The sequence below is a fragment of the Salmo trutta genome, chromosome 7 (assembly GCF_901001165.1).
Source record: "Salmo trutta chromosome 7, fSalTru1.1, whole genome shotgun sequence".
In the NCBI taxonomy this organism is placed as follows: Eukaryota; Metazoa; Chordata; class Actinopteri; order Salmoniformes; family Salmonidae; genus Salmo; species Salmo trutta.
In genome coordinates, this window is record NC_042963.1 from 54,289,756 (window position 1) to 54,433,934 (window position 144,179).

At 44.5% G+C, this 144,179-nt stretch overlaps 4 protein-coding genes across 8 annotated transcripts; 3 read left to right on the plus strand and 1 right to left on the minus strand.

Moving 5' to 3' along the window:
• The first annotated feature begins 9,965 nt into the window (after nt 1-9,965).
• LOC115197693 (cytochrome c oxidase subunit 5A, mitochondrial) lies at nt 9,966-23,120 on the plus strand. The gene is made up of 5 exons (XM_029759456.1): nt 9,966-10,122; nt 16,276-16,395; nt 16,774-16,895; nt 20,543-20,660; nt 23,016-23,120. The coding sequence occupies exons 1-4, from the start codon at nt 10,050-10,052 to the stop codon at nt 20,654-20,656; spliced, it is 429 nt and encodes a 142-aa protein (XP_029615316.1). The 5' UTR covers nt 9,966-10,049; the 3' UTR covers nt 20,657-20,660; nt 23,016-23,120.
• An 855-nt stretch (nt 23,121-23,975) lies between these two features.
• On the plus strand, nt 23,976-66,599 carry LOC115197694 (AT-rich interactive domain-containing protein 3A). 2 transcript variants are annotated; one of them, XM_029759457.1, is made up of 10 exons: nt 23,976-24,228; nt 25,755-26,414; nt 39,632-39,658; nt 48,881-48,955; nt 53,341-53,413; nt 61,872-62,055; nt 62,356-62,615; nt 62,994-63,287; nt 64,410-64,505; nt 64,631-66,599. In XM_029759457.1, the coding sequence occupies exons 1-10, from the start codon at nt 24,205-24,207 to the stop codon at nt 64,774-64,776; spliced, it is 1,839 nt and encodes a 612-aa protein (XP_029615317.1). In that variant the 5' UTR covers nt 23,976-24,204; the 3' UTR covers nt 64,777-66,599. The 2 variants fall into 2 exon arrangements, with proteins under 2 accessions (XP_029615317.1, XP_029615318.1); XM_029759458.1 differs by lacking the exon at nt 39,632-39,658.
• A 5,750-nt stretch (nt 66,600-72,349) lies between these two features.
• LOC115197695 (myosin heavy chain) lies at nt 72,350-107,048 on the minus strand. Of its 4 annotated transcripts, none has more exons than XM_029759459.1 (26): nt 106,803-107,048; nt 106,096-106,315; nt 105,933-105,991; nt 105,573-105,743; nt 104,866-104,998; nt 103,252-103,349; nt 102,826-102,967; nt 102,471-102,590; nt 101,110-101,235; nt 100,784-100,888; nt 100,366-100,554; nt 99,813-100,048; nt 94,863-95,127; nt 94,570-94,637; nt 94,275-94,462; nt 93,904-93,946; nt 93,309-93,360; nt 89,957-90,030; nt 89,754-89,838; nt 89,489-89,585; nt 89,297-89,379; nt 88,050-88,151; nt 86,875-86,991; nt 78,377-78,553; nt 75,792-75,852; nt 72,350-73,146 (listed from the first exon to the last, which is right to left on the minus strand). In XM_029759459.1, exons 2-26 carry the CDS (start codon nt 106,288-106,290, stop codon nt 72,920-72,922), a joined length of 3,213 nt encoding a protein of 1,070 aa, XP_029615319.1. In that variant the 5' UTR covers nt 106,291-106,315; nt 106,803-107,048; the 3' UTR covers nt 72,350-72,919. The 4 variants fall into 4 exon arrangements, with proteins under 4 accessions (XP_029615319.1, XP_029615322.1, XP_029615321.1 ...); XM_029759462.1 differs by having other exon boundaries at nt 103,252-103,346; nt 106,803-107,047; XM_029759461.1 differs by lacking the exon at nt 106,803-107,048 and having other exon boundaries at nt 106,096-106,317.
• A 4,496-nt stretch (nt 107,049-111,544) lies between these two features.
• LOC115197696 (enhancer of mRNA-decapping protein 3) lies at nt 111,545-137,573 on the plus strand. Its single transcript, XM_029759465.1, has 7 exons — nt 111,545-111,710; nt 111,876-112,040; nt 115,506-115,723; nt 131,107-131,460; nt 134,260-134,413; nt 134,881-135,098; nt 135,996-137,573. The coding sequence occupies exons 2-7, from the start codon at nt 111,877-111,879 to the stop codon at nt 136,328-136,330; spliced, it is 1,443 nt and encodes a 480-aa protein (XP_029615325.1). The 5' UTR covers nt 111,545-111,710; nt 111,876; the 3' UTR covers nt 136,331-137,573.
• Nucleotides 137,574-144,179: the final 6,606 nt, after the last annotated feature.

Genomic DNA, 144,179 nt, shown 5'->3' on the forward strand with positions numbered 1-144,179 from the left:
TATATACAGGGTCAGTAGCTATATACAGGGTCAGTAGCTATATACAGGGACAGTAGCTATATACAGGGACAGTAGCTATATACAGGGTCAGTAGCTATATACAGGGTCAGTTCCAGGGTCAGTAGTTATATACAGGGTCAGTTCCAGGGTCAGTAGCTATATACAGGGACAGTAGCTATATACAGGGTCAGTAGTTATATACAGGGTCAGTAGCTATATACAGGGTCAGTAGCTATATATAGGGTCAGTAGCTATATACAGGGACAGTTCCAGGGTCAGTAGTTATATACAGGGTCAGTAGCTATATACAGGGTCAGTTCCAGGGTCAGTAGTTATATACAGGGTCAGTTCCAGAGTCAGTAGCTATATACAGGGTCAGTAGTTATATACAGGGTCAGTTCCAGGGACAGTAGCTATATACAGGGACAGTAGCTATATACAGGGTCAGTAGCTATATACAGGGTCAGTTCCAGGGTCCGTAGCTATATTCAGGGTCAGTTCCAGGGTCAGTAGCTATATACAGGGTCAGTAGCTATATACAGGGTCAGTATCTATATACAGGGTCAGTTCCAGGGTCAGTAGTTATATACAGGGACAGTAGCTATATACAGGGTCAATAGCTATATACAGGGTCAGTAGCTATATACAGGGTCAGTATCTATATACAGGGTCAGTTCCAGGGTCAGTAGCTATATACAGGGTCAGTAGCTATATACAGGGTCAGTAGCTATATACAGGGACAGTAGCTATATACAGGGTCAGTAGCTATATACAGGGTCAGTAGCTATATACAGGGTCAGTAGCTATATACAGGGTCAGTAGCTATATACAGGGACAGTTCCAGGGTCAGTAGCTATATACAGGGTCAGTAGCTATATACAGGGTCAGTAGCTATATACAGGGACAGTAGCTATATACAGGGTCAGTAGCTATATACAGGGTCAGTAGCTATATACAGGGTCAGTAGCTATATACAGGGTCAGTAGCTATATACAGGGACAGTTCCAGGGTCAGTAGTTATATACAGGGTCAGTAGCTATATACAGGGTCAGTTCCAGGGTCAGTAGTTATATACAGGGTCAGTAGTTATATACAGGGTCAGTTCCAGAGTCAGTAGCTATATACAGGGTCAGTAGTTATATACAGGGTCAGTTCCAGGGACAGTAGCTATATACAGGGTCAGTTCCAGGGTCCGTAGCTATATACAGGGTCAGTTCCAGGGTCAGTAGCTATATACAGGGTCAGTATCTATATACAGGGTCAGTTCCAGGGTCAGTAGCTATATACAGGGTCAGTAGCTATATACAGGGTCAGTAGCTATATACAGGGTCAATTCCAGGGACAGTAGCTATATACAGGGTCAGTAGCTATATACAGGGTCAGTAGCTATATACAGGGTCAGTATCTATATACAGGGTCAGTAGCTATATACAGGGAGAGTAGCTATATACAGGGTCAGTAGCTATATACAGGGTCAGTTCCAGGGTCAGTAGCTATATACAGGGTCAGTTCCAGGGTCAGTAGCTATATACAGGGTCAGTTCCAGGGTCAGTAGTTATGTACAGGGTCAGTAGCTATATACAGGGTCAGTTCCAATACCATATTTACAATGGGGATACTGGAGTGATAGAGGTAGATATGTATAATGTATATCCTTTCAATGTTTACAGCAGGTCTCCAGCTACCCAGACCTGTCTGATCATTCTGATAGGGTATACAGCAGGTCTCCAGCTACCCAGACCTGTCTGATCAGCCTGATAAGGTATACAGCAGGTCTCCAGCTACCCAGACCTGTCTGATCAGCCTGATAGGGTATACAGCTGTTCTCCAGCTACCCAGACCTGTCTGATCATTCTGATAGGGTATACAGCAGGTCTCCAGCTACCCAGACCTGTCTGATCAGCCTGATAGGGTATACAGCAGGTCTCCAGCTACCCAGACCTGTCTGATCAGCCTGATAGGGTATACAGCAGGTCTCCAGCTACCCAGACCTGTCTGATCATTCTGATAGGGTATACAGCAGGTCTCCAGCTACCCAGACCTGTCTGATCAGCCTGATAGGGTATACAGCAGGTCTCCAGCTACCCAGACCTGTCTGATCAGCCTGATAGGGTATACAGCAGGTCTCCAGCTACCCAGACCTGTCTGATCATTCTGATAGGGTATACAGCAGGTCTCCAGCTACCCAGACCTGTCTGATCATTCTGATAGGGTATACAGCAGGTCTCCAGCTACCCAGACCTGTCTGATCAGCCTGATAGGGTATACAGCAGGTCTCCAGCTACCCAGACCTGTCTGATCAGCCTGATAGGGTATACAGCAGGTCTCCAGCTACCCAGACCTGTCTGATCAGCCTGATAGGGTATAGAGCAGGTCTCCAGCTACCCAGACCTGTCTGATCAGCCTGATAGGGTATAGAGCAGGTCTCCAGCTACCCAGACCTGTCTGATCAGCCTGATAGGGTATACAGCTGGTCTCCAGCTACCCAGACCTGTCTGATCAGCCTGATAGGGTATACAGCAGGTCTCCAGCTACCCAGACCTGTCTGATCAGCCTGATAGGGTATACAGCTGTTCTCCAGCTCCCTGTTGTACTCCTTGTTATTCTTGAAGGTATTCTGTCCAGTATAATCTTCTTTTTAACTCCATGTGATGGTTAACTGGTTTTTGAGGTAACTGGTTTCCCGAGGTAAATATATTGTGTGGTTGTGTGACAGTGCTGCAGTGTTTAACTGGTTGTGTCTCTCTCTCTCTCGTTTATTATTGAAGGTATTGTGTCTAGTACTGTTTAATCCTGGGTTTAAGGTAGTTTACTAACTGGGTTTGTCTCTGTAGGAGGGCTGTGCTACTTACTGACCTCTAAAGACGTCCTCAGCTGGACACGGATATAGATTCAGTAAAGGCCATCTACGCTGACACAGCTGTCTCTGTCAGCTACAACCAGTTACATAGAAGACTAGCCTCGCTGAACTTACTGACATAGACAGCAGGATGTGGTTTTAGTTAACAGGGTACAATGGGAAGGCATCTTCTCTCAATTAAATGCTTGTTATCAATAAATGACTCATGACTTTCTGTCTGTCTGTCTTCTTCTTCTTTCTCCTCCTCTCCAGAGAGTATGGGTCCATTGACGATGTTGACGTTGAAATGCAAATCAATGTCATCTTCTTAGATGTAAATTGGCTATAGTCCCAGACGGTATTAAATAGAACTTTGCAGCCCGGCCGCCTTGGGGGAAAACAACCCATGGTCAATAAGGGACATAGACGATCTGGTGCCCATGAAATAAGTTATGATACTTTTAAAAAGACAATATAGACAGATATACATTCTATGGATACATCACAAATGCTACCCTAATTTAAAATACATTCTAGAACCCACTTTTTAAATAAAAAAATAAAAATAAAAAACAACATTCCACATCCTGAGGAGAGGAGTTGCTCTGAAGCTTTATGTTTTTTTTTTTATTTTGTGCATTTTTATAAATCCCATGTTTGAGAAACATACCACATCACGAACCACAACATTTTTGCTCTGCTTCAGTGACATATTTTCAGGGTTGTGCGTTTTCTGTGTAATGTGATTTTTTTTGCTCTGCACCTATCCTCAACTACCTACCTAGAATGGCCAGGACCTATCCTCAACTACCTACCTAGTATGGCCAGGACCTATCCTCAACTACCTACCTAGAATGGCCAGGACCTATCCTCAACTATCCTCAACTACCTACCTAGAATGGCCAGGACCTATCCTCAACTATCCTCAACTACCTACCTAGTATGGCCAGGACCTATCCTCAACTATCCTTAACTACCTACCTAGTATGGCCAGGACCTATCCTCACCTACCTACCTAGTATGGCCAGGACCTATCCTCAACTATCCTTAACTACCTACCTAGTATGGCCAGGACCTATCCTCAACTATCCTTAACTACCTACCTAGTATGGCCAGGACCAATCCTCAACTACCTACCTAGAATGGCAACTACCTACAGTATTTACTGGAAGCCCCACACAGGTCTAATCAATGTCATATTAGCCTGGTTTCTATGCTGTCTTGCCAACTCCTATGGTCGTTGTCAAACATGTTGGCAACAAAACACAAAGAGATCCAGGACCAGGCTAATGCCATATACAGGATCTTAATCTGAGCCAGTTCGCTACAGCAGGAAAAAAATAATCCTGCAGCAACAGTACAGGTTAATCTCATGTTTTATACAGTATCCAGGTTAATCTCATGTTTTATACAGTATCCAGGTTAATCTCATGTTTTATACAGTATCCAGGTTAATCTCATGTTTTATACAGTATCCAGGTTAATCTCATGTTTTATACAGTATCCAGGTTAATCTCATGTTTTATACAGTATCCAGGTTAATCTCATGTTTTATACAGTATCCAGGTTAATCTCATGTTTTATACAGTATCCAGGTAAATCTCATGTTGCCAGACAACAAAACAAACCATTGAACGGCCATTTTCAGATCTGTGTACCGAGGCAGCGACATAACTACAGGAACTGGGACGTTCCTATTTTCTCATCTGCTATGGGAGGAACCTGCGACTAATCATTTCATTGGATGAAGTATATCAATGCGTATCCCATACATATGACTAAGAAAACTTGAAATGTCTGGCCATTAAAATGTATCTCTTGCAGGTCTTCCTTTTTTTATTTTACTGAAACTAACCTGTATAACATTCTTCCTTCAGAGAAAGAGCTATAATGAGCGCAGGAAGCTTTGGACAGTATCATGACCGTCAGGGAGATGACACACAGGTGACTAATGTAAACGGCAGGTAGCGACAGGTAGTCTAGCGGTTAAGAGTATTGGCCCCAGTAACTGAAAAGTCACTGCTTTGAATCTCAGAGTAGCCCAAATGTCCCCCCCAAAACAATCTGCCATTTTGCCCTTGAGCAAGGCAGTTAACCTCCAAAAACAATTGCTCCCCAGGCTCCGATGACTTGGACGTCGATTAAGGCAGCCCCCCCCCTCGTTGATTCAGAGGGGTTGAGTTAAAAGTGGAACACCCATTTCAGTTGAATGCATTCAGTTGTACAACTGACTAGGTATGCCGTTTCCCTAATCAAATTTATATGAATGGCCATTTCAGCAAGACTACTCTTATTGAAATTACATTGAAATTAAACTTTCAGGGTCCATATTCATCAAACAAGAAACAAATGGACACCGTTGATCGTCTTGCTCACCCCTTTGCTGCCATGCCTCACCCCTTAGCATATTTTCCTGATGCGCATGGTGTTAAAATAACACCCAAATATCGAAACCCTTGTCTAGACCAATGAAAGGACAGATCTTTATTCAACTGATCTCCGGTACTTTTTCATACTTTTTAGACTGTAAAAATTACAATTAAAATTGCGTGCTACGTCACATATGTGCAACACGTCCTGTCTGTCTGTCTGTCTGTCTGTCTGTCTGTGTGTCTCTCTCTCTCTCTCTCTCTCTCTCTCTCTCTCTCTCTCTCTCTCTCTCTCTCTCTCTCTCTCTCTCTCTCTCTCTCTCTCTCTCTCTCTCTCTCTCTCTCTCTCTCTCTCTCTCTCTCTCTCTCTCTCTCTCTCTCTCTCTCTCTCTCAAATGGCGAGGGGCTGAAGCTCATTGGCTAGAATTCTAGTTGCTAGGGGACTGGCACACATGGGGAAAAATTTAAGGAAAATGCAGAAGCACAGCTTCTAGAAACTAGGGATTAAAAAAAAAAAAATGTAATGGGATTTTGTGGCTAATTGAGGTAAGAAAATAATTCTGCTCATAGATTACATGTATAACCTAGACATTGACATATGCAGCCCAAAGCTGGACGTTTAAAAAAAGACTTATTAGTTGCCAAAGTTCCCGGAGCATGTCTTTAAAGTTTGGCAGAGTGTTTTCCCATTGCTTGTGAAAATCCTGTTTGACCTGAACCATATAATCAATACAGTACCCAGTCTCTCTAGCCTCCTGAATTGAACCATTTCAGTATTTCGCCACAAGGTGGGGATGCTCAGCACTGCAGGCTGTTATACAGAGTGTACGACAGACAAGGTGACATAAACCGGGTGCTCCAATTTCACAGCACAGTGGAATGCCATCAATGTCCACAAGAGGCAGATACAGACATGTCGGCAGCTGTGCTGTGTGATTCTGCAGTTTGCCTGTTCTCTCCGGGGGACTGAATGTCTGTGCTCAGTGTGAGAGACAGTGATTGGCTGTCTGGGGAGATGGGTCTGTGTATTCTGTGACGCAGAAATGCAGCATTATAACACTGCACTGGTTCCATATGAGCTCCTCAGCAACTGCCTCATGTCAAGTCGCTTTACTACTCTGGGATGAGGGAGCAGGAGAATCAGGTCGGCTATTGTGTAGATAAACACAAGGTGAGGTGATAGGCGGTTTCCCGCCACAACACAGAAAGATGAAAGGATGTCGTATGTCCTGACAAAGATTTATCTACCTTTTTTCTGGGCTCTTACTACTAACCATGTTAAAACAATGAACTTGAGTGCAATCATCTTAATAATAATTGATAATAAAACTTACCATTTTAATGTGCCAAATCACTTTCCTTTTCTGGGTCACTCAGCAGTGAGGGCTATGAGGTGTGATGAGGATGGGGACTGCTGAGTTGTTCACCACAACTCCCCCTGTGTTCCCCTCCCCTCAAAAAGACATCCTCCAGGCAGTCATTTCCCCAACACCAGATGGCCCTCTCTCTGTGTGTGTGTGTGTGTGTGTGTGTGTGTGTGTGTGTGTGTGTGTGTGTGTGTGTGTGTGTGTGTGTGTAGGAGACCTACTAACCATAGGCTATGTCAGCTGTTCATATTTTAATGGCTTCCAAATGATCTTATGTCTCTCATGTTATCATGCTGCCAAAGCGGTGAAAAATAAATACACAATGCCTCTCTGAACTTGTCTTTTACTCATTAACTGCAGGTTCTTCCAGCCAGGTGTCTGCCTTGTTTTTGACAACCCATTTGAGAAATTTTGAGAGACAGTGTAATACATGACTAGGTACTATCTCTCATTTCATGTTTCCACAGCTTAGTCTTGTTTTAATGCCTCATTGCATCATATTAAAAACTATGTTTAATCAGGCATGTTCACACACACACACACACACACACACACACACACACACACACACACACACACACACACACACACACAGATTCAGGATAGGACAGCCAATGGAATCTCTCTCTCTCTCTCTCTCTCTCTCTCTCTCTCTCTCTCTCTCTCTCATCCTCCTCCTCTCTTTCTCTCTCTGTGCTACAACTTACCCCAGCATCAGTCGGAACAGGAGGTAAACCTTACAGACTTACCCCAGCATCAGTCGGGGTCGGAGGTAAACCTTACAGACTTACCCCAGCATCAGTCGGGGTCGGAGGTAAACCTTACAGACTTACCCCAGCATCAGTCGGGGTCGGAGGTAAACCTTACAGACTTACCCCAGCATCAGTCGGGGTCGGAGGTAAACCTTACAGACTTACCCCAGCATCAGTCGGGGTCGGAGGTAAACCTTACAGACTTACCCCAGCATCAGTCGGGGTCGGAGGTAAACCTTACAGACTTACCCCAGCATCAGTCGGGGTCGGAGGTAAACCTTAAAGACGTACCCCAGCATCAGTCGGGGTCGGAGGTAAACCTTACAGACATACCCCAGCATCAGTCGGGGTCGGAGGTAAACTTATTTCCATCTAGTCCAGTGGTTTGGAGAAGGAGGAAGATTATCATCGACATCGTATCTTCCTGAAAACCAAAAAAAGGGATTTACCAAGGAATTCAGCTTTTAAAAACTGACATGCATTTTTCAAAGGATTAGAAAAGGACTGTAATCACAGCAAATGGAAGTTGAGGGACCCTCTAACACAGGGGTAGGCAACTAGATTCAGCTGGCGGACGATTTTTCTTGGAGCGGATGGTTGGGGGGCCAGAACATAATTATAATAATTTGTCCATTACAAATTGACCACAACTAAGCCCAAATAGAGATTGTATTTGAAAATAACAATATTTTCATACTTTGATTTTACTGAGGAAAAAAAATCCTGATAAAAAAAAAAAATACTTTCTTTTTTTTCACAAGACTTCGGGGGGCAAAAAGAAAAATCACTCGTGGGCCGGTTTTGGCCTGTTTGCCGACCCCTGCTCTAACAAAGCAGCAGCATCTCACCCACCATGACTACATGCACTTTTACCAGTATGAAACCAATGCAGTCTGCGTTCCCTACCCCAGAACTGCCTTCCATTACTTCATCCTCTTCCTCGTTGCCTCAACTGGGTGGCCAGAGCGGCTTCAGGAGAGTCTGCACCACAGATGAATCCACTGCCTGTCCAATCCCTGGACTAGCAGCAAGTGTGCTCGTAATGAGAGTGAAGGAAGGAAGCAAGATCCGAAACCTCTTGGGATTTGTAATGGCTCGTATGCAGAGAGAGGGACAGGAAGTGGATGGGAGTCAGATTCAGACGATACTGAGAGTGAAAGAGGGAGTGAGAGTGGACAGGATTCAGATGGGGAAGAGGCAAGGAGAGGGAGTCATGGACATCGGTCGGAGTCAGACCCGGACCGGGCTGAGCGTGAGACAGGTGATTTTCACTGGATCAGGCAAAGGGATCACCAAAACCATAACATGTGTTGAGATCCTGAAACGGAAACTGGGAGGACTACACCAGCTATCCAAGCTCCACTACAAGACCGTGAGTGAGGTGTGGGAGAGTCAGGAAACTGATGTGACACCCAGGTCCAGGATGACTGTTCATAAGACTGTTCCTGCTATCAGTATCCTGCTCTCCAAACACCCACTGGACCCATGTGAGCCTGGGTATCAGCCCCCAGAAACCCTGCACGATCCTAGCTACCAACCCCCAGGGCACCAGCCTCCTAGGTATCAGCCCCCAGAAACCCTGCACGATCCTAGCTACCAATCCCCAGGGCACCAGCCTCCTAGGTATCAGCCCCCAGAAACCCTGCATGATTCTAGCTACCAATCCCCAGGGCACCAGCCTCCTAGGTATCAGCCCCCAGAAACCCTGCATGATTCTAGCTACCAATCCCCAGGGCACCAGCCTCCTAGGTATCAGCCCCCAGAAACCCTCCGTGATCCTAGCTACCAACCCCCAGGGCACCAGCCTCTTGGTTATCGACCCCCAGTGACGCTATGTGACAGTGTGAAAATTCCGCCCCGACCGACCGAGCTCGAACTCCGCGAAACACAACTGTTGTCGATACCACTGACTCAGAAAAGCCAGAGCCCTTTTTGGTTCCAGAGTACCGGTACCTCTAGGTCTCCGGAGGGCAGTAGTGATGCACGGAGCTGTACGCCACACCTGTATGCCGCCTCGGAGAAAGAGAGGAAAACAGCAGGACGAGAGACAGTCTACACGCCTTGTTCATACATGTTGCCTGGCCCTGAAGCCAAGAGAACCTGTATGTAGAACCACCTGTTCCCCTCGCCTCCCTCAACTTGAAATAAACTCGAGTTCCATCTGCTCTGTGCTCCTGTTAGACACAACAGAGAAACAGAGGAAAGTGAGGAGACAACTGGAAGAGATTGCTTTTGAGTAAATGTTTAGGTTCTAGAATAGATTATTAAAGGTGTAGTGGGTTAGGAGCAAATAGTAAAACTCTAATTTTTCAAATTATATTTCAGTAGTTTAGGTTAAAATGTCTCATAAAATGATGTTAAAATGCTAAATAAATGTAATGTATGTTATGATCGTACTTTTCGGACCTTGCGCATGCTCATGGTTAGGTCTTCAGCTGCTTTCTAACATCCTTGAGTCGTCACCAGTTACCACAGCCACAAAGTCATAAACCTCGCCCATTTCTACACTTTCTCTTCTAAAAATCTGATTTGAAACCTAACTACACTGCTAATCTTATGCCTACCATTAAATTATTCTATTTTTTTTTTTAAATGATTTTTGTTTTTAATATTTTTTTTACGATATATCCATTTTTTAAAATTTAATTATTGGCTGTCTTAACTAGTGACAACCACGTTGTTGCGCCAAGACTTGTCTCCTTTAGCTGGCTGACCTCTCATCATGTTCAGAGCCGCCGTCAGTCTTTCAGTGTCCGGTGCCCGGAGTTTGACCTGGACACGGCTTCGGTGTACAGGTATTCTTGTGTTTTATTACTTTTATGTTCAAATGTCGTAGTTTAGGACACGGTTCACGTGGTGTTTCTTAAGGAAATCAGGGTCGGTAGGAGTTCATGGCTAGTGGAGCATGTTGCAATTGGCACCCAATCAGTGGCCGGCTTATTGCGAAATACCAGCGTTTTAGGGGAGTACATAGTTCTAGACGTGGTTAAGAATAAGATATTTACTTGTTTTCTACTGAAAACAACTGTACTAATGTTTGAAAACGCGGTTAAATATTCAACTGGATTTTTTTTTATTTCAGTGTTCTTGCAATGACCGACTGTGCCTTGAGGCTTGGGCCTGTTTCTAACTAGTTAACGTTAGTAGACTAACTAATTCCACTGCATATATTTGGGTAACGTAGTAGGTGTTAAACGCCGGAAACTAGATAACCTAGTCTTGACGAGTAGGGGGGGGTCGCACTTTTCAACCAATGAAATAAATGTGGGGGATTTAAGATGGCGTCGCCCTATATATACCTCAGTTCTTCGATGTGGTTTAACGGCGGTTGGGGATAAATATTGCATTACCGCCACCTACTAGACTGGAGTGTAACTCCCTTATACTTTGCTTGAAAAATATCAAATTTACATTTACATTTTAGTCATTTAGCAGACGCTCTTATCCAGAGCGACTTACAGTAGTGAATACATACCATACATCAAATCAACAACTACGCTACCATCTATCACTTAAACTCCACTATTTATATATATGTAATCCTACCTCAAGCCAACAGCCTGAAAAGATGGGACACTACCACAACACACCCTGTAACTCTTCTGACATCAAGTCTCGGACACCCAAATACCTCTCTTTATCTGCCGCAACAACCACCATTTTCTGTGACTTATGTTCCAACCCTGCAGTATAATTGATAACCATTGCTATAAATGCTAAAAATCCAATCTTACTGAAACATAAAGTACCAGTCAAAAGTTTGGACACACCTACTCATTCCAGGGTTTTTCTTTATCTTTAGTATTTTCTACATTGTACAATAACAGTAAAGACATCAAAACTATGCAATAACACACATGGAATCATGTAGTAACCAAAAAAAGTGTTAAACAAACCAAAATATTGTAATGAAACAGCAGGCAGGGAGCAGGTCTCGAACCCTCGACCTTCAAGCCCGAAGTCTGGCGCGCTATCGACTGTGCCGCAAAAGCATGCTCGTCCGGCAGAGTCGATTTCCGCGCTTATAAACCCAGGGTCGTTACAATATGTTATATTTTTAGGTTCTTCAAAGTAGCTACTTTTTTGCCTTGATGACAGCTTTGCACACTCTTGGCATTCTCTCAACCAGCTTCATGAGGTACATTTAAGTCATTTAGCAGACACTCTTATTCAGAGCGACTTACAAATTGGTGCATTCACCTTATGATATCCAGTGGAACAACCACTTTACAATAGTGCATCTAAATCTTTTAGGGGGGGGGGGGGGGGGGGGCAGAAGGATTACTTTATCCTAGTCACCTGGAACGAATTTCAATTAACAGGTGTGCCTTGTTAATTTGTGGAATGTGTTTCCTTCATAATGCCAATCAGTTGTGTTGTGACAAGGTAGGTGGGTATTCAGAAGATGGCTCTATTTAGTAAAAGTCCAAGTCCATATTATGGCAAGAACAGCTCAAATAATCAAAGAGAAATGCGAGTCCATCATTACTTTAAGACATGATGGTCAGTGAATATGGAACATTTCAAGAACTTTGAAAGTTACTTCAATTGCAGTCGCAAAAACCATCAAACACTATGATGAAACTGGCTCTCATGAGGACCGCCACAGGAAAGGAAGACCCAGAGTTACCTCTGCTGCAGAGGACAAGTTTATTAGAGTTACCAGCCTCAGAAATTGTAGCCCAAATAAATGCTTCAGAGTTCAAGTAACAAACACATCAACTGTTCAGAGGAGACTGCGTGAATCAGGCCTTCATGGTTGAATTGTGTGCAAAGAAACCACTACTAAAGGACACCAATAAGAAGAAGAGACTTGCTTGGACCAAGAAACACGAGCAATGGACATTAGAGTGGTGGAAATCTGTCATTTTGGTCTGAGTCCAAATGAGAGATTTTTGGTTCCAACCGACATGTCTTTGAGAAGCAGAGTAGATGAATGGATGATCTCTGCATGTGTGGTTCCCAAGTGAAGCATGGAGGAGGAGGTATGAGGGTGCTTTGCTGGTGACACTGTCTGTGATTTATTTAGAATTCAACTTAACCAGCATGGGTACCACAGCATTCTGCAGCAATACGCCATCCCATTTGTTTTTCAACAGGACAATGACCCAACACACATCCATGCTGTGTAAAGGCTATTTGACCAATAATCAGAGTGATGGAGTGCTGCATCAGATGACCTGGTCTCCACAATCACCCGACCTCAACCCAATTGAGATGAGTTGGACCGCAGAGTGAAGGAAAAGCAGCCAAGAAGTGCTCAGCGTATGTGGGAACTCCTTCAAGACTGTTGGAAACACATTTCAGGTGAAGCTGGTTGAGAGAATGCCAAGAGTGGGCAAAGCTGTTATCAAGGCAAAGGGTGGCTACTTTGAAGAATCTCTTATTATAAAATATATTTTGATTTGTTTAACACTTTTTTTGTTTTTTGTTTACTACATGATTCCATATGTGTTATTTCATAGTTTTGATGTCTTCACTATTATTCTACAATGTAAAAAATATAGAAAAACCCTTGAATGAGTAGGTGTCCAAACTTTTGACTGGTAGTGTATATCACTTGTTGGCCTATCCCTCTGTACAGGTAGTACTCAGGATCCTTCCTTGTTGACCCAACTTCCTCTACTTTCTTCACTGCCTCAGCATACGACAACTTCTGCACTACTCTAACCCTGGAAACCGCAATCTGCCTCTCTCACGCGCCAGACATTTCTGATCCCCAGCTCACTCACGCCACCCTGTCTGTCGCACCAAACGACAAGCGTCACAAACACCGGGAATCTTCCCCTTCAGTTGGTCAACTTTCACATTTTACCCAGTAATCACTGCTCTCAATGGCATCCTTTCCTTGAGAGTAAAACATTTGACCTCTCTTGTCCCCATTCATTTAACGCGGAGCACCTGGTCCCTCTGACCAGCAGAAACATAAACAATTATCACAAGACCACTTCTGGTTACCCTCACCGATTCCACAACTCTGTTTTCACCCACCCTGAAACCACAAATGGATCAGCCAAAAGGTAAGGGTCCACTTTCCCCCCCCCCCCAAAAAAACTTCACTCCTATTGTCAGATTCATCTTTATCCTGACCCTCGATTTAAGCCTCGGGCTCCGAGAACCTCACCACACCTACAATGTCTGATACTTCACTTCCATTTCTCCTCCTGTCTTCGAACCTGCGTACAGCTCACTCTGCTTACACTTTGTACCATTTGTTGTTCTTGCCCTTTCAAGGGACGCCATTTACTATCGCCGTACAATCAAACATTAATATGGTCAAATCCGGGAACTATCATTTAAAAAAACAAAACGTTTATTCTTTCAGTGAAATACGGAACTGTTCCGTATTTTATCGAACGGGTGGCATCCCTAAGTCTAAATATTGCTGTTACATTGTACAACCTTCAATGTTATGTCATAATTATGTACAATTCTGGCAAATTAGTTCGCAACGAGCCAGGTGGCCCAAACTGTTGCATATACCCTGACTCTGCGTGCAATGAATGCAAGAGAAGTGACACCATTTCCCTAGTTAATATTGCCTGCTAACATGAATTTATTTTAACTAAATATGCAGGTTTAAAAAAAAAAAAATACTTTTGTGTATTGATTTTAAGAAAGGCATTGATGTTTATGGTTACGTACATTCGTGCAATGATTGTGCTTTTGTTAAATCATCACCCATTTGGTGAAGTAGGCTGTGATAAATTAACAGGCACCACATTGATGATATGCAACGCAGGTCAAGCTAGTTAACCTAGTAATATCATCAACCATGTGTAGTTAGTGAGTGATTATGTGAAGGTTTTGTTTTTTTATAAGATAAGTTTAATGCTAGCTAGCAACCTACCTTGGCTCCTTGCTGCACTCGCGTAACAGGCAGCCTGCCACGCAGTTTCCTCATGGAATGCAATGTAATCGCCGTCCAAAAATGGCAATTTAACGATTTTTCTTTTTTTTAAATTTGAAAATGTAAATATTTATTTTTTAAATTTTTGAAAAATGTTTTAATTATTATTTTTTTATATTTTTTTTGTGAAAAATTTGAAACCGGCCCTAATTAATCGGCCTCTACTACACACTGAGCAGCGACATGCCCATAAATGTGACACCTAGAGCACCGCAGTTACTTTTGTCAGGTCAAGAGTCTGAATCAAAGCTCAGAAGAACAGACCGTGTCTCTGTTTTACCACGCTCCGCACTGGATCTGCGTCGTACCAGACGGCGAGCGTCACAAACACCAGGAATCTTAAACTTAAATTGCAACACCTATCCCAGAAATCATTCCCTTCAATGGTTCCATGTACCTAAAGGGCAAAGCAAGATACAGGTCTTTCTCCAAGTTGCATCGCATGGAGCGCCTGTTCTCTCTGATCTGAAGAAACACAAACAAACACCACAAGTCTAGTCTTCCTCTCAGGTTGTGTCGCCTTGTTTAACTTTACGTCCAAAAGCGGAAGTCGCGTCAGAGGCTCTTTTTCCATTTTCCCCAGAAACCGGAAAATCCGGTCGTTGGGGACTCGGCAGAGGTTAACGTTAGTACAAAGACAGTACAGTATTAAGACGGCCAGAAACTGCTTCTCCAATAGAAATCCCAGACAACGCTTGTATGTGATGTCATGGCAACGTTGGCTAGCTAAGCTTATGCGCATAAACACTTGTGTCTTCAGGTCTAACGATCGTCTCGCGCCGAACTGCGCATGTGCAGGCCGTAAAAATCTAAGGCACTCCTTTTGATATAAAGTTGTTTTTTGATGAAAATTGTAACGTTTGTCACTTTCACGAGGTTGGCGTAATAACATGTTCAACAACTTAAGACTTTGGCTCGAATCTAGGTTGTGCCTTTTTTCCCCGATTTTTATTTTTTTATTTTTTTGTTAGTTTTTTGTTATTTTTTTGGGGAGAAATTTTAGCATCCTAAAGAAGTATTGTTGACTTCTCAAATCCCAAACCTGGTCTGAATGCAAGCGTTGCTATATTGCGCCTCTGGGTTTAAAAACTCTGTGGTTAGCATATGGCGAATCCTAACTAGGTAGCTTGTTAGCAGATGGCTAGTCACCAATGTCTGTTTTAGCAAGCGAAATGTTCTCGCTAAAGTTAGCTAGTGTTAATGTTACATACAGACAGGAGTTGTTGTTGTTCAACTCAATGCTGATCGATTGTGTTTATGAACTGTAGCTGCTAGCAGCAGGCAGCATAACTAGATGGCAAACCAGAGGTGAAGTCATTAATCCACATTGTAGCAAACAGAAAACATTTTACAAAGAGAATTAGAGTTTCTATTGGACAAATTCAGGGTAGCTAGCTAGGTCCCTCCCCGTTTCATTCTGTTTGGTTCCTAGTGAAAGACGTTACACCCTAGCTTGGCTAGCTAGCCACTTCTTATAAACTGATGGTTTATTTTGATTCTGCAGTACACTGTATAGCTAAGCCACTCTTGCCATATCAAATACCTGTACTGACTGACAAGCTCGCTAGCTAAGCTAAGTGGTAGCAACATCAGAAAAGGGTTCGATCCTCAAACGCCTAACTGAATGTGAAACATCTGCCCTCAGTCCTTCAACTGAACTGCCCTGTTGGACTGAATAATTCATAGTGAACTGCCATCTAGCTTAGTAGTTAGGTAGATCATGCCAGTACACTGGCAAGGATCCAGCTTGGACTTGATGTAGGCAACAATCTGTGCTAGTACGCGGGAGAGGATACCCTTGACTGGGTGTCATCAGTTATTCCAGAATACATGACAGACTAGGCTACATAGCACTGTACAGCACCTTTTGGCTTTGTGATACCTGTGTGATGCAAATTGCTAAGCACTTTTCAGTGAAAGACAAAGTAGCTATAAATCTCGTAATTCTGTGAATTAAATATGTCACATTTCTGACTTTACACTTTTTTTTATAGTGGGTGTTTTTTTTCTCCCTTTATCTGTTCTGTTCATTCTTCAGCTCCCCTGGCCCAGAGGTGTTACTCACATGGTGGGAAGCAGGAGACGGACGAGGAGTTTGATGCCCGCTGGGTCAACTATTTTAACAAGGCAGATATTGATTCATGGGAGCTGAGGAAAGGTGAGTGACGAGGAAATCACCTGGTATGGTTATAAAAGGAGCATAGTGCACTGCTGCATTGGTGACTTGGTAGTCTGTTCACATACAGATTTACAGTTGACTAGAGAGCAGTAGTTGTCAATGTGTTTTGGTTACTGAACCCCAATAACATTTTGCTCTGCCCTCTTATGAGTCTTCCCCAGGGTTACTGCCCTAGATTAGCAAAATTAGAGGGATGATTTCGAGTCAAAAATATATAATTTTGGAGTCTCGCAGACCCAAGAGACCCAGCCTCATAGTTTTTGAGAGAAGCAACTGTTTTATTTTATATTTTTATTGGCGTCTACCTCTTCTACCATCCTGTGGTAATTGACCCTATATTCACCGTTGTTTGTCCAGGGATGAACACGCTGATTGGATACGACCTGGTACCTGAGCCAAAGATCCTGGACGCTGCCCTCCGAGCCTGCCGCAGGTTAGACGACCTGGCTACTGCCATTCGCATCCTGGAGGCTGTCAAGGTGAGGGGAGGGGGGGGGAAACAAATGAAAGCGTAGAAAATTCCCTTGAAGGATAAAGATACATCTAAGTCCTAGTATTGTGACCAACAGTCCACTGTGGAAGCTCTCCACAACTCTACCAGCCAACCTTCCAATATTTTACTATGTGTTTTCATTCAATCGTAACATGACCTTTTCATGTGAAGTTTGTAACAAAAGGGAGGTAAATGTAGGGCTGTGGCGGTCACGAAATTTCATCAGCTGGTGATTGTCAAGCAAATAACTGTCGGGTCTGACGGTAACTGACCGTTAATTAACGTAAACGCATTTAGCATCTCCTGGCTTCCACACACAGCCTACAAGCCACTGATGCAGACCTTTGGAACATCTACATTTTAAAAAGTCCTAATAAATCCATGTAATGTAGCCTACACCTTCACAATAAATCCATTATTTATTTTAGACAGGTCTAAAGAAGCATGATATGATGAAAATGTAGTCTATTTCAGAAGAACAGAATAGCATACTCTTGAGTTGTCCTTATGTTAGGTCCTGATCTGGCTAGGCCATATGGCTGTGGGCTACACTAGTTCATTTAACAGACAAGATTATTAGAATTCCATGGAATTATTTTATAGTATGAATAATACAATTGAACAATGCTGATTTTTTTTTAAACATTTTTTGTACTTATTTTTTTATAAATTCTGTGAGCGGTTAACAATGAAATAGGTGCTCCTATATGCTTAATATAGAGTTATTAATATAACTTTAGTTGTTCAATAAACGTTGATATGTTTTCCGTTTTTATACATTGTAAGGCTGCATGATGACAACTCTAATGATGATTAGAAAAAAGCAACTTGAAAGGCATTACCTCTGCTTAGTTCTTTTGCGCAGGCTGTACACAGTTCATCAGTCTCTCATTCACAATTTGATAAAGCACTTGATAATGCCTAGAATTTCACGACGGCATCACCTTTTTTCTGGCCGTAATGCACCCTTTAAAAAATCCATGCCTTTTGTGGACTGTTGTGCCCTTCTCCCTGAGTGCTGAGCGCTCCGAATCACCTCTCACTCACATGGCTCTCCATCACGATAGCCGGTCTTTCTCACAGGCTACAAGTGAAGACAGAAACATCGGGGACGCACCCGCGCATATCCTTATCCAATTCCGAGGTGCATATTGAAGATATTGGAAGAACTGTCCACATTTATTTTTCGTCATCCAACGAGATGAGTAGGCCTAACTAACAGCAAAAGCACTATCCTATGCCAATCTACTATTCCCCCATAGTACAAAAGTCAACTTATTCTGTGCGAGAAATTATTTTCCAAACATAGTTGTGGGATGGGACAGATCACATATAAACACATATGTGGCTGACGCAACGCATCAGAACGTTTAGCTTAAAATGTTGATAAACTATTTGGCTATTTCTTCACATTATGTTCTATTAGCGTGAAAACACCATTATCAAAAGTGACCGCAAATATGATTATGCAAGTAATGCTTTTATTATAAAGGTGCATTTTAATGGTGAAAATGATCTTCCCCAAACTTGAAATTCACGGCTGTTTATATATGCCATTTAGGCTCTACACCCCTTGTAAAGCTGATTAATGTGCTTCATTTTAAGAAGTTATTTAGCCTCTTTAGTTGTGATACAAACCTTATTAAAACGTATAGGACTATGGGCTAGGCTACATGAGGTGTGCGACTATGACTCGAAAAAGTCGATAATATATCATTCACAAGTGATAGGCTAATATTGTCACCCATCAGACTATTCTTGATTTAATCTTGTCTTTACATTTACTAAATAATATGTGAAATGTGTTTTGATTTAGAATGGACCATTATCATCACCTGTATCGAAACAGGGGAAAAAATACATGTCATCTACGCACTTAGATAGCAAATGGAGGACGCTTTTCCCCTGGTTCATTTTAATGCCAGCCAGGTAGGCTATACTCCTGTTGTAAAGAGAAGCAATGTGCTCAATATTAGGAATGTTGAGAAATAAATATAGTAGCCCTAGCCTATAGAAAGCTGATGGGATCCTCCTCTTTTTAGTAGAGGCCACAATTGTTTAGCCTATTGAAATGTTGCGCAACATGAGCTCATGGACTCTCATGAAGTGTTTGATTAGATTTTCCATTACATTTACATTGATGTCAGAGTGATTAGAGGGACAATAGAGTGCTGAGTACCAGGCAGTTAGCAAGTTTGGTAGGCTACTAATGACCATCAGCAGCATCAGAGCTCGGAGAAGCCTAATTACCATGACTAAACGGTCACATGGTATTTTTGTGGAATTTTCTCTACTGGCCTTTTTTTGGGTACATCAGATCATCACACATGTCTGTAATGACCTTTGACCCTCCGTGTGGCCTCATCACATGTAAAATATATAAAATAATCAAAATAAGATGACTTGACACATTTTTAAATAGAATGCATCCCTGGGGATGTTTTACAGCTTTGTCAAACCCGTCACTTTTCAGCGCTCTCAAAATGTCATCAACGTGAATCACGTCGATCCGTAAATAAAAAGTGTACAGACGTAGTGTATCACCCATTGAGCTATAAAAGAGGAAGGGGAAAAACAGATCTTCTCCCTGTGTGATGTGATCATCACTACCTTCTATTTTGAAATGAATTAATGCATCCTACAAATAGAATACCATCGTTCAAAGTGCTTCATCCAATATGGCGTTTGACAGCTGTGAGCAGCCAGCTGCATCCCCTAACCAGCCGTAAAGCCTACTCGGCTGCTTGTCTCCGTTTTTATTCTTTCCCGCTCATCGACGAGTTGGGATGTGGAGGCAGTGATGGGGTTTCTGTTGTTACGTTGGTTTAATTATTGGAGCGAAGTGGATCCTTATCTTTTAATTTCTCCTGTAAGAACAAGCCGGCCAATCTGACTAGGCTTCGCTGTCAAGCAGCCTTTCGGTGCCACTGCCATAGAGGAAAAACAGAGCGGAGTGGCAGCCCCATATTACCAAAACTACCTTCTCCCCTTTCTGCCACGAATTGGTGGCCATTTTTCATTTTTATAATCAACGTATAAACAATATCGCGGGCCGCTTTAAACTACTAAATTTGGATGGCACAGAAAAAGGGATAGCCTACTCAGAGATACTTCAATGGTAGGATTAATATGCCTAATCAATGTATACTAAATCAGATTCAAAAATCTATTTTTTTTGAGAGAGAGAGATTTCCTCTTACGGCCACAATGAAAATACAGCTTATTATGCATTTAAATTCCGTACTACATTTCCTCCTGCCAATCACAGGTAGGCCTTTGGTTATGAGCAAATCGGCTATTTTCTGCAGTAGCCTTTCCTATTATACTGTAAAACGTGACATTCAATTCAATGTGTTGTATTGAGTAGAGGTGTGAATCTCAAAGTCAATGGTTGGGAGAATTGCAGAGTTAATTTAAAATCATGCCATTGATGATTAATGCTTTTTTAAATTATAATAATAATAATAATAATATGAATTCATTGTTTTAAGTTATTCAAGTATAAATTACCATAGATTGCCATAGATTACCTGTAAATTACCAGTAGTTTTGCAACACCAACTATTTCTTATATCATCTTTAGCTGTCACCCCATTGGTCAAAGCAGTCTGTGTTTACTTATTGTCTCCCCAGGACAAATCTGGCCCCCATAAAGACATCTACCCATACCTAATTCAGGAGCTGCGGCCAACACTTGATGAGCTTGGTATCTCCACACCTGAAGAGCTTGGCATGGACAAATTATAAATGGGTAGGTATCGAATGGACATGCACTGACTGGCAACCTGAATTCCAGATTAACCCCCAGGTAGAGGTGTTCTCGGGTCTAAAAAGTTGGACGAGGACAACCAGACTTAGACCCGATTTGGACCAGAGTGACAAAAAAATAAATAGTTTCAGCTAAGTTGCTCTTCTGGTTAACAAATAGGTCTTCATATGTTGGCTAGGCCTTCTATAAGTCAATAAATGACCATTATTAGCATAAAATAAATATGCTGTAGGCTATGCAAAGCTGTGGTCAAGTCTACTCGGGTCTATCAGCTGTAGTTACATAGACCTGATGACAATCAAACAGGACCCGGATCTGAGAGGAAAAGGTAGAATTGTGGACCCGTGAAGACCTTTAATCCCCGCCACCCCACCCCAGCACCTACAGTCCTACACCGTAGGCAGTCTGTAGACCTGAGATTATTGGATAGGTGTAAGCAATGTGGTGGTAGCTTCATCTTCGATTGGCCTGGTGGAAATGCCCAGTGGGTTAGTGCTACTATTATAGGTGAGGGAGCGCACATTCCCCCCCCAAAAAAAGATATATATTTTTTTTAACCAATGTCATAATTTCCTCCGTTTGTTGAATAGCCTATCAGTATTGAAATGCATCCTCCAATTGCAACGTCTGCCTATGCCCACACAATGTCTCAAGAACATTTTTTTAAAATTATTACAAAATAAACCTTTTTAATACCCTCAAACACTAAGTTCGGCATAGGCTAATTTCAAAATCGCCCATAATCAATGCCAGTTTTGAATGTTTGGGGAAAATAAATTACCGGTGAAATGTCCAAACTACATCTCTATGCCAATCAGTTTCGTGAGCGAATTAGAGCAGACGGTGTTAACAAACTATTAACCTTCCTTTTTTTATATTTTGTTTCAATCAAAGCATATATCCTGCCTAGTGGCTCTGTTGAGTTTTGGCGCATAAGAAGAATGCCACCTCAGCTAACCATCCTAAAATAAAATCTCATTAGAAATTAATGTTGTTTGACAGTAACGTTATACTATGCTATTATATTCGGTTCTGTTCTGTAAAATACCAATTTAATAATTATGTGATCTTGTAAGACATTGATTTTAGCTTTGATTTAACTTTACTAAACGATCCCCATTGTGAGAAGTGATGACCTTCCATTTGTAGTAATAATAGTAAGTGATGATTAGGCGTAGGCAACAGGTCTTGATGAGATGTCATTTTAAGACTTTCGCTTGAAAAACGAGAAAAAAGTAGCAATGGTACTGTTTGTCCATTTTGAGACACCGTAGCCAGTATAGACTTCCTCAAAATAGTCAGAATTAATCTACGATTACTCAAGAAATCGGTCATTCATTTAGAAGTTTTTAGCTGACGAGATCTTAGTCACGCAATTTTACAACTAAGATGTTTGGTGAGGTATTTTTCAATAAAAAAAAAATGTGCATGAACACTCTCTCGTTGAATAACAACAGACTTTATTGAAGAACCCTTACTGTTGACCAATCAGCCTCCCGAGTGGTGCAGCGGTCTAACATGCCGACCAGACCGTATGCTTGCGTGCGCCGCCCCACACACACACACACACACACACACACCAGATGTGATCAGAACACGCAGGTTGAAATTACAAAACAAACTATGAGCCAATTAATTTGAGGGCCAGGTCGAAAAGCATAAAACATTTATGGCAATTTAGCTAGGTCCGGTACAGAATCAATGTGAGGGGGGGCAGCAGTGTCGAGGTAATTGAGATAATATGTACATGTAGGCAAAGTTATTAAACTGACTTATGCATAGATATTAACAGGGTAGCAGCAATGTGAATAGTCTGGGTAGCCATTCGATTAAACGTTTAAGGGTCTTATGGCTTGGGGATAGAAGCTGATTAGAAGCCTCTTGGACCTAGACCTGGCGGTCTGGTACCAACTACCAATTGGATATCATGAAATTGTGGGAAAAAAGGGTGAAAGTAAAAAAATATATAATACATTTAAAAAAAAATATAATAATTATGTTGACCAATCACTGACAAAGGGGCGTAGACTGTGGGTTCGAACTTGTCTCCGAACAGCCGGATAAACACTTACCAAAAATGTCACACGATGTCATCATAGTATATGCAGGAACGCTACCGACCTGTTTAGGCTAGGAAGCATGCGGACGCCTTTAGACCTATCCAATCCTTTCAGATCTAAAGAAGTGCCTAGGGGCAAGGGGTCGACCTGGGATTCAGGGTTAGTCTTTTGAGACGACAACTAAGCCTCTTATCTAACTGAAATTCTTCTGTCTGTTTCTCGCTCCCTGGTTTTCTCCGGACTGCTGTTGATGTCTCTGGGGAACCTTGTTACTTAGTCTTTGGCTCCTTGTATAATAATGTGTGTGATATTTAATTTGGGCTTTTTGTTTGTAAAATATTGATGAACCTAATAAAGAAAATATATATATTTCTTGAATGTGTCACAGGCTGCGTTTTCACTAATTGGTATTTTTAACAACCAGATCTGATGTGAATGTAATTGGTGAAAAGTCCAATTATTGGAAAGAATATCAGTATTTATCAGCCCTAAGTGTAGCTTAGTGTCATTTATAAGATTTGATACAATAACTTTGTCCATTTTTAAATGGAAAATAATTTTGTATGGTCAGAGACAGAAGAAGAAGCGATACAACACACTCGCAGTTTTTGTTTTTCTGGTTCAATGAAAGTCAATGAACTAAGTAGACCAGCCCCACCTGGTATTGCATTGGTGCTAATGCATTTGTTTGCCACCAGGGAGCAGAATAGTCATGAATTTGGTAAGTATTGTACAGATTTGTATATGCGCTCATTGCTTTGAAGCGCATTGATGGCCTCAATTATCATGGGGAGACTACGTCAACATGGCCAAAGAAGATACTTATTTATGGATATGGAGGTTTTTTTTTCACAATTACTAAAAGCATTATTTCATAAACATGGTATGTTTTTTTAGTTGGAATTCTGATTTATACATGTGGAATACGAAGAAATCGATAACCTTACGAAATACATGATGTATCAATATTGCTGATGGTGTTGGTTAGTAAGTTAAAAGCTCTGCTATGAAAAACGCCTCCGCATAGCAAGCTACAGTGACATAATGTATTATAGAACCACTATTCATAGTGTATAGCTATTTCACCTTGCTGTGGTAAGAATTGACCAACACGAATGTTGCAAAAGCCTAAAACGTTGGCAAATAAAAACGGTGAAAGAGGCACAGCTTTTCAAGTAGGCTGGGCCTTGTCTTATTACATGGGGGGGTGTAGCTATCAAGCCTATGATGCCCCCCCCTCCATGCGCAGGCAGTGGTCAGGGGAGGTAAGGCCCTGTCATTTACACTGGCCTCGCTGCCCTTCCAATCATATCATAGGTTACAACATATACAGGCGTTATATTCATTTCTACCGACAGTTTATCATCGCAAACTAAATGGGCATGTAAAATTGGATTGCGTCGGAGAGAGAACGAGTGTGGGGGGGAAAAAGCACGGTAACTTTGGAAAGGACTGGAGGGGGAAGGATGGACAACTCAAAAGCGCAAATGGTGAGTTTTGATCGAGTCATGTTGCGGCTGGCTGACTTTCATTTGGCACCGTGCCTCATGTTAGTTAGATACTGTAATAAACACTTGGGCAACAACGGACGTGGAAGTGATACGTTGTTGTTTAACACTTTTGAACTATATTTGATCAACTATGACGAGACAACACTAACCTAGTCGGCGAATTGCTTACATCGGCAGTATTTTAACCTTGTTGAGGGACACAACTTCAGAACATTTTTACACTACTGTTGTACACGTCATGCGTTTGTTTTTTACCTTCCGCCACCGGGCACAAGAGACTAAATGGTATCACATTTTAGAAATAGTTTTAGATTAATACATTGTTGTCGATAGTATCTCGTAAAATAAACCTTCCATGACGTTTCCTATCCCACCTTGTAACAGTTAACAGTAATCATATGTATATCAGTCTGTTGGCAGTGTTTTACTGTAAGGTGACCACGTTTCAGATGTCTTCTCAATACCTTTGAGCCACTTCACTTGGCAGTGCACCCCCCCCAAAAAAATACATTAATTAAGGACTACCAATGGTCATTTCAATAATAGCCTATTTTATGTACAGTATTTGGTTTAATAAATCATATTTTCCATATTGACGATATTCTAGGTGAAATGCATAGTTCTAGGTAAAGACCCCGCTTTTCAAGAAAAAATGCTTCCCCTTGAACGCTTTTAAAGTAAACTTAACATGCAGAAAAATGTAAACAAAAGCCAATTATAGGAATGTTGTTGACTCTTTCACTGACGCCATTTTCTTTCAGGTGAACAATGTTCACAGCTGAGCTAACATTGTGTTGGTTAAATTCTGCTTCAGGGCTGTCCTTTAATCAAGAGGCAACGCGTAGTGCCTGGACACAGCCCTCAGCCGAGGTACTGTATATTGGCCATATATCACAAACCCACTAGGTGCCTTTATTGCTATTATAAACGGGTTACCAACGTAAGTAGAGCAGTAGAAGTACATGTTTTGTCATACCAGTGGTGTATATGGTCAGATATACAAAGACTGTCAGCCAATCAGCGTTCAGGGCTCAAACCACCGGGTTTATAAATATCATGTAGCCTGTTACACCCATGCACTGACTACACACTGTATAAATAAGATATTCTATCTTTGGACCAAATCTGAATATATCTGTGTTTGTTGTTTTTCTCTAAGCCAGGGGTATTCAACTTTTACCCTATGAGGGCCCGGAGCCTGCTGGTTTTCTGTTCTACCTGATAATTGCACACACCTGGTGTCCCAGGGCTAAACCAGTCCCTGATTGAGAGGAGAACAATGGAAAAAATGTAGTGGAACTGGCTTCACTGTCCAGAGTTGAGATTGAAGAATCTCTAGGCTATAAATTATTTAAAAAAATAAAAATATATAAATCTCAGGGGGAATATATAAGCATGTATCTTTTTGTACAATATTTTAACTCTATACATTTCTCTGTGGTAAAAATAAGATGGTATCCTTGTACAATGTATTTACTCTGTACATTTCATTCCTCTCCCTACAGCCCAACCTATCCCAGGAGGCTGGGGGTGGTCTGGGTAGCCCTGCCGGTGTCAGACTAGAGGCTGTGATGGAGCAGCTCCAGAGACAACAGGAGGCCAAGCTGGAGATGGACCGGCAGGCGAAACGCCTCCGCCATGCCAAGAGGATGTTCGCTAAACATGTAGCCGTGGCCCGGGTCACTGGAGCCCACCTGGACTCTGCCTTCCTGGCCGAACCGATGGAAGGAACCGGGACAGGAACGACGACTCAGATGGGTCAGCAGCAGACAGAGGCTGATGGCAGTAGCAGCAACACTCAGAGCTGTGTGGATAGGAGGGACGATAACAGAGAAGAGGGACTGGGAGGTGAGGAGGAGGAGGAAGATGATGATGATGAGGAGGAGGATGAAAAAGAAAGGATGGAAGGTGAAGAAGAGATTGATGTTGGAATGGCGCATGGCCACATGACAAAGATGTCTCCCCTCCAGCAGGAGCGTTCCTTATCATCTATTCGTCCGTTTTCAACCTCTCCATCGGTGGCTGCCAAACACAGAGACGCTTCCCCTCCAATCAATCTAAAGCGAAGGTCTGGGGAGAAGGACCTGTCTGCCACAGAACAACACTCCTTCACATCACCCGATGGATTTGGAGATTGGAGGTTTGATGATGGAACATTTAAGCAAGTAAGTTGTATTTCACTCCTCGACCCCTTAATTATTTATTTATTTAGGCAAGTCAGTTGAGAACAAATTCTTATTTTACAATGACGGCCTAGGAACAGTGGGTTAACTGCCTTGTTCAGGGGCAACATGACAGATTTTTACATTGTCCGCTCGGGGGATTCGATCTAGCAACCTTTCGGTAACTGGCCCTACCCTCTAACCACTAGGTTACCTGCCTCCCCCCTCTAACCACTAGGTTACCTGCCTTCCCCCCTCTAACCACTAGTTTACCTGTCTCCCCCCTCTAACCACTAGGTTACCTGTCTCCCCCCTCTAACCACTAGGTTACCTACCGTCCCTACCCTCTAACCACTAGGTTACCTGCCGTCCCTACCCTCTAACCACTAGGTTACCTGCCTCCCCCCTCTAACCACTAGTTTACCTGTCTCCCCCCTCTAACCACTAGGTTACCTGTCGCCCCCCCTCTAACCACTAGGTTACCTGTCTCCCCCCTCTAACCACTAGGTTACCTACCGTCCCTACCCTCTAACCACTAGGTTACCTGCCGTCCCTACCCTCTAACCACTAGGCTACCTGCCGTCCCTACCCTCTAACCACTAGTTTACCTGCCTTCCCCCCTCTAACCACTAGTTTACCTGCCTTCCCCCCTCTAACCACTAGTTTACCTGCCTTCCCCCCTCTAACCACTAGTTTACCTGCCGTCCCCCCTCTAACCACTAGTTTACCTGCCTTCCCCCCTCTAACCACTAGTTTACCTGCCTTCCCCCCTCTAACCACTAGTTTACCTGCCGTCCCCCCTCTAACCACTAGTTTACCTGTCTCCCCCCTCTAACCACTAGGTTACCTGCCTTCCCCCCTCTAACCACTAGTTTACCTGCCGTCCCCCCTCTAACCACTAGTTTACCTGTCTCCCCCCTCTAACCACTAGGTTACCTGCCGTCCCCCCTCTAACCACTAGGTTACCTGCCGTCCCTACCCTCTAACCACTAGTTTACCTGCCTCCCCCCTCTAACCACTAGTTTACCTGCCCCCCTACCCTCTAACCACTAGGTTACCTGCCTCCCCCCTCTAACCACTAGGTTACCTGCCGCCCCATCTATAAGATGTTATTAGAGATGTTGTTTTATTGCAGAAAGCCTGGAGTATGTTATTTCACTTTAAGGGAAAGGGGAACCTTGTATGAGGAAACTTGTGGTGTATTTTACTTAGAATGTGCAGCCGGTAGAATGTGCAGCCGGTAGAATGTGCAGCCGGTAGAATGTGCAGCAGGTAGAATGTGCAGCCGGTAGAATGTGCAGCCGGTAGAATGTGCAGCAGGTAGAATGTGCAGCAGGTAGAATGTGCAACAGGTAGAATGTGCAGCAGGTAGAATGTGCAGCAGGTAGAAAGTGCTTCAGGTGTCCCATGTGCAGCAGGTAGAATGTGCTTCAGGTGTCCCATGTGCAGCAGGTAGAATGTGCTTCAGGTGTCCCATGTGCAGCAGGTAGAATGTGCAGCAGGTAGAATGTGCAGCAGGTAGAATGTGCAGCAGACAGTCCATCCTGTCCAGCAGACAGTCCAGTCCAGCCCTGCAGCAGACAGTCCAGCCCTGCAGCAGACAGTCCAGTCCAGCCCTGCAGCAGACAGTCCAGTCCAGCCCTGCAGCAGATAGTCCAGTCCAGCCCTGCAGCAGACAGTCCAGTCCTGCAGCAGACAGTCCAGTCCAGTCCTGCAGCAGACAGTCCAGTCCAGCCCTGCAGCAGACAGTCCAGTCCAGCCCTGCAGCAGACAGTCCAGTCCAGCCCTGCAGCAGACAGTCCAGTCCAGCCCTGCAGCAGACCTAACATTGAATCCACATATTTTTTAATTTGAACTAGTATCAAAGCAGTTTCTTCCTATGTTAGTGAAAAACAGAGGCTATTTTGTACTGTTGGCCTACTGCCAAATGCTATACAGTCACTTTCAATGAATAGTTTCTTATGACTCCCTACTGTTTGATTACATCCCATAATACTTCACAGTGAGGGGACGAAAAGCTGGGAACTTTTTCTTCCTTTTGTTCCGTTGCATTGTGTTTCATTTCATCCCTCCTTTCTCACTGTTTACCTACTCATGCTGAAAGTTAAGGACCGGACACGCTGGCACACTGCCACCTCTTCTCTGGCAGCCCGTGGTTCGCTCCCGCTGATAGAATAATATACATTATAAACTGATTGGTTTGAGCCCTGAATGCTTATTGGCTGACAGCCGTGTTATATCAGACCGTATACCACAGGTATGACAAAACATGTATTTTTTTTACTGCTGTGATTACGTTGGTAACCAGTTTATAATAGCAATAAGGCACCTCTGGGGTTTGTGGTATATGGCCAATATACCACGGCTAAGGGCTGTATCCAGGCACTCCACGTTGCATCGTGCTTAAGAACAGCCCTAAGCTGTGGTATATTGGCCATATATCACACCCCGTCAGGCCTTATTGCTTAAATATCCACTTAGCAAAACAACGCTTTTATCCAAAATAACTTCTAGTAGACTAGATTGCATAGAGACACATTTTATTTTATTTTTTCTCTTGACATACTGTTAACATAAATCGTATATAGCTGCAACACACGCAGGATTTAGCTCTGAGATTGATACATTTTTAGCAGGGGTACGGGATACTTGTTGGACATGACTGTGGCGTTGCTTGAAGCACTACACCAATGCTCTTATCAAATGAGCCGCACCGACAGAACAGCACTGCCTCCAGGTCCATCAGCCTGCTGCTGCTGCTTCCAGCTCCTTCACGTGGCAGTCAGGCAGAGAGCTCAGAGATGTGTTGTCATGGCGGCTAGCCCACAGGAGGGGAGTTTATTCAGACGGATGCTCCCACCGGTTTTCCCACTTTCTCCCCGTGTGACTTCTTGGATGCGTCCTGTTCCTTTTTAAAGAGCGCCACTTATGATGATGGCGCCGGAGAGGATGGCAGCCGCTTTATTGGCTCTTAAGAAAAATTTGATTTGACAAAAAAAAAACCTGCCTGGAAAAACCCTGCCTGGAAAACGCCTTCCGTTCACCTTTTTATGGAAAACAAAAACACCCTCTTTTGCCGAATGATTTGGAAATGTTGGAATGTCCGTTTTCTAAAAGAAAGTGGAATAGCAAGTTTGATCACATTTCTGTATAGGTCTGGGCAGAACCTGTTCATCCTTTGCAGTGACTTTCAAACTACACTGAACAAAAATATAAATGTAACATGCAATAATTTCAAAGGTTTTACTGAGTTACAGTTCATATAAGGAAATCAGTCAATTGAAATATATTCATTAGGCCCTAATCTATGGATTTCACATGACTGGGAATAAAGATATGCATCTGTTGGTCACATATCTTTTTTTTTTTTGTAGAGGCTTGGATCAGAAACCCAGTCAGTATCTGGTGTGATCACCATTTTCCTCATGCAGCGCGACACATCTCCTTCGCATAGAGTTGATCAGGCTGTAGATTGTGGAATGTTGTCCCACTCATCTTCAATGGTTGTGCGAAGTTGCTGGATATTGGCAGGAACTGGAACACGCTGTTGTACATGTTGATCCAGAGCATCCCAAACATGCTCAATTAGTGACATGTCTGGTGAGTATGCAGGCCATGGAAGAGCTGCAGAAATTTTCAGCTTCCGGGAATTGTGTCCAGATCCTTGCGACATGGGGCCGTGCATTATCATGCTGAAACATGAGGTGATGTCGCCGGGTGAATGGCACGACTGTGGATCTCATCACGTCATCTCTGTGCATTCAAATTGCCATCGATAAAATACTATTATTCGTCGTCCGTAGTTTATGCCTGCTTAAACCATAACCCCACTGCTACCATGGGGCACTCTGTTCACAATGTTGGAGTCAGCAAACCGTTCGCCCACATGACTCCATACATGCTGTCTGCCATCTGCCGGGTACAGTAGAAACCGGGATTCATCCATGAAGAGCACACTTCTCCAGCGTGCCAGTGGCCATTGAAGGTGAGCATTTGCTCACTGAAGTCGGTTACGACGCCGAACTGCAGTCAATTCAAGACCCCTAGTGAGGATGACGAGCACACAGATGAGCTTCCCTGAGACGGTTTCTGACAGTTTGTGCAGAACTTCTTTGGTTGTCCAAACCCATAGTTTCATCAGCTGTCCATGTGGCTGGTCTCAGACGATCCCGCAGGTGAAGAAACCAGATGTGGAGGTCCTGTGCTGGTGTGGTTACACGTGGTCTGCGGTTGTGAGGCTGGTTTATGGTAGAGAAATTAACATTTTAATTATCTGGCAACAGCTCTGGTGAACATTCCTGCAGTCAGCGTGCCAATTGCACGTTCCCTCAAACTTGAGACATCTGTGGCATTGTGTTGTGTGACAAAACTGCATATTTTAGAGTGACCTTTTATTGTCCCCAGCACAAAGTGCATCTCTATGTTGATCATGCTGTTTAATCAGTTTGTTATGCCCAACCTGTCAGGTAGGTGGATTATTTTGGTAAAAGAGAAATGCTCACTAACAGGGATGTAAAAAAATAAATAAAAAATGTGCACAAAAAAACCACATTTCGAGACTTAAGCTTTTTTTTGTGTGTATAGGAACATTTCTGTGATCTTTTTTATTTCAGCTCGTGGAACGTGGGACCAACATGGTAGCGAAAGTAGACGCTTCAGCCCTTCTGAAGACGTGTTGTTGTTTTGTGTTCATCAGTATAGGATGTTTATATCTCCTGTAGGGTCTATGATGTCATGCTCCTACCATGCAGAAAAACTGTAGCCTACCCGATACTGTAATACATTTTTTTTATTTAGGCTACAGGTCTATTTACTTCTCGAGCGTACGCATGGTCTGAGCTGTACTTGGAGATATGCACACACCGAAAGTAAAAAAAATAAGAAAAAAGAAGGATAAATACCTACCTTTTACGTGGGGAACAACTGCCGCGCTAGGTTGAAAGTGTTTTGTGCGCACACACTTTTGAAAAGTTGTGAGTTATTTAGGCGGGCTGGGACAATACCAGTGTCGCGATACTCCTTAGCGTTGGGGCAATTATTGCTTATTTTTAACACTAAGCCATCAGGAGAACAGCAATAATGTTGGAAACAAATCATTATGTTGTCATCCAGTCACATGTATTTATTTTCCAAGCTGTCGAACACAATATTTGACATACTGCATTTAAAAAAAAAAAAAAAAAAACATTTTATTAAAGGAGTTTTGTCTGCTTAGTGTTTTTCATTTTTTACCATGGGGAACAAATGATCACATCCCTACTAAACAGGGAACATGGTGCCAATTGGGAGGCTGCTCTGCACACAGAAGGGTTAGCCACTGTCTTGGCCACTGTCCAAAACACACTGAATGAATAACTACTGGAGAGCAGCTGGTTCAGAATGAGATCTACATGGCCATAAAGTGACAGGATAGTATTTGACTGAATGACCTCCACACACACTCAAATAAAATGTTTTATAACAATCCAAGTATTTCAGTAGCAAACCTCCAAAGAACGAATGAAAGGTTGGACATAGACTGAGAAACACTTTTTAAGAGGTTCAGTTAACTGGGTGTAGTGGGACTTAGCTGGGTGTCGTGGGACTTAACTGGGTGTCGTGGGACTTAGCTGGGTGTCGTGGGACTTAGCTGGGTGTCGTGGGACTTAGCTGGGTGTCGTGGGACTTAGCTGGGTGTCGTGGGACTTAGCTGGGTGTCGTGGGACTTAGCTGGGTGTCGTGGGACTTAGCTGGGTGTAGTGGGACTTAGCTGGGTGTAGTGGGACTTAGCTGGGTGTCGTGGGACTTAGCTGGGTGTAGTGGGACTTAGCTGGGTGTAGTGGGACTTAGCTGGGTGTCGTGGGACTTAGCTGGGTGTAGTGGGACTTAGCTGGGTGTAGTGGGACTTAGCTGGGTGTAGTGGGACTTAGCTGGGTGTAGTGGGACTTAACTGGGTGTAGTGGGACTTAGCTGGGTGTCGTGGGACTTAGCTGGGTGTCGTGGGACTTAGCTGGGTGTCGTGGGACTTAGCTGGGTGTCGTGGGACTTAACTGGGTGTCGTGGGACTTAGCTGGGTGTCGTGGGACTTAGCTGGGTGTAGTGAGACTTAACTGGGTGTAGTGGGACTTAGCTGGGTGTAGTGGGACTTAGCTGGGTGTCGTGGGACTTAACTGGGTGTAGTGGGACTTAGCTGGGTGTCGTGGGACTTAGCTGGGTGTAGTGAGACTTAGCTGGGTGTAGTGGGACTTAGCTGGGTGTAGTGGGACTTAGCTGGGTGTCGTGGGACTTAGCTGGGTGTAGTGGGACTTAGCTGGGTGTCGTGGGACTTAGCTGGGTGTAGTGGGACTTAGCTGGGTGTAGTGGGACTTAGCTGGGTGTAGTGGGACTTAGCTGGGTGTCGTGGGACTTAGCTGGGTGTAGTGGGACTTAGCTGGGTGTAGTGGGACTTAGCTGGGTGTCGTGGGACTTAACTGGGTGTAGTGGGACTTAGCTGGGTGTCGTGGGACTTAGCTGGGTGTAGTGGGACTTAGCTGGGTGTAGTGGGACTTAGCTGGGTGTAGTGGGACTTAGCTGGGTGTCGTGGGACTTAGCTGGGTGTAGTGGGACTTAGCTGGGTGTAGTGTAAAGTCTTCCGCATGTTTTCAGTTCAGCTGGCGCCTAATCGAACTCAGCTAGGCGAACCCGGCGTGTGCTCGCATACTACTCCCTTAAAAGACCTTCGCTTGAAAAACGAGAACAAAAGCGGAAATAGTACATTAACATTTTTTTACATAGTACTATTTGTCCATCTTGAGACACCGTAGCCAGTATTGACTTCCTCCACATAGTCAAAATTAATATAAGATAACTGAAATATTTTCTTTTTTTTGTCACAAATCTTAAAGAAACATACTTCTCTAACTCATTCTCCCTCTTCTTATTCGAACCTGTCTCTCAATGATAAAAGGCTGTTGAAAAATTGTTTGAGTTAAATGGGTGTATTCAAAAATAGGTCTACCTCCATTGTTTTCACTCCCTTTCATCTATACTGCACCCTATAGAATTTATATTCCTCTTTGGTCCCAGGGTCAGATGTCGTTGAAGACGGGGGTGGAGAGCCCGACTGATTTGATGGCTCTGTCTGTCTAAAAAGGATAGCAGATGCCGTAAGTAATTTCCAAATGAGAGAGAGTTGGAGGATGGGTTTTCATTTAGGATTATTTTTTTTTTTACACAATAGATGATTCAAACCCAGATAATCTATACATGTACCCGATAGCTTTATAACCAGAGCCTTAACGTGTATGAATGGCTCAGGTTAAAAATATAGAGGCTTGTTTCCCAGACAGATTTGGCCCAGTCCTGTTTAAAAAGCTATTTTTAGTGGATATTTGCCAATGAGCTTTTTAGACTTAATGTGTGTCTTGGAAACAGACCATAGCATGTATTTAACTATGTTCATATTTCATAAAGTAGCATGTATTTAACTATGTTCATCCACTGTAATATTACACTATTTTACCTACTGTCTGCCTGTCCGCTGCTGGATCTGTGTTCCACACACCTGTCTCCCTAACCAGGCCCCACCACCCCTCCACACTAATCCCAGTGTGATTTAAATGTGGTTTAATCACAGACCCTGGACAGTAGTGGGCCTACAGCCCATTATGACCTGGCCGTGCTGCTGGTCGTGCTGCTGGCCGTGCTACTGGCAATATGCTATATTATGTGAGGGATTTAACGTTGCAATCTGTTGGGCCCCATGCAGTTCAATGATGAATGAGGCGCTAAGGAAGGTTAGCCTATTTCATATGGTTTTAATGGTCCTCTGTAGCTCCAGTTGGTGGAGGGCGGTCCCTCTGTAGCTCCAGTTGGTGGAGGGCGGTCCCTCTGTCGCTCCAGTTGGTGGAGGGCGGTCCCCCTGTCGCTCCAGTTGGTGGAGGGCGGTCCCTCTGTCGCTCCAGTTGGTGGAGGGCGGTCCCTCTGTCGCTCCAGTTGGTGGAGGGCGGTCCCCCTGTCGCTCCAGTTGGTAGAGGGCGGTCCCTCTGTAGCTCCTGTTGGTAGAGGGCGGTCCCTCTGTAGCTCCAGTTGGTAGAGGGCGGTCCCTCTGTAGCTCCAGTTGGTAGAGGGCGGTCCCCCGTAGCTCCAGTTGGTGGAGGGCGGTCCCTCTGTAGCTCCAGTTGGTGGAGGGCGGTCCCTCTGTAGCTCCAGTTGGTGGAGGGCGGTCCCTCTGTAGCTCCAGTTGGTGGAGGGCGGTCCCTCTGTAGCTCCAGTTGGTAGAGGGCGGTCCCTCTGTAGCTCCAGTTGGTGGAGGGCGGTCCCTCTGTAGCTCCAGTTGGTGGAGGGCGGTCCCTCTGTAGCTCCAGTTGGTAGAGGGCGGTCCCTCTGTAGCTCCAGTTGGTGGAGGGCGGTCCCTCTGTAGCTCCAGTTGGTGGAGGGCGGTCCCTCTGTAGCTCCAGTTGGTAGAGGGCGGTCCCTCTGTAGCTCCAGTTGGTGGAGGGCGGTCCCTCTGTCGCTCCAGTTGGTGGAGGGCGGTCCCTCTGTCGCTCCAGTTGGTGGAGGGCGGTCCCTCTGTCGCTCCAGTTGGTGGAGGGCGGTCCCTCTGTCGCTCCAGTTGGTGGAGGGCGGTCCCTCTGTCGCTCCAGTTGGTGGAGGGCGGTCCCTCTGTCGCTCCAGTTGGTGGAGGGCGGTCCCTCTGTAGCTCCAGTTGGTGGAGGGCGGTCCCTCTGTAGCTCCAGTTGGTGGAGGGCGGTCCCTCTGTAGCTCCAGTTGGTGGAGGGCGGTCCCTCTGTAGCTCCAGTTGGTGGAGGGCGGTCCCTCTGTAGCTCCAGTTGGTGGAGGGCGGTCCCTCTGTCGCTCCAGTTGGTGGAGGGCGGTCCCTCTGTAGCTCCAGTTGGTGGAGGGCGGTCCCTCTGTAGCTCCAGTTGGTGGAGGGCGGTCCCTCTGTAGCTCCAGTTGGTGGAGGGCGGTCCCCTGTAGCTCCAGTTGGTGGAGGGCGGTCCCCTGTCGCTCCAGTTGGTGGAGGGCGGTCCCCCGTAGCTCCAGTTGGTGGAGGGCGGTCCCTCTGTAGCTCCAGTTGGTGGAGGGCGGTCCCTCTGTAGCTCCAGTTGGTGGAGGGCGGTCCCCTGTCGATCCAGTTGGTAGAGGGCGGTCCCCTGTCGCTCCAGTTGGTGGAGGGCGGTCCCCTGTCGCTCCAGTTGGTGGAGGGCGGTCCCTCTGTAGTTCCAGTTGGTGGAGGGCGGTCCCTCTGTAGTTCCAGTTGGTGGAGGGCGGTCCCTCTGTAGTTCCAGTTGGTGGAGGGCGGTCCCTCTGTAGTTCCAGTTGGTGGAGGGCGGTCCCTCTGTAGTTCCAGTTGGTGGAGGGCGGTCCCTCTGTAGCTCCAGTTGGTGGAGGGCGGTCCCCCGTAGCTCCAGTTGGTGGAGGGCGGTCCCTCTGTAGCTCCAGTTGGTGGAGGGCGGTCCCCTGTAGCTCCAGTTGGTGGAGGGCGGTCCCCTGTAGCTCCAGTTGGTGGAGGGCGGTCCCCTGTCGCTCCAGTTGGTGGAGGGCGGTCCCCCGTAGCTCCAGTTGGTGGAGGGCGGTCCCTCTGTAGCTCCAGTTGGTAGAGGGCGGTCCCTCTGTAGCTCCAGTTGGTGGAGGGCGGTCCCCTGTCGATCCAGTTGGTAGAGGGCGGTCCCCTGTCGATCCAGTTGGTAGAGGGCGGTCCCCTGTCGCTCCAGTTGGTGGAGGGCGGTCCCCTGTCGCTCCAGTTGGTGGAGGGCGGTCCTTCTGTAGTTCCAGTTGGTGGAGGGCGGTCCCTCTGTAGTTCCAGTTGGTGGAGGGCGGTCCCTCTGTAGTTCCAGTTGGTGGAGGGCGGTCCCTCTGTAGTTCCAGTTGGTGGAGGGCGGTCCCTCTGTTGTTCCAGTTGGTGGAGGGCGGTCCCTCTGTTGTTCCAGTTGGTGGAGGGCGGTCCCTCTGTAGCTCCAGTTGGTGGAGGGCGGTCCCTCTGTAGCTCCAGTTGGTGGAGGGCGGTCCCTCTGTAGCTCCAGTTGGTAGAGGGCGGTCCCTCTGTAGCTCCAGTTGGTAGAGCATGGCGCTTGCAACGCCAGGATAGCGTGTTCGATTCCCGGGAGCACCCGTATGTGAAATGTCTGCTCGAATGTAAGTCGCTCTGGATAAGAGCGTCTGCTAAATGACGTAAGTGTAAATGAATGATTAAGTCACTTTGGATAAAACAGTTACATGAGACCAACAGTTAGTATTGCACTTCTGGTAATTATTATAATTTTTTTTTTTATTCGTCTTAACGATGTCTGATTTTAAATAAATTTAAGCAATTCGGCACTAGTCTAAATTCATTTTTGACTCATTGACCACCCCTTGGTCTTTGCATAAATCAGCTGTTGCTCGGCAATGCTTTGTGGCAGAGCTTGGCACAGCTGCACAGGATCAACAGAGATTATGTAAGACACACACGTCTCTGATTTTAGTTTTGTTCTGGCATCGTTTACGTTGATTGATTGAGGACCAACTGTCTTGTGTGATACAAGATGGTTTATAAACCAAGCAAAGAAGAATGTTCTGTCTTTACATTTAGTCCTTCTTGCCCCACCCTATGGAAACAGTTCTCATTCATCAGCTAGTGGGAACTCCCAAGGGGGCCAGGAAAGGGAGAGCTGTGTGTGTGTGTGTGTGTGTGTGTGTGTGTGTGTGTGTGTGTGTGCGCGCGCATGCTTAGTCGTCATGATTTACAACCTTTTAATACGTTTCTCTAAGTACCTCATAAATGCTACTGAAAGGGGTGGTGGCTAGCTGATGATTGGAGGATAGGTGGGATAGTAGTGTGTGTGTGTGCGCGCATGCTTAGTCGTCATGATTTACAACCTTTTAATACGTTTCTCTAAGTACCTCATAAATGCTACTGAAAGGGGTGGTGGCTAGCTGATGATTGGAGGATAGGTGGGATAGTTGTGTGTGTGTGTGTATAACTCTGGAGAGGGGTAGTAGGGTGTGTATAACTTAGGGCTGGGCGGTATACCGTATTTTACTATATACCGGTATTGATCCATGGACCGGTTTTGACTTTACCTTCTGTAACGGTATTTGAATGTTTGGTTTGTTAAATGTAATACGCCATGTGTAACGTCCATTTCTATAGTTTACTCCGCTACTTGAGTCATCTCTCTCCACGCCGCTTCCACACAGACCCCGTCACTCAAGGAGAACATTTGTTGTTGCCAATTTTATCTTAATATAAATGCACAAGCGTTCTATAATTACAATATTAGTTTGAGTTTCTTACATCTGCAAACAGCTAAACTCCGCAAAAAAAGAAACCTCCTTTCACTGTCAACTGCGCATTATTTGTGTGTAACTTTTTCTATTTACATAACAAGATTCAACAAATGAGACATAAACTGAACAAGTTCCACAGACTAACAGAAATGGAATAATGTATCCCTGAACAAAGGGGATGGGGGGGTCAAAATCAAAAGTAACAGTCAGTATCTGGTGTGGCCACCAGCTGCATTAAGTACTGTGAAGTTATTTGGATTTTTTTATGAATTATCTTTGAAGACAGAGTCCTGAAAAAGGGCTGTTTTTTTTGTTGCTAAGTTTAGTTTGTATTTTCTTAACAAGTTAAGCTAAATCGTGTTAGCCACTAATGATAATCACTAGTTAGCTGGCTAGCTGGCTAACTAACTAGCTAGTAAAAGTACTGAGTCAGAGCAAACTTAGCTAGCTAATACAGCCTGATACCAGTGCTGGTGCAGGCCTAAATCAGCATGTTGTTTGTGCAACAGTATCTTCTAAATCAAAGAGGAATAGGCGAAGCATGAATATGTTGGCTATATGAATAAAGATTTAATGTAGCCAAAGATTATAAGGTCCCCTAGGAAACACGGAACATCACTTTGGTTCCTACCCTGTCCTAATAACTCGTCCGTGGCATTTTTATTCGTTGTCATGTCAAACAACACCGTATTCAAACTATAGAATTATAATAAACATTCTATTTCCATGATTCCAAAAGTTCACCCAAGTGTTTTGATCTAAATCGCAATTTCAACATTTGTTTAAAAATCAGCCCTAGTATTTTTGCCCATATCGTGGCAGTGTGGAAATGATCTCAAATGAGTGCAGGAAATGCAGGAAATTATTTTAAGTTGAATTGAACAGTATAAACCAACCAGAATGGAGAAAGACCCATTGAAATCATTTAGAATATATATGTATTGCCACCGTAGGGTCACGCACTACTCATAAAGCAAATGTAGAGCTTTTATTAATCAAAAACATAAAATACCGTAAAAAATTTGAAACATGACATGATATTTTGCCCATATTGCCCAGCCCTATGTCGGTGGCCTTCAATTTTGCGCCGCCATATGGGACTCCCAGTCACGGCTGGATGTGATACAGCCTGGATTCGAACCAGGGACTCTAGTGATGCCTCTTGCACTGAGATGACCACTGCGCCACTCGGGAGCCCAAGACCAATATATATTGTCCTGCTAAATAGCCCATCCTAGAAACGTTGTTTGCAGAATTCACAGCCTGCTACGCTTGTGGGTTGATGATGATAATACTTTTCCCCCCCTTCCACATGTCAAAGGTTCCAATTGATAATGTTTATTTTTTTAATCAATTAGTATATTTCAGGTTAACCACAATATTTGTTGTATTATTTGCTTTATATTTTCTGGTGGATTAAACTGAAATTGCAATCAATCATGGCCGGCTGTGATACAGCCAACCTAAGAAATACATTTGACGATAGAATTCTCCCCCTACCCTCCTTCTCGGCAAGTCTATTGTCCTGCTAATAGCCATAATGGCGCTGTACAACGTGACCGTGTGTGTTTACCTTCATTAGCCTACTTTGCTCCAATATTTCTGTCATTCAGTGATATTTATTCCCATAGTAATTTGTTATGGATCCATAACTAAATAAACATCTGCATTTAGAGTATTTTTATCATTATTTTATTAACGAAAGTGTAAAGATGCTGATGAAGAAATACAGTATAGGCTTTAGCCGACATTTTGCGGTTGCATGAGGTCACCCACTTTAAACATTTGGATAATAAAGCATTTAAAGCATTTTGAAGATTAGAAGCCCCTGCATTTGTTTTTAGGCTACTGTGCAGTCTGACAAGTAAGCATAGCCTACAATACATACTGTAGTAAACATGCTAAAGTGCCTAATTCCTTATATAAGGGAGAGCAGGTCATGTCCAGACTTTCTTAACTTTTTCTTAACTCTGTCTTTAATGCTTTTTCAGGTTGCATCAGACATGGACAGTACTACAGTAAGTACACTTGAGAAAAACAAATGTTTTTAAAAACCTGTTTTCAAAATGCCTCCAGCTGTCCATCACTACTGTAAATTAAACACACAGCATTTTGTTTACATTCTTTATTGTAACCACAATGTCACAAATAATTGATCTACTTTTCCCAATTACTTTTTAGAGTTTGGGATTTACAAATGTGCGCTTTTCATGTAAGTTTTTCGTTAAATCCAGTTCGGATTTAAGTGTAACTTCTGATTGACTGCTTTAGTGAGAGGTCTAATGCTCCAATATTTAATCATTTCTGCCCTCCGAATTCATATCTAAGGGGCATTTTTCACTCCATTATTAGTTACATTGTTTTAGTTTGAACCTGCAGGCAGGCACTACGAACAGCGGGAACGTTTCCCTAGTCAGCGCCATTATTAGTGCAATGCCCCTTAAAGTGTTGCTCTGTGCTACCCAGTGGGGCGGGGTGGGGCAACCACTGTGTATATATAACTCTGGAGAGGGTTAGTAGTGTGGAGAGGTGAAGGTGTGTGTAACAAAACTCTGGAGAGGGGTAGTAGTGGTACCAGCCTCCTGAGAAGTTGTGTCCTCTTCACAACTGTCTTGGTGTGTTTGGATCATGATAGGTCCTTAGTGATGTGGACACTAAAGAACTTGAAGCTCTCGACTCGCTCCACTACAGCCACGGGGATGGAGGCGTGCTTGGCCACGCAGTCGTGGGTGAACAGGGAGCACAGGAGGGGACTGAGCACACATCTCTGAGGGGCCACCGTGTTGGCGAATGTCTTTCTTCCTACCCTCACCACCTGGGGGCATCCCATCAGGAAGTCCAGGATCCAGTTGCAGAGGGAGGTGTTTAGTCCCAGGGTCCTTAGCTTAGTGGTGAGCTTTGAGGGCACTATGGTGTTGCACGCCGAGCTGTAGTCAATGAACATCATTTTCACGTAGGTGTTCCTTTTGTCCAAGTGGGAAAGGGCAGTGTGGAGTGCAATAGAGATTGCATCATCTGTGCATCTGTTGGGGTGGTATGCGAATTGGAGTAGGTCCAGGGTTTCTGGGATGGTGTTGATGTTGATGTGAGCCATGACCAGCCTTTTAAAGCATTTCATGGCTACAGATGTTAGTGCTATGGGGCGATAGTCATTTAGAAAGGTTACCTTAGTCCCTGTGCCCAAGAACGCTATGGTGGTCTGCTTGAAACATGTAGGTATTACAGACTGGGTCAGGACAGCGGTTGAAAATGTCAGTGAAGACAGCTGTTCAGCACATGCTCGGAGTGTGTCCTTGTAATCAGTCTGGCCCTGCAGTCTTGTGAGTGTTAACCTGTTTAAAGGTCTTACTCACATCGGCTACGGAGAGCGTGATCACACAGCCGTCCGGAACAGCTGGTACTCTCAGGCATGATTCAGTGTTGCTTGCCTCAAAGTGAGCATTGAAGGCATTTAACTTGTCTGTTAGGCTCGCGTCATTGGACAGCTCGCAGCTGGGTTTCCCTTGGTAATCTGTGATAGTTTGCAATCCCTGCCACATCCGACGAGTGTCAGAGCGAGTGTCAGAGCTGGTGTAGTAGAATTCGATCTTAGTCCTGTATTGATGCTTTGCTAAATGGCCTTCCCTGTAGCTCAGTTGGTAGAGCGTGGTGTTTGCAACGCCAGGGTTGTGGGTTCAATTCCCACGGGGGGCCAGCACAGAAAAAAAAAAAAAAAAATAAATGTATGAAATTGTATGAAATGTATGCATTCACTACTGTAAGTCGCTCTGGATAAGAGCGTCTGCTAAATGACTAAAAATGTAAAAATGTAAATGTAAAATGGAAAGTATTTTGATCGACTAAATTATTGAAGTCTGGAAAAATAGTAGCTAGGTACCTGAATGCATTTTTTTATTTATTTTTTTTATATTTTTTAACCTGTTCTGTTTTCTGCTCTGGTGTGAACGATCGACCTCTTATGTTAAACAGTAAGCGGTCAGAATAGAAAGCTTAGGTAATCACTAAAAGTAGATAACTAAGGGGAGTTCTTAGTGAAAGCCACTATGTCAATAGATCCAATCTCAATAGCAGGAAATTCTTTATTTTTTATTTTAACTCGGTTACCGACTGAGTCACTCAGTCAGGGCAGGGGCATTTGCTTCCCTGCCAATAGATCAGTCCGGTCTTTCGGTCGTGTTGCCCCGGGCAGCCAGACTGCCATTATTAGAGTAATATATAGCCACATGCCTGGCTATTATAGCTGCTTTATGTCAACTCACAGGGATATGGCTTTACAATGGAGTGGAAGTATCTGTCTGTGTGGATGGGTTCAAACATACAGGGCTTTTCAATAGATTTTGTGAAGATGGACTGTTCCTAAAGAATAACCTCGACCCACCCCCCCCAACTGTTTTAGGTTTGGTGGTCTCCAAAATGAATGTGTATCTGGCAACATAACCCAAAGAATAAAACACAAGTGTCTCACACAAGTCGATGTCTTTTTACAGAAAAATATCTTGAATAATTGGATTTTGAGTTTGATTACCCTATTCTTACGGTACATAACACTTTCCTGACAAGGTGGCATACACAGCCACCCGCCATCTTTCACATTCAAAACTCTCAAACCTTTATTCAAAACACGGTCACGCTGACGCAGAGTCTAGACATCCCAGCAGGCCTTTCCACACTGTTGCACATCTCAGCCTTTTGCGAACCCTAGCCCCAACCCAACCCAGGCCTCCCGCCACTCTACTCACATTATTTACACTCCATACTGTGCGATTGTAGAATGAGTGATTCTAAACATCATTTTAATTGAGTGTGTCAGATAGCATATGAGGAGGAGGTTTGGGGATGGAACGATGTCACATTAAACTGCCTAATGAGCATGGGTGTGCCCCAAATGGAACCCTATTCCCTATATAGTGCACTACAGTGGCTTGCGAAAGTATTCACCCTCCTTGGCATTTTTCCTATTTTGTTGCCTTACAAACCTGGAATTAAAATAGATTTTTTTTGGGGGGGGGGGGTTTGTATCATTTGATTTACACAGCATGCCTACCATTTTGAAGATGCAAAATATTTTTTTGTGTGAAACAAACAAGAAATAAGACCAAAAAAAACAGAACTTGAGCTTGCATAACTATTCACCCCCCAAAGGTCAATACTTTGTAGAGCCACCTTTTGTAGCAATTACAGCTGCAAGTCTCTTGGGGTATGTCTCTATAAGCTTGGCACATCTAGCCACTGGGATGTTTACCCAATCTTCAAGGCAAAACTGCTCAAGCTCCTTCAAGTTGGATGGGTTCTGCAGGTGTACAGCAATCTTTAATTCATACCACAAATTCTCAATTGGATTGAGGTCTGGGCTTTGACTAGGCCATTCCAAGACATTTAAATGTTTCTCCTTAAACCACTTGTGTTGCTTTTGCAGTATGCTTAGGGTCATTGTCCTACTGGAAGGTGAACCTCCGCCCCAGTTTCAAGTACCTTCCGTATGTTTGGGGAGTCTCCCACATGCCTTTTGGCGACACCAAACATGTTTGCTTATTTTTTTCTTTAAGCAATGGCTTTTTTCTGGCCACTCTTCCGTCAAGCCCAGCTCTGTGGAGTGTACGGTTTAAAGTGGTCCTATGGACAGACACTCCAATCTCCTTTTTTTTTCTTTTTTTTTTAACAAGCCATTTTATTCATTTCACTTCACCAATTTGGACTATTTTGTGTTTGTCCATTACATGAAATCCATTTAAATTACAGGTTGTAATGCAACAAAATAGGACAAACGCCAAGGGGGATGAATACTTTTGCAAGGCACTGTACTTTAGACTAGCGCCCTATAGAACCCTATTCCCTATATAGTGCACTACTTTAGACCAGAGCCCTATAGAACCCTATTCCCTATATATAGTGTACTACTTTAGACCAGAGCCCTATAGAACCCTATTCCCTATATAGTGCACTACTTTAGACCAGAGCCCTATAGAACCCTATTCCCTATATAGTGCACTACTTTAGACCAGAGCCCTATAGAACCCTATTCCCTATATATAGTGTACTACTTTAGACCAGAGCCCTATAGAACCCTATTCCCTATATAGTGCACTACTTTAGACCAGAGCCCTATAGAACCCTATTCCCTATATAGTGCACTACTTTAGACCAGGGCCCTATAGAACCCTATTCCCTATATAGTGCATTACTTTAGACCAGGGCCCATGTCATGCCTCAGATTATGTAGAGCCCTCACATTCAACCCAGAGCCATGTATATACTCTATATAGCCAATGACTTTGACATGCCGTACGCAGTACACCAAGAAAATGCCAAACAAAGACCCACTGCTAGCTAATGTGGATTTTGTTAATTTGACACCAAACTGAAGAAAATTGACTAAAACGGAGAGGAACTACCTGAACTTGTCCAATAAGAAACACAATTTTGTTTTGTTTTACTGTTGCATAACTTTTTCCGTTGCGTACCCTGTTGAATAATACCATAGTTAGTAGCTTGATTTCAGTGGGAACAGAGCTTGTTGAGACACCAGGTGGAGTAGATCATTGTGTCCTTAAAGTCAGGAGAACTAACAATATCTTTAACCAAATCCACAGCTGTATAAATGGAGAAGGTCTCTCATGGGTGGGGGGTCACGCTATGCAAATAAAGGTGAACATACACAGTTTCTATCCACTGCCTTTCCCTGAACCATGAACGTTGTTTTATAGCTGGTAGAAGATTGAGAATGTGGGGCAAAGCTCAGTGTCTGTGTGGTGTTACTGACTACAAGGTCAATGTTGTTGTTATAGCCTGAATTTAAAATGGATTAAATTGAGATTGTGTGTCACTGGCCTACACACAATACATTTTACAGATTAATTAAATGAAAAGCAGAAATGTGACCCGATTCAGGAAACTAGGCGTATGTCGCAAGTCACAACTTCACAGGAGAGCCGTTTGAACATAAAAAAAATATTTTTTTATCAAAATGCGTTTTTTGCCTTCTTGAAAATGTAAACTTTAATAAACGTGTATGCCATCTGTAAATATGAATAACTTTGTAAAATTACTAGCCTTGTTGGTTTAACCACAGAAAAAGCCAGCAACCTTCCTACTAGCCATAATTGGCTGAGATAATGAGTGGGTTGGACATGCCTAGAGAGGAGTTCGGATTGGTCTGCCATATAGAGGGCTTCTGTCTATTTCAGCTTGTCAGTCTTTGTTGGTAATCCTGTCGAATGTGGCTTTTTTTAATATATTTTTTTAAACGTATTGTGTAGTGGAGCTGGATAAGTGTTGCTCTCCACTTTCTGAAGTATCAGTGGAATTAGTGTATTATAGCTAAAGAGATGGAGAAAACACCTGTCTCCGGATTACATCTGGCATTCCTGACAGGGAGACGCGTCCATCATGCATGATTAGCATTAGCTAGCTACATTTTCAGGTATTACCCATTTCAAATTTTGACAATGGTTTCATTTCAAGCTAAAGTGTACTGTTAGCTAGCTAGCTAACGTTAGCTGGCTGCTCCCTAGCGTAATGAAATTGTTGCCAGCAGAGCTGGTTAGGCTGTTTTCCTGTTATCCAGAGGTAAACAAATCATCGGCCAGAGCGTCGGGTGAATGCTCCGAGAGCGAAACGTGATGGGTGGGGCTAAAGCTTAAGAGGGCGTGAACGATGCTGAATGGGTATAGACAAAGAAGAACTCTTCACTAGATTTCAAAACATTCAAAGGCCATTTTCTCAAAAGTGAGTTTACAAGTTGATCAACTTTCAAAGCCGAATTACTTTCCCATTCTTTCTCAAATGCAGTGTATGATATACCATTTTGTAGCTCTGAGTCTCCACTTTTATCCAATGTAAAAAAATAAAAATAAAAAAAATTAAAATTTTTGCTACATAAAACCTGAATCCAAGTCGTGAGTCACAAATGTCTTGAGTTATGGCAAGCCTAAATAAGGTCAGATGTAAAAATTAGCTTAACAAGTCAGTGCCTTAGAAAAGTATTCAGACTCCTTGACTTTTTCCACGTTTCAGCTTTATTCTAAAATGGATGAAATAAAAAAAAATATCCTCAGCAATCTACACACAATACTATGTAATGACAAAGGGAACAGGTTTAGATTTTTTTGCAAATTTCTAAAAAATAAAAAACAAATCCTTATTTATTTTTTTTATTTTTTTACATAAGTATTCTGACCCTTTGCTATGAGACTAGAAATTGAGCTCGGATGCATGCTGTTTCTATTGATCATCCTTGATATTTCTACAACTTGATTGGAATCCACCTGTGGTAAATTGAATTAATTGGACATGATTTGGAAAGACACACACACCTGTCTATATAAGGTCGCACACTTGACAGTGCATGTCAGAGCAAAAACCAAGCCATGAGGTCGAAGGAATTGTGCATAGAGCTCCGAGACAGGATTGTGTCGAGGCACAGATCTGGGAAAGGGTACCAAAAAATGTCTGCAGCATTGAAGGTCCCCAAGAACACAGTGGCCTCCATCATTCTTAAATGGAAGAAGTTTGGAACCACCAAGACTCTTCCTAGAGCTGGTCGCCCGGCCAAACTCAGCAATCGGAGGAGAAGGGCCTTGGTCAGGGAGGTGACCAAGAACCTGATGGTCACTCTGACAGAGCTCCAGAGATCCTCTGTGGAGATGGGAGACCCTTCCAGAAGGACAACCATCGCTGCATCACTCCACCAATCAGCCCTTTATGGTAGAGTGGCCAGACGGAAGCCACTCCTCAGTAAAAGGCTCATGACAACCCGCTTGGAGTTTGCCAAAACGCACCTAAAGACTCAGACCATGAGAAACAAGATTCTCTCCTCTGATTGATTCTCTGCTCAGATTGAGCTCTTTGGCCAGAATGCCAAGCATCACGTCTGGAGGAAACCTGACACCATCCCTATGGTGAAGAATGGTGGTGGCAGCATCATGCTGTGGGGATGTTTTTCAGCGTCAGGGACTGGGAGACTAGTCAGGATCGAGGCAAAGATGAACGGAGCGAAGTACAGAGATCGTTGATGAAAACCCTCTCCATAGTGCTCAGGACCTCAGACTGGGTTGAAGGGTCACCTTCCAACAGGACAACGAGCCTAAGCACACAGCCAAGACAACACAGGAGTGGCTTCTGGACAAGTGTCAATGTCCTTGAGTGGCCCAGCCAGAGCCCGGACTTGAACCCGTTCAAACATCTCTGGAGAGACCTGAAAGTTGTGTGGACTCACTCTGTGTGCAATAATATAATAGTGTTAAACATGATTTTTGAATGTCTACCTCATCACTGTACTCCACTCATACAATTATCTGTAAGGTCCCTCAGTCGAGCAGTGAATTTCAAACACAGATTCAACCACAAAGACAAGGGAGGTTTTACAATTTCTTGCCAAAGTTTTTTTTTACCATATTTAACGTAGCCTATTTTGAAAAATCTTTCCAGCTCTCTCCCTTTCGATAACCACTCAGCATGAAAGGGGGGAAAAAAATATCATGCTCTGATCGGTGAAAATGTCATAAAATAGTCCTGATTACTTAATTATCTCTTGTGCTATTTGCTATAAAATAATTATATGCATATTCTAGTTACTGGGCAGGAGTAGTAACCAGATTAAATCGGGTACGTTTTTTTATCCGGCCGTGTAAATACTGCCCCCTACCCCCAACAGGTTAAGGACGTGCATATGTTTATGCATAGAAGTAGGCCTATAGGCTACCTGGCCTGCGTGCAAATGTAGGCATATAAATATGCCCATTTTGTGAATCTGATAGTATTTCTGATTGTCTTAACGCACCACCACAAATGAGCTGTGGAGCGTCTCAAAGTAATGTTTTCTTCACCTCAAACAGCAAGCAAACAAAATGTTTTTACATCCATTGAGGATGACAATAGTTCCTCAATGTATTTAAAAAAATAAATCTTTCCAGCTCTCTCCCTGTCGATAACCACTCAGCGTGAAAGGGAAAAATGTCATGCTCTGATCCAGTGGAAACATCGTTAAATAGGCTGATAACCTGATTTACTTCTTATCCTTTGTGCAAGTAGCCTACAGCTGTGTCTGTTCCGAGCTCACTGGCATGAAAACTAAGGACCCAGAATATTTCATACAATGTTGCAAGTTTGCTAGAGTGAGCTTCAGGCCTGAGTTAATCGTTGATACAATGTTTCAAGTTTGGCTACACATGGCCTGTTTTGCAACAATGTGATTTATAGGATATTTCTTTTTATCAGCATGTTTTTCTACCTGTGGGCCGTATGTTTTTTTCTTATTTTTTTCGGCTTTTTCTATTTTTACATAGTTGGTAGTGACAATATAAGGTACTTTTTAGGTTTGTATTATTTTGATAAACCACATGACAATGATTTTGAGATACGACAACATTATTATATATGAAATCTGTTCCACAAAAAAAAAAATGTGTATGAAAACCATAACTGGCATGCAGATTGGTAGAAATGTTCAGTTAAATTGGCATTCCACATGAGAAAGGTTGGCGACACCTCCTGTAGCCTATTACAGGCAACTTCAGGAGAGTAACGGCAGAATCCGCGAAAGCCAGCTGGAGGAGATTGGTCAGGTTAAGGGTTTTTTCCCTTCTGGTTATCTTGATCTCTGGCTCCTCCTTGAGTCATGTTTTATTTCATCAAACAGAGCGCTTAAAGCATCAGACAAGCTCAATGCAAATAGTTGATCTTATTAAAACACATATGGTGTGTCTAAATATGGAAAACTACATGTTTTCAATTTTCGACTAATCGATTGATCGAAACAGTTGGACAGTCCTAAAATATTGTACAATCCAGGTGTGAAAAGCTCTTAGAGCCTTACCCAGAAAGACTCTGTAATCACTGCCAAAGGTGATTCTAACAAGTATTGACTCAGGTGTGTGAATACTTACGTAAATGAGATTTCTGTATTTAATTTTTAATAAATGTGCAAACATTTATAAAAAACATGTTTTCACTTTGTCGTTATGGGGTATTGTGTTTTTAGATGGGTGAGGGAAAACAATCGATTTGAATCCATTTTGAATTCAGGCTGTAACACAAGAATGTGGAATAATTCAAGGGATGTGAATACTTTCTGAAGGCACTGTAACTAATTATCTAACTAACTAACTGAACAACTAATTAAACTAAATGTTTAAATAAGAATTTATTAACGTAAAAATGAAGCCTTTTATCAACCCTTAGTGATAAACTAACTGATAAATAAAACCAAAATAATCATGTTTATTGTGTTTCTTTTTTAACAGAAAGGCAGTGTGGGCTGGGCGGAGGAGAATGAAGGAAGCAAAACAAGAGGAGAGCCGTCCCGAGACTTTGCAAAGGTAATCAGATTGGATAAAATGTTCAGACCGACGTAAGCCGAAGATGCATTAAACTAAACTAAAAGCTCAAGTAAAACTAATCCACACAGACCATCTGAGAAAAGGCTACATTCCAGTTCTTTACCCTTCTCCCCAAAGTGTACACTCCCCCCTCATGGATTTAAAAGGAATGGACTGGTGGAAAGAATATGGTGGAAAGTACTCCCTCCAACTATGCTTGCATCAATCCAATGCCTGTACATGCATGAGGGGAAGTGAACAAGTGCACACTTTGTGGTAAAGGGTAGGGGATTGAAATGCAGCCCTAGACTCAAAAGTTCTAAAATCTGAATGCAACTGACAAATCTGAACCAGTCCAGATGAAAGGGGGGGGATACCTAGTCAGTTGTATAGGGAAAAGGGGGGATACCTAGTCAGTTGTACAGGGAAAGGGGGGGATACCTAGTCAGTTGTACAGGGAAAGGGGGGGTACCTAGTCAGTTGTATAGGGAAAGGGGGGGGATACCTAGTCAGTTGTACAGGGAAAGGGGGGGTATACCTAGTCAGTTGGACAGGGAAAGGGGGGGTACCTAGTCAGTTGTATAGGGAAAGGGGGGGGATACCTAGTCAGTTGTACAGGGAAAGGGGGACACCTAGTCAGTTGTACAGGGAAAGGGGGGGTACCTAGTCAGTTGTACAGGGAAAGGGGGGGATACCTAGTCAGTTGTACAGGGAAAGGGGGGGTACCTAGTCAGTTGTACAGGGAAAGGGGGACACCTAGTCAGTTGTACAGGGAAAGGGGGGTACCTAGTCAGTTGTACAGGGAAAGGGGGGATACCTAGTCAGTTGTATAGGGAAAGGGGGGATACCTAGTCAGTTGTATAGGGAAAGGGGGATACCTAGTCAGTTGTACAGGGAAAGGGGGGGATACCTAGTCAGTTGTACAGGGAAAGGGGGGGTACCTAGTCAGTTGTATAGGGAAAGGGGGGGGTACCTAGTCAGTTGTATAGGGAAAGGGGGGGGATACCTAGTCAGTTGTACAGGGAAAGGGGGATACCTAGTCAGTTGTACAGGGAAAGGGGGGGTACCTAGTCAGTTGTATAGGGAAAGGGGGGGGATACCTAGTCAGTTGTACAGGGAAAGGGGGACACCTAGTCAGTTGTACAGGGAAAGGGGGGGTACCTAGTCAGTTGTACAGGGAAAGGGGGGGATACCTAGTCAGTTGTACAGGGAAAGGGGGGGTACCTAGTCAGTTGTACAGGGAAAGGGGGATACCTAGTCAGTTGTACAGGGAAAGGGGGATACCTAGTCAGTTGTATAGGGAAAGGGGGGGATACCTAGTCAGTTGTACAGGGAAAGGGGGGATACCTAGTCAGTTGTACAGGGAAAGGGGGGATACCTAGTCAGTTGTACAGGGAAAGGGGGGGATACCTAGTCAGTTGTACAGGGAAAGGGGGGATACCTAGTCAGTTGTATAGGGAAAGGGGGGGATACCTAGTCAGTTGTACAGGGAAAGGGGGGGATACCTAGTCAGTTGGAAAGGGAAAGGGGGGATACCTAGTCAGTTGTACAGGGAAAGGGGGGGTACCTAGTCAGTTGTACAGGGAAAGGGGGGATACCTAGTCAGTTGTACAGGGAAAGGGGGGATACCTAGCCAGTTGTATAGGGAAAGGGGGGATACCTAGTCAGTTGGAAAGGGGAAGGGGGATACCTAGTCAGTTGTACAGGGAAAGGGGGGATACCTAGTCAGTTGTATAGGGAAAGGGGGGATACCTAGTCAGTTGTACAGGGAAAGGGGGGATACCTAGTCAGTTGTATAGGGAAAGGGGGGATACCTAGTCAGTTGTATAGGGAAAGGGGGGATACCTAGTCAGTTGTATAGGAAAGGGGGGGCCACCTAGTCAGTTGTATAGGGAAAGGGGGGATACCTAGTCAGTTGTACAGGGAAAGGGGGGGATACCTAGTCAGTTGTACAGGGAAAGGGGGGGTACCTAGTCAGTTGTATAGGGAAAGGGGGGGGTACCTAGTCAGTTGTATAGGGAAAGGGGGGGGATACCTAGTCAGTTGTACAGGGAAAGGGGGATACCTAGTCAGTTGTACAGGGAAAGGGGGGGTACCTAGTCAGTTGTATAGGGAAAGGGGGGGGTACCTAGTCAGTTGTATAGGGAAAGGGGGGATACCTAGTCAGTTGTACAGGGAAAGGGGGACACCTAGTCAGTTGTACAGGGAAAGGGGGGGTACCTAGTCAGTTGTACAGGGAAAGGGGGGGATACCTAGTCAGTTGTACAGGGAAAGGGGGGATACCTAGTCAGTTGTATAGGGAAAGGGGGGGATACCTAGTCAGTTGTACAGGGAAAGGGGGGGTACCTAGTCAGTTGTACAGGGAAAGGGGGGGATACCTAGTCAGTTGTACAGGGAAAGGGGGATACCTAGTCAGTTGTACAGGGAAAGGGGGATACCTAGTCAGTTGTACAGGGAAAGGGGGGATACCTAGTCAGTTGTACAGGGAAAGGGGGGATACCTAGTCAGTTGTACAGGGAAAGGGGGGGGATACCTAGTCAGTTGTACAGGGAAAGGGGGGGATACCTAGTCAGTTGTACAGGGAAAGGGGGGGATACCTAGTCAGTTGTACAGGGAAAGGGGGGATACCTAGTCAGTTGTACAGGGAAAGGGGGGGATACCTAGTCAGTTGTACAGGGAAAGGGGGGATACCTAGTCAGTTGTACAGGGAAAGGGGGATACCTAGTCAGTTGTACAGGGAAGGGGGATACCTAGTCAGTTGTACAGGGAAAGGGGGGATACCTAGTCAGTTGTACAGGGAAAGGGGGGGATACCTAGTCAGTTGGACAGGGAAAGGGGGGATACCTAGTCAGTTGTACAGGGAAAGGGGGATACCTAGTCAGTTGTACAGGGAAAGGGGGGATACCTAGTCAGTTGTACAGGGAAAGGGGGGATACCTAGTCAGTTGTATAGGGAAAGGGGGGGATACCTAGTCAGTTGTACAGGGAAAGGGGGGATACCTAGTCAGTTGTATAGGGAAAGGGGGATACCTAGTCAGTTGTACAGGGAAAGGGGGGATACCTAGTCAGTTGTACAGGGAAAGGGGGGATACCTAGTCAGTTGTACAGGGAAAGGGGGGATACCTAGTCAGTTGTACAGGGGAAAGGGGGGATACCTAGTCAGTTGGAAAGGGAAAGGGGGATACCTAGTCAGTTGTATAGGGAAAGGGGGGATACCTAGTCAGTTGTACAGGGAAAGGGGGGATACCTAGCCAGTTGTATAGGGAAAGGGGGGATACCTAGTCAGTTGGAAAGGGGAAGGGGGATACCTAGTCAGTTGTACAGGGAAAGGGGGGATACCTAGTCAGTTGTATAGGGAAAGGGGGGATACCTAGTCAGTTGTACAGGGAAAGGGGGGATACCTAGTCAGTTGTATAGGGAAAGGGGGATACCTAGTCAGTTGTACAGGGAAAGGGGGGATACCTTGCCAGTTGTACAGGGAAAGGGTGGTACCTAGTCAGTTGTACAGGGAAAGGGGGATACCTAGTCAGTTGTATAGGGAAAGGGGGGATACCTAGTCAGTTGTATAGGGAAAGGGGGGATACCTAGTCAGTTGTATAGGAAAGGGGGGGCCACCTAGTCAGTTGTATAGGGAAAGGGGGGATACCTAGTCAGTTGTATAAGGAAAGGGGGATACCTAGTCAGTTGTATAGGGAAAGGGGGATACCTAGTCAGTTGTACAGGGAAAGGGGGGATACCTAGTCAGTTGTATAGGGAAAGGGGGTATACCTAGTCAGTTGTACAGGGAAAGGGGGGATACCTAGTCAGTTGTACAGGGAAAGGGGGGGTATACCTAGTCAGTTGGACAGGGAAAGGGGGGGTACCTAGTCAGTTGTACAGGGAAAGGGGGGGTACCTAGTCAGTTGGACAGGGAAAGGGGGATACCTAGTCAGTTGTACAGGGAAAGGGGGGATACCTAGTCAGTTGTACAACTGAATGTATTCAACTGAAATGTGTCTTCCACATTTAACCCAACACCTCTGAATCAGAGAGGTGCGGGGGGGCTGCCTTAATCGACATCCACGTCATCGGCGTCCGGGGAACAGTGGGTTAACTGCCTTGTTCAGGGGCAGAACAACAGATTTTTACCCTGTCAGCTCGGTGATTCAATCCAGCCACCGTTCAGTTACTGACCCATCGCTCCTACCCACCAGACTACCTGCCGCCCTGAGTCAACATTTTCTCAATGGCCTGTGTGGACCTAACTCTGGATAGTGGACGGGGTAGTATGTCTGAATAGTGAATACACATAGAATCATGTTTTTAATGGTTATTAACTAAGTTAGTTATACAGTTGATTATAAACTTAGTTATAAAGTTATTAACAAAGTACATTTTCTTCCCCAGCTGTACGAACTGGACAGTGACCCAAACCGGAGGGAGTTCCTTGATGAACTGTTTGTGTATATGCAGAAACGAGGTAAAGCTTCTTTTTTTCTCTCTCTCTAAGCGTTGTACTGTAAAACCAGTTCTGCTTTAGTGGAAAGCATTTTCCTGGGATTCCTCACTTTAGATTGTACTTTTTTTTGTTTGTTTGTTGAATCTCCATAAAATGTAATCTTATCTATTTCCTCTTTTCATTTCTGTTCTTGACAGAGTTTTTCAGTAAGGATCTTAACCTCGTGTCCAAGGAGTCATGTCTGGGGGTTTGAGTCCCCTCTAAGCAAAACTGTTTTACCAAAGGTTTCCTGAAATTCTTCCAGCTACATTTTTAGACTGAATTCATAAGAAAATAATCAATATCATGCATATACACAATTTAACCATCTATTCATGGTTTATGAATGCAATATACATTATTTTTGTTGTTGCTGCAGTTACTGTGGTTAGACAGTTTAAATCTTTCAATTCAAATATATTTCAGCTGTAATCAAAGCTATGGTCCGTTCTTTCCAACTTAGAATAATTTACCCACTAGCCCCCGCCGCCAACCTTGCTCCATATGTGTAGGTGGGTATGGAGGGGGAGTGGAGCAAGGATTTATGGGTTAAGGGAGCCTATGTCTGTTTTAGGCCTGATGGATGGATGAATGAGCCTCTAGTTCAGAGCCCCTCCTTTTCTATAACATAATATGACTGACAGATGTATGGAGATACAGTATATATGAATGTAAACAAGTTGTCTCGTACTGCGGTGAATGAAACAGTGCTGTCATCCTCATCAACATGCTAGATATTTGACCTCTGGAGATGTATAAGTGGCAGGGTAGCCTAGTGGTTAGAGCGTTGGACTAGTAACCGAAAGGTTACAAGTTCAAATCCCCGAGCTGACAAGGTAGAAATCTGTCATTCTGCCCCTAAACAAGGCAGTTCCTAAGCTGTCATTGAAAATAAGAATTTGTTCTTAACTGACTTGCCTAGTTAAATAAATGTTCCTAGGCTGTCATTGAAAATAAGAATTTGTTCTTAACTGACTTGCCTAGTTAAATAAAGGTGAAATAAAAAAAATAAGCATGGCTGAAAGACCGTCAAGAGAGGAGAGACTATTAGTATCTAGGTGTCCTAGGTGTCCATCCAATTGGCAACCAGATGTTCAGGTAAATAAAAAAATAAAAATCTGCATAAAACAATTATGTGCATTTTCCCACCCACTACGTTTCCATCAAACTCACTTATCGCGGATAAAAGGCTGAGCGTGATGACATAGTGCACATAACAATTACTTTTGCACTTAAATTCCCATGTACCGAATATAAAATACAAGTTAAATGGGTTTCCATCGCATTGTCAACTCTACTGATCGTTTTGTCACAAAAAACTGTTGCGTTATATACAAATGCTCCTACTCTTGTCTTGACATGTGAGCTCTAACCAACAGCTCACTGATGCAGTGTGGGTAAGCTACCTACAGTGCCTTCAGAAAGGATTCGCACCTTCATATTTTCAAGCATTGTGGTGGCTGCATCATGTTATGGGTATGCTTGTCATAAGCAACAACCAACTTGACAGAGCTTGCAAATATTGTACAATCCAGGTGTGGAAAGCTCTTTAGAGATTTACCCAGAAAGATTCACAGCTGTAATCGCTGCCAAAGATGATTCGAACATTAATTGACCCAAGGGTGTGAATACTTATGTAATGTGATTTCACAACCTCCTCAGATTTTTGGAGTTGCCTATACACGATCAAGCAAAATAATAGGCCTATACTTTAGGCTACAGTATTGCATGCTAAATGTTTCTGAACAGTGATTGATGAGCAAACGAATATATTTAATTATACCACCTTCACTTATTTGCCCAGCCATAGAATTAACCAAATATACAGATGGAGATTCAGTGAAACAAAATCATATTGTTGGTAATCAAGCCTAATACTGTTGTGTCATCTGCAAACTTGATGATTGAGTTGGAGGCGTGCATGTCCATGCAGTCATGGTTGAACAGGGAGTACAGGAGGGGGCTGAGCACGCACCCTTGTGGGGCCCCAGTGTTGGGGATCAGTGAAGTGGAGAGGTTGTTTCTTACCTTCACCACCTGGGGGCGGCCTGTCCGGTAGTCCAGGACCCAATTGCACAGAGCGGGGTTGAGACCCAGGTCTTAAAGCTTACTGATGAGCTTGGAGGGTACTATGGTGTTGAATGCTGAGCTGTAGTCAATAAACAGCATTCTTACAAAAGGTATTCCTCTTGTCCAGATGGGATAGGGCAGTGTGGTGGCAATTGCATCGTCTGTGGACCTATTGGGGCGGTACGCAAATTGAAGTGGGTCTAGGGTGACAGGTAAGATGGAGGTGATATGATCCTTGACTAGTCTCTCAAAGCACTTCATGATGACAAGTGAGTGCTGCGGGCGATTGTCATTTAGTTCAGTTACCTTTGGGTTAATGCGTTTTTAAATGTCTTACTTACGTCTGCCACGGTGAAGGAGAGCCCGCAGTCCTTGGTAGCGGGCCGCGTCGTTAGCACTGTATTATCCTCAAAGCGGGCAAAGAAGGTGTTTAATTTGTCTGGAAGCAAGACATCGGTGTCTGGGATGTGGCTGGCTTTCTTTTTGTTGTCTGTGATTGTCTGTAGACCCTGCCACATAGGTCTCGTGTCTGAGCCATTGAATTGCGACTCCACTTTGTCTCTATACCGACATTAACTTGTTTGATTGCCTTGCGGAGGGAATGACTACACTGTTTGTATTCGGCCATATTCCCAGTCACCTTTCCATGGTTAAATGCGGTGGTTTGCGCTTTCAGTTTTACACGAATGCCGCCATCTATCCACAGTTTCTGGTTAGGGTAGGTTTTAATAGTCACAGTGGGCACAACATCTCCTATGCACTTCCTTATAAACTCACTCACCAAATCAGCGTAAAATCGATATTATTTTCTGAGGCTACCCGGAACATGTCCCAGTCTGTGTGATCAAAACTATCTTGACGCGTGGATTCCGATTGGTCAGACCAGTGTTGAATAGTCCTTATCACGGGTACATCCTGTTTTAAGTTCCTGCCTATAGGAAGGGAGTAGCAAAATGGAGTCGTGGTCAGATTTGCTGAAAGGAGGGTGGGGGAGGGCCTTGTATGCATCGTGGAAGTTAGAGTAGCAGTGATCCAGTGTGTTGCCAGCGTGAGTGCTACAATCAATTTAGGTAGCCGCCTTCTCAGATTTGCTTTGTTGAAATCCCCCGATACAATAAATGCAGCCTCCGGATATATGGTTTCCAGTTTGCATAAAGTCCAGTGAAGTTCCTTGAGGGCCATCGTGGTATTGGCTTGAGGGGTGATATACACGGCTGTGACAATAACCGACGAGAATTCTCTTGGGAGATAATATGGTCGGCATTTGATTGAGAGGCATTCTAGGTCAGGTGAACAAAATAACTTGAGTTCCTGTATGTTGTTACAATTACACCATGAGCCGTTAATCATGAAACATACACCCCGCCCTTTTTATTCCCGGAGAGATGCTTATATCTGTCGGCGCGACGCACAAAGAATCCTGGTGGCTGTACCGACTCTGACAGCATATCCCGAGAGAACCATGTTTCTGTGAAACAGAGTATGTTACAATCCCTGATGTCTCTGGAAAGCAACCCTTACCCTAATTTCATCTACCTTGTTATCGAGAGACTGGACATTAGCGAGTAATGTACTCGAAAGTGGTGGGTGGTGTGCGTGCCTCCGAAGTCTGACCAGAATGCCACTCCGTCTTCCTCTTCTGCGGCGACAATGTTTTGTGTCAGCCTCTGGAATCAGTTCAAATGCCCTGGATGGTTTGGATCCGCTTCGGGAAAGTCGTATTCCTGGTCGTAGTGCTGGTAAGTGGATGTCGCTCTAATATCCAATAGTTCTTCCCAGCTGTATGTAATAACACTTTTTTGGGGGGTAGCAATGTAAGAAATAATACATAAAAAAACGAAATACTGAAAAGTTTCTTAAGGACCAGAAGCAAGGCGGCATTAATGAGGTTGGCGACTGATGTTAAGCGATCAGGCCTGGCTCGTAGTCGGCGTTCCAATTAATCCCAAAGGTGTTCGATGGGGTTGAAGTCAGGGCTCTGTGCAGGCCAGTCTTCCAAACCCGATCTCGACAAACCATTTCTGTATGGACCTCGCTTTGTGCACGGAGGAATTGTCATGCTGAAACGGGAAAGGGCCTTCCCCAAAACTGTTGCCACAGTATGCACTCCAATAGTGAACGGAGGCCGCTTTCCCGCTGGTTCCTTTTTCAGGCTACTCGGGTTATTTCACTCCACGCATCAACCGCTGTTTGAGGATAATACAGCCTCTTGCTGCATGACAGGTGATATTCCGCCCAAACTGTGTATGCATGAACTCTCCAACCCTGTTCCTGCATTTACCCAGTGCTTAATTTGGGAAACCTAGTGAAATATAACGGCACAATCATTATTTTTAATACATTTTTCTCGGTCTTTTGCTCGTCGGTCTATGCGTAGCCAGGAACTCTATGCTGATGTGTGTTTTTGAATCATCACCTTAGAAAGCGCTGTCCATTTCCTGATGTTAGGCTTTGAAACAACATCCACAGTGACCATGTTTTCCACTCTGTTTCAACCTGTTGTTGAACTTCTTTCTTCAAATTGATCCATCACAGTGAGGTGAGTTTTAAAAGCATGATACTGTTTATGTTTGATATGATTTTCCAATGTATTTGCATTGATGGCAGAGTGGTAATAGAGCCCTGAGTACCAGGCCATTAGGACCTGATGGAGGGACAATAGAGCCCTGAGTACCAGGCCATTAGAACCTGATGGAGGAACAATAGAGCCCTGGGTACCAGGCCATTAGAACCTGATGGAGGGACAATAGAGCCCTGAGTACCAGGCCATTAGAACCTGATGGAGGGACAATAGAGCCCTGAGTACCAGGCCATTAGAACCTGATGGAGGAACAATAGAGCCCTGAGTACCAGGCCATTAGGACCTGATGGAGGAACAATAGAGCCCTGAGTACCAGGCCATTAGAACCTGATGGAGGAACAATAGAGCCCTGAGTACCAGGCCATTAGAACCTGATGGAGGAACAATAGAGCCCTGAGTACCAGGCCATTAGGACCTGATGGAGGGACAATAGAGCCCTGAGTACCAGGCCATTAGGACCTGATGGAGGGACAATAGAGCCCTGAGTACCAGACCATTAGAACCTGATGGAGGGACAATAGAGCCCTCAATACCAGACCATTAGGACCTGATGGAGGGACAATAGAGCCCTGAGTACCAGGCCATTAGGACCTGATGGAGGGACAATAGAGCCTGTACAGAGTGCATAAGAGGAGATTACTGCGACTCAACGGCAATTTTACTGCCCTTGGTGTGACCACCATTTGCCTCATGCAGCGTGACACATATCCTCCTCCTTGATCAGGCTGTTGATTGTGGCCTGTGGAATGTTGTTGTCCCACGCCTCTTCAACGGCTGTACCAAGTTGCTGGATATTGGCGGGAACTGGAACACGCTGTCGTGTTCCAACATGCTCAATGGGTGACATGTCTGGTGAGTATGCAGTCCAATTTCAAATTCCAGGAGTTGTGTACAGATCTTTGTGACATTGTTTACGTTATCATGCTGAAACATGAAGGAATGGCGACGGATGAATGGCACAACAATGGGCCTCAGGATCTCATTGCGGTCATTTTGTGCATGCAAATTGTCATCGATAAAATGCAATTGTGTTTGTTGTCCGTAGTTTATGCCTGCCCCATACCATAACCCCACCTCCACCATGGGGCCCATACCATAACCCCACCTCCACCATGGGGCCCATACCATAACCCCACCTCCACCATGGGGCCCATACCATAACCCCACCTCCACCATGGGGCACTCTGTTCACAACGTTGACATCAGCAAACTGCTAGCCTACACAATGCCATACATGCTGTCTGTCTGCCATCTGTCCGGTACAGTTGAAACCGGGATTCATCCGTGAAGAGCACACTTCTCCAGCGTGCCAGTGGCCATCAAAGGTGAGCATTTGCCACTGAAGTCGGTTACGACGCCGAACTGCAGTCAGATCAAGACCCTGGTGAGGACGATGAACACGCAGTTGAACTTCCCTGAGACGGTTTCTGACAGTTTGTGCAGAAATTCTTTGGTTGTGCAAACCCACAGTTTCATCAGCTGTCCGGGTGGCTGGTCTCAGACGATGCCGCAGGTGATGAAGCCCGATGTGGAGGTCCTGGCCTGGCGTGTTTATATGCGATCTGCGGTTGTGAGGCCGGTTGGACATACTTCCAAATTCTCTAAAACAACGTTGGGAGGCGGCTTTTGGTAGAGAAATGAACATTCAATTCCATGGCAACAGCTCTGGTGGACATTATTGCATTCAGCATGCTGCAACAATTGCACGTTCCCTAAAAACTTGAGACAACTGTGGCATTGTGTTGTGTGACAAAACTGCACATTTTTAGTGGCCACCAACACAAGGTGCACCTATGTAATGATCATGCTGTTTAATCAGCTTCTTGATATGCCACACCTGTCAGTTGGCTGGATTATCTTGGCAAAGGAGAAATGCTCATTAACAGGGATATAAACAAATTTGTGCACAGAATTTGAGAGGTACGCTTTTTGTGAGTATGGCACCATTTTTTTTTCAGCTTATGAAACCATGTTGCGTTTTTTTTTGTTGATCAGTAGAACATTTTATTTTATTTAACCTTTATTTAACTAGGCAAGTCAGTTAAGAACAAATTCTTATTTGCAATGACGGTTTACCAAAAGGCCTCCTGCGGGGACGGTGGCCTGGGATTAAAATGAAAAAATGAATACAATATAAATATAGGAAAAAAGACATCACAACAAGAGAGACTACACTACACTACATGAAGAGAGACCTAAGTCAACAACATAACAAGGCAGCAACACATGACAATACAGCATGGTAGAAACACAACTTGGTAGCAGCACAACATGGTAGTAGCACAACATGGTAGGAGCACAACATGTTAGCAAGCACAAAACATGGTACAAACATTATTGGGCACAGTCAACAGCACAAAGGTCAAGATGGTAGAGCCAACATTCTGGCTAAATGTTCTGATCAATGCTAATAAATACACCAACTAGACAAGATGATCATGAGCAGCTCTCACCTCAACTTACAGTTAGCCCAACATTTCCACAACCCTAATTGAACCCAAACCAATATTCCGAACGGAGATTCAGTGAAAAATATAAATAAACATTGATTTATCAAGACAAGTCCCCACGCTTGTTTCAAAGCAGCGCGAAACGGTGCTGAAATAGTTGACCACGTGCGGGTGGACTATTGCTTCAAGTCCTATTCTAACTATTGGATTACTTTAGGTGTTGCCTTAATAAAGCAACAATTTGATGCCTTCAATTGGATAAGCATACTTTATTCCAATAAATTCACTGACGTTTTTTTGGCTTTGACCCTGGGTTAAATAGGTGTTAATTTAACATATTACTGTAGCTAGATCAACAGACACTACTGTACAAACTACAGTGTTTTGGAAACATGAGCTGTCAGAATGTTATTTATGTTCAGTGTTATGAAGTCTGGCCTCATTTTAAATCAAATTCGACTGCCTAAATCTTGGCCGCATAGGCATTGAGTGACTCCTTCCATCTTGGATCTGTAGACGCATGTAGAGAAAATTAAACTGGGCATCTCCAGGCACTTTAGTCAACCGCATCCCCATCATGATATCTGCCACCATCTTGGATCTGTAGACATCTAGTTTCAACTCTTCTACCTGTTTCTACCTCTTTCTCCAGGCACCCTGATCAACCGCATCCCCATCATGATATCTGCCACCATCTTGGATCTGTAGACATCTAGTTTCAACTCTTCTACCTGTTTCTACCTCTTTCTCCAGGCACCCTGGTCAACCGCATCCCCATCATGATATCTGCCACCATCTTGGATCTGTAGACATCTAGTTTCAACTCTTCTACCTGTTTCTACCTCTTTCTCCAGGCACCCTGATCAACCGCATCCCCATCATGATATCTGCCACCATCTTGGATCTGTAGACATCTAGTTTCAACTCTTCTACCTGTTTCTACCTCTTTCTCCAGGCACCCTGATCAACCGCATCCCCATCATGATATCTGCCACCATCTTGGATCTGTAGACATCTAGTTTCAACTCTTCTACCTGTTTCTACCTCTTTCTCCAGGCACCCTGATCAACCGCATCCCCATCATGATATCTGCCACCATCTTGGATCTGTAGACATCTAGTTTCAACTCTTCTACCTGTTTCTACCTCTTTCTCCAGGCACCCTGGTCAATCACATCCCCATCATGATATCTGCCACCATCTTGGATCTGTAGACATCTAGTTTCAACTCTTCTACCTCTTTTTCCAGGCACCCTGGTCAACCACATCCCCATCATGAAATCTGCCACCATCTTGGATCTGTAGACATCTAGTTTCAACTCTTCTACCTCTTTCTCCAGGCACCCCGGTGAACCGTATCCCCATCATGGCTAAGCAGGTGCTGGACCTGTACATGCTCTACAAGCTGGTGACGGAGAAGGGCGGCCTGGTGGAGGTCATTAACAAGAAGATCTGGAGAGAGATCACGAGAGGACTCAACCTGCCCACCTCCATCACCTCAGCAGCCTTCACCCTCCGCACACAGTGAGTCTACACTTGGGCGTTAAGCACCAAACAGAAGAAAATGCTCTGAAATTGAGTTAAACAGGGAGGTAATCCGTAAATGGGTCTTTGTGTTTAAAAAAAAAAGGATTGGCCTGAGCAAGATTTCCTAATTTGCTGCGTAGATGTGCTCATCTTCAATTAAATGGGAAGCAAGCTAATTGGAGGTCAGCGACGCTGCACAGGACCTAGCTAGACCAATCACCTCATGATGGGAAAAGTACTTCTAAATACAGAGAGAGAAAAAAAATCCAACCACTGCCTTGTCCTACGTTCACCCAGGTATATGAAGTACCTGTACCCGTACGAGTGTGAGAAGAAGGGGCTGAGCTCTCCAGGCAAGCTCCAGGCTGCTATAGACGGTAACCGGAGGGAAGGCCGAAGACCCAGCTACAGTAACAGCCTGTACGACTTCTCCACCTCCACCGCCCCTGGCCAGCCACACCACTCCCTCCTCTCTCCCTCCAAGATGCCCCACCACTCCTCAGCCGGTCACAACGGCCTGCACACCTCCACCAGCCCATCGCTGACGAGATCTGCAGGTGTTTTAGCGTTTTTTTATTTATTTTTATGAACGCATAAATGTTTTGATATGTAGTTAGGTGAACAACATGGATGATTTCCTGTCACCAACATGTGAATAACTTGTGATGGGCTACATCGTTCTGACATCACATTTATAGAAAATAAATGTGGTGTTATGGCGCCTTCTACTGTCAGATTTATTCAGACATGATCACTGACCATCCACATTGCATGCACCTGATAAGGAAACAAATGACTGACCCATGTTTTTTTGTTTTTTTTAATCTAATCTAATGGCCTTGTTTTGAAAACATTGTTAAATGTTGAAATATTTCAACATTTGCGGTGTGACATTAATCTATGAAAAAAATACTTCCCCCTCTGTTCCCTCTCAGAGGAGATGTCGACCCCCATGCCACCAAGCCGTCTACCCGTGGCCAACACTCTCTCCCTGGGGCAGCAGCAGCTAGCTCAGGCCGCTACCCTGGAACACCTCCGAGAGAAACTGGAGAGAGGAGGAGGAGGAGGAGGAGGAGAGGGCCCAGACAGGAAGATGGCTCGCTTGGTCATGGAGGAACAGCAGAGATTGATGCAACAGGTGTTCCAACAGAACCTGTTGGCTATGGCCTCTCACTTCAACCCCGGCATGAAGCAACTCAAACTCAACAACAATAACAACAACAAACACGGTCAGTACTGGGCTGGGTGTGTTGGCTACCAATTAGTTCAATCAATCAAATGTATTTATATAGCCCTTCTTACATCAGCTGATGTCACAAAGTGCTGTACAGAAACCCAGCCTAAAACCCCAAACAGCAAGCAATGCAGGTGTAGAAGCACGGTGGCTAGGAAAAACTCCCTAGAAAGGCCAGAACCTAGGAAGAAACCTAAAGAGGAACCGGGCTATGAGGGGTGGCCAGTCCTCTTCTGGCTGTGCCGGGTGGAGATTATAACAGAACATGGCCAAGATGTTCAAATGTTCATAAATAATAATAATCACAGTTGTTGTCGAGGGTTCAACAGGTCAGCACCTCAGGAGTAAATGTCAGTTGGCTTTTCATAGCCGATCATTCAGAGTATCTCTACCGCTCCTGCTGTCTCTTGAGAGTTGAAAACAGCAGGTCTGGGACAGGTAGCACATCCGGTGAACAAGTCAGGGTTCCATAGCCGCAGGCAGAACAGTTGAAACTGGAGCAGCAGCACGGCCAGGTGGACTGGGGACAACGAGGAGTCATCAGGCCAGGTAGTCCTGAGGCATGGTCCTAGGGCTCAGGTCCTCCGAGAGAAAGAAAGAAAGAAAAAGAGAGAGAATACTTAAATTCACACAGGACACCGGATAAGATAGGAGAAATACTCCACATATAACAGACTGACCCTAGCCCCCCGACACACAAACTACTGCAGCATAAATACTGGAGGCTGAGACAGGAGGGGTCAGGAGACACTGTGGCCCCGTCCGACGACACCCCCGGACAGGGCCAAACAGGCAGGATATACCCACACCCACCTTGCCAAAGCACAGCCCCCACTCCCACTAGAGGGATAAGGCAGAGTATAGCCCACAACCCCAAAGGGGGGGCGCCAACCCGGACAGGAAGACCACGTCAGTGACTCAACCCACTCAAGTGACGCACCCCTCCTAGGGACGGCATGGAAAAGCAATTAGTTAGTTGTCATATTCTAGGGCTTACAATAGTCCGCTCTAATCTGATCTCAGATCTGTTTTGTATTCATTGTCAAGCCAAACATGTTTACTCACATAATTGAATTGTAAACGTTTAACACCTGACTGTATCTTTGTCCCACCTCAGAGAGTACTGCTAAGCAGGACCTGTCTCTCACTGTCTCCAGTAACGGGGTTGCCAGCATCAGTGTGTCTGTGGAGGTCAACGGAACACTCTATTCAGGTTAGTAAATGATCCGTCCAGAAAGGATTCCTAGCCCTTTACTCCGTAGGTCACTGTGACATTTTAACTGATCACACAGAGTCCCACTACTGACTAACCAATTTGTGTTCTTGTCTCCCCTGTAGGAATGCTGTTTGCCCAGAACACTCCTAGTGCAGCCTCTGTGACGTCTGAGACCGTGCCTCCTGCTGAACAGATTGGTTGCTGTGTCCTCTCGTCCTCTCAGAGCCCCTCCTCCACATCCTCCTCTTCCTCCAAGGGGCCCAACTGACCGCAGTGTTCCAACACTGGCCGCCACCACTCTCTCTCTCCAGTATACTCATGTTATTCTATTGTCCTGTGTTGAGGACAAAACTGGTGTTCAATCAAATGACCTCTTCTCTAGTCAAACTGGACTAATCTGTGTTATGGATGACAAATAGGGTTGGATTTTGAGAAAGTAAGTCTTAAAAAACAAATGTACATGTCAAGGTATTGAATGTACAACTGACTGTTGTCTCTAGTTAAATATCTAGAACTACCACTTTCTCCATGGTCCTCCACTGAATACACATTGGTTTGCATAGAAACAATGCATTTTGGGGAAAATCTAATCTTACAGCCAGGTGAAGAAGCAACTTGAATTGTTTTTTATTTTGGTATGTTTTATTAGTAAATGTACATTTTTGTTTTTCAATGTTTTTATTTGGTGATTATCATGTATTTTCATGTAATATTCATAATTGCTGTTTTCTTTGTGTACGTCAATTCATCGGCTTTAAACGCTACAGTGCTAGTGAAGAACTGTTTTCCATAGTGCCACATACCCAAACTGCTTGTGAAAAGACTAATGCATTTAAGTCAAGTAAGGAGGACTGAAGATTGGATTTTAGTTTTCTGATCAGGTTTAAACATTTAGAAGAAAAGCAAAAAACCATGATAGCAAAGGTTTGTACAAAAGCCGTTTTTTTTAAAAAATTATCGAAATACTGTATGGTGATTGGCTATACTGCTGAACTGATTTGTTATCTCTACCTCATTGGTGGTTTGAACATTATGGTAGCCGCCATCACTTCTGTTTACAAAATATGTTATTATAACCATCAACCAGACAATATGGATGCCAATAAGGGCTCTTAACCGGTGCATCCATTTGAACTTTCCTGAGTGCCTGCTGGGTGGAGTCTACACCATCCTAAAGAGTAAGCTCCCACAGCTTGATCACAGGGTGAGGTAATCTATACACCTCTTACCTCATTTTGAAGAGGAAGTTCAGTATTTTACAAACTAATGGTTCCTCACCCTGAAAGTCATCTATGACCCTGGAGAAACTGTACTTTTCAGGATGATGAATCGTCTACCGTTCGTTTTGTAAAATACTGAACTTGCCCTTTTTTTTAATGGCTTTCCATTTCAGGAAGTGACTTTCTCAGGAACTCCTTATATGGACCAGGGAGGACTCAGCACAGATCATACCAAACACCCACAGAATGTGTCTTCAGAATACTCCTGGTAAAACATTCAGCGTTCGTTACAGTGTGACACTGAAATTGAGTCTCTTTTGATGTTTTCCTCATGACATCTGTGTCATGGGAGCTGGGTTGTGTTCATTAGGACAAAATGCTTTGAAACTGGAGAGAGAGAAGAAAAAAAAGGGGACAATTTAGTTATGGGACAAGACCAGGTATTCTTGTTTGGTACCTAATGAACACGACCCTGGAGTACTTATGACCCACTGGGCAGAACCATAAAACTCAGGGGATGGACTAAGCTGTTTGTCTATCTTTCAGACCAGTCTTTGGTCAGGGATCTTATTTAATATAATTGTATACGTACAATCAATCATAACCTGATAAAACCGTACTGAATGTTGTCAGCTCACCACTTTCACTTTACACAAACATTCCGTCTGGTTTAACCAACACTCATGTATATCTCACACACAGAATGTCTGGACTCTCCAGCTGTACTATAGACAGACCAAAAGACCTGTTTCGTGTATTAATGAGGAAACAAGTCAGCTGTTTTTTTTGGGGGGTGGGGGGGGGGTATTTGTTCGCTCAATGTATTCTGATGTGGACAGGAGAAGGAACTAAATAAAACTCCTTGAGGAAATAAGTCTGGTGTAAAATTAGTTCTCACTTAAGTATTGTTATTCGTGTTTCCGTAGTAACGCCTGGTTGGCCTTCATGCTTTTACGAAGGCAGTTTATAAATGTTTATGAAGTTTATTAGCGCCTGACATAGATATGTGTGCTTATAATGCATTCTGAGGAGACTATCCATAAGGAGTGTTACTGATTAGGCTGAAGTATAGGAACTAGTGGCCAGTTGATGGTGGCATTGCCTCCCGTACGGAGACTCTATCCAGCGACATCTCTAGCAGAATGCATCATCTCTGTTCTGTTTATTTCAAACGTGTTATTACTGTGTTATTTAAACCGATCTAGATGAGATTATTTAGAGTAGCCTCACGCAAAGAGAGATTTTTAGTCGTTTTTTTAAATGTGAAATTGTGTGGTCATGTTACCGTAACCGCACACACATACATAAACCTCCACAACATCTTAGCGTGTGTGTGTGTGTCCGTGCGTGTGTGTGTGTGTGTGTGTGAGAGAGAGAGATTTGGGGAGAGTGTGTGGAATGTGAGCTTTACTTCCTGAACTCTGATGCACGAAAGATGGATGGTTGGAGACATGCTAGTGGAAGTGACCTCTTGTTGGTCGGCTCTTCTGTTTGCTGCACAGAATTACATTATCCATCCCGAGCCGGTGGTCTTCTGGAGCCTGGGGACTGTATTCTGCTGTGGATGGTTTTTAGATACCTCATATCTAAACTCAGAATCTTTTCTGAACAGAATGTACCATCCATCCTAACTCTGCGATGAGTCCTAACTCTGCGATGAGTCCTAACTCTGCAATGAGTTCCAACTCTGCAATGAGTCCTAACTCTGCGATGAGTCCTAACTCTGCGATGAGTTCCAACTCTGCGATGAGTTCCAACTCTGCGATGAGTTCCAACTCTGCGATGAGTCCTAACTCTGCGATGAGTCCTAACTCTGCGATGAGTTCCAACTCTGCGATGAGTCCTAACTCTGCGATGAGTCCTAACTCTGCAATGAGTCCTAACTCTGCGATGAGTCCTAACTCTGCGATGAGTCCCAACTCTGCGATGAGTCCTAACTCTGCGATGAGTCCTAACTCTGCAATGAGTCCTAACTCTGCGATGAGTTCCAACTCTGCGATGAGTTCCAACTCTGCGATGAGTTCCAACTCTGCGATGAGTTCCAACTCTGCGATGAGTCCTAACTCTGCGATGAGTTCCAACTCTGCGATGAGTTCCAACTCTGCGATGAGTTCCAACTCTGCGATGAGTTCCAACTCTGCGATGAGTTCCAACTCTGCGATGAGTCCTAACTCTGCGATGAGTCCTAACTCTGCGATGAGTTCCAACTCTGCGATGAGTCCTAACTCTGCGATGAGTCCTAACTCTGCGATGAGTCCTAACTCTGCGATGAGTCAGTCCTAACTCTGCGATGAGTCCTAACTCTGCGATGAGTTCCAACTCTGCGATGAGTTCCAACTCTGCGATGAGTTCCAACTCTGCGATGAGTCCTAACTCTGCGATGAGTCCTAACTCTGCGATGAGTCAGTCCTAACTCTGCGATGAGTCAGTCCTAACTCTGCGATGAGTTCCAACTCTGCGATGAGTTCCAACTCTGCGATGAGTTCCAACTCTGCGATGAGTCTTAACTCTGCGATGAGTCCTAACTCTGCGATGAGTCCTAATTCTGCGATGAGTCCTAACTCTGCGATGAGTCCTAACTCTGCGATGAGTCCTAACTCTGCGATGAGTTCCAACTCTGCGATGAGTTCCAACTCTGCGATGAGTTCCAACTCTGCGATGAGTCCTAACTCTGCGATGAGTCGAGTCCTAACTCTGCGATGAGTCTTAACTCTGCAATGAGTCCTAACTCTGCAATGAGTCCTAACTCTGCAATGAGTCCTAACTCTGCGATGAGTCCTAACTCTGCGATGAGTCCTAACTCTGCGATGAGTCCTAACTCTGCGATGAGTTCTAACTCTGCGATGAGTTCTAACTCTGCGATGAGTCCTAACTCTGCAATGAGTCCTAACTCTGCGATGAGTCCTAACTCTGCGATGAGTCGAGTCCTAACTCTGCGATGAGTCCTAACTCTGCGATGAGTTCCAACTCTGCGATGAGTCCTAACTCTGCGATGAGTCGAGTCCTAACTCTGCGATGAGTCTTAACTCTGCAATGAGTCCTAACTCTGCAATGAGTCCTAACTCTGCAATGAGTCCTAACTCTGCGATGAGTCCTAACTCTGCGATGAGTCCTAACTCTGCGATGAGTCCTAACTCTGCGATGAGTTCTAACTCTGCGATGAGTCCTAACTCTGCAATGAGTCCTAACTCTGCAATGAGTCCTAACTCTGCAATGAGTTCTAACTCTGCAATGAGTCCTAACTCTGCGATGAGTCCTAACTCTGAGTCGTGAACTGGATCATGGCTGTTCAGATGGAGTGAGCGCTGACTCCCAGGCCGCATATTTCTGTGGAGCTTCCCTGTAGGACACTAGGGGATCACTGAAGACTAGCAATGTTGAGGCCCTCTGCTCAACTTGGAGCTAAAAGGTATACATCAAGTCCCGGTAGGACTTATAGGAACCCTAGAGCGTCCCTTTAGAACCACATGTTCATCCTGAGTAGTCTTCTGGATCGAGTTTACTGGAGTTGGGGTTTAGTTATGGAGTAGTCTTCTGAATCGAGTTTACTGGAGTTGGGGTTTAGTTATGGAGTAGTCTTCTGGATCGAGTTTACTGGAGTTGGGGTTTAGCTATGGAGTAGTCTTCTGGATCGAGTTTACCGGAGTAGGGGTTTAGCTATGGAATAAGCGCTATGGAGGTGTGGTTCCCTCTAGACAGGGTTGAGGGACTGGGTAATAACTGATTAAATGTAAAATATTGTCATCAGATTACAGGAATTTTATAAAAACGTAATGATTATGACTAGTTGGATTACTTTCACATTGCGAAAGGAAAAGAAGCCAGAAATAAAATACATTATGACACCGTTCTCAATTCAGCGTTGATAAAAATACGCAAGTCTGACCACATTCTAGAACCCCCTATGATGGCACAGCAGCATATGATGGATTCATTCTGTCTTCTTCTTTCCTTCTTAAAGGGAAAGTAATCCAAAAGTAATCAGATTATGTTACTGAGTTTGGGGTAATCCAAAAGTTACGTTACTGATCGGCTATGAAAAGCCAACTGACATTTACTCCTGAGGTGCTGACCTGTTTGCACCCTCGACAACCACTGTAATTATTATTATTTGACCCTGCTGGTCATCTATGAACATTTGAACATCTTGGCCATGTTCTGTTATAATCTCCACCCGGCACAGCCAGAAGAGGACTGACCACCCCTCATAGCCTGGTTCCTCTCTAGGTTTCTTCCTAGGTTCTGACCTTTCTAGGGAGTTTTTCCTAGCCAACGTGCTTCTACACCTGCATTGCTTGCTGTTTGGGGTTTTTAGGCTGGGTTTCTGTACAGCACTTTGTGACATCAGCTGATGTAAGAAGGGCTTTATAAATACATTTGATTTGATACAATTTTGGACAGGTAACTAGTAACGGATTACATTTAGAAAGTAACCTATCCAACCCTGTCTCTAGAGCCCGAGGGCATCACTGGGAGACTTACTGTTAAAACCCTTCGATCCAATAGGAGCTTAAAGGTGCTGCTAGGTGACCTAAACTGCTTAACACCCCGGCCATCCTACAATCTAAGCTTGCTGGCCTCAATCTCACACAAATTATCAATGAACCTACCAGGTACAACCCCAAATCCGTAAACACAGGCACCCTCAGGGGTGAGAGATCATCCAAACTAACTCGCCCTCCGAATACACCTCTGCTGTTTTCAACCAAGTTCTCAGTGATCATTGCCTGCATCCGTAATGGGTCTGCGGTCAAACGACCACCCCTCATCACTGTCAAACGCTCCCTAAAACACTTCTGCGAGCAGGCCTTTCTAATCGACCTGGCCCGGGTATCCTGGAAGCATATTGACCTCATCCCGTCAGTAGATGATGCCTGGTTATTCTTTAAAAGTGCCTTCCTCACCATCTTAAATAAGCATGCTCCATAAAAAAAATTAGAACCAGGAACAGATATAGCCCTTGGTTCTCTCCAGACCTGACTGCCCTCGACCAGCACAAAAACATCCTGTGGCGTTCTGCATTAGCATCGAATAGCCCCCGCGATATGCAACTTCTCAGGGAAGTTAGGAACCAATATACACAGGCAGTTAGGAAAGCAAAGGCTGGCTTTTTCAAACAGAAATTTGCATCCTGTAGTAGAAACTCAAAAAACTTCTGGGACACTGTAAAGTCCATGGAGAATAAGAGCACCTCCTCCCAGCTGCCCACTGCACTGAGGCTAGGAAACACTGTCACTACCGATAAATCCACAATAATTGAGAATTTCAATAAGCATTTCTCTACGGCTGACCATGCTTTCCACCTGGCTACCCCTAACCTGGTCAACAGCCCTGTGCTCCCCACAGCAACTCGCCCAAACCTCCCCCACTTCTCCTTCACCCAAATCCAGATAACTGATGTTCTGAAAGAGCTGCAAAATCTGGACCCCTACAAATCAGCCGGGCTAGACAATCTGGACCCTCTCTTTCTAAAATTATCTGCCGAAATTGTTGCAACCTTTATTACTAGCCTGTTCAACCTCTCTTTCGTATCGTCTGAGATTCCCAAAGATTGGAAAGCTGCCGCGGTCATCCCCCTCTTCAAAGGGGGAGACACTCTAGACCCGAACTGCTACAGACCTATATCTATTCTACCCTGCCTTTCTAAGGTCTTTGAAAGCCAAGTTAACAGATTACCGACCATTTCGAATCCCACCGTACCTTCTCCGCTATGCAATCTGGTTTCAGAGCTGGTCATGGGTGCACCTCAGCCACGCTCAAGGTCCTAAACGATATCATATCCACCATAGATAAGAGACATTACTGTGCAGCCATATTCATCGACCTGGCTAAGGCTTTCGACTCTGTCAATCACAACATTCTTATTGGCAGACTCGACAGCCTTGGTTTCTGAAATGATTGCCTCGCCTGGTTCACCAACTACTTCTCTGATAGAGTTCAGTATGTCAAATCGGAGGGCCTGTTGTCCGAACCTCTGACAGTCTCTATGGGGGTGCCACAGGGTTCAATTTTCGGGCCGACTCTCTTCTCTGTATACATGATGTCAGCTGGTCCTATTGTGGCAGGGCTCAAATGCAGTGTAAATGTTTTTTGGGGGGATTCAGTTCATTTGCATGGCAAAGAGGGACTTTGCAATTAATTGCAATTCATCTGATCACTCTTCATAACATTCTGGAGTATATGCAAATTGCCATCATACAAACTGAGGCAGCAGACTTTGTGAAAATTAATATTTGTGTCATTCTCAAAACCTTTGGCCACAACTGTATGCACTGTATGTAATGATGTTTGTGTATGTATGTATGTATGTATGTATGTATGTATGTATGTATGTATGTATGTATGTATGTATGTATGTATGTATGTATGTATGTATGTATGTATATATATATATATATATATGTATGTGTGTGTGTATATATATATATATATAATAAGGCCTCATATCATACGAGTTTATTACAGTTACAAAAATACAATTATTTTTGTAGCTTTGTGAGTTGTACATTATCTGAAATAAAAGTGTAGTTCAACCCAAGACTAATGAGATCTTACATTTGTCCTTATTCAGAGAGTTGGATGACAGATCGTTCTCATCTAAATCAATTGCAAACAATCATGTGAGTTTAAACGCAATAATTTTTTAATTACAACAAAATGAGGAAATCACAAACCTAAAGAAATGTTATGTTGAATGTATGTGGTAACGTTTTAGTGTTTATGTATTAGCCACATTAACATTGCTACTATTACACAGCCCTATATGTAATCATTTGGATCATTAGCTTATATAGCGTAGGCGTATTATAGAAAATCATCCTCTGTTGTCATCGTCTCACTATTATCAAATGGAACACATTTCACTTCCTGTTTCATCGTTAATCATCAACAAAAGCACCACATTTTTAAAACCACTAATCAGTAGATTGACATTAACACTGGTTTGTAAGACCTTTTTAGGATTTGTCTCACTGCATGACTATAGTAAGACTTCACACAAAGATGGAGGACTCCATTAGCTTCAATGTTTGCAGATCTGTAGGGGTGGAAGCAATATGGTGGAAGCACTACAACAATACTGCTTCTACGTATATAGATGCTTCAGATCTGACAACCTTGAAGTAGTTAAGGGCCAAGGGGAAGGGGGTAGGGAGAAAATTAGGACCAGGTATGACCCATCTGTAGTATGCATCAGCCACAGCCTCCATCTTCTTCCTCCCCCTCAAGTTCAGGGCTGCCGATCTGCACCTGCCTAGCCAGGAACATTCCATCTTCCCAGCGGGGTGGTGGTGATGATGATCCCCGCTGCACGTCTCTCTCCAATAGAAGAGGCTCCCCACTCTCTGACGTGGTCTTCTCTAAAGAGTTAGACGCTGTGGTGTCTAACCCTTGGATCTGTGGCTGAAACCTTAGCTTGGCTGGGTCAGGAAAAACAGGGAAATCAAACCTAACTAAAAGTGTTGTGTAATTAAAAAAGCCCCAAGTTCCAAGCACCCAAGTGGATTTTAGATGTAATGGGCATTGATCATTTTAAAAACATTTCGGCATAAAGCCTTCATCAGGGTTTTACTGTGGCCTAGCTTGGTTAGGTCAGGTCAACATAACAGCACACATGGAATCAGATTAATTCAACATAATTGAAATCATTTTTCAGTTTAGTAGATGACGGTCTGTTTTGTAATGTTGTCAAAACACGATAATTTCCGAAGCCATTTCAGATCAGAAAAGCGGGGGGGGGGGGGGGGGGGGGAGATCCAGAACAGAGGCTTACCCATAACCACCCTGAGGGAGGGCAACGTCAAGTGATGTCATAATGCTTCTTTCAACCTCCATCGGAAATAAGTGCTGTAATGTTTTCCTGAGTTGTCTCAAAATGTGGTTCTGGGTGCTGAGATTGTTTATTGTGTTGTCCTCTCTGGGTTCTGAGTTCACTTCACCCGTACACTTTAATATGTCTAGAAAAACAATACAAACTCAAATCTAGAAGGAAGCCTGAGAATGTTTTGATTACTTTATCTCAGTTTGATTTTTGAAATGCTACAAAGCTAAACTGACAATTATACTGTACTAGTCCAGTTGTGGAAGTTTTGAGTACCGGTATGCCCCTGTTCTGGAGGACATAAGCACATGGATTTTTGGCACACACATTAATCCCAGCAGTGGACATTCAGTCAGCAGATCCAATGGTTAAGGTAGAGTTAATGTTAAGGTATGGTTAGGGTTAGGCATAGCCAGGGTCAGAAAACTGCTATCTGAAACCATTCCAAATCTACCAGCTGTATATACAGTACCAGTCAAGTTTGGACACACCTACTCATTACAGGGTTTTTCTTTGTTTTTTTAAAACTATTTTCTACATTGTATAATAATAGTGAAGACATCAAAACTATGAAATAACACATATGAAATAATGTAGTAACCAAAAAAAGTGTTAAACTAATCCAAATATATGTTATATTTGAGATTCTTCAAAGTAGCCACCCTTTGCCTTGATGACAGCTTTGCACACTCTTGGCATTCTCTCAACCAGTTTCATGAGGTAGTCACCTGGATGCATTTAAATTAACAGGTGTGCCTTGTTAAAAGTTAATTTGTGGAATTTCTTTCCTTAATGCGTTTGAGCCAATCAGTTGTGTTGTGACAAGGTATGGGTGGTATACAGAAGATAGCCCTATTTGGTAAAAGACCAAGTCCATATTATGGCAAGAACAGCTCAAATAAGCAAAGAGAAACGACAGTCCATCATTACTTCAAGACATGAAGGTCAGTCAATATGAAATATTTCATGAACAAAGTTTCTTCAAGTGCAGTCACAAAAACCATCAAGCGCCATGATGAAACTGGCTCTCATGAGGACCGCCACAGGAAAGGAAGACCCAGAGTTACCTCTGCTGCAGAGGATAAGTTCATTAGAGTTACCAGCCTCATGAGGACCGCCACAGGAAAGGAAGACCCAGAGTTACCTCTGCTGCAGAGGATAAGTTCATTAGAGTTACCAGCCTCATGAGGACCACCACAGGAACGGAAGACCCAGAGTTACCTCTGCTGCAGAGGATAAGTTCATTAGAGTTACCAGTCTCTGATCAGTTGATGTTGAGATGTGTCTGTTACTTGAACGCTGTGAAGCATTTATTTGGGCTGCAATGTTCAGAGGAGACTGTGTGAATCAGGCCTTCATTCTCTAATTCCTGCAAAGAAACCACTACTAAAGGACACCAATAAGAAAAAGAGACTTGCCTGGGCCAAAAAACACGAGCAATGGACATTAGACTTATGGAAATATGTCCTTTGATCTGATGAGTCCAAATTTGAGATGTTTGGTTCCAACCGCCGTGTCTTTGTGAGACGCAGAGTAGGTGAACGGGTGATCTCCGCATGTGTGGTTCCCACCGTGAAGCATGGAGGAGGAGGTGTGGGGGTGCTTTGCTGGTGACACTGTCTGTGATTTATTTAGAATTCAAGGCACACTTAACCAGCATGGCTACCACAGCATTCTGCAGCAATACACCATCCCATCTGGTTTATGCTTAGTGCGACTATTTGACCAAGAAGGAGAGTGATGGAGTGCTACCTCAGATGACCTGGCCTCCACAATCACCCAACCTCAACCCAATTGAGATGGTTTGAGATGAGTTGGACCACAGAGTGAAGGAAAAGCAGCCAACAAGTCCTCAGCATATGTGGGAACTCCTTCAAGACTGTTGTAAAAGCATTCCAGGTGAAACTGGTTGAGAGAATGCCAAGAGAGTGCAAAGCTGTAATCAAAGCAAAGGGTGGCTACTTTGAAGAATCTCAAATATAAAATATATTTTGATTTGTTTTACACTTTTTTGGTTACTACATGATTCCATATGTGTTATTTCATAGTTTTGGTGTCTTCACTATTATTCTACAATGTAGAAAATAGTAAAACAAATAAAGAAAAACCCTTGAATGAGTAGGTGTGTACAAACTTTTGACTGGTACTGTACACTGCCACTACCCACTGAGATCTAAGACTTCCACACACAAATCAGAAGCCTAGATAGATTTCTAATGGGACTGATTCATTCACATCGTTCACCTTTCTGGAGGTTTTCATTTCTCTCTTTCAGATTGCTGATTTCCACAGTCATCGCTGACATCTGGTATGGAGGGAAATGGTTGATTTTTAAGCTGAACTGAAGGTTGAATCTACAGATCCTTTCATTTGACCAGACTTTCTACACTCTTAGAAAAAAGGGTTTCAAAATGGTTCTCCCAATAGGAGAACCCTATTTGATTCCAGGTAGAACCATTTTCGGAACCAAAAGTGGTTCTTCAAAGGTTTCTCCTATGGATACAGCCGAATAACCCTTTTAAATTCTAGATAGCACCTCCTAAGAGTGTGTGGCAAAGGAACCATCACGCCGTGCGCTTAGTTAGATTTTTCAAATGTCGGATTTTTGTTGGGGGTCTGACGAGAAATGTGTCCCAATTTGAGGCATGTTTTGTAAGGCTACAAACATTACTCTGTAGCATCATCTCATGGAGAGAACTCCTTGTCCAGTGCTCTTCTACTCTGAGTGGGAGTTTGTTAGTCAGTCAGATGTGGTCAGAGTCCCAAATGGCACCCTATTCCCTATATGGTGCACCTATGGGGCTCTGGTCAAAAGTAGTGCATTATAGAGGGAAAAGGGGGCCATTGGGGAAGCACATGTGGTCAGTATCTGTGCCTCTGACCAGGTCAGCCAGTTTCCTCAAATAGGATTATTCATCCCAGTATAACAAGCGTAATGTGAGATTATTATTGTGCTGCATTTCACAGAGGAGTGATTATGGACTCTCTCTCTCTCTCTCTCTCTCTCTCTCTCTCTCTCTCTCTCTCTCTCTCTCTCTCTCTCTCTCTCTGCCCTCCACCTCTCTCTCTCTCTCTCTTTGCATTTCACAGAGGAGTGATTATGGAGTCAGACACACCCAATCCCCCTCCCTTCCCTCCACCTCTCTGTCTCCCTTCTCTCCACCTCTCTCTCCCTTCCCTCTACCTCTCTCTCTCTCTCCCTTTACTCCAACTCTCCCTTTACTCCAACTCTCTCTCTCTCCCTTCCCTCCACCTCTCCACCCTTCACCTCTCTCTCTCTGCCCTTCACCTCTCTCTCACTCTGTGCCCTTCACCTCTCTTTCTCTCTCCTCCACCTCTCTCTCTCTCTCTGCCCTCCACTCTCTCTCTGCCCTTCACCCCTCTCTCTCTGCCCTTCACCTCTCTCTCTCTGCCCTCCACCTCTCTCTCTCTGCCCTCCACCTCTCTCTCTCTGCCCTCCACCTCTCTCTCTCTGCCCTCCACTCTCTCTCTCTCTCTCTGCCCTCCACTCTCTCTCTCTCTCTCTCTCTGCCCTCCATTCTCTCTCTCTGCCCTTCACCTCTCTTTCTCTCTCTCTGCCCTCCATCTCTCTCTCTGTCCTCCACCTCTCTCTCTCTCTCTGCCCTCCACTCTCTCTGCCCTCCACTCTCTCTCTCTCCCCTCCACTCTCTCTCTCTCCCCTCCACTCTCTCTCTGCCCTCCACTCTCTCTATCTACCCTCTACTCTCTCTCTACCCTCCACTCTCTCTCTACCCTCCACTCTCTCTCTCTGCCCTCTACTCTCTCTCTCTCTCTCTCTGCCCTTCACCTCTCTCTCTCTGCCCTCCATCTCTCTCTGCCCTCCATCTCTCTCTGCCCTCCACGTCTCTCTCTCTCTCTGCCCTCCACCTCTCTCTCTCTCTGCCCTCCACCTCTCTCTCTTTCTGCCCTCCACCTCTCTCTCTCTCTGCCCTCCACCTCTCTCTCTCTTTCTGTCCTCCACCTCTCTCTCTCTCTCTGCCCTCCACCTCTCTCTCTCTGCCCTCCACCTCTCTCTCTCTTTCTGTCCTCCACCTCTCTCTCTCTCTGCCCTCCACCTCTCTCTCTTTCTGCCCTCCACCTCTCTCTCTCTCTTTCTGCCCTCCACCTCTCTCTCTCTCTTTCTGCCCTCCATCTCTCTCTCTCTCTCTCTCTCTTTCAGCCCTCCACCTCTCTCTCTTTCTGCCCTCCAGCTCTCTCTCTCTCTCTGCCCTCCACCTCTCTCTCTGCCCTCCTTCTCTCTGGCCTCCACCTCTCCCTCTCCCGTCTCCCTTCCCTCCACCTCCCTCTCTCTCTCTCTCTCCCTTCCCCTCTCTCTCTCCACCTCTCTCTCTCTCTCCTCACACCCTCCCTCTCTTCCCTCATTCTCCCCTCCCCTACACCTTCCGGATCCCCTCCATCTTCTATCTCTCCCATCCCTCTCCCAACTCCACCTCTCCTCCCTTCCTCTTTTTCCCTCCCCTCCCCCTCCCCCTCCCCCTCACCTGCATTTCTGTTTGATTAAGACAGAAGCCAGGGTTAACTAAGTCTGCACATATGTGTGTGTTTACGCCTTGAGAAGAACTAGGGAGACGTCAGTGTGTCATTTCATTTCAGTGTGTAAGCAGCTACATGCAATATCATGCTGTCATTAATGAGAGTAGTTTCTGCATGTTGAGTCCAGATGCTAATTTATCACTCAGTTAGTATAGTAAACACCCGGGCGTGGCATTATTAAGGCCTGCCATATAAAGGCTTTACAGGGTCATTCATTAAGCTTTCATAAACACTACATAAATGCAGTCATACTACATGTTTGAAGGATTTCTTACCGCGTGAGTCTTGCTGTGGAGTTCCTCCCTAAGGCGAGTCAGCTCCTCCTCCACCTCCCTCTCTGGGTCGTCCTCCTCTTCCTGCTCCTCAGACACAGGCCCCAGTCCCGCAAACTGCTGCTTCCTCATCAGCTCCTTCTCTCTCTTCCTCTGGCTGTGTAATGTGTCAAGGGAGTTCTGATTGAGAGAAAGAGGAGAGAGACTGAAGCAAGACACTCACATACATGCTACATATACCTGCTACATATACCTGCTACATATACGTGCTACATGTACCTACTACATATACCTGCTACATATACCTGCTACATATACATGCTACATATACCTACTACATATACCTACTACATATAGATGCTACATATACCTGCTACATATACCTGCTACATATACCTGCTACATATACCTGCTACATATACCTGCTACATATAGATGCTACATATACCTGCTACATATACCTGCTACATATAGATGCTACATATACCTGCTACATATACCTGCTACATATACCTGCTACATATACCTGCTACATATACCTGCTAGATATACCTGCTACATATACCTGCTACATATAGATGCTACATATACCTGCTACATATACCTGCTACATATAGATGCGACATATACCTGCTACATATACCTGCTACATATAGATGCTACATATACCTGCTACATATACCTGCTACATATACCTACTACATATACCTACTACATATAGATGCTACATATACCTGCTAGATATACCTGCTACATATACCTGCTACATATACCTACTACATATACCTGCTACATATACCTGCTACATATACTTGTTACATATACCTGCTACATATACATGCTACATATACCTGCTACATACACCTACTACATACACCTACTACAAATACCTACAAATACGTACTACAAATACTTGCTACATATACCTGCTACATATACATGCTACATATACCTACTACATATACCTGCTAGATATACCTGCTAGATATACCTACTACATATACCTGCTACATATACCTACTACATATACCTGCTACATATACCTGCTACATATACCTGCTACATATACCTGCTAGATATACCTGCTACATATACCTGCTAGATATAGATGCTACATATACCTGCTACATATACCTGCTACATATACCTGCTAGATATACCTGCTAGATATACCTGCTACATATACCTGCTAGATATAGATGCTACATATACCTGCTACATATACCTGCTACATATACCTGCTACATATACCTGCTAGATATACCTGCTACATATACCTGCTAGATATAGATGCTACATATACCTGCTACATAAACCTGCTAGATATAGATGCTACATATACCTGCTACATATACCTGCTACATATACATGCTACATATACCTGCTACATACACCTACTACATACACCTACTACAAATACCTACTACATATACCTACAAATACGTACTACAAATACTTGCTACATATACCTGCTACATATACCTACTACATATACCTGCTAGATATACCTGCTAGATATACCTACTACATATACCTGCTACATATACCTACTACATATACATGCTACATATACCTGCTACATATACCTGCTACATATACCTGCTACATATACCTGCTAGATATACCTGCTACATATACCTGCTAGATATAGATGCTAAATATACCTGCTACATATACCTGCTACATATACCTGCTACATATACCTGCTAGATATAGATGCTACATATACCTGCTACATATACCTGCTACATATACATGCTACATTTACCTACTACATATACCTACTACATATAGATGCTACATATACCTGCTACATATACCTGCTACATATACCTGCTACATATACCTGCTACATATACCTGCTAGATATACCTGCTACATATAGATGCTACATATACCTGCTACATATACCTGCTACATATACCTGCTACATATAGATGCTACATATACCTGCTACATATACCTGCTACATATAGATGCTACATATACCTGCTACATATACCTGCTACATATACCTGCTACATATACCTGCTAGATATACCTGCTACATATACCTGCTACATATAGATGCTACATATACCTGCTACATATACCTGCTACATATACCTGCTACATATAGATGCTACATATACCTGCTACATATACCTGCTACATATAGATGCTACATATACCTGCTATATATAGATGCTACATATACCTGCTACATATACCTGCTACATATACCTACTACATATACCTACTACATATAGATGCTACATATACCTACTACATATACCTACTACATATAGATGCTACATATACCTGCTACATATAGATGCTACATATACCTGCTACATATACCTGCTACATATACCTACTACATATACCTACTACATATAGATGCTACATATACCTGCTAGATATACCTGCTACATATACCTGCTACATATACCTACTACATATACCTGCTACATATACCTGCTACATATACTTGTTACATATACCTGCTACATATACATGCTACATATACCTGCTACATACACCTACTACATACACCTACTACAAATACCTACTACATATACCTACAAATACGTACTACAAATACTTGCTACATATACCTGCTACATATACCTGCTACATATACCTGCTACATATACATGCTACATATACCTACTACATATACCTGCTAGATATACCTGCTAGATATACCTACTACATATACCTGCTACATATACCTACTACATATACATGCTACATATACCTGCTACATATACCTGCTACATATACCTGCTACTTATACCTGCTAGATATACCTGCTACATATACCTGCTAGATATAGATGCTACATATACCTGCTACATATACCTGCTACATATACCTGCTACATATTCCTGCTAGATATACCTGCTAGATATACCTGCTACATATACCTGCTACATATACCTGCTACATATACCTGCTACATATACCTGCTACATGTACCTACTACATATACCTGCTACATATAGATGCTACATATACCTGCTACATATACCTACTAGATATACCTGCTACATATACCTGCTAGATATAGATGCTACATATACCTGCTAGATATAGATGCTACATATACCTGCTAGATATACCTGCTACATATACCTGCTACATATACCTGCTACATATACCTGCTAGATATACCTGCTACATATACCTGCTACATATACCTGCTAGATATAGATGCTACATATACCTACTACATATACCAGCTAGATACAGTTGAAGTCGGAGGTTTACATACACCTTAGCCAAATACATTTAAACTCAGTTTTTTACAATTCCTAACATTTAATCCTAGTAAAAATTCCCTGTTTTAGGTCAGTTAGGATCACCACTTTATTTTAAGAATGTGAAATGTCAGAATAATAGTAGAGATAATGATTTATTTCAGCTTTTATTTCTTTCATCACATTCCCAGTGGGTCAGAAGTTTACATACACTCAATAAATATTTGGTAGCATTTCCTTTAAATTGTTTAACTTGGGTCAAACATTTCAGGTAGCCTTCCACAAGCTTCCCACAATAAATTGGGTGAATTTTGGCCCATTCCTCCTGACAGAGCTGGTGTAACTGAGTCAGGTTTGTAGGCCTCCTTCTTCGCACACACCTTTTCAGTTCTGCCCACAAATGTTCTATATAATTGAGGTCAGGGCTTTGTGATGGCCACTCCAATACCTTGACGTCATTTTCCTTAAGCCATTTTGCCACAACGTTGGAAGTATGCTTGGGGTCATTGTCCATTTGGAAGACCCATTTGCAACCAAGCTTTAAGTTCCTGACTGATGTCTTGAGATGTTGCTTCAATATATCCACATAATTTTTTGTCCTCATGATGCCATCTATTTTGTGAAGTGCACCAGTCCCTCCTGCAGCAAAGCACCCCCACAACATGATGCTGCCACTCCCGTGCTTCACGGTTGGGATGGTGTTCTTCGGCTTGCAAGCCTCCCCCTTTTTCCTCCGAACATAACGATGGTCATTATGGCCAAAAAGTTATATTTTTGTTTCATCAGACCAGAGGACATTTCTCCAAAAAGTACGATCTTTGTCCCCATGTGCAGTTGCAAACTGTAATCTGGCTTTTTATGGCGGTTTTGGAGCAGTGGCTTCTTCCTTACTGAGCGGCCTTTCAGGTTATGTCCATATAAGACTTGTTTTACTGTGGATATAGATACTTTTGTACCTGTTTCCTCCAGCATCTTCACAAGGTCCTTTGCTGTCATTCTGGGATTGATTTGCACTTTTCGCAGCAAAGTACGTTTATCTCTAGGAGACAGAATGCGTCTCCTTCATGAGCGGTATGACGGCTGCGTGGTCCCATGGTGTTTATAGCTGCGTACTATTGTTTATACAGATGAATGTGGTACCTTCAGGCGTTTGGAAATTGCTCCCAAGGATGAACCAGACTTGTGGAGGTCTACAATTTTTTTCTGAGGTCTTGGCTGATTACTTTTGATTTTCCCATGATGTCAAGCAAAGAGGCACTGAGTTTGAAGGTAGGCCTTGAAATACATCCACAGGTACACCTCCAATTGACTCAAATGATGTCAGTTAGCCTATCAGAAGCTTCTAAAGCCATGACATAATTTTCTGGAATTTTCAAAGCTGTTTAAAGGCACAGTCAACTTAGTGTATGTAAACTTTTGACCCAATGGAACTGTGATACAGTGAATTATAAGTGAGATAATCTGTCTGTAAAAAATTGTTGGAAAAATTACTTGTGTCATGCACAAAGTAGATGTCTTAACCGACTTGCCAAAACTATAGTTTGTTAACAAGAAATTTGTGGAGTGGTTGAAAAACGAGTTTTAATGACTCCAACCTAAGTGTATGTAAACTTCCAACTTCAACTGTATATATATATATATATATATACCTGCTACATATACACTACCATTCAAAAGTTTGGGGTCACTTAGAAATGTCCTTGTTTTTGTGCTGTTCTGTGAAGAGGTACAGGTACACAGCGTTGTGCGAGATCTTCAGTTTTTTGGCAATTTCTCGCATGAAATAGCCTTCATTTCTCAGAACAAGAATAGACTGACGGGTTTCAGAAGAAAGGTCTTTGTTTCTGGCCATTTCGAGCCTGTAATCGAACCCACAAATGCCGATGCTCCAGATACTCAACTAGTCTAAAGAAGGCCAGTTTTATTGCTTCTTTAATCAGCACCACAGTTTTCAGCTGTACTAATATAATTGCAAAAGGGATTTATAATGATCAATTATCCTTTTAAAATGATAAACTTGGATTAGCTAACACAACGTGCCATTGGAACACAGGAGTGATGGTTGCTGATAATGGGCCTCTGTACGCCTATGTAGATATTCCATTAAAGATCAGCCGTTTCCAGCTACAATAGTCATTTACAACATTAATAATGTCTACACTGTATTTTTTATCCATTTTATGTTATTTTAATGGACACCAGGATTAACTAAGTTTCTTGGCCCAAGCACACAAGGAATGGACATTAGACTGTGGAAATTTGTCCTTTGGTCTGATGAGTCCAAATTGGAGATTTTTGGTTTCAACCGCTGTGTCTATGTGAGACGTGGTGTGGGTGAACGGATGATCTCTGCATGTGTTTTTCCCACCGTAAAGCATGGAGGAGGTGTGGGGATGCTTTGCTGGTGACACTGTCTGGGATTTATTTAGAATTCAAGGCACACTTAACCAGCATAGCTACCATAGCATTCTGCAGTGATACGCCATTTTTTTACATTTACATTTTAGTCATTTAGCAGACGCTCTTATCCAGAGCGACTTACAGTAGTGAATACATACATTTCATACATTTTTTTTCTCCTCGTACTGGTCCCCCGTGGGAATCGAACCCACAACCCTGGCGTTGCAAACGCCATGCTTTACCAACTGGTCTGGGCCATGCTCTACCTACTGGTCTGGGCTTAGTGGGACTATCATTTGTTTTTCAACAGGACAATGACCCAACACACCTCCAGGTTGTGTAAGGGCTATTTTAACAAGAAGGAGAGTGATGGAGTGCTGCATCAGATGACCTGGCCTCCACAATCCCCCGACTTCAAACAAATTGAGATGGTTTGGGATGAGTCGGACCGCAGAGTGAAGGAAAAGCAGCCAACAAGTGCTCAGCATATTTATTTATTCATTTTATTTTACCTTTTTTAAACTAGGCAAGTCAGTTAAGAACAAATTCTTATTTTCAATGATGGTCTAGGAACAGTGGGTTAACTGCCTTGTTCAGGGGCAGAATAACAGATTTTTACGTTGTCACCTTGGGGATTCAATTTTGCAACCTTTCGGTTACTAGTCCAACGCTCTAACCACTAGGCTACCTGCCACCCCAGGTGGGGACTCCTTCAAGACTGTTGGAAAACCATTCCAGGTGAAGCTGGTTGAGAGAATGCCAAGTGTGTGCAAAGCTGTCATCAAGGCAAAGGGTGGCTACTTTGAAGAATCTCACTTTTTTGGTTACTACATGATTCCATATTTGTTATTTCATAGTTTTGATATCTTCACTATTATTCTACAATGTAGAAAATAGTAAAAATAAAGTAATAGGTAGGTATTCTAAAACTTTTGACCGGTAGTGTACAGTCGTGGCCATAGTTTTGAGAATGACACAAATATTAATTTTCACAAAGTCTGCTGCCTCAGTTTGTATGATGGCAATTTACATATACTCCAGAAAGTAGCCTTCATTTCTCAGAACAAGAATAGACTCAGTTGGTAGAGCATGGTGTGTGCAACGCCAGGGTTGTGGGTTCGATTCCCACAGGTGGCAAGTACAAAAACAAAATAAATAAATAAATAAATAAATGCATGAAATGTATGCATTCGCTACTGTAAGTCGCTCTGGATAAGAGCGTCTGCTAAATGACTAAAATGTAAATGTAAGGTTATGAAGAGTGATCAGATGAATTGCAATTAATTGCAAAGTCCCTCTTTGCCATGAAAATGAACTGAATCCCCCAAAAACATTTCCACTGCATTTCAGCTCTGCCACAAAAGGACCAGCTGACATCATGTCAGTGATTCTCTCGTTAACACAGGTGTGAGTGTTGATGAGGATAAGGCTGGAGATCACTCTGTCATGCTGATTGAGTTCAAATAACAGACTGGAAGCTTCAAAAGGAGGGTGGTGCTTGGAATCATTGTTCTTCCTCTGTCAATCATGGTTACCTGCAAGGAAACATGTGCCGTCATCATTGCTTTGCACAAAAAGGGCTTCACAGGCAAGGATATTGCTGCCAGTAAGATTGCACCTAAATCAAGCATTTATCGGATCATCAAGAACTTCAAGGAGAGCAGTTCAATTGTTGTGAAGAAGGCTTCAGGGCGCCCAAGAAAGTCCAGCAAGCGCCAGGACCATCTCCTAAAGTTGATTCAGATGCGGGATCGGGGCACCACCAGTACAGAGCTTGCTCAGGAATGGCAGCAGGCAGGTGTGAGTGCATCTGTACGCACAGTGAGGCGAAGACTTTTGGAGGATGGCCTGGTGTCAAGAAGGGCAGCAAAGAAGCCACTTCTCTCCAGGAAAAACATCAGGGACAGACTGATATTCTGCAAAAGGTACAGGGATTGGACTGCTGAGGACTGGGGTAAAGTCATTTGCTCTGATGAATCCCTTTTCCGATTGTTTGGGGCATCTGGAAAAAAGCTTGTCCGGAGAAGACAAGCTGAGCGCTACCATCAGTCCTGTGTCATGCCAACAGTAAAGCATCCTGAGACCATTCATGTGTGGGGTTGCTTCTCAACCAAGGGAGTGTGCTCACTCACAATTTTGCCTAAGAACACAACCATGAATAAAGAATGGTACCAACGCATCCTCCGAGAGCAACTTCTCCCAACCATCCAGGAACAGTTTGGTGATGAACAATACATTTTCCAGCATGATGGAGCACCTTGTCATAAGGCAAAAGTGATAAGTGGCTCGGGGAACAAAACATCTATATTTTGGGTCCATGGCCAGGAAACTCCCCAGACCTTAATCCCATTGAGAACGTGTGGTCAATCCTCAAGAGGCGGGTGGACAAACAAAAACCCACAAATTCTGACAAACTCCAAGCATTGATTATGCAAGAATGGGCTGCCATCAGTCAGGATGTGGCCCAGAAGTTAATTGACAGCATGCCAGGGCGGATTGCAGAGGTCTTGAAAAAGAAGGGTCAACACTGCAAATATTGACTCTTTGCATCAACTTCATGTAATGGTCAATAAAAGCCTTTGACACTTATGAAATGCTTGTAATTATACTTCAGTATTCCATAATAACATCTGACAAAAATATCTAAAGACACTGAAGCAGCAAACTTTGTGAAAATTCATATTATTGTCATTCTCAAAGCTTTTGGCCACGACTGTATACCTATTGCAAAAACCTACTACATATACACTACTGTTAATGGCCTCAACTGAACTTCAGTATCTGTTCTGATCCTTCCCAGCTTTCATATTGGCTCAACCCCTCTCCACTCTCACTTACAAGAAACACATCTGAGCTTACCTTGATGACCTTCGACTTCGGTGCCCAGTCTTGCAGACCTCCTCCTCCTCCTCCTCCTCCTGCTGATCTGCCATAGACCTGACCCAACTGCTCACGCTCCTTAAATAGACTCTTCAGCTGGTCATCCAAACAATAACGTAAATATCAAATAATACACCAAAGAGAGGAGTTTCTATAAGTATACCTGTTCTGTTCTAACAGTCTACTGTACCTGTTCTGTTCTAACAGTCTACTGTACCTGTTCTAACAGTCTACTGTACCTGTTCTGTTCTAACAGTCTACTGTACCTGTTCTGTTCTAACAGTCTACTGTACCTGTTCTAACAGTCTACTGTACCTGTTCTGTTCTAACAGTCTACTGTACCTGTTCTGTTCTAACAGTCTACTGTACCTGTTCTAACAGTCTACTGTACCTGTTTTGTTCTAACAGTCTACTGTACCTGTTCTAATAGTCTACTGTACCTGTTCTAACAAACAGTCTACTGTACCTGTTCTAACAGTCTACTGTACCTGTTATGTTCTAACAGTCTACTGTACCTGTTCTGTTCTAACAGTCTACTGTACCTGTTCTGTTCTAATAGTCTACTGTACCTGTTCTGTTCTAACAGTCTACTGTACCTGTTCTGTTCTAACAGTCTACTGTACCTGTTCTGTTCTAATAGTCTACTGTACCTGTTCTGTTCTAACAGTCTACTGTACCTGTTCTGTTCTAATAGTCTACTGTACCTGTTCTGTTCTAACAGTCTACAGTACCTGTTCTGTTCTAACAGTCTACTGTACCTGTTCTGTTCTAACAGTCTACTGTACCTGTTCTGTTCTAACAGTCTACTGTACCTGTTCTAACAGTCTACTGTACCTGTTCTAACAGTCTACTGTATCTGTTCTGTTCTAACAGTCTACTGTACCTGTTCTAACAGTCTACTGTACCTGTTCTAACAGTCTACTGTACCTGTACCTGCTCTAACAGTCTACTGTACCTGTTCTGTTCTAACAGTCTACTGTACCTGTTCTAATAGTCTACTGTACCTGTTCTAACAAACAGTCTACTGTACCTGTTCTAACAGTCTACTGTACCTGTTCTAACAAACAGTCTACTGTACCTGTTCTAACAGTCTACTGTACCTGTTCTGTTCTAACAGTCTACTGTACCTGTTCTGTTCTAACAGTCTACTGTACCTGTTCTGTCACCAGTCTTCTCTGTTGATCCTGGTTCACTATGTTATCCACACAAACCGTTTTCTCTTTCTTGCTGCCAGCAGCTGCTTTCTGTCCTGTAGCCTGTAGATAAGGAAAGGCATTACTCAAATTGTCTGGATAAACTGACTCTTTCCTCTACAGCTTTAATGAGACATGGTCCTGTTTTACCCTTGCCTGCTCACAGATATTTGTCATTTGGCATGGCGCAAAAAACAATCTGGGACCAAGTTAAAGGTCTCTAGTACTAGAGTCTGGAACACTCTCTATGTGTACAGTATACCTGATGGAACACTGTCTATGTGTATAGTCTACCTGATGGAACACTGTCTATGTGTATAGTCTACCTGATGGAACACTGTCTGTGTATATAGTCTACCTGATGGAACACTGTCTGTGTGTCTAGTCTAGCTGATGGAACACTGTCTATGTGTATAGTCTACCTGATGGAACACTGTCTATGTGTATAGTCTACCTGATGGAACACTGTCTATGTGTATAGTCTACCTGATGGAACACTGCTGTGTATAGTCTACCTGATGGAACACTGTCTGTGTGTATAGTCTACCTGATGGAACACTGTCTATGTGTATAGTCTACCTGATGGAACACTGTCTATGTGTATAGTCTACCTGATGGAACACTGTCTATGTGTATAGTCTACCTGATGGAACACTGCTGTGTATAGTCTACCTGATGGAACACTGCTGTGTATAGTCTACCTGATGGAACACTGTCTATGTGTATAGTCTACCTGATGGAACACTGTCTATGTGTATAGTCTACCCGATGGAACACTGCTGTGTATAGTCTACCTGATGGAACACTGTCTATGTGTATAGTCTACCTGATGGAACACTGCTGTGTATATAGTCTACCTGATGGAACACTGTCTATGTGTATAGTCTACCTGATGGAACACTGTCTATGTGTATAGTCTACCTGATGGAACACTGTCTATGTGTATAGTCTACCTGATGGAACACTGTCTATGTGTATAGTCTACCTGATGGAACACTGCTGTGTATATAGTCTACCTGATGGAACACTGTCTATGTGTATAGTCTACCTGATGGAACACTGTCTATGTGTATAGTCTACCTGATGGAACACTGTCTATGTGTATAGTCTACCTGATGGAACACTGTCTATGTGTATAGTCTACCTGATGGAACACTGTCTATGTGTATAGTCTACCTGATGGAACACTGTCTATGTGTATAGTCTACCTGATGTAGCTGGCGTAGAGTCTGTAGCCTCTGAACTGCCTGGTCTCTCTCCTGTTGCAGCTGATTGGCTCTCCTCCTGCTCTCTGTGAGCAAGACAAAGTGTGTGAGAGAGAGAGAGCGTGTTTGGAAGTTTAACGCTAAAGTGCAATGATTCCAGTGGCTTCTCCTGCTTTTCCCCATAGAAACACCTACCCTCTAGCTGAGACCTCAACGAGTCAGTGTGCTGCACTTTTTCTTGACCTCCATTACATTGACCTTCTCCACCGGTCTGCTCCTTTAGGTTAATCAACTGTGGCAATGAGAGAGAGAGAGAGAGAGAGAGAGAGCGGGAGGAGGAGAAAGAGAGAGAGAAAAAAGCAAAAGAGAGAGAGAGAAAGTGGGAGGTATCTTTCATAATGGACAAAACGTTAAAGATATACAGTAATTCCTTTGAAAAGTGATAAGAGCCCTCCAATACCTTCAACTCCAGTGTAGAAACCTTGATTTGTGCCTCTGTCTTCTCGGCATCTCTCAGTCTCTCCAGACTCCTCAGAGCATGTTCCCTGTAAACGGGACAATGATACGTCAGACTACATTCTCTCGTCATGGGTCATCTTTGGATTAGCTGTGAGAGATACTGTTCATTTCTAAATGTACATGTTACAGGTAAGGCTCACATACTTCTCCCTCAGCTGCTGCTCTCGCTCTGCCACTTCCAGCTCCAGCCTCTGAAGTTCACTATTTAGCTGTGACACCTCATGACAGTCAGGACGTGCAGAAGAGGGAAACACATGAACAAATTGACTGATTGTTTAATTGATTGATTAACTGACTACCCCACCTGTCCCCTGGCTGACTGTAACTCATGTTGCTGCTGCTCCTCCAGTTCAGTGTCTCTGTCCCTCAGCATGTCCCACACCTTTATGTAAAGCTGCCCCTCATCTGGGCCACGTCCACCTCCTCCAGAGACACCATCTACAGTGCCTTCGGAAAGTATTCAGACCCCTTGACTTTTTCCACACTTTGTTACGTTACAACCTTATTCTAAAATGGATTTGTTTTTCCCCCCCTCAATCTACACACAATAACCCATAATGACAAAGCAAAAACAAGGTTTTTCAGAACTTGTTGCTAATTTATTAAATATGAAAAAATTAAATATTACATTTACATAAGTACTCAGACCCTTTACTCAGTACTTTGTTGAATTACAGCCGAGTCTTCTTGGGTATGACGCTACAAGCTTGGCACACCACTATTTGGGGAGTTTCTCCCATTCTTCTCTGCAGATCCTCTCAAGCTCTGTCAGGTTGGATGGGGAGCGTCGCTACACAGCTATATTCAGGTCTCCAGAGAGGCTCTGGCTGGGCCACTCAAGGACATTCAGAGACTTGTCCCGAAGCCACTCTTGCGTTGTCTTGTCTATGTACTTAGGGTCGTTGTCTTGTTGGAAGGTGAACATTCGCAGATGTGTGCCTTTCCAAATCATGTCCAATAAATTGAATTTACCACAGGTGGACTACAATCAAGTTGTCGAAACATCTCAAGGATGAACAATAGAAACAGGATGCACCTAAGCTCAATTTTCAGTCTCATAGCAAAGCATCTGAATACTTGTGTAAATAAGGTGTAAAAATAAGGTATTTCTGTTTTTTATTTGTTAAAAATGTCTAAAAACCTGTTTTTGCTTTGTCATTATGGGGTATTGTGTGTAGATTGCTGAGGAAAATATGTTATTTAATCAATTTTAGAATAAGGCAGTAACGTAACAAAAATGTGGAAAAAGTAAAGGGGTCTGAATACTTAACGAATGCACTGTATAACTCTACCCTCACCTGGCCCCATCACCTCCTCCAGGGAGACCATCTGTAGCTCTACCCTCACCTGGCCCCATCACCTCCTCCAGGGAGACCATCTGTAGCTCTACCCTCACCTGGCCCCATCACCTCCTCCAGGGAGACCATCTGTAGCTCTACCCTCACCAGGCCCCCATCCACCTCCTCCAGGGAGACCATCTGTAGCTCTACCCTCACCTGGCCCCATCACCTCCTCCAGGGAGACTATCTGTAGCTCTACCCTCACCTGGCCCCATCACCTCCTCCAGGGAGACCATCTGTAGCTCTACCCTCACCTGGCCCCATCACCTCCTCCAGGGAGACCATCTGTAGCTCTACCCTCACCTGGCCCCATCACCTCCTCCAGGGAGACCATCTGTAGCTCTACCCTCACCTGGCCCCATCACCTCCTCCAGGGAGACCATCTGTAGCTCTACCCTCACCTGGCCCCATCACCTCCTCCAGGGAGACCATCTGTAGCTCTACCCTCACCTGGCCCCCATCCACCTCCTCCAGGGAGACCATCTGTAGCTCTACCCTCACCTGGCCCCATCACCTCCTCCAGGGAGACCATCTGTAGCTCTACCCTCACCTGGCCCCATCACCTCCTCCAGGGAGACCATCTGTAGCTCTACCCTCACCTGGCCCCATCACCTCCTCCAGGGAGACCATCTGTAGCTCTACCCTCACCTGGCCCCATCACCTCCTCCAGGGAGACCATCTGTAGCTCTACCTCACCTGGCCCCATCACCTCCTCCAGGGAGACCATCTGTAGCTCTACCCTCACCTGGCCCCATCACCTCCTCCAGGGGGACCATCTGTAGCTCTACCCTCACCTGGCCCCATCACCTCCTCCAGGGAGACCATCTGTAGCTCTACCCTCACCTGGCCCCATCACCTCCTCCAGGGAGACCATCTGTAGCTCTACCCTCACCTGGCCCCATCACCTCCTCCAGGGAGACCATCTGTAGCTCACCTGGCCCCATCACCTCCTCCAGGGAGACCATCTGTAGCTCTACCCTCACCTGGCCCCATCACCTCCTCCAGGGAGACCATCTGTAGCTCTACCCTCACCTGGCCCCATCACCTCCTCCAGGGAGACCATCGGTAGCTCTACCCTCACCTGGCCCCATCACCTCCTCCAGGGGGACCATCTGTAGCTCACCTGGCCCCATCACCTCCTCCAGGGAGACCATCTGTAGCTCACCTGGCCCCATCACCTCCTCCAGGGGGACCATCTGTAGCTCTACCCTCACCTGGCCCCATCACCTCCTCCAGGGAGACCATCTGTAGCTCTGTCCTCACCTGGCCCCATCACCTCCTCCAGGGAGACCATCTGTAGCTCTACCCTCACCTGGCCCCCATCCACCTCCTCCAGGGAGACCATCTGTAGCTCTACCCTCACCTGGCCCCATCACCTCCTCCAGGGAGACCATCTGTAGCTCTACCCTCACCTGGCCCCCATCCACCTCCTCCAGGGAGACCATCTGTAGCTCTACCCTCACCTGGCCCCATCACCTCCTCCAGGGAGACCATCTGTAGCTCTACCCTCACCTGGCCCCCATCCACCTCCTCCAGGGAGACCATCTGTAGCTCTACCCTCACCTGGCCCCATCACCTCCTCCAGGGAGACCATCTGTAGCTCTACCCTCACCTGGCCCCTATCCACCTCCTCCAGGGAGACCATCTGTAGCTCTACCCTCACCTGGCCCCATCCACCTCCTCCAGGGAGACCATCTGTAGCTCACCTGGCCCCCATCCACCTCCTCCAGGGAGACCATCTGTAGCTCTACCCTCACCTGGCCCCCATCCACCTCCTCCAGGGAGACCATCTGTAGCTCTACCCTCACCTGGCCCCATCCACCTCCTCCAGGGAGACCATCTGTAGCTCACCTGGCCCCCATCCACCTCCTCCAGGGAGACCATCTGTAGCTCACCTGGCCCCCATCCACCTCCTCCAGGGAGACCATCTGTAGCTCACCTGGCCCCATCCACCTCCTCCAGGGAGACCATCTGTAGCTCACCTGGCCCCATCCACCTCCTCCAGGGAGACCATCTGTAGCTCACCTGGCCCCCATCCACCTCCTCCAGGGAGACCATCTGTAGCTCACCTGGCCCCATCCACCTCCTCCAGGGAGACCATCTGTAGCTCACCTGGCCCCCATCCACCTCCTCCAGGGAGACCATCTGTAGCTCACCTGGCCCAGCTCCTCCAGCGAGACCTGTTCATCCCGTGTCTGTGGTGGTATACTAGGAAAGACAAAATGAAAATGTTCCTGTGTCTCTGTGTTTCCATGTCCCCGTCTCTCTGTGTCTCTGTGTTTCCATGTCCCCGTCTCTCTGTGTTTCCATGTCCCCGTCTCTCTGTGTCTCTGTGTTTCCATGTCCCCGTCTCTCTGTGTCTCTGTGTTTCCATGTCCCCGACTCTCTGTGTCTCTGTGTTTCCATGTCCCCGTCTCTCTGTGTCTCTGTGTCCGTGTGTCACTCTGTGTCACTCTGTGTCTCTCTGTGTCTCTCTGTGTCTCTCTGTGTCACTCTGTGTCTCTCTGTGTCTCTCTGTGTCACTCTGTGTCTCTCTGTGTCTCTCTGTGTCTCCGTGTAGTGTGTCTCTGTGTTTGTGTCTCCCTGTGTAAATCAAGATGCATTTAAGTGCATTCAGAATCTAGAGACAGACGACATTTGGATTCTTCACAATTCATACACTACTATGCTTGTGCAAGTAGTCCTGGTTCTACGTTCATAGAAAAATACATCATTATGATATATTTAATAGAAGAATGGGATCATACTCACTCTGTCTCTGTCCCTTTATCAAACGTTTCTACCGTTCCCCTACCTGCAGAGGACAACAGTGTCACCTCCTTGTGTTCTGTAGTGCACCACAGACTGAGAGATCGTCACTCTAATCCAGGGGGTTTGGCAACCCTGTTCCTTGAGTGATGTAGGTACTGCAGGAATTAGTCCCAACGAGGGCAGCACACTGAGAAACTTAGTTAATTGATCATTATCATTGATTGGTCTTCTAGGTCGGTTAAATCCAAAACATGAAGTACCTGCAGCACTCCAGGACTAGGGTTGCCTATATCTCTGCTCTATTCACTTTGAAATAATTTATGAATAAATGAATTGCTGAACAAATTCATTAATAATAATTAAAGTTTTACCCAAGATATGAGGGTTGCCTCTAACTTTGAGTCTGTTGTGTAGAGCCTGACTCCGACTCCTCTCCAGCTCCAACTGTTGTTTACAAGCGTCCAGCTCTACCTTCAGCAGAGAGCCGGCATCTTTAATGACTCCGCTCAGCTCTGCGTCTTTACTGGCCCAGTGCAGATGAAGAGTCTGAATCTCTTCCCTGAACGAACAACACATTTATGTAATGGTTAATTATAGACATTTGAAATGTCTGGGAATCATAAAATCGGTCTAATCGAAATGTTCGTCCGGATAGTCCATGCTCACTTGTCTCTCTGTCCCTCTGTCTGAAGTCTCTCAACCTCCACCTTCAGCCGTACCACCTCCTCTTGAAGCTGAAAGCCACAAATCACACAGATCGACACAGATCTCAACAATACAGAACACTAAGGATCAATAAGCGATCACATTGAAATAGATTTTTTGTGTCTACAGTTAGGGTACGTTAAAAAAGGTGATCGCTTGATCGCTTGATCAATTTATTGACCGATTTGATTTAATTTACTGTTTTTATTTACTACATCTACAGCCACGGTACGTTAGAGACGATCTCATCTTACTGTATCTCCAGGGTTCTTCTCTCTGAGTTCCTCTAGTTCTGCCTGGGTGGATTGTAACGCCATAGCCACATCCTGCCACTTCCCGCTCCAGTGTGAGGCCACACCCCTAAGCTCCTCCATGTTCTGAGCCGACTCAGCCTCCAACCGCTGCAGCTCCTCCCCCTTCTGACACAGCCCCTCCTCCTTTTCCAGGAGCTCCGCCTCCAAGGTCAGGCAGCATTCGTGCAGCCTCTGGTTCTCTGACTCCAAGGCATCCTGGGATTCACTGGTGATATGATGTGATGTTATTGACGTTAGCGATGACAATCCTATCATTAATGCATGTCCATAGTTGATGTGTTAAAGACATTACGAAATACAAATCAACCCCTAGCCTCTACCCACAATGCACTTGTGTAGATCTGAGAGGATTGGATAGGTGTAAATAGGCCTGTGGCGGTCATGAATTTGTGTCAGCCGGTCATTGTCATGCAAAAGTTTTAAAAAACGGGTCTCACGGTAATTGACCGTTAATTCACATCAACACGTTTAACAACTCCAGGTCTCCACACATACAAGCCTTTGGACCCTCTACATTTAAAAAAAAGTCTAATAAATCAATTTAATATACACCATCACAAAAAAATCCATGATTTATTTTAGTCAGGTCTAAAGAAACATTATGATATGAAGAAAATGTATTTCAGAAGAACAGAATATGAGTTGGCCTACTGTATGTTATCTGGCTATGTGCCATGCCATAGGCTATATAGGCTTGTTCATGTAGCTGATAAGACATGCTTATAAGTCCCATGACATTATTTTATATCATAGGATCTTTATAGTAAGAACAATATAATTGAATAAAATAGAAAGGATATTTTTTTCCCATTCCAGAGTGTGTGCGCATATGAAGTGGATATGTTGAGTGTAAAAGTGATCATTTGAAACAGGTCCTAGAGGCTAGATTTTATTGTTATTTGGAAACTTTAGTTGTGAATTGTAGTTCTCTCATAAAGTGATCATATTTTCACCCATCAGACTATTTAATTTAATCTTGTCTTAATTATTATGCAAAATTTGTTTTGATTTAGAATGGCTCATTATCATCCCGGCCATCCTACAATCTAAGCTTGATGCCCTCAATTTCACACAAATTATCAATGAACCTACCAGGTACAACCCCAAATCCGTAAACAAAGGCACCCTCATAGATAACATCCTGACCAACCTGCCCTCCAAATACACCTCTGCGGTCTTCAACCAGGATCTCAGCGATCACTGCCTCATTGCTTGCGTCCGTAATGGGTCTCTGGTCAAATGACCACCCCTCATCACTGTCAAACGCTCCATAAAACACTAAAGCGAGCAGGCCTTTCTAATCAACCTGACCCGGGTATCCTGGAAGGATATTGACCTCATTCCATCAAGTAGAAGATGCCTGGTTGTTCTTTAAAAGTGCTTTCCTCACCATCTTAAATAAGCATGCCCCATTCAAAAAATTTAGAACCAGGAACAGATATAGCCCTTGGTTCCCTCCAGACCTGTCTGCCCTTAACCAACACAAAAACATCCTGTGGCGTACTGTATTAGCATTGAATAGCCCCCGCGATATGCAACTTTTCAGGGAAGTTAGGAACCAATATACACAGGCATTTAGGAAAGCAAAGGCTAGCTTTTTCAAACAGAAATTTGCAGCACAAACTCCAAAAAGGTCTGGGACACTGTAAAGTCCATGGAGAATAAGAGCACCTCCTCCCAGCTGCCCACTGCACTGAGGCTAGGAAACACTGTCACCACCGATAAATTCACAATAATTGAGTATTTCAATAAGCATTTTTTTATGGCTGGCCATGCTTTCCACCTGGCCACCCCTAACCTGGTCAACAGCCCTGCACCCCCCACAGAAACTTGCCCAAGCCTCCCCCATTTCTCCTTCACCCAAATCCAGTTAGCTGATGTTCTGAAAGCGCTGCAAAATCTGGACCCCTACAAATCAGCAGGGCTAGACAATCTGGACCATCTCTTTCTAAAATTATCTGCCAAAATTGTTGCAACCCCTATGACTAGCCTGTTCAACCTCTCTTTCGTATGGTCTGAGATCCCCAAAGATTGGAAAGCTGCCGCGGTCATCCCCCTCTTCAAAGGAGGGGACACTCTTGACCCAAACTGCTACAGACCTACATCTATCCTACCCTGCCTTTCCAAGGTCTTCGAAAGCCAAGTTAACAAACAGATCACCGACCATTTCGAATCTCACCACACCTTCTCCGCTATGCAATCTGGTTTCAGAGCTGGTCATGGGTGCACCTCAGCCACGCTCAAGGTCTTAAACAACATCATAACCACCATCGATAAGAGACAATACTGTGCAGCTGTATTCATAGACCTGGCCAAGGCTTTCGACTCTGTCAATAACCACATTCTTATCGGCAGACTCAACAGCCTTGGTTTCTCAAATGACTGCCTCGACTGGTTCACCAACTACTTCTCAGACAGAGTTCAGTGTGTCAAATCGGAGGGCCTGTTGTCCGGACCTCTGGCGGTCTCTATGGGGATGCCACAGGGTTCAATTCTCGGGCCGACTCTTTTCTCTGTATACATCAATGATGTCCCTCTTGCTGCTGGTGATTCTCTGATCCACCTCTACGCAGACGATATCATTCTGTATACTTCTGGCCCTTCTTTGGACACTGTGTTACCGAACCTCCAGACGAGCTTCAACGCCACACAACTCTCCTTCCGTGGCCTCCAACTGCTCATAAATGCAAGTAAAACTAAATGCATGCTCTTCAACCGATCGCTACCAGCACCCACCCGCCCGACTAGCATCATTACTCTGGACGGTTCTGACTTAGAATATGTGGACATCTACAAATACCTAGGTGTCTGGTTAGACTGTAAACTCTTCTTCCAGACTCACATTAAGCATCTCCAATCCAAAATTAAATCTAGAATCGGCTTCCTATTTCGCAACAAAGCATCCTTCACTCATGCTGCCAAACATACCCTCGTAAAACTGACTATCCTACAGATCCTTGACTTCGGCGATGTCATTTACAAAATAGCCTCCAACACTCTACTCAGCAAATTGGATGCAGTCTATCACAGTGCCATCCGTTTTGTCACCAAAGCCCCATATACTACCCACCACTGCGACCTGTATGCTCTCGTTGGCTGGCCCTCGCTTCATATTCGTCGCCAAACCCACTGGCTCCAGGTCATCTATAAGTCTTTGCTAGGTAAAGCCCCGCCTTATCTCAGCTCACTGGTCACCATAGCAACACCCACCCGTAGCACACGCTCCAGCAGGTATATCTCACTGGTCACCCCCAAAGCCAATTCCTCTTTGGCCGCCTTTCCTTCCAGTTCTCTGCTGCCAATGACTGGAACGAATTTCAAAAATCACTGAAGCTGGACACTCATATCTCCCTCACTAACTTTAAGCACTAGCTGTCAGAGCAGCTCACAGATCACTGCAGCTGTACATAGCCCATCTGTAAATAGCCCATCCAAGTACCTCATCCCCATTCTGTTATTTTTTATTTTTTGCTCCTTTGCACCCCAGTATCTCTACTTGCACATTCATCTTCTGCACATCTATCACTCCAGTGTTTAATTGCTAAATTGTAATTATTTTGCCACTATGGCCTATTTATTGCCTTACCTCTCTTATCTTACCTCATTTGCACACACTAAAATAAATAAAGGTGAAATAAATTAATCAAACGGGCAGGGGGGGGGGGGAGTAATCGGTATGCACTCCAATAGCTAAATGAGGCTGCTTTCCCACCGGTTCATGCAATACTCTGATTATTTCACTCTACACATCAACCACTTTTTGAGGAGCATACAGCTTCTTGCTGCTTGACAGGTGATATTCCACCCAGACTCTGTACACAATGGGTTTTCCAACTCTGTCCCTGCAGCTACACAGTACTTCAATCTGTTCAGGAACATCGATAGAAACATGTTTTTACAACAAAACTTTAATTAGACAGCCTCCAATCCCTCTTCCCGCTCGAGGAGATGGAAACGCACGGTGTTGAGATATTCTGTAGCTAAAAGCCTATTAATTATTAAAAAAATATGAAAGTGACATACTACTAGGCTATTCAAAATCAAATACAAATTCACTATAATTGTAGACTAACTGTAAGCCGCTCTGCAAAATCAATGAACCAACAGCATTGCCAAGGCATACGTTCTCTCCTTGTCACATGAGATGACGCTGGAAAGACGAAGCAGGTACGGGGAGTAAACATTTAATGAAGAACGGACATGGCACGAGAGACAGGAACAGCGTCACTAAACTAAAACTAAAGACAAAAACAATCAATGCAGCAGCGGAGAACAGAGCTGGGGAACTGAAAAATATAAGGCAGGAAATAAACAGGAGATAAGTGAGTCCAGGTGAGTCCAATAATGCTGACGCGAGTGACGAGGGAAGGCGGGTGTGCGTGATGCAGGGTAATCCGGAACACTCAAGCGCCAGGGGAAGGAAAGAACAGGAGCAGACTTGACACTCTCAGACTCATGGATAGAACGTTTGGAGCGTAGCATAAGGTAACCAGTCCACCCAGTATGCATAATAATACAGTCTACATTCAAAGGGGATAACTAAAATTTGTTTCATTTTGGAGAATAGGTTAGAACAATTATGTACCAAAGACATCTTAAATCATTTTTTAAAAATATATATATTTTTTAATCTATTCTGCCTTTGGTATATGTATTAGGTTATGTATTGTATAATGGCACTGTCATTAGCGAGTTGATGGTCTTTAGAGAGTTGGGTACTACCAACGCATGTACAAAGTGAATAAGAGAGATTACTGCGACTCAACGGTCGCGTGGAATTTTACTGCGGTCATGACTGCCAGTGTGGGGTTAGGGGTTGATTTGGGCTTAAGGCTATGGTACCAAGTGGTGATCTCCATATTTACATCTGCAGTCTGTTATTCCTCTCACCTGAGCTGACAACAACTCTCCCTCAACTCTGTCACTTCCTCCTCCTGTCTTCCATCCCGTCCAATAGCACTCGTTAACTCCTCCTTCTCTCCAATCAGCTGCGAGCGCTCCGTCTCCAGAGCTGCGATCTGATTGGTGTGGATGACTCTCTCCGCCCCCAGCTCATGCAGCTGAGCCAATGAGGACTCCAGCCTCTGTTTGACCATCTCCAGCTCTGATGTCATCTTTTCATTCATCTGTCCAATATCAAAGAGATAGATATGGTTAAACATTCAGACAGGATATGGAACACTTAAGCAGGTAGAAAATTCAGTCACAGAGTACAAAAAAATTCAGCTCAACAAGTGGAACCAACAGGTACAGCACTAGGACTAGAAATAGGGTTTTTAATAGAAAGTTTCCCCTTTTAGGGTGCATTGTTCTGGTAAATATATATGGAACGTTTCAGAAATATTTTAATAGAAAGTTTCCCCCTTTTTTTTTTAATTCCCAGAATTTTGAAACCCTCTACGTCACAGTGTATAACCAAACCAAGTTCATTCAAACTTCACACCTCTGTCACAGTCAGAAGATCCTGCTTCATCTGCACAGTCTCCTGCCCCTGCCTGTTGGTTTGGGCCTTGGCCTCAGCCAGCTGGTTGCTGAGCTCACACACCTGGTCTGTGTAGCCTTCCCTGCCTCTCTGGGCCCTCTCCAACTGCAGCTTCAGATCCTGAGCGTGCTGGTGCAGGTCTGCCTTCTCCTGTACACCATACATGACAGAACATACGCAGGGGTTCATCAAGACAAAACATCTATGCGCAAATACTTTGGATCTTTGCATCGTTATACTCGAGATGCATGCCCTTATCTCGATGATCGTGCCTTGGATGTTAACGGAAGATTTTGCACGATAACTCATCACGCATGGATGTGAAGTTAGGATTAGGGCCACAGTGTTTAGCTAGTAAAGACAGAGGATGGATGGAGACCTGCAGTAAGCGGTCCTTGTCAGACATGGCCCCGGTCAGCTTGATCTTCAGGTCCTCCACACTGTCCTCCAGCCGCAACACCTTGGTGGTCAGAAGGTCCCTCTCCTGCTCGACAGAGAGGCTGGTTACGACCAGTCAGTGAAGTGAAAGAGGACTTTGGGTTGGTTTCCCAGACACTGATTAAGCTCAGTCCTCAGGATTAAAAAAGAACGTCCATTGACTATGTTTTTTTAGTCCAGGACTAGAGTTAATGCTGTATGTCCCTTTGAGTGATGAATAAAGGTTTCCTGAAATTAAATGGAATTGACCCCAACCCTGCCACTCACCAGAGTGGCCTGACCCAGCTTACTGCGTGCCTCACTCAGCTGGTCCTGCAGCTCACTGTGGGTCTGCAAGGCATGACCCAGTCTCTGGTTCACTTCCTCTGTCTGGCTCAAAACTGTCCTCTGAGCCTGGATGCACAGAGCAGGAGGTAGGGAGAGAAAGGTAGGAGAAAAGTGCTTCAGCATGTGTTTTGTAGCCTGGAGACAGAGGGGGAGGTAGGGAGAGAACGGGGCTGGGGGGACAGAGAGGGAGGTAGGGAGAGAACAGGGCTGGAGACACAGAGTGGGAGGTAGGGAGAGAACTGGGCTGGAGATACAGAGTGGGAGGTAGGGAGAGAATGGGGATGGAGACAGAGTGGGAGGTAGGGAGAGAACGGGGCTGGGGGGACAGAGTGGGAGGTAAGGAGAGTACGGGGATGGAGATACAGAGTGGGAGGTAAGGAGAGAACGGGGATGGAGATACAGAGTGGGAGGTAAGGAGAGAACGGGGCTGGGGGGACAGAGTGGGAGGTAAGGAGAGAACGGGGCTGGAGACAGAGTGGGAGGTAGGGAGAGAACGGGGCTGGAGACCGAGTGGGAGGTAGGGAGAGAACGGGGCTGGAGCTACAGAGTGGGAGGTAAGGAGAGAACGGGGCTGGAGACCGAGTGGGAGGTAGGGAGAGAACGGGGCTGGAGCTACAGAGTGGGAGGTAGGGAGAGAACGGGGCTGGAGCTACAGAGTGGGAGGTAGGGAGAGAACGGGGCTGGAGACAGAGTGGGAGGTAGGGAGAGAACGGGGCTGGGGGGACAGAGTGGGAGGTAAGGAGAGTACGGGGATGGAGATACAGAGTGGGAGGTAAGGAGAGAACGGGGCTGGGGGGACAGAGTGGGAGGTAAGGAGAGTACGAGGCTGGAGCTACAGAGTGGGAGAGATACTAAGATGAATAGGAATAGAAGAGTCTGTATAAACTGTGGAGTACCACAAGGAAGTGTTCTCTGACCCCTTTTTCTCCTGTTGTACATCAATGATTTAAAAGCTGCCTTTTCATTAGAGCGTTGGGCCAGTAACTGAAAGGTTGCTGGATTGAATCGCCAAGCTGACAAGGTAAAAATCTGTCGTTCTGCCCCTGAACAAGACAGTTATCCCACTGTTCCCCGGTAGGTCGTCATTGTAAATAAGAATTTGTTCTTAACTGACTTGCCTAGGTAAATAAAGGTTACATTTAAAATAAAATATATATTTTTTAACAATGAGCACAGGAGTTGGCAAGACTACACAGACAGACTAGGGCCTTTAATCCTTGGTCAATGGTTGTGGACACTACAGGGAAGAGGGTGTCATTTGGGACAGAAACTGCATTAGACCAGGCTAGTGTTGGACTTACCTCTTTAGAGGTGTGTAGTTGCTGAAGGTCTCTCTCTGTCTCCAGGGCCTCTGCTCTCTCCTCGGCCTCTCCGAGGGCCTCTCTCAGTCTGGACAGCTCTCTCTCTGCCTTTTGCTTCCCCTGCATGGACACATGGACACACAGACACACTGTAAAATCATCCATATGGATGTAGTGCTGCTTAAAGTTTAACCATAAGTAGGGTTTTACTCTAAACAAGGTTATCCACAAGTAACCTGGTCCCAGATCTGTTTGTGCTGTATCAACTCTTATGGTTGTTATGACAACAATCAGAGGAGTTGCACAAACAGATCTGGGACCAAAGAGTTTTGTACAATGAGGTTAAACAGTGTACCTCTCTGAAGAAGTCTACCTGTGTAACAGGTAAGGTCCTGCTGAGTGGGTTGTTGTTAGTTCTTGGGGCCGCAGGTTTGATAACACTCCCTCTCTCAAGAGACGATCTCATCTTCAACATGTCCATCTCCAGTTGAAGAACCCTTCAAATGTACATATAAATGGAATTGACTAACGTCCCTTTGGGAGTTCTTTATATCAGGTTTGAAAACTGAGGTGAATATCAGGGTTGGGGTCAATTCCACTTCAATTCAGTCCATTCAGGAAGTGAAATTATATATATTTTTTCTGAAATGACTGAATTGAAATGGAAATTGCCCCTGCATGGTGAATAGCTGTCTTGTTCATCTACACAGGGATTTGGGAATGGCATGAACTCATTCAATGCCGTGAATGCCATTCTTAGCGGCTTAGTCATCGTACTCACTTGTCTTGCAGTTCTCCTCGACGTCGGCTTTCCTCAAACCGGCTCAACTCAGCTGCCTCCTTCTCTTGCTCAAGAGCACTCACTGCATCTGCCAGCTGCTGAGGGACAAACGGGTTGAGGGGTGAGCCTGAACCCCAAAGACCAGACAAAACCTGGTCTAGACCCCAAAGACCAGACAAAACCTGGCCTGAACCCCAAAGACCAGAGAAAACCTGGTCTAGACCCCAAAGACCAGACAAAACCTGGTCTAGACCCCAAAGACCAGACAAAACCTGGTCTAGACCCCAAAGACCAGACAAAACCTGGTTCAGAACCCAAAGACCAGTCAGAACCTGGTCTAGAACCCAAAGACCAGTCAGAACCTGGTCTAGACCCCAAAGACCAGACAGAACCTGGTCTAGACCCCAAAGACCAGTCAGAACCTGGTCTAGACCCCAAAGACCAGACAAAACCTGGTTTAGACCCCAAAGACCAGTCAGAACCTGATCTAGACCCCAAAGACCAGTCAGAACCTGGTTCAGACCCCAAAGACCAGTCAGAACCTGGTTCAGACACCAAAGACCAGTCAGAACCTGGTCTAGACCCCAAAGACCAGTCAAAACCTGATCTAGACCCCAAAGACCAGACAAGGCCTGGCCTGAACCCCAAAGACCAGTCAAAACCTGGTCTAGACCCCAAAGACCAGACAAAACCTGGTCTTGACCCCAAAGACCAGTCAAAACCTGGTTCAGACCCCAAAGACCAGACAAAACCTGGTCTAGACCCCAAAGACCAGACAAAACCTGATCTAGACCCCAAAGACCAGACAAAACCTGATCTAGACCCCAAAGACCAGTCAAAACCTGGTTCAGACCCCAAAGAGCAGACAAAACCTGATCTAGACCCCAAAGACCAGTCAAAACCTGGTTCAGACCCCAAAGACCAGACAAAACCTGATCTAGACCCCAAAGACCAGTCAGAACCTGGTTTAGACCCCAAAGACCAGTCAAAACCTGGTTCAGACCCCAAAGACCAGACAAAACCTGGTCTAGACCCCAAAGACCAGACAAAACCTGGCCTGAACCCCAAAGACCAGACAAAACCTGGTTTAGACCCCAAAGACCAGTCAAAACCTGGTTTAGGCCCTAAAGACCAGACAAAACCTGGCCTGAACCCCAAAGACCAGACAAAACCTGGATTAGACCCCAAAGACCAGACAAAGCCTGACCTGAACCCCAAAGACCAGACAAGACCTGAACCCCAAAGACCAGACAAGGCCTGGACTAGACTCCAAAGACCAGACAAAGCCTGACCTGAACCCAAAAGACCAGACAAGACCTGAACCCCAAAGACCAGACAAGGCCTGGACTAGACTCCAAAGACCAGACAAGACCTGAACCCCAAAGACCAGACAAAGCCTGGTCTAGACCCCAAAAAGCAAGTGCAGGTACAATGGTGTTGAAAAACTTCCAAGAAGGAAGAAACCTTGAGAGGGGGACTCTGGCTGTATCGGGTAGAAGTTAAGAGTACATATGACCATTAAAGACCAGTTCAGAGTGTACACAGAGATAGTAGACTTTCTGAATCATTAAACCGCAATATATCTCTTTTTAAGTCCGGAGATCCTTCACTTACCTTGTGTTTCATCTCCAGCAGCTGTGCAGTACTACTACTATGCTGCAGCTGTGTGTCTCTGTTCTTCAGCAGGTCTGTCTGGCTGTCAAGACGTCCATGGGCCTCCCGCAGCCTCTGCACCAGCTCTGCCCGCCTGCAGATACAATGCTTTATTACAGGTTATAAGTGTATATGAGACTTTATAATACCTTTTTATAAGGCTTATAACATTCTATGTCTCCCTAAGTAGTACCTTATAATAAGATAACATAAATACCTTATATTTATCCATGATATTTATAATGCCTTGTTATAAGGCGTATAATACATTAGGTTATGTATATCTAATTACATTATAATAAGGCATTATAAAGGCTTATAATATGTTATGTCTCTCTAAGTACCTTGTTATAAGGCTTATAATACATTAGGTTATGTATATCTAATTACATTATAATAAGGCATTATAAAGGCTTATAATATGTTATGTCTCTCTAAGTACCTTGTTATAAGGCTTATAATACATTAGGTTATGTATATCTAATTACATTATAATAAAGCATTATAAAGGCTTATAATATGTTATGTCTCTCTAAGTACCTTGTTATAAGGCTTATAATACATTAGGTTATGTATATCTAATTACATTATAATAAGGCATTATAAAGGCTTATAATATGTTATGTCTCTCTAAGTACCTTGTTATAAGGCATTATAAAGGCTCATACCTAAAGCCACTCTCTTCCAGGGCTGCTCTCAGCTCAACCCCTGGGGAGACAGGGGAGAAGGACCGGGGGGCACCCTCAGGGGCCAGGCGAGACATCGACTGCCATCTTCTTTTACCCAGCCCTGGGTCACTCTGTCTGCTGAAGCCACCATCTCTGCCATTAGCGTAGGTGCTAGGACACATGAAACAGATGTCATCAATATCAAATTATACAAGACGCTTGAGTAAACCTACCTTTTTAAAGGGAAAGGAAGTGCTCAAACCAACCTAGAGTCAAGGTGCAGCCTTGACTAGAAGTACAGCCAAGAGGTTAAAAACTAACCTTATGTCTTTAAGGCTACAAAAAAGCTTCTGCCCTCACCTGGTGCTCATTTTGGAGAGGAACCCTCCAGTCATACATGCCAGACTCCATGCTGAGGACTAACACAACATAATATCACTCCAAAATGCCTCACTACGATCTAAATCATTAATTCATAACACAAATTATAAGTCACCTACATAAATCACAAATCGTTCCTTACCTGAGATTTAAAGTGAGACCTGCTGTCCCACATGTCCAGATCGGCGAGGACGAGTGGACTAGAGTCTCTGAGCGGGATGAGGGAATGACTGAAGGGTTTAACGCTCAGTCCTCCTAACTCATCACCCCAGTCATCACTGCCTTTCACGTGGGAGAGGCCGCGGTCCTCACCCACCCATAGCTGGGCCAAGTCCATCCGCCACAGACTGTATCCACAGGCCCTGACCAGAGGGAGGAAAAGGGGACAAGGATTGATTGAGTCTCATGTTAGTGGCAGTTCGTAGTCTGCTATTATTACGACTATTCATGGAAAAACATGCCTTGACTTTTCCAGTGTTTGTTCGTTCTGCTCTGAGTTCACACCCAATCTTTAACAATGCAGTGCAGTTAATTAAATGTTAATTATAACACCACTGACTGGACTCCAAATGCCTTGTGTTTGTGTTGCAGTCAAATAGAATAAAAAAAAAAAAACTTACAAGGAAAACAAATGTGGACGCATAATAAATGTTTTCTGTGTGAATTAACCTTCTGTAAACTGAGTAAATGTATTCCGTCTACATACAGTTCACATGTGGCCTACTGTTAAGCACACAAAGAAGTAACTAATACTTTAGAATGGCCAAATAAACATTTTCAAAATACTTACATAACCAGAAAACAGAATCTTCAGCGAGTAAGTATACCATATGAGAAGCTGTCTCTTACCTTGCTGTTCAAACACCTCTCTTGTTCAATAGCTCTGTCCCTACTGCTGTCTTTCAGCTGCCCTGATTGTGGGAGCCAGGGAGCTGTTGAGAGTGCAGCCCTGGCAGACGGTAGTCATGGTTACCCGCATACAGAGGGACGCGTTGCAGAGCGTGGGTGAGCTAAGTCCAATCTTGGGCTGGCTACATTGTCTCCCTGTGACCTCACTGCTTCAGCAGCAGCCTACTGCCTACTGTTTGTTGACATGATGAGATGACAGGAGTTCCACTCTGTGGAGTCTAACACGACCGATGCTTGACATTTAAAAAAAAAAAAAAATAATAATAAATACAGTACATTTACTAATTGATTCACCCACACATTGCAACCGAGCATCGTGAAATAAATATTTGGGTTTCATGTTTACGGTAAAGTAATCATTGTCAAAACATTACAGTAACGATTGATGTATTCAGGTATATGGCATTAGTTTCAATCTTTAATGTCATTGGAATAAGTAAAACTATTGTGTAGCTATGAATAGATATGAATAACGACGATGTTATGCGCATGATTTAAGGGAAGTTGTGTTTGTATTTTGGTATGGGACATGACGGGTGTGAGATTAATGATGACTTGACAAAGAGCTGTATTATAACACATTGTTATTTGCTCTGTCTCAACAGGACAGTGAGAAATACTGCAGGCCACTGAGATCATAACATAAAGGTAACCGCCAAAATAAAGGAAACACCGGCGTAAAGTGTCTAAACAGGGCCTTCGGGGCCACTACGAGCCAGATCAGCTTCAATGCTCATTGACATAGATTCTACACGTGTCTGGAACTCTATTGGAAGGATGCGACAACGTTCTGCTATGAGAAATTACATCATTTGGTGTTTTGTTGATGGTGGTGGTGGTGAGAAAACGCTGTCTCAGGCACCCGCTCTAATTTCTCCCAAAAGTGTTCACTTGGGTTGAGATCTGGTGACTGTGACACACACACACACACACACACACACACACACACACACACACACACACCGTTTAAACCCACTATGTTCCTTTGAGACCCCTCTTTCAAAGTCACTGATTTAGCCATGGTAGCCTAAATAATGGACAACTGGGTATTTTTATATATGACCCTAAGCATGATGGGATGTTAATTGCTTAATTAACTCAAGAACCATACCTGTGTGAAAGCACCTGCTTTCAATATACTTTGTATCCCTCATTTACTCAAGTGTTTTCTTTATTTTGGCAGTTACCTGAAGGCGTTAGCTTTGAGAGAAAATGGCTTCCAGCTCAGTCAGTTGTTGCACATAAATCACGTGTGTAGCTATGAATGCAATACATCTCCGTATTTAGTCATATAGACTTCCTCTTATTCACACCATATTTGATGTGACTTCATGGGTAATTGAACAAGTATTTTATCAACCAAACCAGTTATTACTTTTCTGTCAAATCATCACATTATAAATCCCCCTAGAGTCTATTGACGCATCAGTGCGTCAATCTAAGTAACATGATACACAAAACGCCATCAAATCCGTCAATTTAAGATATTTTTTTGTTTTTTGCATTGGATGTGTCTCAATCCACCACATCTGCCAATGGCGGCCTTCCGCATCTGCCAATGGCGGCCTTCCGCATCTGCCAATGGCGGCCTTCCGCATCTGCCAATGGCGGCCTTCCGCATCTGCGGTGGAAGCTGTGTTTGTGATCACTCTATGGAAAGGGGAGACTCTAACGAACAGGATGGTGTTCTCCGCTTTGCTCTACTCGTCTGAAGTCGGCAAAACTCTGATGTGACGACTTCTGTTTGTAGCATCCGAACCTCTCGGTCTACAAACTAATGTGACCCCACTGTGAAAAGGGGAGATTCTCTCAAACAAAATGATGTTCTCCCACAAGTGTTATGGGAATCCTCTCAAGGTAACATGTACCGGTTTAAAAAGTTCATGGAATTATGGAGGTATTTTTGTGCCAAAAAAAGTGGTTAAATATGTAAAAAAATATATATATATATTTCTTGAGCTTTCTTATATGTCCTAGACATAGGACAGACGCTTCAAAACCGTATTCCTTATGAAAAACTGTTGGACTGTATTTTTTCCCATTTATGAATGTGTTATTTCTATGGGCTATAGTAATAAAGGCCAAATTCAATATTTTATCTAATAATTTATTTATACAGTATCAGTCAAAAGTTTTGGACACACCTACTCATTCAAGGGTTTTTCTCTATTTTTACTATTTTCTACATTGTAGAATAATAGTGAAGACATAAACTATGAAATAACACATATGGAATCATGTAGTGACAAAACAAAGTGTTAAATAAATCGAAATATATTTTTTCTTTGAGATTCTTCAAAGTAGCCAACCTTTGCCTTGATGACAGCTTTGCACACTCTTGGTATTCTCTCAACCTGCTTTACCTGGAATGCTTTCCCAACAGTCTTCTTGAAGGAGTTCCCACATGTGCTGAGCACTTGTTGGCTGCTTTTCCTTCACTCTGCGGTCCAACACATCCCAAACCATCTCAATTGGGTTGAGGTCGGGTGATTGTGGAGACCAGGTCATCTGATGCAGCACTCCATCACTCTGATTCTTGGTCAAATAGCCCTTACACAGCCTGGAGGTGTGTTGGGTCATTGTCCTGTTGAAAAACAAATGATAGTCCCACTAAGCACAAACCATATGGGATGGCGTATCGCTGCAGAATGCTGTGGTAGCCATGCTGGTTAAGTTTGCCTTAAATTCCAAATAAATCACAGACAGTGTCACCAGCAAAGCACCCCCACACCATCACACCTCCTCCTCCATGCTTCACATTAGGAACCACACATGTGGAGATCATCCGTTCACCTACTCTGCGTCTCACAAAGACACGGCGGTTGGGACCAAAAATCTCTAATTTGGACTCATCAGACCAAAGGATAGATTTCCACCGGTCTAATGTCCATTGCTCGTGATTCTTGGTCCAAGCAAGTCTCTTCTTCTTATTGGTGTCCTTTAGTAGTGGTTTCTTTGCAGCAATTTGACCATGAAGGCCTGATTCAAGCAATCTCCTCTGAACAGATGATGTTGAGATGTGTCTGTTACTTATGTCTGAAGCATTTATTTCGGTTCTTGACATTTTCCGGACTGACTGACCTTCATGTCTTAAAGTAACGATGGACTGCCGTTTCTCTTTGCTTATTTGAGCTGTTCCTAAAGCTTAAAGCTGGTTGAGAGAATGCCAAGAGTGCCCACGTGTAATAACACCTGTCCCGAACATCACACCTGCGGGACAGGTACAGGATGGCAACAACAACTGTCCGAATTACACCAGGAATGCACAATCCCTCCATCAGTGCTCAGACTGTCCGCAATAGGTTGAGAGAGGCTGGACTGAGGGCTTGTAGGCCTGTTGTAAGGCAGGTCCTCACCAGACATCACTGGCAACAACGTCGCCTATGGGCACAAACCCACCGTCGCTGGACCAGACAGGACTGGCAAAAAGTGCTCTTCACTGACGAGTCGCGGTTTTGTCTCACCAGGGGTGATGGTCGGATTTGCGTTTATCGTCGAAGGAATGAGCGTTACACCGAGGCCTGTACTCTGGAGCGGGATCGATTTGGAGGTGGAGGGTCCATCACGGTCTGGGGCGGTGTGTCAAAGCATCATCGGACTGAGCTTGTTGTCATTGCAGGCAATCTCAACGCTGTGCGTTACAGGGAAGACATCCTCCTCCCTCATGTGGTAGCCTTCCTGCAGGCTCATCCTGACATGACCCTCCAGCATGACAATGCCACCAGCCATACTGCTCATTCTGTGTGCGATTTCATGAAAGACAGGAATGTCAGTGTTCTGCCATGGCCAGCGAAGAGCCCGGATCTCAATCCCATTGAGCATGTCTGAGACCTGTTGGATCGGAGGGTGAGGGCTAGGGCCATTCCCCCCAGAAATGTCCGGGAACTTGCAGGTGCCTTGGTGGAAGAGTGGGGTAACATCTCACAGCAAGAACTGGCAAATCTGGTGCAGTCCATGAGGAGGAGCTGCACTGCAGTACTTAATGCAGCTGGTGGCCACACCAGATACTGACTGTTACTTTTGATTTTGACCCCCCCCCCCCCCCCCCCCCCTTTGTTCAGGGACACATTATTCAATTTCTGTTAGTCACATCCCTGCTGACCAAACACTGACGCTGGGCCAATTGTACCCCGCCCTATGGATCTCCCGGTCGAGGCCTGCTGCGACAGAGTCTGGACTCGAACCAGGATCTCTAGTGGCACAGCTAACACAGTGCCTTATACCTCGAACACACCGACAGCATCATTGTATTCTGGTACACCAGAATTACATGAATTTCCAATGAAACGCTGCGTTTGCCTTGCAGCCTTGCGTTGCAGAGGCAGTTGCAGTGCGTTTGGTGTGGTGCATAAATTGGATTTATCGAACATATGCGTCAAACTGTATGCACAGCTTGACGGAAATGGTAGCAGAAAGTGAATGTTGAACTTTTGCATTCATATTTTGCGCAATAACACTGTCGATGGATTCTTAGTGTTAGATCACTTTGGCACTCGGGAGGCCACGTCTTAGACTCTTAATAAATAATATATATACATATTCACTCCATAAAATTAAATGTTAAATAATATATATATATATTCACTCCATGAAATGAAATGTGATAACAAAAACATAAATGTCATTGTGTATTTCATGTCTGGTGAAATAGATGCGCCCTGCAACACTGCTTACTTTTATTTTGAAATGTGTTTGGCTACGCGCACCGGAAGTTGTGCGACGCTAGCTCATGCTTCTGAAACAAAGCTAAAGACGCTTGCTTTGATAATTTTTAATTAATAATAGCCCATTTTGGGCAACTGTTCAAATATTGAATTAAAACAGTCGTTATACGGAATATCACAAAAGGTAGGCTACTTTTCTCCATGAAACAATAAGACATGTATTACCATTCTGAACGAGATAATGAGACCTCGTCGGAGGCCATGTTGTTAGCAAACTGTCAACGTCGGCTAGAATTAGCTAGTTCATATTTCAACTTTAAACTCAAATGTTCTCATGACATCTCTACAGCATGGCTGCAGACTGGTTAGGTAGTCTGGTGTCGATAAACTGCGGTGAAACCCTGGGAGTGTACCAAGGTGAGGTGTCGTCTGTGGACCAGTCCAGCCAGACCATCTCCCTCAAACAGCCCTTCCACAATGGAGTCAAGTGTCCTGTGCCCGAGGTCACATTTAGGTACTACTGTTTATTATTTTCCTGGAAATGATCTTATCTTCATAGAGTTTCCTGAAAGCGTTGTAATACTATGATTTATAATAACTCAATTGTAGGCTAGTGTTGTCACGATACCAGCATTTTTGGTTTAGGTTTAGTATCACGATACAGGATTCATCACGATACAGGGTTCATCACGATACTTGATACCAAGGTAAAAACAAAAAGGTGTATTGGCCAAAGTCAAAGAATGGCACTTGATCCAGATAGAGCTTCTGAGTTAAATAATCAAATTAAATGTATTTATATAGTCCTTCTTACATCAGCTGATATCTCAAAGTGCTGTACAGAAACCCAGCCTAAAAACCCCAAACAGCAAGCAATGCAGGTGTAGAAGCAATATCATTACATTTGACATTTTTGATTTTAGAATGAATGCATTAATACATTAATTAATCAATCATCCAATCAGACTTTTTTTTTTGCCTATCTAACTCCATAACAACATAATGGAAATGTATTTGAATGGTAAATCTCTCTTGATAAACTGGGTAAATCAAGATGTAGTTTAGGCCTATTCACAATACAGGTGAATGCATATTCAGTAGGTGTGCGCATGCAATGAGTTATTGATCTTGCTTTAACTGATTTCATTGGGCTACAGATGAAAAACAATCTGTTTACTTTCTATTGGGGACGGATTTTATTGTGCTGCTCAACAACGTTTGCAATAGCTTATTTTATAAAAGTGTGCGCTGTCTCTAAGACCCATGACGTCATTCACACAAAGTCAGTTCGAGGCTCGAGCAAAGATGGTCTTGACTGAAAGAGACATTAGGCGGGGGAGACTAAGTGAATTTATAAAGTTTTGTAAATCAGCAATATTTTGACTAATGGTTAACGTGTTTTCACAAACAACGTACGAGGGTAGTGAATTGATGTTAGCTTCAGCTGTAAGCTAGCAAGGAAAAGTTAGCCCACAAAGCTGGACGCTACCGGTATGTTCTTGCATTGTAGTGTTCTAGCCTGTACTGGACATTGTTTTGGGAACAGTAATTAACAGTTCCAACATTTCTACATGTCGCGTTGCATTATCAATGATGTATATAAACCCTAGATGGCTGATGCCATGTATTGGCCATTGAGAGCCTTTGAAACCACCGGTCCACCATATTGACCCTCCCCAGTAGGAGTAGGAAATAATGGTTGTTTAGCAACAAAACCTATAGACGGGTTGGTTGTTTAGCAACAGAACCTATAGACGGGTTGGTTGTTTAGCAACAGAACCTTTAGACGGGTTGGTTGTTTAGCAACAGAACCTTTAGACGGGTTGGTTGTTTAGCAACAGAACCTATAGAAGGGTTGGTTGTTTAGCAACAGAACATTTAGACGGGTTGGTTGTTTAGCAACAGAACCTTTAGACGGGTTGGTTGTTTAGCAACAGAACCTTTAGACGGGTTGGTTGTTTAGCAACAGAACCTTTAGACGGGTTGGTTGTTTAGCAACAAAACCTTTAGACGGGTTGGTTGTTTAGCAACAAAACCTTTAGACGGGTTGGTTGTTTAGCAACAAAACCTGCACGTGTGCGACTATGGGGCAAAACAGACAGGGTTTGTTTAGATTGTTGACATGTAAACTATATTTAATCTCTAATGTTTATTGAAATGTAAATAAATGTACACAATGAGGTTGTTTTCTCTTAAATACATCGTTAGTTGTTGGTTAGCTAGCTAACGAATTTTTGCCATATTAGCATTGACTTTAAATCACTCAAAACACCTCAAAACAAGACATGGTATGAAGAAAAAGATTAAACTAGCTGAAACGAGCCACTTATGATTCCCCACGTGGCAGTTTCTTGTCGTTGTTGGTAGCTATCTGTCCGTCCAGAACCGTTTTCGTGATGTTAGCTAATCCATCTAACGCTTCCAAAAATATTTTGTTACAATGGAGGAGATCCAAGATGGCTTCAATACAGCGCCCTCTGTCAGTCATCCAGGGTTAATACACATCACAAGTGGTGACGGTGCCTAGACTCCCAGTGAGTTCGATGGTTCCTTATGGCAGGCTCTCTAGCAATATGGCAGGCTCTCTAGCAATATGGCAGGCTCTCTAGCAATATGGCAGGCTCTCTAGCAATATGGCAGGCTCTCTAGCAATATGGCAGGCTCTCTAGCAATGAGGAAGTGGAGCAAGAGGTATGAACGGTGCTCTCGCTTTTACCGAACGGTGCTCTCGCTTTTACCGAACGGTGCTCTCGCTTTTACCGAACGGTGCTCTCGCTTTTACCGAACGGTGCTCTCGCTTCTACCGAACGGTGCTCTCGCTTCTACCGAATGGTGCTCTCGATCCTCTCAATCAGTAGATGACGTGAAACACATTTGACAGACGTACCGAATGTAACAAGAATTCTACTACCGAACTGTTTTTCATTTTCTAGCATCATTTTAAAGTACATAAGTTTCGGTATAACTTGCAACGCTATTGTAGACGATGCTTGACTTGTGCATGAGCTCACCAGAACTATGTACTCACAACTCAAATGTTCTACTGCTTCTGTTCCACGTCTTATAGAATATTAGCTCAAAAAGGTTGCAGAGTTCCTGAACCTAAATACAAGTCAAACACGGATTTTAGGCGATGGTTAACAAAAAAAAATCTTAGTACTACAAAGCTTTTGGGAAACTTACCCCTCTGTATTTTGCCAATGTGACATAGGGCTACCTGTGCAAACCAACAGTTGATTGTCTGTCTCAGACCCCAGAAGACATGCTGTTTCACACTTCCCTCTTGTCAAATGATACAAATGTACACCGCATTAATTAATTCAGGAGAAAATACCTTCAAAGTTGTCAAACCAATTGCCTTTAGGCTATATCATTGTCTACCAGGGTTGAGATCAATTCTATTTTCACAGTCCAGAATTCCCTGTTGTCTACCACAGTGCCGTGGACATCAGCCTTTATGTGACTGTCTATTCTCCCACAGTGCCGTGGACATCAGCCTTTATGTGACTGTCTATTCTCCCACAGTGCCATGGACATCAGCCTTTATGTGACTGTCTATTCTCCCACAGTGCCGTGGACATCAGCCTTTATGTGACTGTCTTTGACTGTCTATTCTCCCACAGTGCTGTGGACATCAGCCTTTGTGTGACTCTATTCTCCCACAGTGCCGTGGACGTCAGCCTTCGTGACTGTCTATTCTCCCACAGTGCCATGGACATGAGCCTTTGTGTGACTGTCTATTCTCCCACAGTGCCGTGGACATCAGCCTTTATGTGACTCTATTCTCCCACAGTGCCGTGGACGTCAGCCTTTATGTGACTGTCTATTCTCCCACAGTGCCGTGGACATCAGCCTTTGTGTGACTGTCTATGACTGTCTATTCTCCCACAGTGCCGTGGACATCAGCCTTTATGCGACTGTCTATTCTCCCACAGTGCCGTGGACATCAGCCTTTATGTGACTGTCTGTTCTCCCACAGTGCTGTGGACATCAAGGAGCTGAAGGTCCTGGATATAGTGAGTGGTAGAGGTGGTGTGGTTCAGAAGAGCAGCGATCCGGTCTCAGTCCCACACAGAGGACACCATAAGACTCAGGACAGGCTGGCTTCACCGCAACTGCAGTGCTCTAAAAGCTATGGAGATAAACACCTGGACGTGCCAGGCCAGCCCAAGGGTTTCCGACGAAGACACAACTCCTGTAAGTACCAGCACACTGCAGGGTCATGTTCATTAGGCACCAATAGAAACCAGCACACTGCAAGGTCATGTTCATTAGGCACCAATAGAAACCAGCACACTGCAAGGTCATGTTCATTAGGCACCAATAGAAACCAGCACACTGCAAGGTCATGTTCATTAGGCACCAAGTTGGAAGAAAACAGCCTGAAACAGGTTGGGACTAAATAAGACTCAATAGGCTCTTTTTTAACAAAACTAAAGCGATCGTAAATGTAAGCGATGGTGGTAGTACTATATGGGTGCATTCATAAAGTATTCAGACCCCGTCAATTTTTCCATATTTTGTTATGTTACAGCCATATTCTAATATTGAATAAATCGTTTTTTTTGTTTCTCATCAGTATGGGGTATTGTGTATTAGAGGTCGACCGATTGGCCGATTTTTAATTAGGGCCGATTTCAAGTTTTCATAACAATCGGTAATCGGCCTTTTTGGACGCCGATTATGGCCGATTACATTGCAATCCACAAGGAGACTGCGTGGCAGGCTGACCACCTGTTACGCCAGTGTAGCATCAAAAGGACCTTGTGGCTGCAAGGAGCCAAGGTAAGTTGCTAGCTAGCATTAAACTTATCTTATAAAAAAAATTTTAAAAATCATTCTTCACATAATCACTAGTTAACTACACATGGTTGATGTTACTAGGTTAACTAGCTTGTCCTGCGTTGCATATAATCAATGTGGTGCCTGTTAATTTATCATCGAATCACAGCCTACTTCAACTTCGCCAAACGGATGATGATTTAACAAAAGCGCATTTGCGAAAAAAGCACAATTGTTGCACAAATGTACTTAAACATAAACATGCCTTTCTTAAAATCAATACACAAGTATATATATTTTTAAACCTGCATATGTAGTTAAAAGAAATTCATGTTAGCAGGCAATATTAACTAGGGAAAGAAATTGTATCACTTCTCTTGCGTTCAGTGCAAGCAGAGTCAGGGTATATGCAGCAGTTTGGGCTGCCTGGCTCGTTGCGAACTTTGTGAAGACCATTTCTTCCTAACAAAGACCGTAATTAATTTGCCAGAATTGTACATAATTATGACATAACATTGAAGGTTGTGCAATGTAACAGCAATATTTAGACTTAGGGATGCCACCCGTTCGATAAAATGTGTAACGGTTCCGTATTTCACTGAAAGCCTTTATGTGTTTTTTGTTTTTGAAATTATAGTCTCCGGATTTGACCATATTAATGACCAAAGGCCTGTATTTCTGTGTGTTTATTATAGTTAAGTCTATGATTTGATAGAGCAGTCTGACTGATTGGCGGTAGGCAGCAGCAGGCTCGTAAGCATTCATTCAAACAGCACTTTCCTGTGTTTGCCAGCAGCTCTTAGCAATGCTTGAAGCACAGCGCTGTTTATGACTTCAAGCCTATCAACTCCCGAGATTAGACTGGCAATACTATAGTGCCTATAAGAACATCCAATAGTCAAAGGTCTATGAAATACAAACGGTATAGAGAGAAATAGTCCTATAGCTAAGGAACCACCAGCTTTCATATGTTCTCATGTTCTGAGCAAGGAACTTAAACGTTAGCTTTTTTACATGGCACATATTGCACTTTTACTTTCTTCTCCAACACTTTGTTTTTGCATTATTTAAACCAAATTGAACATTTTTCATTATTTATTTGAGACTAAATTTATTTTATGTATTATATTAAGTTAAAATAAGTGTTCATTCAGTATTGTTGTAATTGTCATTATTACATAAAAATCGGCCGATTTAATCGGTATCAGCTTTTTTTGGTGTTCCAATAATCTGTATCGGCGTTGAAAAATCATAATCGGTCGAACTTTATTGTGTACACCCTATAATGACTGATATCACATTTACATAACATCACATTTACATAAGTATTCAGACCCTTTACTCAGTACTTTGTTGAAAGTGCCTTTAGGCAGCGATTACAGCCTCGGCTCTTCTTAGTTATGACACTACAAGCTTGGCACACCTGTATTTGGGGAGTTTCTCCAATTCTTCTCTGCAGATCCTCTCAGTCTCTGTCAGATTGGATGGGGAGCGTCGCTGCACAGCTATTTCCAGGTATCTCCAGAGATGTTCGATCAGGTTCAAGTCCGGCTTCTGGCTGGGCCACTCAAGGTTATTCAGAGACTTGTCCTGAAGCCACTCCTGCGTTGTCTTGGCTGTGTGATTACCGTCGTTGTCCTGTTGGGAGGTGAACCATCGCCCCAGTCTGAGGTCCTGAGCACTCTGAAGCAGGTTTTCATCAAGGATCTCTCTTTACTTTGCTCCGTTCATCTTTCCCTTGATCCTGACTAGTCTCCCAGTCCCTGCCGCTGAAAAACATCCCCACAACATGATGCAGCCACGACCATGCTTCACCATAGGGATGGTGCCAGGTTTCCTCCAGTCGTGAAGCTTGGCATTCAGGCCAAGAAGTTCAATCTTGGTTTCATCAGATCAGAGAATCTTGTTTCTCATGGTCTGAGAGTCCTTTAGGTGCCTTTTGGCAAACTCCAAGTGGGCTGTCATGTGCCTTTTACTGAGGAGTGGCTTCCGTCTGGCCACTCTACCATTAAGGCCTGATTGGTGGAGTGCTGCAGAGATGGTTGTCCTTCTGGAAGGTTCTCCCATCTCCACAGAGGAACTCTGGAGCTCTCAGCGTGACCATCAGGTTCTTGGTCACCTCCTTGACCAAGGCCCTTCTCCCCTGATTGCTCAGTTTGGCTGGGCGGCCAGCTCTAGGAAGAGTCTTGGTGGTTCCAAACTTCTTCCATTTAAGAATGATGGAGGCCACGGTGTTATTGGGGACTTTCAATGCTGCAGAAATGTTTTTTTACTCTTGTTCTGTGCCTCGACACAATCCTGTCTCGGAGCTCTACGAACAATTCCTTTCACCTCATGGTTTGTTTTTGCTCTGACATTCACTGTCAACTGGGGGACCTTATATAGACAGGTGTGTGCCTTTCTAAATCATGTCCAATCTACTGAATTTACCACAGTTGGACTCCAATCAAGTTGTAGAAACATCAAGGATGATCAATAGAAACAGGATGCATCTGGACATATCTCTAAAAACCTGTTTTCGCCTTGTCGTTATGGGGTACTGTGATGTCGTTATGGGGTACTGTGATGTCGTTATGGGGTACTGTGATGTCGTTATGGGGTACTGTGACGTCGTTATGGGGTACTTTGATGTCGTTATGGGGTACTGTGTGTAGATTGATGAGGAACGTGTTATATCATCCATTTTAGAATAAGGCTGTAACCTATATAAATGTGGAAAAAGTGAAGAGGTCTGAATACTTTGGTCCAGGGGTGTGTCAAAAATATATATTTTTTTGCTATTTTCACAACCAGAATTATGAGCGCACTTTCTGTCGGTGGCGTGAAAGTGCTGGATTTGAATGAATAACAAGTTGTAGGTGTGATGAGTGCTCGAGCACTCGCTGGCCAATCAAAGTGTTCCATGGCTTGATACTGCATGCTTTTTGTCTCAAATTCTGTAACTTATTGACAGTCTTTTCGTTGTCGTAAACTCCAATTGATATTATAGTTTATTAAATAAACTAGGGAGGTGACAAAATCTCAATGTTTAAACAGCTAGTTTTTAAATTGGTTTTCCGTTAAAACTATACGAAAAATGGATGAAATTCCATGTGAATTCACAATTCAGCTGCACTGCTGCCAGCAACGGTTTGGGTCTAACGGTGCGTCTCGTTCAGATGGTTAAGCATAGCACCTGTACTACCACTACTGACCTGTACTACCACTACTGACCTGTACTACCACTACTGGACCTGTACTACCACTACTGGACCTGTACTACCACTACTGGACCTGTACTACCACTACTGCACCTGTACTACCACTACTGCACCTGTACTACCACTACTGCACCCGTACTACCACTACTGGACCTGTACTACCACTACTGCACCAGTACTACCACTACTGCACCAGTACTACCACTACTGCACCAGTACTACCACTACTGCACCTGTACTACCATTACTGACCTGTACTACCACTACTACCACTACTGCACCTGTACTACCACTACTGACCTGTACTACCACTACTGACCTGTACTACCACTACTGACCTGTACTACCACTACTTCCATTACTGACCTGTACTACCACTACTGCACCTGTACTACCACTACTGCACCTGTACTACCACTACTACCACTACTGACCTGTACTACCACTACTGGCCTGTACTACCACTACTGCACCTGTACTACCATTACTGGAACTGTACTACCATTACTGGACCTGTACTACCACTACTGACCTGTACTACTGACCTGTACTACTGACCTGTACTACTGACCTGTACTACTGACCTGTACTACCACTACTGACCTGTACTACTGACCTGTACTACCACTACTGGACCTGTACTACCACTACTGGACCTGTACTACCACTACTACCACTACTGACCTGTACTACCACTACTGCACCTGTACTACCACTACTGCACCTGTACTACCACTACTGCACCTGTACTACCACTACTGCACCTGTACTACCACTACTGCACCTGTACTACCACTACTGCACCTGTACTACCATTACTGCACCTGTACTACCACTACTACACCTGTACTACCACTACTGCACCTGTACTACCACTACTGCACCTGTACTACCACTACTGACCTGTACTACCACTACTGCACCTGTACTACTGCACCTGTACTACTGCACCTGTACTACTGCACCTGTACTACTGCACCTGTACTACCCTGTACTACCACTACTGCACCTGTACTACCACTACTGCACCTGTACTACCACTACTGCACCTGTACTACCACTACTGCACCTGTACTACCACTACTGTACCTGTACTACCACTACTGTACCTGTACTACCACTACTGACCTGTACTACCACTACTGCACCTGTACTACCACTACGCACCTGTACTACCACTACGCACCTGTACTACCACTACTGCACCTGTACTACCACTACTGCACCTGTACTACCACTACTGCACCTGTACTACCACTACTGACCTGTACTACCACTACTGACCTGTACTACCACTACTGCACCTGTACTACCACTACTGCACCTGTACTACCACTACTGCACCTGTACTGCTGCACCTGTACTACTGCACCTGTACTACCACTACTACCACTACTGACCTGTACTACCACTACTGGCCTGTACTACCACTACTGGCCTGTACTACCACTACTGCACCTGTACTACCACTACTGACCTGTACTACCACTACTGCACCTGTACTACCACTACTGACCTGTAATACCACTACTGACCTGTAATACCACTACTGACCTGTAATACCACTACTGACCTGTACTACCACTAATGCACCTGTACTACCACTAATGCACCGTACTACCACTACTGACCTGTACTACCACTACTGACCTGTACTACCACTACGACTGCACCTGTACTACCACTACGACTGCACCTGTACTACCACTACGACTGCACCTGTACTACCACTACGACTGCACCTGTACTACCACTACGACTGCACCTGTACTACCACTACGACTGCACCTGTACTACCACTACGACTGCACCTGTACTACCACTACGACTGCACCTGTACTACCACTACGACTGCACCTGTACTACCACTACGACTGCACCTGTACTACCACTACGACTGCACCTGTACTACCACTACGACTGCACCTGTACTACCACTACGACTGCACCTGTACTACCACTACGACTGCACCTGTACTACCACTACGACTGCACCTGTACTACCACTACTACACCTGTACTACCACTACTGCACCTGTACTACCACTACTGCACCTGTACTACCACTACTGACCTGTACTACCACTACTGACCTGTACTACCACTACTGACCTGTACTACCACTACTGACCTGTACTACTGCACCTGTACTACTGCACCTGTACTACTGCACCTGTACTACCACTACTACACCTGTACTACCATTACTGCACCTGTACTACCACTACTGCACCTGTACTACCACTACTGCACCTGTACTACCACTACTGCACCTGTACTACCACTACTGCACCTGTACTACCACTACTGACCTGTACTACCACTACTGACCTGTACTACCACTACTGACCTGTACTACTGCACCTGTACTACTGCACCTGTACTACTGCACCTGTACTACCACTACTGCACCTGTACTACCACTACTGCACCTGTACTACCACTACTGCACCTGTACTACCACTACTGCACCTGTACTACCACTACTGCACCTGTACTACCACTACTGCACCTGTACTACCACTACTGCACCTGTACTACCACTACTGCACCTGTACTACCACTACTGCACCTGTACTACCACTACTGCACCTGTACTACCATTACTGGACCTGTACTACTGACCTGTACTACCACTACTGACCTGTACTACTGACCTGTACTACCACTACTGACCTGTACTACTGACCTGTACTACCACTACTGACCTGTACTACTGCACCTGTACTACTGCACCTGTACTACCACTACTCCACCTGTACTACCACTACTGTACCTGTACTACCACTACTGCACCTGTACTACCACTACTGCACCTGTACTACCACTACTGCACCTGTACTACCACTACTGACCTGTACTACCACTACTGACCTGTACTACCACTACTGCACCTGTACTACCACTACTGCACCTGTACTACCACTACTGCACCTGTACTACCACTACTGCACCTGTACTACCACTACTGCACCTGTACTACCACTACTGCACCTGTACTACCACTACAGCACCTGTACTACCACTACTGCACCTGTACTACCACTACTGGACCTGTACTACCACTACTGGACCTGTACTACCACTACTGGACCTGTACTACCACTACTGGACCTGTACTACCACTACTGACCTGTACTACTGACCTGTACTACCACTACTGACCTGTACTACTGACCTGTACTACCACTACTGACCTGTACTACTGACCTGTACTACCACTACTGGACCTGTACTACCACTACTGGACCTGTACTACCACTACTACCACTACTGACCTGTACTACCACTACTGGCCTGTACTACCACTACTGGCCTGTACTACCACTACTGACCTGTACTACCACTTACATTTACATTACATTTAAGTCATTTAGCAGACGCTCTTATCCAGAGCGACTTACAAATTGGTGCATTCACCTATAATATCCAGTAGAACAACCACTTTATAATAGTGCATCTAAATCTTTTAAAGGGGGGGGGGGTTAGAAGGATTACTTTATCCTGTCCCAGGTATTCCTTAAAGAGGTGGGGTTTCAGGTGTCTCCGGAAGGTGGTGATTGACTCCGCTGTCCTGGCATCGTGAGGGAGCTTGTTCCACCATTGGGGTGCCAGAGCAGCGAACAGTTTTGACTGGGCTGAGCGGGAACTGTGCTTCCTCAGAGGTAGGGAGGCAAGCAGGCCAGAGGTGGATGAACGCAGTGTCCTTGTTTGGGTGTAGGGCCTGATCAGAGCCTGAAGGTACGGAGGTGCCGTTCCCCTCACAGCTCCGTAGGCAAGCACCATGGTCTTGTAGCGGATGCGAGCTTCAACTGGAAGCCAGTGGAGAGAGCGGAGGAGCGGGGTGACGTGAGAGAACTTGGGAAGGTTGAACACCAGACGGGCTGCGGCGTTCTGGATGAGTTGTAGGGGTTTGATGGCACAGGCAGGGAGCCCAGCCAACAGCGAGTTGCAGTAATCCAGACGGGAGATGACAAGTGCCTGGATTAGGACCTGCGCCGCTTCCTGTGTGAGGCAGGGTCGTACTCTGCGAATGTTGTAGAGCATGAACCTACAGGATCGGGTCACCGCCTTGATGTTAGTGGAGAAGGACAGGGTGTTGTCCAGGATCACGCCAAGGTTCTTAGCACTCTGGGAGGAGGAGACAAGGGAGTTGTCAACCGTGATGGCGAGATCATGGAACGGGCAGTCCTTCCCCGGGAGGAAGAGCAGCTCCGTCTTGCCGAGGTTCAGCTTGAGGTGGTGATCCGTCATCCACACTGATATGTCTGCCAGACATGCAGAGATGCGATTCGCCACCTGGTTGTCAGAAGGGGGAAAGGAGAAGATTAATTGTGTGTCGTCTGCATAGCAATGATAGGAGAGACCGTGTGAGGATATGACAGAGCCAAGTGACTTGGTGTATAGCGAGAATAGGAGAGGGCCTAGAACAGAGCCCTGGGGGACACCAGTGGTGAGAGCACGTGGTGCGGAGACAGATTCTCGCCACGCCACCTGGTAGGAGCGACCTGTCAGGTAGGACGCAATCCAAGCGTGGGCCGCGCCGGAGATGCCCAGCTCGGAGAGGGTGGAGAGGAGGATCTGATGGTTCACAGTATCAAAGGCAGCAGATAGGTCTAGAAGGATGAGAGCAGAGGAGAGAGAGTTAGCTTTAGCAGTGCGGAGAGCCTCCGTGACACAGAGAAGAGCCGTCTCAGTTGAATGCCCAGTCTTGAAACCTGACTGATTAGGATCAAGAAGGTCATTCTGAGAGAGATAGCAGGAGAGCTGGCCAAGGACGGCACGTTCAAGAGTTTTGGAGAGAAAAGAAAGAAGGGCTACTGGTCTGTAGTTGTTGACATCGGAGGGATCGAGTGTAGGTTTTTTCAGAAGGGGTGCAACTCTCGCTCTCTTGAAGACGGAAGGGACTTAGCCAGCGGTCAAGGATGAGTTGATGAGCGAGGTGAGGTAGGGGAGAAGGTCTCCGGAAATGGTCTGGAGAAGAGAGGAGGGGATAGGGTCAAGTGGGCAGGTTGTTGGGCGGCCGGCCGTCACAAGACGCGAGATTTCATCTGGAGAGAGAGGGGAGAAAGAGGTCAAAGCACAGGGTAGGGCAGTGTGAGCAGGACCAGCGGTGTCGCTTGACTTAGCAAACGAGGATCGGATGTCGTCAACCTTCTTTTCAAAATGGTTGACGAAGTCATCCGCAGTGAGGGAGGAGGGGGGGGGGAGGGGGAGGAGGATTCAGGAGGGAGGAGAAGGTAGCAAAACGCTTCCTAGGGTTAGAGGCAGATGCTTGGAATTTAGAGTGGTAGAAAGTGGCTTTAGCAGCAGAGACAGAAGAGGAAAATGTAGAGAGGAGGGAGTGAAAGGATGCCAGGTCCGCAGGGAGGCGAGTTTTCCTCCATTTCCGCTCGGCTGCCCGGAGCCCTGTTCTGTGAGCTCGCAGTGAGTCGTCGAGCCACGGAGCAGGAGGGGAGGACCGAGCCGGCCTGGAGGATAGGGGACAGAGAAAATCAAAGGATGCAGAGAGGGAGGAGAGGAGGGTTGAGGAGGCAGAATCAGGAGATAGGTTGGAGAAGGTTTGAGCAGAGGGAAGAGATGATAGGATGGAAGAGGAGAGAGTAGCGGGAGAGAGAGAGCGAAGGTTGGGACGGCGCAATACCATCCGAGTAGGGGCAGAGTGAGAAGTTTTTGATGAGAGCGAGAGGGAAAAGGATACAAGGTAGTGGTCGGAGACTTGGAGGGGAGTTGCAATGAGATTAGTGGAAGAACAGCATCTAGTAAAGATGAGGTCAAGCGTATTGCCTGCCTTGTGAGTAGGGGGGGGAGGTGAGAGGGTGAGGTCAAAAGAGGAGAGGAGTGGAAAGAAGGAGGCAGAGAGGAATGAGTCGAAGGTAGACGTGGGGAGGTTAAAGTCACCCAGAACTGTGAGAGGTGAGCCATCCTCAGGAAAGGAACTTATCAAGGCGTCAAGCTCATTGATGAACTCTCCAAGGGAACCTGGAGGGCGATAAATGATGAGGATGTTAAGCTTGAAAGGGCTGGTAACCGTGACAGCATGGAATTCAAATGAGGAGATAGACAGATGGGTCAGGGGAGAAAGAGAGAATGTCCACTTGGGAGAGATGAGGATTCCAGTGCCACCACCCCGCTGGCTCGATGCTCTAGGGGTATGCGAGAACACGTGGGCAGACGAGGAGAGAGCAGTAGGAGTAGCAGTGTTATCTGTGGTGATCCATGTTTCCGTCAGCGCCAGGAAGTCTAGGGACTGGAGGGTAGCATAGGCTGAGATGAACTCTGCCTTGTTGGCCGCAGACCGGCAGTTCCAGAGGCTGCCGGAGACCTGGAACTCCACGTGGGTCGTGCGCGCTGGGACCACCAGGTTAGATTGGCAGCGGCCACGCGGTGTGGAGCGTTTGTATGGCCTGTGCAGAGGGGAGAGAACAGGAATAGACAGACACATAGTTGACAAGCTACAGAAGAGGCTACGCTAATGCAAAGGAGATTGGAATGACAAGTGGACTACACGTCTCGAATGTTCAGAAAGTTAAGCTTACGTTGCAAAAAATCTTATTGACTAAAATGACGAAAATGATACAGTACTGCTGGCTGGTGGAGTAGGCTAGCTAGCAGTGGCCTGTACTACCACTACTGACCTGTACTACCACTACTGCACCTGTACTACCACTACTGCACCTGTACTACCATTACTGACCTGTACTACCACTACTGCACCTGTACTACCACTACTGCACCTGTACTACCATTACTGCACCTGTACTACCATTACTGCACCTGTACTACCATTACTGCACCTGTACTACCACTACTGCACCTGTACTACCACTACTGCACCTGTACTACCATTACTGCACCTGTACTACCATTACTGCACCTGTACTACCATTACTGCACCTGTACTACCATTACTGCACCTGTACTACCACTACTGACCTGTACTACCACTACTGACCTGTACTACCACTACTACACCTGTACTACCATTACTGCACCTGTACTACCACTACTGACCTGTACTACCACTACTGACCTGTACTACTGCACCTGTACTACTGCACCTGTACTACCACTACTGCACCTGTACTACCACTACTGCACCTGTACTACCAGTACTGCACCTGTACTACCACTACTACCACTACTGACCTGTACTACCACTACTGCACCTGTACTGCTGCACCTGTACTACTGCACCTGTACTACCACTACTGACCTGTACTACCACTACTACCACTACTGACATGTACTACCACTACTGACCTGTACTGGCCTGTACTACCACTACTGGCCTGTACTACCACTACTGCACCTGTACTACCACTACTGCACTACCACTACTGACCTGTACTACCACTACTGCACCTGTACTACCACTACTGACCTGTACTACCAATACTGCACCTGTACTACCACTACTGCACCTGTACTACCACTACTGCACCTGTACTACCACTACTGCACCTGTACTACCACTACTGACCTGGGATACCACTACTGACCTGTACTACCACTACTGACCTGTTCTACCACTACTGACCTGTACTACCACTACTACTGCACCTGTACTACCACTACTGACCTGTACTACCACTACTGCACCTGTACTACCACTACTGCAGCTGTACTACCACTACTGCACCTGTACTACCACTACTGCACCTGTACTACCACTACTGACCTGTACTACCACTACTGACCTGTACTACCACTACTACTGCACCTGTACTACCACTACTGACCTGTACTACCACTACTACTGCACCTGTACTACCACTACTGACCTGTACTACCACTACTACTGCACCTGTACTACCACTACTGACCTGTACTACCACTACTACTGCACCTGTACTACCACTACTACTGCACCTGTACTACTACTACTACTGACCTGTACTACCACTACTGACCTGTACTACCGCTACTGACCTGTACTACCGCTACTGACCTGTACTACCGCTACTGCACCTGTACTACCACTACTGGACCTGTACTACCACTACTGGACCTGTACTACCACTACTGGACCTGTACTACCACTACTGGACCTGTACTACCACTACTGGACCTGTACTACCACTACTGCACCTGTACTACCACTACTGGACCTGTACTACCACTACTGGACCTGTACTACCACTACTGGACCTGTACTACCACTACTGCACCTGTACTACCACTACTGCACCTGTACTACCACTACTGCACCTGTACTACCACTACTGCACCTGTACTACCACTACTACTGCACCTGTACTACCACTACTACCACTACTGACCTGTACTACCACTACTGACCTGTACTACCACTACTGCACCTGTACTACCACTACTACTGCACCTGTACTACCACTACTACTGCACCTGTACTACCACTACTACTGCACCTGTACTACCACTACTACTGCACCTGTACTACCACTACTACTGACCTGTACTACCACTACTGACCTGTGCTACCACTACTGACCTGTACTACCACTACTACCACTACTGACCTGTACTACCACTACTGACCTGTACTACCACTACTACCACTACTGACCTTTACTACCACTACTGACCTGTACTACCTGTACTACCACTACTGACCTGTACTACCACTACTGACCTGTACTACCACTACTGGACCTGTACTACCACTACTGGACCTGTATTACCACTACTGGACCTGTATTACCACTACTGGACCTGTATTACCACTACTGGACCTGTATTACCACTACTGGACCTGTATTACCACTACTGGACCTGTATTACCACTACTGGACCTGTATTACCACTACTACCACTACTGGACCTGTACTACCACTACTGACCTGTACTACCACTACTGGACCTGTACTACCACTACTACCACTACTGACCTGTACTACCACTACTGACCTGTACTACAACTACTGACCTGTTCTACCACTACTACCACTTCTGACCTGTATTACCACTACTGACCTGTACTACCACTACTGACCTGTACTACCACTACTGACCTGTACTACCACTAGTGACCTGTACTACCACTACTGACCTGTACTACCACTAGTGACCTGTACTACCACTGCTGGCCTGTACTACCACTACTGCACCTGTACTACCACTACTGCACCTGTACTACCACTACTGCACCTGTACTACCACTACTGGACCTGTACTACCACTACTGGACCTGTACTACCACTACTGGACCTGTGCTACCACTACTGGACCTGTACTACCACTACTGACCTGTACTACCACTACTGGACCTGTACTACCACTACTGACCTGTACTACCACTACTACACCTGTACTACCACTACTGACCTGTACTACAACTACTGACCTGTTTTACCACTACTACCACTTCTGACCTGTATTACCACTTCTGACCTGTATTACCACTAATGACCTGTACTACCACTACTGCACCTGTACTACCACTACTGACCTGTACTACCACTACTGGCCTGCACTACCACTACTGCACCTGTACTACCACTACTGCACCTGTACTACCACTACTGCACCTGTACTACCACTACTGCACCTGTACTACCACTACTGCACCTGTACTACCACTACTGACCTGTACTACCACTACTGCACCTGTACTACCACGACTGGACCTGTACTACCACGACTGGACCTGTACTACCACTACTGACCTGTACTACCACTACTGGACCTGTACTACCACTACTGGACCTGTACTACCACGACTGGACCTGTACTACCACTACTGGACCTGTACTACCACTACTACCACTACTGGACCTGTACTACCACTACTACCACTACTGGACCTGTACTACCACTACTGGACCTGTACTACCACTACTGGACCTGTACTACCACTACTGACCTGTACTACCACTACTACACCTGTACTACCACTACTGCACCTGTACTGAGCCCTAGGACCATGCCTCGGGACTACCTGGCATGATGACTCCTTGCTGTCCCCAGTCCACCTGGCCATGCTGCTGCTCCAGTTTCAACTGTTCTGCCTGCGGCTACGGAACCCTGACCTGTTCACCGGACATGCTTGTTGCACCCTCGACAACTACAATGATTATTATTATTTGACCATGCTGGTCATTTATGAACATTTTAATATCTTGACCATGTTCTGTTATAATATCCACCCTGCACAGCCAGAAGAGGACTGGCCACCCCTCATAGCCTGGTTCCTCTCTAGGTTTCTTCCTAGGTTTTGGCCTTTCTAGGGAGTTTTTCCTAGGGAGTTTTTCCTAGCCACCGTGCCTCTTTCACATGCATTGCTTGCTGTTTGGGGTTTTAGGCTGGGTTTCTGTACAGCACTTTGAGATTTCAGCTGATATACGAAGGGCTATATAAATAAATTTGATTTGATTTGTACTACCACTACTGCACCTGTACTACCACTACTGACCTGTACTACCACTACTGCACTACCACTACTGCACCTGTATTACCACTACTGGACCTGTACTACCACTACTGGACCTGTACTACCACTACTGGACCTGTACTACCACTACTGGACCTGTACTACCACTACTGACCTGTACTACCACTACTGACCTGTACTACCACTACTGCACCTGTACTACCACTACTGACCTGTACTACCACTACTGACCTGTACTACCACTACTGCACCTGTACTTCCACTACTGGACCTGTACTACCACTACTGGACCTGTACTACCACTACTGGACCTGTACTACCACTACTGCACCTGTACTACCACTACTGCACCTGTACTACCACTACTGTACCTGTACTAGTTACCATTTTTATGTCTCGGCATGTATTTTGAAGTTGCTCACTAGCATTAGCTAACGCTAGTTAGCATTGGCTTGCAAAACTACCTCTAACTTCCTTCATACTGGATGCAGTGACATAAAAATGGTATCTACAAATTAATCTCACTCTCGGGAAGTAGATCCGGCACTGTGGTCACAGCTGGTCATTTTTATAATAAGGTTGGTAGGAACATATAAAATCATTGTGGAAATCTGTTGCAGCTCAAGTCGACTACAAAACCCACAATGCAATGCGCTCTATGGGCTGGCTAGCTAGCAAGCAAACGTAGCTTCACACAATAATATCAAGGTCAATATCAGCATGTGAAGTAGCTAGTTAGTGCAGTTTATTTAGGTGATTTTACAGCTATCAATTTAGGAATCTACAGTCTCATCGTGTTAATTCGCAACGGCCATACAACGGCACCATGCAATGCACCTTGGGACTGAAGAGGCAGACAAATAGGAGAAATGTAGTGGGCCCTCTGTTAAATTACACATTTCTCGAGGTAGGAATATTGTATAAAAATATGATCAATGGCTCATTTTGAGAAAAGACAAACTCCCACGTTATGACATCGGCCAGTTTTGAAATCTAACCTTTATGATAGACATTATAACAACATTACAACAACATTATAACAACATTATAACAACATTATAACAACATTATAACAACATTACAACAACATTATAACAACATTATAACAACATAACATTCAAAATGGGTGATACAAATTAGGATGGTAGTTGAATGAAAAATCATTTCATTTCCTCATTGCATATTGTATCAGCTTTCTAAACTCCTTTTTTGTTTTGGTCTCACAGGGTCGTCCAGTAGTCGGGGCGCCAACCAGGTCACCCCGAAGAAGAACGTCGTGAAGAACGGAGGTGGTGGTCAGAGGCAGCACAGGGACGATGAGTGTTTCGGGGACAATATGGACGATGGGCTTGACACAGACTTTGACTTCGAGGGGAACCTGGCTCTTTTCGACAAAGCTGCCGTGTTCTCACAGATCGCCGGGTCAGATCGCCGCGGTAACGGGGCCCGGTCGCGCGGTACGCCTCAAGAGCAGCAGCCGTCGTCGCAATACCGCCACGACAAGAACATTCTAGAGACCAAACCTGTGGTTTACAGGCAGATAGCTGTCCCACAGCCTGGGGCCAAAGAGTATTGCACTGGTATGCATCTTCTCTTTTCTGCACATGGCACCTACTACCATACCCTGTTCAAAGGCACTTAAGTATTTTGTCTTGCCCACTCACACTCTGAATGGCACACATACACAGTCCATGTCTTCATACTTAAAAAGAAATCTCCTCCCCTTCCGTCTCCACTGATTTTTGAAGTGGAGACAAGTGACATCAATCAGGGATCATAGCTTTCACCTGGTCAGTCTTTGTCATGGAAAGAGCAGTTGTTCTTAATGTTTTGCGCACTCAGTGTATATACACAAATTACACAATACATGAAAAGCAACCACAACGCACGAAAAACAGAACACAATCATATGGGGGGAAAAACCCCACTTTCTTCAGTTTAAAGGCTCTATAACATCTGCTAGAGCCACCAACGTTAACCTGTTGAGGATCTTATCCCGATCTTATCCCGGTATTGGGATTCATTGTCATGTGACCATGGCGGGGAATTCAAAACTGCAAGAGTAATCATTTCAAAAAATCAAATAATCAACTATTTTCCTCCATTTGAAAGATATATCTCCTAAATCTAACCACGCTGTCCGATTTTCAGAGGCATTACGGAGAATGCATAAAGTTAGGTTATGTGAGGAGAGTACATTGACAATAGCTGCGTGTAATGTTTAGCCAATTCAAAGAAGGGCATCAACAGACAGAAAACTAGCTAGAATTATGCACTTACCTTTGACAATCTGCATCAGATGACACTCATAGGACATTATGTTATACAATACATGCATTTTTAGTTCCATCAAGTTCATATTTATATCCAAAAACAGCATTTACAGTCGCGGTGAAATTCAGAATTTTTTTCGGCTCGAATGCACCCAGTGAATCCAGCATTACAAATCACGGAATTACTATTCGAAAACATTGGTAAATTATAATATTGTCATTCAAAGAATAATATATTATCATCTCGTAATTGCTACCGAAGGGCCAGATCTCAAAATAACTTTACTGGGAAATCACATTTTGTATAAACTGGGTACTATGCTAACAACAATAAGCTATATGCTAAGCTAAGCTAAGCTATACCGTTAGCATTAGCATCATCTAATATCGATAATAACATTCTAAATATCCCCTTACCTTTGATTATCTCCATCAGAAGGCGCTGCCAGAGATCCCAGGTCCAGAACAAATGTGGTTTCTTTTGACAAAGTTCATAATTTATGTCCAAATAGTTAGCGTTCAGTAGGCTCCCACAAAATGAGGTGGGCAGTGTAAAGTCACGTCGAAAAACTAAAGAAAACCTAGTAAATAATCTATTTACGTTTGTTTAAACATGTCAAACGTTGTTTAGCACTAATCTTTTGTTCCATTTTTAACGTGAAACATCAGTAAACATCAGTAATATTTTCACACAACCTATCAAGTGTCTAGAATAAACGATAATGACAAAGGCACTCTTCTCAGATTCATGCGCAGGCGCAAAAAATGAAGTGATGACGTGTCAACTTGTAAGCTTTCTAATTCGGTGTGTATTTATCACAGATGCTTCAAACAACTTTCTAAAGATCGTTGACATCTAGTGGAAGCAGTAGGAGTTGCGAACTGAATCCTTTCTCACTGTGGTATCTTTAAAACAATGACACTAAATAGTACAGTCACAAAATTCTCTTTTTTTTTAATCTATTTTTCACAGGTTTTTGCCTGCAATATGAGTTTTGTTATACTTACAGACACCATTCAAACTGTTTTAGAAAATTCAGAGTGTTTTCTATCCGAATGTGTTAATAATATGCATATCCTAGCTTCTGAGTTGGTGTAGGAGGCAGTTAAAAATGGGCACATATTTCTTTCAAAATTCTCAATACTGCCCCCGTGGCCCGTAGAGGTTAAAGACTTTTAGAGATCATTCCACATGAGAAGCGCTACATTTTTTTTTTAAAGCAGAATTACTGAACTTGGTTGAGATGGAAGGGATTTATTTAGTGTTTTATTTAACTTTTATTTAACTAGGCAAGTCAGTTAAAGAACAAATTCTTATTTACAATGACGGGCCTACATGTAAAGCCTCCGCCAGCCAAACCCTCGCCTAACCCGGACGACGCTGGGCCAATTGTGCGCCACCCTATGGTACGTCCAATCACGGCCGGTTGTGATACAGACCCGTGATCGAACCCGGGTCTGTAGTGACGCAAGGCACCGCTGCACCACTCGGGAGATCTCCAGGGTTAGCGATCCCTGAATCCGGGTTCTGGTAACTTCTTATACATCTGAGGGTTAACAATGAGGTACGGTATGGAGGGAGTTTCATGCAAGAGGCTCTTTTTATAGACAGAAATATCTAGGAGACTTCAAGGAGGGCCAGCCTACTTTTTGATACAAAATGCAATGTGTACTGATCCTATCGCCCGTAATAAAGCACAATGCGCTATGATAAACTGCATCCAATGGCTTCAATACAGTGGCAGCTACATTCATATAGATGGTTAGTGTTGGACTAGTAACCGAAAGGTTGCAAGATTGAATCTCCGAGCTGACAAGGTAAAAATCTGTCGTTCTGCCCCCTGAACGAGGCAGTTAACCCACTGTTCCTAGGGCATCATTGAAAATAAGAATTTGTTCTTTTAACTGACTCGCCTGGTTAAATAAAGGTAAAATAAAAAAATAGATGAGAGAACTGTCATTTGTGCTGTCGGTTGCTATCGCTTTTTCTAACCAAGGAGAAGCAGAAGATGGAAAAGAAAGAAATATCAACAGTATTTAAACTTCTGAAGTGTTTACCTGTCTGTGATTAGCAGCCAATGGTTTACTCTCTGTGTTTCTCCGTAGACTCAGGCCTGGTGGTGCCCAGTATTTCCTACGAGCTGCACAAGCGTCTGTTGTCAGTAGCTGAACGTTATGGCCTCTCATTGGAGAGGAGGCTGGAGATGACAGGTGTGTGTGCCAGTCAGATGGCCTTGACGCTGCTGGGCGGGCCCAACAGGTAAGAAGCACACAACCTTGGACACCATTACACTCAGACATAAACATTTTGTCAGCCATTTTGAGATCTCAAGAAGTACTCTAAATGAGTCCATGTCCCAGACAATCTGTTTTGTAGACCTGAGTATTTACAACAATTCAAAATGAATGGAAAGATGATCACCGTGCTAGTTACAGACTTCTAATGCTTATTTTGTCCACTTATTTCATGTTGTACAGATTTTATCAGACTTAAGTTAAATGGTTTATTGATTTGTATCCAATATTTATTGCTAGACACCAAAAAAATACAGAATAATTGTATGATACATGTTCCCTCCAGACTGACCCCTTAAGAAGGTAAACGAGCAGCCCATGGTGGCCCCACTCTGTGGCCCTTGTTTCCAGGTGGGCCCGGGGCATCACATCCTGTCTCTGCTCCCTTCCCTCCAGACTTCAAGCCTAACCCTAACCTTTCATTCATTACAGACTGACCCCTAAGAATGTGCACCAGCGGCCCACTGTGGCCTTACTCTGTGGGCCTCACGTCCAGGGGGCCCAGGGCATCAGCTGTGCTCGTCACCTGGCCAACCACGAGGTGGAGGTCATACTGTTCCTGCCTAACTTTGTCAAGATGCTGGATGCTGTCTCCAGCGAGATCACCCTTTACACCAAGACGGAGGGCAAACAGGTCTCCAGTGTTAAAGGTGACGTATCAGCTATTGAATAAATGATGATCAAATCACATTTTATTTGTCACATACACATGGTTAGCAGATGTTAATGCGAGTGTAGCGAAATGCTTGTGCTTCTAGTTCCGACCGTGCAGTAATATCTAACAAGTAATCTACCAATTCCACAACAACTACCTTGTACACACAAGTGGAAAGGAACGAATACGAATATGTACATAAAAATATATAAATGAGTGATGGCTGAACGGCATAGACAAGATGCAGTAGATGGTATAGAATACAGTATATACATATGAGATGAGTAATGTAGGGTATGTAAACATTATATAAAGTGGCATTGTTTAAAGTGACTAGTGATACCTTTATTAAGTCTATTTATTTAAGTGGCCAGAGATTTGAGTCTGTATGTTGTCAGCAGCCTCTCTATGTTAGTGAAGGCTGTTTAACAGTCTGATGGCCTTGAGATAGAAGCTGTTTTTCAGTCTCAATGAGCTGCTGTTATCGAATGGTAGATCTCCAACTAGCTCTCCCTCTACAAGACAGAGGGGAAACCCTTCTCCAGTATTAAAGGTGCGGGACGGATATGTCTTCTGTGTCATGGCGTTTAGGGTTAGTCGGTGTTATGTAATGGTAGGGTCAGGGCATTATGAATACAGTTGTTGTTTTGTTTGCAATCTGCTCCTGTTTGTCTTTATCATCAGGTATGAGTAAGCACTCTCTGTAAAGTTTATGCAGTCATCTAAGGGACGGTTTCCCAGTCCAGGTTTCCCGATTTCAGACCCAGGTTATACCTAGTCCTGGACTGAAAAGCAATTTTAATCTAGGTCTAGGGTTAATCTGTATAGGGGGGGAAAAAAGCATCCCTGAATGTTAACCTAAAGTGACAAATGTTTTCTTGTCACCTCCCAGAGCTTCCAGACAGCCCTGTGGACCTTATCATCAACTGCCTGGACTGTCACGAGAACACCTTCCTTATGGACCATCCGTGGTACCAGGCCGCTGTAGACTGGGCCAACCAGAACAGAGCTCCCGTGCTCAGCCTGGATCCTCCAGTCAGCGGACAGGGCCACGCCGTAGAAGCCAAGTGGACACTGTCTCTGGGTCTGCCGTTACCGCTGTCAGAGGGAGTAGGAAGGGTTTACCTGTGTGATATTGGGGTTCCCCGACAGGTGTTCCAGGAAGTTGGGATCAAGTATCATTCTCCGTTCGGTTGTAAATTTGTGGTGCCGTTGCACTCTGCGTAATTGAAGGTTTCGAATTACACATCGACTCTTGGGCGCGTCCTACATCTCTTGGGCGTACCCTACGTTTTGTTCTGAAAAGTAATTTGAACTATGTTTAACTGGACTGCAATGACCTTTGACCTTCCGATTTGAACTTTGAGCTCTCTAACTGACCATTCAGGGTAGTGTTCACTATGTGCAAAACGAAAGAAAACTCCGAAATGAAATGAAACGGGGGGAAGTTAGTATCTGAAGTTAAGAAAAGCTTGTTGGAGTGCCCTGATGAACACAACCCCGGGTTTGGGGGGATTGACTACAAGCAAGCCTTAAATTCCTGACTTTTAACTTAAGTGTTAAAAATCATTTATCCTTTTTATTACTAATGACTCTCGAGAAGACTTGTCCAATAGATACATTCATACAACACTTTTCCAGGATTTGAACCAAGGAATGAGAGAAGTATGATGATGACATCCCTGAGACATGGCTGGAAACTCCTATGACCATATCCTTTTACAGTATAGACTATATCCTCAGACAATGTTGGGTCCGGAAACCATGAAAGGAAAAACTAACCAACAGTCCTGCTGCCGATGCGGAGAACCCATTTCATCCAGATCGGCAACCTCAGTTTCTGTGAAGGGTAAGCAGGTCATCGCTAGATGTACTGTCTTGGGGTAACAGTTAAGTGATTCAACATCAAGAATGGCACCATAGAAGAAGTCCTGGTGTTAATACAGTGACTGGGCTCAACATTCTCGGAGGCTTTAGAGGGGGAAAAAACAAGGAAATACCATCTCAGTGTTGGAGAATCTGGAGAACCCCCCCAGGAAATACCATCTCAGTGTTGGAGAATCTGGAGAACCCCCCCAGGAAATACCATCTCAGTGTTGGAGAACCCCCCCCAGGAAATACCATCTCAGTGTTGGAGAATCTGGAGAACCCCCCCAGGAAATACCATCTCAGTGTTGGAGAAACGTTGGACGTCACCGGCCCAGGGGGCTGTCCCAGTCCAGGGGAGGAAATACGCTGCGGACAGGAACCTTCACAGGCCTAAGGCGTCTACAGCCATGTCTCAGGGCAACAGGATTACTATGTTTAGATGTGATCTCGGAACTATTGTCTTTTTAACTTTTCTTTTATGTAAAAATGTTCTGTAATGTCATGAAATATAATGTTATGTTGCTAAGTAATGGTTGTCATGGTAAGGTCATGGCATGTTATTTTCTGATAATGTGATGAGTATAAAGGGTGCCTCAGATCACTCTCTGTTGGTGTCTTGGTACTACAGTATGATGAAGAACAAGCCTGAGCCTATTGGCCGAGGACTGACGGCCTGAGCCTATTGGCCGAGGACGGACGGACGGCCTGAGCCTATTGGCCGAGGACGGACGGACGGACGGCCTGAGCCTATTGGCCGAGGACGGACGGACGGCCTGAGCCTATTGGCCGAGGACGGACGGACGGACGGCCTGAGCCTATTGGCCGAGGACGGACGGACGGACGGACGGCCTGAGCCTATTGGCCGAGGACGGACGGACGGACGGCCTGAGCCTATTGGCCGAGGACGGACGGACGGCCTGAGCCTATTGGCCGAGGACGGACGGACGGACGGCCTGAGCTTATTGGACGGACGGACGGACGGACGGACGGACGGCCTGAGCCTATTGGCCGGACGGACGGACGGCCTGAGCCTATTGGCCGAGGACGGACGGACGGACGGCCTGAGCCTATTGGCCGAGGACGGACGGACGGACGGACGGACGGCCTGAGCCTATTGGCCGAGGACGGACGGACGGACGGACGGACGGACGGCCTGAGCCTATTGGCCGAGGACGGACGGACGGACGGACGGACGGCCTGAGCCTATTGGCCGAGGACGGACGGACGGACGGACGGACGGCCTGAGCCTATTGGCCGAGGACGGACGGACGGACGGACGGACGGCCTGAGCCTATTGGCCGAGGACGGACGGACGGACGGACGGACGGACGGCCTGAGCCTATTGGACGGACGGACGGACGGCCTGAGCCTATTGGCCGAGGACGGACGGACGGACGGACGGCCTGAGCCTATTGGCCGAGGACGGACGGACTGAGCCTATTGGACGGACGGACGGCCTGGGCCTATTGGCCGAGGACGGACGGACGGCCTGGGCCTATTGGCCGAGGACGGCACAGGAAAGGTTGGAGGGATGTTTTGCTCAGTCCTATTACAAAGACTCCACCTATTACGTCCTCTCTTAGTGAAAGTTGTGTGAAAACACTCATGCAAAAATGTTACCTGCAAGATGTCTGCTTTCTTTGGTATGTAAAGAGAGTGAGATGGACTCACTTCCTGGACATGGTCCTCTATCTTCTGCCTCCTGGACTTTCTTTGGACAGTCTTTACACTTGCCTAAACCAAATGTCAATCAGTCTATAAAACTATGCTACAATTTGCATCATTCTACTACCTGCACTTGAAGTGACTGCTGTGCAAAGAGGATATGTCTATTAGAATTAGAGGATATGTCTATTAGAATTAGAGGATATGTCTTTATTAGAATTAGAGGATATGTCTATTAGAATTAGAGGATATGTCTTTATTAGAATTAGAGGATATGTCTATTAGAATTAGAGGATATGTCATTAGAATTAGAGGATATGTCTATTAGAATTAGAGGATATGTCTATTAGAATTAGAGGATATGTCTATTAGAATTAGAGGATATGTCTATTAGAATTAGAGGATATGTCTATTAGAATTAGAGGATATGTCTATTAGAATTAGAGGATATGTCTATTAGAATTAGAGGATATGTCTATTAGAATTAGAGGATATGTCTTTATTAGAATTAGAATTAGAGGATATGTCTATTAGAATTAGAGGATATGTCTTTATTAGAATTAGAGGATATGTCTTTATTAGAATAAGAGGATATGTCTTTATTAGAATTAGAGGATATGTCTATTAGAATTAGAGGATATGTCTATTAGAATTAGAGGATATGTCTATTAGAATTAGAGGATATGTCTTTATTAGAATTAGAGGATATGTCTATTAGAATTAGAGGATATGTCTTTATTAGAATTAGAGGATATGTCTATTAGAATTAGAGGATATGTCTATTAGAATTAGAGGATATGTCTATTAGAATTAGAGGATATGTCTATTAGAATTAGAGGATATGTCTATTAGAATTAGAGGATATGTCTATTAGAATTAGAGGATATGTCTATTAGAATTAGAGGATATGTCTATTAGAATTAGAGGATATGTCTATATTAGAATTAGAGGATATGTCTTTATTAGAATAAGAGGATATGTCTATTAGAATTAGAGGATATGTCTATTAGAATTAGAGGATATGTCTATTAGAATTAGAGGATATGTCTATTAGAATTAGAGGATATGTCTATTAGAATTAGAGGATATGTCTTTATTAGAATTAGAGGATATGTCTTTATTAGAATTAGAGGATATGTCTATTAGAATTAGAGGATATGTCTATTAGAATTAGAGGATATGTCTATTAGAATAAGAGGATATGTCTATTAGAATAAGAGGATATGTCTATTAGAATTAGAGGATATGTCTATTAGAATTAGAGGATATGTCTATTAGAATTAGAGGATATGTCTATTAGAATTAGAGGATATGTCTATTAGAATTAGAGGATATGTCTATTAGAATTAGAGGATATGTCTTTGTGTTTCAAAGTATGATATAACATGATGACATTTCTTTTGTTAAACTTTTTTTGGGTTGAGAAGGAGATGTGTTGCTAATGTGAACAAACTCAGTTCTAGATATTTTTCTACAGTACATTTCTACATTTGTATAACGAGGAAATGGTTTCAAGCAGATATTTGTGTTGATATGGGCAGCTGGCATGGTTGAAACGTCACCTTGTCTGATATTTCCACTTTTTCTTTTTTAATATTTGTTTTCAGTTTGAATTGCTTGCATGGTTGAGAGAGAGAGAGAGCACTATGTCACATCTCTTTAAAGCTCTCCTGCCTAGATGCTTGTTATCTTTGGTATCAATTACATTTCAAACCATGTGAATGAAACTTGTTTACACACAGTGAGAACAACCCCTTTAACTAACTTTTGTCAGTGGTTTTTCATACCGTGATGGGAATGCCCTAAAGTCATGCTGTGTGCCTAACCAGCGATTTAACAGATCTTGGGACTATAAAGGCTCAATCTGCATGAATAGGATTCTGAGACAATTGACTTGAAAGTTCAGAGGGTTTGAGTGGTGTCAGCAATTTTTATCTTGTATTCTTTTGAATTTAACAACATGAATTGGGGTACTTAAGAGTACTATATAGGTGGAGAACAGGTAACAGAACAAGGCTATGTCAATAACTCAAATTTGACACCTCCAAAAAATGCAGATGAAACCTTTGTCCCAAGCTCTCGACATGTTTTTATTTTTTGTTGTTGTTGTTGTGAACTTCACTTGAAATCTTAGAAGAGCAGCTTACTGCTAGACTATCAACTGCCTCGTGTTTAAAAGGTGCTGTGAGAATATTGTTTTCAAGGATCAAACCCATTTTTGAAATGTATTTTTCCCTCCAGAGAATGGGTAGGCCTGATAGTCTCACTCTCTGGATCCTTATTGGATAATGTGTGACTGAGGAGGGAGGGACATCTTAATCTGTAGATTCTGGTTGGTTCCCCGTCAAACCCTCGTTCATTTCCAACACTAGAAAGAACATTCTTTTAACACCTTTTTTTTTAAAGCATGTTCATTTAATTAATAAATAATGCCAGATTACAAATGATTAATTTCCTATGCATTGATGATAACTCCCCCCCCCCCCCCCGGACAAATTATATCTGTAGTAGTCTCGTGCTTCAGACTTCATCCCCAATAGCCTGGGTCTACTGGCCTCCTCTCTGTGGGTCTACTGGCCTCCTCTCTGTGGGTCTACTGGCCTCCTCTCTGTGGGTCTACTGGCCTCCTCTCTGTGGGTCTACTGGCCTCCTCTCTGTGGGTCTACTGGCCTCCTCTCTGTGGGTCTACTGGCCTCCTCTCTGTGGGTCTACTGGCCTCCTCTCTGTGGGTCTACTGGCCTCCTCTCTGTGGGTCTACTGGCCTCCTCTCTGTGGGTCTACTGGCCTCCTCTCTGTGGGTCTACTGGCCTCCTCTCTGTGGGTCTACTGGCCTCCTCTCTGTGGGTCTACTGGCCTCCTCTCTGTGGGTCTACTGGCCTCCTCTCTGTGGGTCTACTGGCCTCCTCTCGGTGGGTCTACTGGCCTCCTCTCGGTGGGTCTACTGGCCTCCTCTCGGTGGGTCTACTGGCCTCCTCTCGGTGGGTCTACTGGCCTCCTCTCGGTGGGTCTACTGGCCCCCTCTCTGTGGGTCTACTGGCCTCCTCTCTGTGGGTCTACTGGCCTCCTCTCTGTGGGTCTACTGGCCTCCTCTCTGTGGGTCTACTGGCCCCCTCTCGGTGGGTCTACTGGCCCCCTCTCGGTGGGTCTACTGGCCCCCTCTCGGTGGGTCTACTGGCCCCCTCTCGGTGGGTCTACTGGCCCCCTCTCTGTGGGTCTACTGGCCCCCTCTCTGTGGGTCTACTGGCCCCCTCTCTGTGGGTCTACTGGCCCCCTCTCTGTGGGTCTACTGGCCCCCTCTCTGTGGGTCTACTGGCCCCCTCTCTGTGGGTCTACTGGCCCCCTCTCGGTGGGTCTACCTGCCTTTTTGAGAAAGGAGTTGCAAATCAATTGAATTTCTATTCAAACCATAGAGGCTGATTTCCTGGATACAGATTAAGCCTAGTCCTTGACTGAAATTAATTAATTTACCATGGATAATCTCCATTGTGCTTTTTAGGACTAGTCTGTGTCTGGGATACCACTCCTAAATCTCATGGCAATATGTCTGGGACTTTAGGAAAAACATTTTATTATTATGATGATTTAAGCAATCCTTAGTGTTTTTTAAAAGGGGATCTTTGTTGTTTTTTTCTGGCTAAATGCATTCAGTAGAGTCCAGGGCCCAGATTCATGAAGTGTCTCAGTGTAGGAGTGCTGATCTACGATCATTGTTTTTACAATTTTGATCATAACGAATACGATATGGTTCCTAGATAGTGAATACAATATGGGTCCTAGATAGCGAATACGATATGGGTCCTAGATAGTGAATACGATATGGGTCCTAGATAGTGAATACGATATGGGTCCTAGATAGTGAATACGATATGGGTCCTAGATAGCGAATACGATATGGGTCCTAGATAGTGAGTACGATATGGGTCCTAGATAGTGAGTACGATATGGGTCCTAGATAGTGAGTACGATATGGGTCCTAGATAGTGAATACGATATGGGTCCTAGATAGTGAGTACGATACGGGTCCTAGATAGTGAGTACGATATGGGTCCTAGATAGTGAGTACGATATGGGTCCTAGATGGCGAATACGATATGGGTCCTAGATAGTGAATACGATATGGGTCCTAGATCTACACTCCTACTCTGAGAGTTTATTTTACAGGCCCAGAACCACAGGATAACCATTTTGTTTTTTTTATTTGCAGTAATTGTTATCACATTTTAAATCCATCTGTTTCATTTTGGTCTCATTATAGCTTCCTAAAGAAGGGAGAGCAGCACATTTCTATTTGAATTTGTGATCCTACAGGGTCACCTGACTGAGGCTGACTCCTACAGGGTCACCTGACTGAGGCTGACTCCTACAGGGTCACCTGACTGAGGCTGACTCCTACGGGGTCACCTGACTGAGGCTGACTCCTACAGGGTCACCTGACCGAGGCTGACTCCTACAGGGTCACCTGACCGAGGCTGACTCCTACAGGGTCACCTGACCGAGGCTGACTCCTACAGGGTCACCTGACCGAGGCTGACTCCTACAGGGTCACCTGACCGAGGCTGACTCCTACAGGGTCACCTGACCGAGGCTGACTCCTACAGGGTCACCTGACCGAGGCTGACTCCTACAGGGTCACCTGAATGATCTAACACTGTAGACATAGTTGCCAGTGTCAGTTTGGCATGACAATTCCATAAAGACTTGGCCAGAGAGCAGAAACAAACTCATAAACATATTACAGCCCTGTCTCAAAATATTCCAGTGATGTGGTTTACATTGTCTGAGGCGGAGGGGAAGAGAGAAAGAGACTTCTGGTATTTACAAAAATGTGAAAAGGTCAGCTTCTGTTAATGACAGTATTTACCATCTATTTCTATGGTCTAGACCTTTTATATACCATCTGTTCTTTATATACATTTGACCAGGGTCTATATGACTTAGGGCCCTACATTTGACCAGGGTCTATATGACTTAGGGCCCTACATTTGACCAGGGTCTATATGACTTAGGGCCCTACATTTGACCAGGGTCTATATGACTTAGGGCCCTATATTTGACCAGGGTCTATATTACTTAGGGCCCTACATTTGATCAGGGTGTAAATAGGAATAGGTATCATTTGGTACACTTAAGTAAACTCATCTGACTAATATGGAATGATTGATTTATTCCCATCTGGGCCACCAGGGGGCCATAACAGCATGCTTTGTTGAGTTACAGGATATATATATAGTATTTTGTTAAATATTTTATACAAAGGCCTTGTGAATGTCGACATGAATTGGTTTTCACATGGGCAGAGTTAAGGCAATCGAATGAGCCACAATGGAAAAGACGCCAGCTTCCATAGTAGCCACCATGCGGTGAATAAAGCTGGTCTCCTGGCAAAATTGGCACGGATGAAATGTCTCGTTGAGGATGACTGTATAATTCCGGGGTGATGGACAATCCTCACTGTCAATTTGTTATTCTGTGCTCATTGTCCACATACGTAATAAAACATGTTGTCATGAGAAAATTAACAAATAAAAAGGTTGATTAACTC

What these genes read in the sequence shown, in the direction of transcription:
- LOC115197694 (XM_029759457.1), top strand. Translation starts at nt 24,205, where the DNA reads ATGGACAACTCAAAAGCGCAAATG. An exon ending in TGTGTATATGCAGAAACGAG is followed by an intron (nt 53,414 to 61,871) that starts GTAAAGCTTCTT and finishes CTCTTTCTCCAG; the next exon opens with GCACCCCGGTGAACCGTATC. An exon ending in CAACGGAACACTCTATTCAG is followed by an intron (nt 64,506 to 64,630) that starts GTTAGTAAATGA and finishes TCTCCCCTGTAG; the next exon opens with GAATGCTGTTTGCCCAGAAC.
- LOC115197696 (XM_029759465.1), top strand. Translation starts at nt 111,877, where the DNA reads ATGGCTGCAGACTGGTTAGGTAGTCTGGTGTCGATAAACTGCGGTGAA. An exon ending in CCGACGAAGACACAACTCCT is followed by an intron (nt 115,724 to 131,106) that starts GTAAGTACCAGC and finishes TTGGTCTCACAG; the next exon opens with GGTCGTCCAGTAGTCGGGGC. An exon ending in CTGCTGGGCGGGCCCAACAG is followed by an intron (nt 134,414 to 134,880) that starts GTAAGAAGCACA and finishes CATTCATTACAG; the next exon opens with ACTGACCCCTAAGAATGTGC.
- LOC115197695 (XM_029759459.1), bottom strand. Translation starts at nt 106,290, where the DNA reads ATGGACTTGGCCCAGCTATGGGTGGGTGAGGACCGCGGCCTCTCCCAC. An exon ending in TGCTGGAGATGAAACACAAG is followed by an intron (nt 103,350 to 104,865) that starts GTAAGTGAAGGA and finishes TTTGTCCCTCAG; the next exon opens with CAGCTGGCAGATGCAGTGAG. An exon ending in AGGCAACCCTCATATCTTGG is followed by an intron (nt 93,947 to 94,274) that starts GTAAAACTTTAA and finishes TGTCCTCTGCAG; the next exon opens with GTAGGGGAACGGTAGAAACG.
- LOC115197693 (XM_029759456.1), top strand. Translation starts at nt 10,050, where the DNA reads ATGTTCAGAGCCGCCGTCAGTCTTTCAGTGTCCGGTGCCCGGAGTTTG. An exon ending in GACACGGCTTCGGTGTACAG is followed by an intron (nt 10,123 to 16,275) that starts GTATTCTTGTGT and finishes TTCATTCTTCAG; the next exon opens with CTCCCCTGGCCCAGAGGTGT. An exon ending in TTCATGGGAGCTGAGGAAAG is followed by an intron (nt 16,396 to 16,773) that starts GTGAGTGACGAG and finishes TTGTTTGTCCAG; the next exon opens with GGATGAACACGCTGATTGGA.